Here is a 144179-nt window from a genome sequence, read left to right as displayed (position 1 = left end):
ATCGATAAGTTTGGCACTGCGGACGGATATGTTTACGCATCCAGTTAACCGGCTCTCTTGACAACCTGCAGACGATAATGGCTGCAGCAGACGAAATGGATATTATGCAGTGGTTGCGTTCGATAGGACAGGACCAACTTGATGAAATTCTTGGACCAGCACCAGAAAATGAAGTACCAGACGAAGTTGACGGTTTTATAAAAGCACACCAGAAGCAAAGTACCATTAAAACCACCGAACGAGATGTCCGTCGCTGTACCGAGTGGCTAACTCGGAATACCGGAGAATTGCGGCGCCTCGAAGACATACCACCGGTCAAGTTGAATGAGCTTCTGGGAAAATTTTTCATCAGCATAAATGACGGAGACGAATATGAGCCAGCTTCCCTTGCCAACATGAAGTGTAGTTTGAAGCGCTATCTTCACAATAAGAAATAATCCACAAGTCTAAATGATTGAGTAGTTCCAGGAATTTCTTTGATCGTTGAACCTCTCTGTTGCTATTGACGACGGTCCGTACATGGCTCACTGGACCGCACAAATCTCCGGATGTTCCTATTCTAGAGTGTGTGTTTGATTGGCGGGCGGATTAGTTTACTATATTTATTATATTATTAGCCTTTTCAAACAATATTATTTTACAGATTAAAAGTATACTTTGTCACAAAATGTGTTATATACCAGTATATACCGGTAGTCTGAAAGCTGGTGAAAATGGATGCAAATATTACAGGAGTTAATCCGTTGTTTGTGTTTGTTAGTTTAATTAAAACAAACAATAAAACAAATAAAATATAATTGAATGTAGACCAGACCAGACTTGTAGTTGGATCTTTGTAAACTACCAGTACTTGGAGGGATAGAAATGGTTGTTTTGTGATTAGTAAACACTCAATATAGGAAACACCATTTTCACATAAACATTTATCTATATCATAGCTTGAAATTATGAATCTAAACTCCCAAAATACTGACAAATATCTTGTAATCTCAACTGCTAAAATACCAACAGAAAAATCACCTACCCTGTTAAGTGAAATTAATGTTGCATTAAAATGCAAAGTTTTTCTGAAATGGTAAGTCCATCTGATAGCCAGCTTGGATTGCACCCAGCGTGCAGTTTTGGGAGAGACTTTTATTTTATTTTTTGTATTTTATCTTTCTCCATAACAGATTTTTACGGATTTTAAAAATGACATCTGAGTTAATATTTAGAATACATTTCTTTCATACAAAAGGTGCTGGTCATTCACTACAATTAGGGAAGTGCATGAAATTGAGAAAATGCAACACTGTTGAAATGACCTTAGCCAATTTGCATAAAAAAAACTCAATTCATTTGCATGAAATAAACATTTCCATAAAATGGATAGGTAGGGTTACCAGGAATACAGAATTTATTTTATTTGGTTGAGGTAATTTTGGATGAACTAATGGATAAAAGCAAAATACAAAAACAATGAAAACATGTATAGATAATTAACAAAATTCAATTGTTGGGCAAAAATAGCAGTGATCCTAATTTTTGCATTCATTGGATCAAAAACTAATAACAAATTAAAGGTGACTGAATTGTTAGAGGAAAACTTAAAATCAGAGTCAGAGGTAACATGATAATTTGTAGGTAACAGTAATTTGTAGAAGTAAAGGTTTCAGTCTAGGTACATGTAGGTGTAATTTTAAATGATAAAAAACCCTTTTTGTTATGCTTCCCTGAACTTGTGATAAATGAACAATGTACACATGTATAGTTTATTTCTGACACCTTGAATTTATCTTATTTTAAGTCACAGAGTTAAAAATAGTTTCATACATTGTAAGTGTGGGTGTGTAAATTTTATACACTGGCTATAAACAAATTCACATAAAAAAAATCACTGCAAATATGTCATGGGAAGGAAAAGTCACAGAAATGTAGTAGATCAGGGTATTACTGGTGCAACACAATGGTTTGTAAGTGTGTGCATTCAGTATCTATATCTGACATGTCCTGACCGATCATGTCACGCACGCATGCATGCATGCATGTCACGTGCATTCATTTCTTGAAAATTTAAGATGGTTGAATGGCGCTCATTTCAGTGTGAAAAGTTCATCAAAATTAAGCATATCTGTAATTTTGGAACTGGGTCTCAGTCATGTATGCCCAGAGTCAACATGTTGTACAATACATATCCTTCTACTGAGAATAAATGGTGATGAAAATAAATAAAACAAAAGCATGGAAATATTCGCCACTTGAGGGTGCAGTATCTAACAGTACGTATTGTTAAAGTATTGTACGTATTAAGGTAGAAGCCTACTCATGAATGCAAATACCCAGAATTTATTCATTTTCCAATAAATTGTACTTCCGGATAAAAAAGGATATTGACTTAAATTAGGGTCACCAGCTTAATTTTCAAAAACTATTGTTGTATTTTAGTGGATAGTGGCCATTTTAACAGTATTATATCGCTTTGACTATAGGTTCCTTTGGCATAAATATTGTGCCATATAAAGACACCTTACTAAAATAAAGGTAGTTAAAAATACATTGAACAAAGCCGGCCCAGGAACGAATCCATAAGGGATCCTTTTCAATAAGTCTAACCATTCACTGACACAGCCAAAAGGTTTAATGCGCTGCTTACATGACGTTAAATTGTACCACAAAAACTCATCCATTGATAGACATGCCATATGCCTGTGCACCAAGACAGCTCCTGTTTATCTATTTTGTTCTAATGTGAGTTTCCGTTCCTTATAAGACATAGAAGTACATGTTGACAGTTGTATCTCTTTTTATAAGCTGACATTCTTGGATCTAATATGTGATCGCGGAAAGGTAATAATTGACTGTGCATAATTTTCTCTAGACGCATTGATGTTAATATAGAAATAACAATCATAGCAATCTAATATTCAAATCACATGTCTAACGGGGGAAAGTCCATAGACAAAAAAAAGCTGTACAAGAGACACAAACAACACAACACAAACACAGATAAGTCCATATGACATTTGGACCCCAAGCCATAAAGTGATGTCGGGTATATCGAAAAGAGTGAGCATATCCTGCTTCAAATGTGGCACCGCCATATATCAAACTAAGTCGTATTCAGGAAGTGATCTTCTTTCTACATATGACAAATGACATCAGAGACCATCTGTGTAACAGTACGAGTATATTTTCTTACAAGCTCCTGATACCTGCTAAAAAATCGTTTAAATGTCCTGGCAAGATGCTCTCTAGAGAAGCCTTGGTCTAATGGCTTGAAATAGAGAACTTGCTCTAGCATTGCGAACAAGTTGTGAAATGTTTACACCATACACTGGAGCGCGAATGTTACTGGAAATGTGTGGAAAATTAATGATGGCGAAATCGAAATCATCTCTTTTGTCATATAGTTTAATAGAGATGTGACCTTTGGAATATCAAGATATGATGCAGAAGTAAATGATTCTGTGTTTTTTTTTATTTCTAGTTCAGGTGGATATATCCTAGGCAGATAATCGATGAAAGTAATATTGTTGAAGGATAGTACATCATATATGTACCTGAACGTGAAATTAAACAATTCTGCTTCATATGAGTAAAGAAATAAATCAGCCAACAAAGAAGCACAATTAGTTTCCATTGAAATGCAGATGGTTTGTGTCCCCTAAACTCAACAAACATGTTGTCAATTGAGAATTCAAGCATAACAACAATGTCTTTATCTGTATAGAATGACTTTGCATTCGTTTCGTTGGTGACAAAATAGGTGCATTTGTAGCCTAAAACAATGTATTTATATCTATGTGAACCATTCTGTCTAAAGAAGGTTTGGTGAATAATATGTGTCAAAAGCTGTTTTGAATTGTCGTGTGGTATTGTAGTGTATAGTGTAGAACAATCAAATGTTTTAATTGCATTAACGTTTGAAAATTATTGTAATTTCAATTTTTCACAAGGTTCTTTGGTTTCTTGCACCACACCACAGTATTTTTGAAGACCCTCTTTGATGGTAGAAAAACAAATGTTATTTTTTTAGACAATGTTTTGGTAGAGCACTTGGATGATCCTGCTACGAATCTTTCTTTATATGGTGTTATATGCAGCTTAGGTATTGGAATATGTTATTGGTGTCCTCCGGAGTGGTAAGCCAGAATTTCATCTTTGTTGAGTGTCTGTATGCAGAGCTACTAGAAGTCCGAGTGAAGCAGACTTCCTTAATTAGGCATTCATAGTAGTATTTCTTACAAACAAACACTATATTGTTGACAGATCTGTCTGCAGGGACAACAACATATTTGTCATGAAGTGAAGACAAACATTCAAGTGTTTCAGGATCTATAATTCTTCATCATCCTTTTTTATACATTTCGTACCCAGTAGCCTTTCTAACGTCCACATCATTCATATTTTTCTCAACTGTATGATGCATGGGTAATTTTTGTAATGAGAAATCATGTTTTGAAATTTTAAGTTATATTTTGTACACTAGGACGATCTGTAAAACATTGTTCATACGCTGCAGTAGCAACATTTGACCATGGTCTTAAAATAAGTCTAAATATCCTCAAATCGTAATTTACATAGTAATTATTCATTATATTTGCAACATCGCTAGGCTTTATCTCAATAGTGTCATTAGTTTTAATCTTTTATATTATTTTCATTTTTTGAAGACTCATCTGTAAGGAAAGGTTTGATTGTCTTCCAGAAATCACAGTTTGTGGGCTTCCTTTACACTTGTTGTTAAAATATTCTCTGGCGACGATACTTTTAATTATACTCCGTTGGATGTTATTTGTACTTGTTATACACGTTTGTTCGACTCTTGCCGCTTTCTGTAATGGTTTATTCATGAACGCAGTTTCGTAGGCGCTAGCTTTCATTGTTTGTATTGGAGCATGCGTAATTAAGACCTCTGTCAACATGCTCTGTAGTATCCAATAATTTTCTGAAAACGTAAATAATCATCATCCCAAAAAAGCTTGTAATTATGAAATGTAACAGAACCCACGCTTGAACTCCATCACGACGTATATAATATCATAACTCTTACTTACTTTGTTTGTTATAGTTCAGGAACGTTTACAATTGGATGGATTATTCGTTAGTCTCACACCGATTAGTGAAAATCCATGAATAGTGTAATGTGTTGGTTCTCTATTTAACTGTTTAAAGACATAGTGGTCGAAACCGTTTCGTAGATGTTCTCTATTTGATTGTACTCAAAGGTCAAAGTTCAAATCACGCAGTACACATACTGGTATGTCGCTGTATAAACTATGTACTCTATCCATAGTATAATGTTATAACACCACCACTCTTACTATTTCGGTCTGACGAACCTAGGTTCTTCAATGTTAAAGCTCCTTAATAGACACAATGGGTGAATCAAATCATTCAATGATTCCCAGTGCTGCAAAAGGAGTAATTCTATCAAGTCACCATTCAGGTTTTCTTGAACCTTTTTGCCATGGTCAGTAGGTAGGATTTTAATCACGCCAGTATACACACACGTGGTTGTACCCAGTGGCATGGATGTAGCGTCAGTGAACATTAAGTTTGCGTTATCGTCAGTATTTTTCTACTTTGTGCCAATATAACAGATCGGCGTGGCACGGTTTATCTGTACTTTTCTATATTATATTTATTCGTTCCTTAACATAGGTAGGGTACTTGCTATACAATCCACAGCTTATCGTGGGCTATAGAAATCAAAAACTGTACCAATTTACCCATAGTAGAAGAATGAGGCTTTGTACATCAAAATGATCACCGGATCTGTCAGTCGCAGTACGATTTTGTAGGTCAGGGACGTATTCATATGTACCATTAATTTCAGGATAGGTGATATCTCTCATCAATAGCTCCTTCAAAATGGTCACTGAACCTCTAACTATCCTCCCATACAACAGCTTGAATGGGAAGTATCCCAAGTTGGCTTCCGGAGCTTCTCTGTATGCAATCAATAAATGTCGCAATCCCATTCTTGGCACATGTGTTTGAAGTTGTACTTAACATTACCAACAAACTGGCAACTTTGATCAGTGACAACCTGTACAGGTATACTAACACAACTATGAATAATCACCAGAGCCTTCGCCATCATTTTTTGCTTTGGGGTAGCAGGTTGCATACTCTTTAAATAGTGGCACCTACTAGTATTGGTCGGTTGGATTGGCCACACACGGTCCACTGCAACTCGTTTGATTATATTATCAATCAAGGATATGGCGTTGTTATGAACTTAACACTGAAAGTGGCATGACATTATACTGATCACACAATACCACAGTAGTTATATATACACTAAGAGCTACACTAGTGATACTCGTCCAATCAGATTGCTCAGTTACAAGACTTGATATACACTACACTTTTATACAGATCTCCAGACATCAAAGACGAAACACTCACTGTGCTAAGAAGAAACAAAAAAGGGTGTGTTCGAACTCAGCAATGTGATAGATATTCTGTCTTCTGAGCTATCTTTTTGGCTGTATGACGTTTCATGTTAGGATCCACAATTTCACTGTGCTAATTCCGAAAGATCAACTCTAAAATACACTATAGAAATTCACGCATTCCATGTACATTTCAATAAGACTAGTCTTTAGGAGTAAATTCGGTGTTAGCGAATTCAAACCGACAGACGACAAAGTGTTTTACGTCACCAAGGCTGAAATTGTAGAAAATTCCACATTTTGTTTTTCATTTTTATTGTTTTATTGTGTGCGACATTTGTAAATACAAGCGCCGAGATGTATTGTATGAAAGGTCATAAATAGCAACGTTGCGGTTAAAGTGTGGTGGTCGCCGCACCGCGCCGCGTCCTCGTCTCTTTCAAAATGTTATCATTCATATAATGTAATCACTTGTGTGTAATACGTCACGGGCTGCGATTGGCTGTCATTTGAAGTGTGTTTATATGAATTGCGAGAAAAAGTCAATTTGATGAGATTACGTCGTGGGCTCACTTGCATAAGTACAGTAAAGTGAGGCATGGTCTTGTGTAACATTCTTCCAATATAGTGTACAGACATATATGGAAGTAACTATATATAAAAGTGGTTACTCGAAGAGGTTGGCATGGTATGTGAGATTGAGTGGCAGAGGCACTCTTAAATTTGTTTCCTGTATCGCCAAGTACAATTTAATTACCACGTGTACATGTTAGTATATGTTCTATTTTTTCCACAGAGACAAGTCAAATACTGACTGACAAACAGCCACAATATGTTCAACAAAATATTCAGCTACACGAGCCATATCCGTCATCGCCATATCAGCAAAATACTGTAGTTTCAAGTATGGTGGTAAGAAACCCAGGTTATACTGAATTTCCAACACAACCTTGGCATGCCAATATTTCTCTACATGGCAATATAGACGTCATGCCGTCAACATTGTGTCAATATATTTGCCAATATTGTGTCTCGTCGTGCATTTCCTGAGGGGTTATTATGATTTACTGTTATTAATGTGGATGTTTCTGTTATTTACTCGCAGGTATTCTCATATAAAAACCACCGATTAAATATACTTCAAAATTAGTAAATATATTACTAATGTATCCCGATACCGTAACTATATTAATTGTTTAAAAAATAAACATGTTCTTCAATATGAGTAAACTGACAGTGGTGAACAGCGATCATTTATACAATTGAGTTTTAAATATATGTTGACAAATTATTTGATTTTTTAAAGTTTTAAAAGCTATGGAACATAAACAATTTATCAAACTCGAGTAGAGAAGTCAATTAATCCTCAATTCTCCTACTCTAACTGCATTTTCAATGGAGACTTTACCTCACCTATTTAGACCCGATTATTGATAAACACGGGAGTGGACTTGATAAATAAATCCTGCTAGAACTTGGTTCATGTTGTGAAATTAGTTCCCTTATACAGAAAATTCAATCTATCAAAGTTTCGATTCCCTTGGAGGCATGAAAATTCTGGTTCCAAACTAGATTATTTTTTGTTCCCAGAATGTTTACTTAAATCGGTGAAAAAAATATCGCACCAAGCATTCACACTGATCATATCATGATCACCATGAGTTTGGAACATCCAGATTCTGGAAGAGGGTCTGCAATTTTGAAGTTAACAATAGCTTCCTAATCAATATTTTGATTGTGGAAGTATAGAGAGAGTGTTCTCTTTTAAAATACAGTTCTCTTCCAAACCAAATCCTGAAATTAATTGTTTTAACTGTTTCCTTGGAGCACCCCATATTCCAGCTCTCGGCTAAAAACAATCAAATATCTGCAAAGAAGAGATGAGCTGATTGAAGCAAATGTAAAGGATCAAACAATGGTGGCCTGGATCAAAAATAGATTTGGCTCGTATTTTGCACAGTTATAGTACTTGGTCTACAAGCCCTCAAAATAGCTTTCGTTTAGAACAAAACTCATTGTTGCCATGGTAACGGACAAACAAAGTTTTCTGGCCATTTTCCCCAATTTTCGCATCTCAAAAATACGGATATACGCATATTTTACGGCACAGTTTCAGCAATACCTTTGAACCTATCATGAAAACAAAACAAGATCTGAATAGACCAACATTTTGGCTTTTTCAAAGTTGATCTGAAATTTCCAAAGACGTACATTTAAGTTCTTGGGCAGCTTGAAAACAATTAGATGTTTCAAGCTTCAAAAAAAAATATTTTTGGCACAACTTTGTAACGCTATAAGTGCCGCTCTGGTATTTTTTTTGGCTTAAACTTTTACCATATATAGATCACTAGAATAGCTATCAAATGCATTGTTGCAAAATTTGGTACCTTGTTTGGTTGTCACGTGACTGTCCCTTAAAGTAGGCATGTTTTGTGTTTGGCAAAAATTGTGAACTTTAGTCATGTTCAAAATACGCTACATGACGAAGTAAAATATATTTCTAATTCAACTGATTATCAAAGGTGAATCTATGTATGTCTATCAAATGAATGCTTGCAGAGTTTCGGGTTATGACGTTCGATCATGTGCCTTAAGAAGAAGTTGAGTTAGAATCCTGATTTGTCAGGTACAGTAGCATATTTTGAACAATTTTCGTCGAGCACAAAAAGTGACCTGCTTTCAGGGACAACCATGTGATTAAATGTCATGATCCGAAACTCTACAAGCATTTATTCAGTAAAAAATACATTTGATCAGAAGTTGAATTGGAATTCTTCTTCATTTCGTCATGTAGCGTAGCGTAAAATTCACAATGCAAAAAATGGCCTACTTTCAGGGTCAACCACGTGACCGAACGTCACAAACCAAAACTCTGCAAGCATTCATTTGACAGGCAATACATAGATTCACTTTTGATAATAAGTTGAATTAGAAATATATTTTACTTAATAGTTCTAATTAAGAACCCTGGTTGGGATATCATCTTGCATGAATTTTGGGAGACTTTAGCAACTGTTTACTGGCATCCATTATAAGTTGGCTAGCCGTTGCATATCTGCTAGGCTAAAGACGCGGTTGCCATTGCCTTCATTAAGGACACGTTAATCACTGACCAAATTCGTTTGATTAGTGACATTATTGATTGGTGTGAAGTAACTGGAAAACATGGAGCACTGTTATTTGTTGACTATGCATCAGCTTTTGATTCTTTAGAATGGTCATTTATGTACAAAGACTTAGAACACTATAACTTCGATCGTTCACTAATCGCATGCCATTAACTCTTATTACATACTGTTCACATGTCAATAATGCCGCACATTTATTACCACTGCTGTTTAATAAATCCCCCCCCTTTGGCCACTTATAACTTGCTTCTTTATTTTACGTATGTGTATCGCAAGCAAAATATGTGACGGGTTGTTGCAAGATGTGCTCACAATTTTAGAAGCACATCACCTCTTCGATGGTTTCCGAAATTGTAAATTTACTTGTGGATTCTGATGTTTGTGTATTGTCGTTTGAGTGTTGGCATTCTATTTTTCACTACCCAATCTACTATTGTAGAAGGGGCATGAGATGGGAAATTCATGTTATGACTATGATACTGTATTATGTCATATAGCTATGTTTTGCTCATGTTACTAGATTTACAGTTTGTTTTTAAGAATGTTTCTCATTGCAGATATCTAACACTCCGCATACAGTACAGACCACTGTGATTGGACGCCTGAACGAACTGAGTGGTCTTGACATTGTCGCTATGGTTATGGGCGTTTGGCATACATTCTGCGTTTCCTTTCTATTGGGTGTTGCAACTATTGTTGTGTCTGCATGTGTAAGTATTTGATTGTCCACGCTAATTGTGAAATTAATCACGCAAAATTGTCATTCCATTTAAATCAGCTAATATTCATCATTGATTGTTTCAAATAGACAGTTTTAATGAAAAATCATTTGATTCTATTGTATATGCATACATTAACGACTTCACTATTACTAGATCACAAATCACAAATTGGTTATGATGCTTTTAGATTACAAATCTATGAACAATCACTCACCCACACTGAGTGAAAAGTATTCATTATGCTGCACGATTGCTATTTGGTAGCAAAGCACTTTTGAAAAAGGTTCTGGAAATTCCGTAATGAAAATCATATTATGTGTGACCTGTTAAACTACGACAATCATAATCAAGAACATTATGGTTAAAAATCTGCTTATATGGTATGTACATTACTAAACGGGATATATTAACATAACTAACACCTTTTTTTTCTTTCTTCCAGGCATTTGTTTTCCGATCTGATGGAAATTCTAATATAGCCGACAAGTTAACTACATTTTCAATCGGTCTCTCCATTGGTGGTTTTATACATATTATTCTCGAACTAAAAAGAAATGCAGATTTCTGGTCTTGATGATTACGATGGATACTAAATAATAGTGATTGAACAATATGAACTGTATGTTCTGTGTCTGGATGTACAGTAACCACCTCACTGCAACGATCAGTCAATCATATCAACGTACGACTTCATTTTGTTTGATATTTCGAACAGGAATTCTCACATGCTGCTGCCTTTTATGTTTCCCCATATTTTGTTTAAGAATGGATGGACTATATTTATGTTATTGACTGAATACTAATTAAAATCTAATTCTTGTATTGAAACAGCTGTAATCTGCAAATTACATACAATTCATTAGTCATAATGGTTCGATATAAAGCTGAAAGGAACACTGTTATATTTCTTTAATGACCAATCTCTTGCATCAAGTATATTTCATAAATTTACATTTATATCCAGATTCATTCGAAACGCAAACGTTAAAGTATTGTATTTTTAATCTACGCTCGATTAAATAGTTTATTTTAACTAGTTGTAAAAAGTTATTTTTTTTTATTTTAAAGTTGATATTCAGAGGAAGCAGATATTCAAGTTATTTGAATGGAACATCCGCCATAGACATACATCCCTTCAGTGTGTGCAGGTCATAATAATGCAAGTATAAATGAAAACGGGTCTAGAGGGCGCAGTGCATGTCCCAGTAAGAAATCCTACTATTATTAAAATAGACGGCATTGGTCGCGTTTGAGTGATTTTTTTTTTAAATAACAGGTTACAAAAATATAAATATTGTTCTAATTTACTAAAACCACCAAATATAAATAAACAAGTTTCTGATCTACGGCGGCTATGTGTCTTCGTTTTAGAACTTTGTCTCATGATTTAGATGTGCTATTTAAACAAAAGATGTGTGACAAATCCGCAGTATTACCATTACAACAAGTCATCGGAAAGATTGATAGTTCAACTGAACAATACACTTGTACTATGTACACAGGCAAAACGTTATGGTGTCATATTCAGCAACGGTTATTAATCAATACAAAAATTATTTATTATATATATAATACATAATATTCAACACAATTTGTCAATGCCAAACATGCCTGTTGCTGCTTTTGACTCAGATACTTCGATATGTTAACATTGTCGTCTATGGAAATTCAATTAGTGGTATGAGCCCTTAAATGACTGTGTAAATATGTTGATAACAGTCAATGGGGGGGATACCACATCTTTCAGTAATTCAGAGATACTGTAGCCATTGTTTACTAATGACTCGGTACCCTTCTAGCCAGTAGCCAGTACACCTTATGTTCACGTCAATATCGTGTCAATATTAACGTCAACAATCATATAGTCAGTGGGGTCACGCCAAGGGTCACGCTTTTCGTTGCAAACTGAATTGGCCGTGTGGTTGAAACTGGGTCATGGCGGGGTTACTTGCAAAAAATACTGACAGGGGTGTGTAACTGGTTGTTTGAAACCCTACCCCTTATCAAACACCTTTGCATAAATGGTACCAAGGCAAAGCAGGTGGACTCCCGGGGATGAACTTTGACGATCGAAATGATTACAGGAAAGAAAAAATCAGCTTCATGAAAAAAGGATACCCCTTTTCAGACAGACAGGGTAAATTAACATACCCCTTTACAGACAGCATCAAGTCGGAGTAAGACTCCATTGTACCGTGACCCTGATGTGACCTTGCTATTCAATAGGGCTGTTCTAAATGGCGGAAAGGCAGTTGGAATGTAAAAAAAACTTCATGGGAGCGTGTGGACCGAGATCAACTGTGACATTCCAGTATCTGTGAAACCAATAAATAAGATATTTATCTGAGGATCTACTGACTAAATTCCAGGAATATAACAAATTATATTATACCAGTGTATCACTGCCATCAATGCATCATTGTGATTGGTTGGAAGACTGTTTTAATTTATGCAAGCCATGGTGAAATAGAGCATAATGCACAGTTATGGTGTTCCAAATAAAGTCCCAGAATATGAATGAAGTTCAATTCGTAAATAAATAAAGGGAAGAGCATTTAAATTTTAGGGAAATTTTGGGGTAATATTGATAGCATGAAGATATTATATACATATTTTATTTTGGCAGTGGTTAAATAAAAAAAATGTACAACCTACAATTTGTGCATGCTATTCTTTGCCCCGTGTAAATGTAACACCCACTGACACAGTCTGGTATTCGTGAAAATAAATTGGGATCTATGATGAAAGAGATTTCGATAGCGGCAAATTTGTTGACAATTCATACAAATCATTATGAAAACACCGGCATAGTACCAACTCCCGCAGAATCTGGCACCGCTTCTATTTTTAATACCCACAATCAAAGTACACATGCAGCATCTGCTTTGTTCCATAACTGCACCTTTAGTGGACCAATTAATGTCAGCATAACAAACACAGAATAGACAAGTCATGAATGAGTTTTTTATGACATAGCCTTCGCTAGTTGTCATTCTAAAGTTGCATGGACCGTATAAAATGACAAACATGATTTCTATGGCATTTTCAAGTTTATAGCACTCTCCATCCAGGCCTGGTCAGCATTATTCTCAGAAAGAAAACCAGATAGCACCAAACCAGTACAACAGATAAAATGAAAAGGAAGTATACAAATCAGATCTGCAAATATGTAGAGTCAGTGTTGTGTCTGTTTGGATAAACTAGTTTGTGGCCCTGGATTAGTTTCAATATCTCTAATAAGGACAAGATTACTTCTCATACGACAATGATACAAATAAAGTGCAAAAATCCAGAAAAATATTATCAAGTTTTTATTATCATACATTAATTTTTTTTATGATTTTTTTTTTATTTTTCACACAAAATAAAAATACACACACACACACACGCACGCACACACACACCCACACACACACACACACACACGCCCACACACCCACACACGCCCACACCCACACGCACACACCCACACGCACACGCCCACACGCACACGCCCACACGCACACACACGCACACACACACACCCACGCACGCACGCACGCACACGCGCACACACACACACACACACACACACACACACACACACACACACACACACACACACACACACACACACACACACACACACACACAAGACTGAAACGAAAACAAGAATGAGATGTGGGCTAATGTGGTGTTTTCTATTTTGTACCCTTCAAAGCCAGCTGTCATGTTTTGTTTATACTATTCCACTAGCCAAAAAGAAATTATTTACAATTACCAAATAACATTTTAACCAGTTGGCTTCCTTGGTATTAATAAAATTGAGCAATATTGACTGCTGGCTTAAATGAGTGGCTATCCGTTAATCCAAATCCTAACTGGCACCCATTTCTGATAATGATATAATATTTTGCCTCTATTTAAAGCAAGTTGATGTTCTATATGTTCATGGTCTTTTATGTATGCCTTGTAACCAAAGAATGATAATATGTTCGCTTCTCCCCTACATTTGTATATGTATTTTTTAAACAATAAAATAAAATGATTCAACATAATATTTTTCACCTCATGGATGCCAAGTATAATATTTTGTACATTACAATCTGTATTTGAAATTAAATTACAATTTTCCTGCAATTTTTCCCACAATGACTGTACACAGTGGCATTCCACAAACAAGTGCTCTATGGTTTCAATTTCTTTATGACACATAACACAGAGAGGAGAGGCTACTAACTTCCATTCAAAAAGTTTTGAAAACGTTGGAATATATCTATGAATAATTTGAAACTAAAAAGCTCTAAGATCTGTTGAAATTGTAGTGGTGTAAGGTAGACTGAATTTTTTTTAATAATTACTGGAGATGCATTATACAGTTCCTCCAATCTAGATTTAATTGTTGGAGGTTCTATTATATTATTACACATATGCTTATATACTAGTTTACTTGTTAATGAATTGATATGTATATATGATGAATTAAAATAAATTACATTTACAGTTGATAATCCTTTTGTTTGCCAGTAATTCCAGACGTGAAAGTTGCCTTCATTATCAATTAAATCAATAATTCTATTAATATTTTTAATTGCCAGAGATTTGAAATAAACTGGATGGTTTATATATTTATTATTCCAAAGCCATTGAATGGTCTATTATATTAGGTGAGTCAGGGGGAACTTGTGCAAATGCTGCCCATTCAAGGCAGATATCCAGAAAGAATGGCGAGACAAGTTCTTTCAGTTCTTGTACATCGTAAGTGCATAGAAAAAGTATGTTACCACCAAAATTCCTTAGCACATCTTGCATAATCACCTGCCAACCGGCTTGGCCTCCCATGGTAAACTTTTTAATCCATTTAAACTTTTGGGCTTTCAGAAACGAATCAATTTCAAACATCTTTAGTCCACCCTTATCAATGTCAGCAATTACGTTTTACTTTGTCTCTACCGTTCCATATAAAAGCAAACAGTATTTGTTTTTAATTCCTTAATAACTGTCTTTGGGGTTTGAACCATTGTTGCTACATACACAAACTGTGATATTCCAAACGTTTTCAAAATTGACAGCGCCCTCTGGGACCATAATCCACAGATTTGTTTTAGTCGTTTTAATTTACTCTTAAAGTTCTCTTCAATCATATGTTAGATAAACTCCCAAAATTTTGATTCCATCAGTCCAAATTATTTTTTTTTTTGGGTTTATGGCCATAACCCATGAGCAGGGCTTGTCTTATCCTCGTTCAGTCTTAGACCCGAGCATAATCCATAGTTATTACTAATACAAAATAAAATTTCAATTGACTTTTCATTGGTAAAACAGGTGATATCATCTGCATACATTACTAACTTGATAGTTTTTTTAAAAATTCATAACCAACTACTTGTGGGTTTCTACGTATATTGATTGCAAGCAATTCTATAACTACTACAAAAAGGTACGGGGATAGAGGGTCCCCTTGGCGCACCCCCTCGATCAGGAAATAACCAGTAGAGTATCCATGGTTCATTACACAGGAGGAGATATTTTTATAAAATGTTTTAACCCACTTAATAAACAAGTCCCCGAAATTAAAAGCCTTCATTGCTTCCACAATAAATCCTTTGTCTATAGAATCAAATGCTTTATGAAAATCCAGCGATGACAAAATTCCAAGTCTGTTGTATTGCTTTGAATACCACATGACATCCAATACTGTTCGCACAGCATCCCAATAAACCTATCTTTTACAAAGGCACATTGATCTGAATGGATAATTGTTGGTAGAAGTTTTTGACAGAGCTTTTGATGCAATTTTAACATCCACATTAATATGAGTTATTGGCCTGTAATTTTGGAGTAATGTTTTATCTTTTCCTGTTTTCGCAATTAAAGTAATGACCCCTTGTTTTTGTGTGGCTGTTAGCTCCCCCTCTAAGAATGATTTATTTAAGCTCCTAACCACATAGTTCCCAATTATAAGTTTATAAGTTTTGTAAAACTCTGAGGAGAGACCATCATTGCCGGGTGTTATTTGGTAATGACTGCAAGACCATATAACATTCATTTAAAGTTAAGTTACCATTACACAACATTTTATCATTCGCACTGAGTTTTGGTATGTCACAGTTACGTAAAAAATCATTTGCGTTTTCATCTAGTAAATTTACCCTTTTGAATAAAATTGTTTAATTTGCCTATTTATGTCTAGTACCCGGTAGATCAGTTGTATCTGTGTTTTCCATGGATAAACGCTTTACTGTTGTTTTTGCTTTATTACTTTTTTCTAACCACAGAAAAAAAATGTTGCTTTTTTCTCATTGTTCGTACCACAGACATCTAGAAGGTATTATCGACCCACGGGCTATTTCATCCCAAATGCTATCAACTTGTTCCTTTAACTGCACGTAATAATCCATATTATTGCTGTTTAAATTTTGTTCAGTATCCTTAATTTCGAGCTCAAGTTTTGAAAGTGTATTTTGATTTTCTTTGGCCTTTATCTTTGAAAACTTTTTTGTAAACAATCTAATTTTGTATTTTATTAATTCCCAGATTAACCTCTCATCAGTGTCAGCAAACTCATTACACCATTGGTTAATGTTGTTAGTTAACTGGCTCACATACTCTCTGTCGTTACATAAACTATTATTGTATTTTCAGTAAGATTTACCTTGTCTCCCCCAGCTGCGGGATTGAAATGAAATATTAATTACTGAGTGGTCACTACAGATAGATGGGTCAATTGTCACTGATTTAACATTGTCCTGGAGAATGTTCGAAATATACCAATAATCTAAACGGCTTTGTATGATAGGAGATTTCTGGCGCCATGTATATTGTTTTGCGGTTCTATTTTTTACTCTCCATATATCTATTAAATTTAAGGCATCCAAACCTTCAGTAATATTTCGTGTAAGTGTAACATTTTTCCTCAGGTTTCCGCCCTGACGATCTAGTGCTGGTTGCATACAATTATTGAAATCTCCCCCCATTATCACATATTTTTCACCATTTGGGTTAAACTCCTCCAATTTTTTGAAAACATAATTGAAAAAAAGATCTAGATTATTTGCATAGTTTGGGGCATAGATATTGCAAATTAATATTTGTAAATCTTGAAAGGTTATATCCAAGCACAAAAATCTGCCTTCTTCATCTGGCAGTATATTATTCAACTTGAAATCAAAATTATTTTAATCATAATACATACTCCTTTACTGTGTGATGAACCATGGGAATATTAAATTTTGCCATTCCATTGTTTTGATACCCGTTCCCCCATATCTTTAGTACGTTTCCTGTAGCAATATTATCTCGTTACTTTTTCGTTCCACCCAATCTATCAATTTTTTTCCTTTTTAAGTTGTTCCTAAAACCCCTTACATTTGGCGATAGGAGCCCAAATGAAAAATCAGCCATAATTCCAAATATGAAAAACGTCCCACATCTCATCAAAAAACGACCAAAGCACCCGCCACCATGGTAGTGGATGGAAAAACATGCCAGAAATAGAAAAACAGAAAATAAATATTAAATTATACACACCGACCTTACTGACCATAGTAAATAAAGAAAGAGAAAAGTCCCTGGGAACTTGGACTGACTGCTGCGCCAAATCAATCGTTTCTTTGTGTCTACTATTTGACCTGTGACCTTCATAGTAACAACTTTCGTAATTTATGAATCCGTCCCTTCAATATCTGATTACCATGGTGGTTTCTCGCCATATTTTACGCGCACCAGTTTACCATCCACGCCTTCATATAGCAGTATCACGGGAACCTGCGGTGGAATAAATATTTTCCTACCAGGAAATTTAATCTTGAACTCTTTCTTCAGCACTAGAAGCTCTTTTCGTTGTCCACGAACTTGCCCAGTGACATCATCGGACACCACCAGATTTACCGTTTGGCCTTTCCATTTTACTGTCGTTTCTTTCAATTGACGTGGTACCATTTTTAGCATTGAAACTCTATCGCGTTTTTTTATAAACTTCATATGGATGGGTCTTCCTATTACCCTGGATGGACCCGGTGGAGTACGGTGTATTAAATCAATTTCCCAATCTTTTGCTTCAACGATTCCGAGCTCAGTCACCAGTAGTTTATTTATCACAAAGTCGGCCAAGGATTGCGATTCGTGTTCCATTTTTTCAAGAATGTTAAATAAAACCACGTTATTCCTGCGCATTCTGTTGGATAACAAATCTACTTCATTCCTGAGTTCGTTCATATCATTCATAAGTATTTCGGTGTCAGACTGCGACTTTTTTGACCAGGTCTGAAATACGTTCGTCGTAAGACTCAATATTCTTTTCCAAATTCGTAACTTTTGTAGTTAGAGGCCATAGTATTCCTATGATAAAGTTCAACTTTTCATCCTGCGACATATTATTTAAATTACTAGGAAGTTCTTGGTTCCCTCCTATATTTGATGTGCTTGCTTCACACTGTACTATTTTAAACATGTTCTACCAAAGTCTAGGATGAACTAATTCACCAGTCTGTTTCCACTTTACAAAGTTGTCAAATTAATATTCATGGGATTCTGCAAAAATAAAATATTACGAATGTGCAAAAAGCCAGAGTACTCGTGTTTTCAATGTCATTAAAATCTGACCAGGGATATGCCGAAAATTTCACTTGAGGTGAACCAAATGGATGCCAAGCTATCAAAAGAAATACTATTGAGAAAAATACAAAAAAATACATTTAACATAAAAGCAGATAGAAGTGCATAAAAAACTAATCAGCAAAGGTAGTGATCATGTAACCTAAGTGTATGTCAAATTTCCTTTGAACTGGATTGCAGCGTTCATTCTAGAAAATTGTCTCAGATTGGCTGCTAATTTGTATATTAATTTGTATACTAATTAACATAATGGAGTTGTATTAGAATAATATATAAAGTTTTTAAAAAAAAAAATTATGACTATTAAGTCAACATCATTAAAATTGAGGATTACGTGAATTTAACCCCCTCCCTAATACTGTATCACACATCCCTTAAAAACATGGCCGCCGTTAAATCCATCTCAGTCGATGTCCGTAATTTATTTTCCTGCTCATAATGCAGATAAATTATGGTAGCTAAACATTGAAATTGCCACCCCGACTTCAGTACCGAAATAAATAGCTGATTGGGAAAATGTGTTTCTGTTGACAGAGGTTCGGTTTACTGATAAACTTCAACACTGGTAAGTCCTGGCATGGAGGTCCCGGTCACGAGTATCATGTTTACTTCAAAGGTAATTTAAAAGTGATGATAGATTCATTGATATTGAATTACAGTACTTCTCAATTTCATCATTGCTTTCAAGCAGTCACGGTTGGCCGAACTTGACTTGTGTTTTTCCGATAATTCTAGTCTAATATATGTCGTCACGAAAACAACGAACACCGGAAATAGCAATCGAGCATAACAGAATCACGATCAGCGTGTACTAAACTTTTACGTTTTTATTATTCCAGTATTTTATATGCCAAACGTAATTCCCAGGCCTCTTAAATGACGAAGAATACAACCGAACTCGGCCAGATTTCAACTCGGCCAAGAAAAAAATGCACAACTCGGCCAGTTGTGAATGTCGAGGTGTAAACTGGTCATTGGTCAACAATTGTCACCTTGTTTCACGCCTGTTGCCGTGGCGGCATTTTATTTCTAGATGTTATATGCTACACAACACACCCAGTTTCACTGACTGTTTTTGACTAACTCCCGTGCCTGTTTTATTGTCGATTTCAACAACGCAAGTGTACATACACACACAAACGCTACTGGTTCTCCGACATGTTCAAGTTGTTGATTTCAACATTGGCTGAACATTGTCGATTTCAGTGACGCAAATTTTCTTTTCAAAGAAAAAACACAGACATTACATCGGAATCACAGACATCACATTGGCGACCGTCTGGCTACGCTGTGTAACAACACAACACACAAAAAAAGAAACGCTCCTGTTTCCCCGACTGTTGTCGATTTCAGTGACGCAAGTTTTCAAAGAAAAAGCTCTGCTATGTAAAAACACTAAAACTAATGTTTCAATTTGTACTTCCTATAACATACAACACCATATTCACATAATTGTTCATACATGTATACACTGTCACAGCAAAATCAATTCCATAAATTTACCAATGGCTCAAGCAAATCATTTGCCCATATTAACTATAGCCTCTTTTGTAAGCCATCTAATACTTGTGGCTTGTGTTTGAATTACATAACGTTAGTCCAAAAATGTCAGCTTCAACACTCAGGAAAAACAGAATCCCATTATCAAGGTAACGTTTATTTTGCGCTGGTTCGGTTAACTCTGGGTTACGCAACAGTAGACGAACTGGGAAATTTTATAGTATCTCTAAGTACCGCAAACATCATTTCTGTGGCCTTATTTCGGTTTCTTCAAAAATAACACCTCTCTATTTGCACAGTGATCAACGTGATTACACGATTCCATTTTTTGGGTGGAATATTTATTTCATATTATTTGAAAAATAAGCTTTCTAAAAATATATTATAACTTGATGGGATTCAAAGAATAGGTTACTTCGGGAAATGTGCTTTGCAATAGCAATGACCTCTACTACATCCTCAATGTCATTTGTATTCAAACCAACCAAGGCTTATTCCTCAGCTCCTGAGAACAAGGTTATTTGTAGATATGTTGGCGATCGCCGCTGTGTCTGCGGAAGTACTATGGGAGATTGCATGATGGGAGTGAAAAGTCTTTTGATCTGTAAGATAATTTTAGAGAGGTGAAAACTTGAGTGACTGTGAAATAAAGGTTGGTTTTAAATATAAAATGTCATGGAATCTGGATGAAATAGTGAAAGGATATTGAACGGATATGAAAGGCCAGTAAATGTGGCAAGAATGCAAGGTCAGAATCCGGGGGTCAAAATACGTCACAATACATCCATCATCATCCATCGGCTGTCAAGAACTATGGATACGGTAAAAGTCTTGGTTTGCATGAATGGCCGGGGAAAAATTATGCCAATTCTGTACTTCAGTAAAAGTATTTGCTGCTTTTTTGTGCAATGGAAATTAATTCAAGAAATGCTGTCAAAGGACATTTCCTTCTAGTAAACAAAACAACCCTTGGACGTTTATCTTGAGAAATTGAGAAGACGAAAATCTCTTGGGACAGTCGTTGTTGTGAAGTAGTGGACATACTTCTCCAGGGTATCAAGGGTAGTTTTGATTATTAGAAAAGGGAAACTGCTGCTTTATGGAAGAGCAAATTTCAATGTCATTGGCCACAGTAATTCTAAATCGATGTTGGTTTTAATTGGTGTTACCTGGTGTAGAAGTAATAACATAACGATGTTTTTGAGTTTAATAGTAAATTATTAATATTAAGAAATTAATAGTAAATGGTAGACTCCCTTTTGAATAACATCAACCAGTCTAACCTGGTTGACAACAATGAAATTCTAACAACAAGGCAATTAGGACAAATTAATAAAAATATACAAACATCATTTATATCAACTTGGAAAAGTGAATTACAAAACGACAATCAATCAAACCAAAATGAAGTATAAATAAAGAACATACAGAGAATTAAAAACAAATTTGCTTTTGAAACCTATCTTGTTACCCTGCAAAATATTGAGATGCGCGAAAATTTAAATAATTCCGCCTCAGTGACCATAACTTGAAAACTGAGACTGACAGACACAACGGAATATCCTCTGCTAATAGATTATGTAACCTTTGTGATCAGAATCAAGTAGAAGATGAGTACCACCTAATGATGTCATGCAAAAGTTTTACCCCCGATAGAAATGTCTTATTTGAAATGGCAAAAACCAAAATTTGTCACCAAAGACACAATTCATAGTCTTGCTAAACAACAGTGGTCTAATACTCCCTGTAGCAAGGTACCTAAAGAAGTGTTTTGAAATAAGACAGCAACCCCAGTGACAATTTTTTTTTATCTTTTTATTGTATAATAATTTAGTCTTAATATTTTCTTTCTTTGTTACAGTAATGTATTAGCTTAGTTTTTTGTATGCTTTTATTTTATATTATTTATTTAATTTTTTTAACCTTTTATTCTTTCTTAAACATTTGTAGCCATTGCCAATCCCTCCGGGGAATGTGTAAGTATTAATAAAATTAATATTATTTAATTAATTACCCCGCACATTAGTGATTGGCCTTGGATAATTGAAGAGATTTTTAAATGGGCTACTCGATAAAAGTATTCGCCGTGACTCAAGACTTTTCATTCGGGTTTATACAACGCTTACATGTTACTGTCAGGAAGGTTTAATGTCTTGTTTGTATTAGCACAATGTGAAAGAGAGGTTTATTGTCAAAATATACTAGTATATGGGTGGTTGTATGCATATTGAACTATACAAAATTTGAATTATGTCACCAAACTGTACGTTTTGACGACTCGTATGCAATTGTAAGATTATATTTCTGATATATTCGAAATGAATCTCAGCACTGTGCTTTTTATAAATGTTATGGCTCGGTTAATAATTTCCTGGAAACTGCAGAATATCACAGACTTTCATTATTTTTTGTTCATAGTTTTTCTAAATTTCAGTTTTTATTGTTGGTAATTATTTACAGCAATAACACTTGTTTTCTGTTGTGAAACTATTTCCAGTTATTATGATTGTGTACATGACAGCTTTCCCCCACACAATAAGACATGTATGGATATGTGCGAGTATGTTTCATAGGTTAACAAGTCATTGAAAATGACACAGTCCCCGTTAAATTTTTGAAAGTTCTCCTTGTGCTCGTCATTTTAAAGCGGAGGTGTTGTCGCGAGCGTGTCCTTGAAACTTGAGTTCCAAGTGGCGTATACAACAGATTGTTTATTTACATCAAAATAAGTGTTTCGTGTAGTAGTAATATGGCCAAAAATAAAAAAAACAAGATGCCTGCCAGTCGACCATCTTTGATCCAACTGCGAAATAAATCGTCATGGACATGTATTCTAACATGTATAATCTATGTACCAAGTTTGAATGACAACTGACAAAGCATGTCCAAAATACAACATTTTCAAAAAACAGGATGGCTGCCAGTCGGCCATTTTGAATCGAATCACTAAACCACTGCATGTGCATATGTCCCACATAAGGTACTAGGCACATGCAAAGAATGAACGGAATCGGTCCACAGTATTCTGAAATATGACTCTGGACAGACTGACACACGGACGGAGGAACATACGAACGGAGGAACACACGGACGGACGGCCAGACTCAGGAACTCACGGACGGTCGGAGACATGTATCCTAACATGTATGATCTATGTACTAAATTTGAATGAAAACTGACAAAGCATGTCCAAAATACAACATTTTCAAAAAACAAGATGGCTGCCAGTCGGCCATCTTTGTTCCAATTGAGAAATAAATCGTCATGGACATGTATCCTAACATGTATAATCTATGTACCAAGTTTGAATGAAAACTGACAAAGCGTGTCCAAAATGCAACATTTTCAAAAAAACAAGATGGCTGCCAGTCGGCCATTTTGAATCGAATCGCTAAACCACTGCATGTGCATATGTCCCACATAAAGTACTGGGCACATGCAAAGAATGAACGGAATCTGTCCAAGGTGTTCTGAGATATGAATCCGGACGCACTGACGGAGACCCAATTATAAGTCCCCGTTTTCGGACTTTGTCCGCACGGGGACTAACAAGCCACTTCTTTATACCCCACAATGTCAGGTTATTCTAACTAACTACTATTTCGCAAATTTGCGTAGCCTTGCTTCTACTCCCATATTGTCCTTAATAGTGAAGGTTGATGCAGATATATTGTAAATTACACAGAGGTAACACTACAATACATTCCTCTTTACATTCCCTGGTATTACACAACAGCCTTTGTGCTGAGGCAGTTATGGTTCACAACCATCACCAGTTCTCTTGTTTGTCTTTTAGAGACTGGACCGTACTGCGCATGAGCATGGTACGTCTAATGGAACGTTTTCTGTAAACGCACGTAGTTTACACTGTCTACCACACAAATTCGACTGTTATCAGGTCTGTTACGCGCAATGGAACAGAAGGGAAGCGGTAAGTACATTCACATTTGTCGTAGGACAGAGTATATCCAGAAGTAACAGTCAAGGCGAAATCAATTTCGCTCTATGGGTCGAGACAGAATCGTTGTGCATTATTATGCAGTACTTTCGGCCCATCTATCACATTTCGCTTTTAGTTCGCGAGTTTCTCGCAAATTACACAATTGTCTGAAGTCGTACATGCCCAGTTTCCTTCGTGATATGGACCTACATTTGACAATTTATAAAATGTTGTGTTGATCGCGAACAAACGGAGGTTGTATTTTATTATTTACGCCCAAGACATGGGACGTTTGTACGGTGACTTATTACCAGCATTTCGTGGAGGAAACCACTCCTTTTTTACATTCGATTTTTGACAAACAATGAAAAAATATTACCCTGAAAGAATGAAAATGTGACAGCTATTTGAAATCGTTGGGTGGCTGGAGTGTGATCTTTTCTTTTCTTTTTCTTTTATTTTCGCTGTGTCTTTTTTGCACATTTTTATTTTGGAAAGACTTCTGTACCGCCACCCTACCACCCCCACTATAGCTTTCCTCAGTAGGCAGGGCTTTCATTAACAACCGGCAACCGGCCAAAGTGTCCGCCTACTTGCTGCGGATTTGCCGGCTACTTTATAATTAAATATGTTATTAAAATCAAAACAAAATATTTATTTTTCCTTTGAAGATGAAACCATAAAACCATGTCCCATAGAACCAAAACATGTGTTCTGAGGCTTCCCCAGATATAACAAATTACGTACGCAATGAGGTATGTATGGGGGGTCTAAAAACTAACTCTGCGACGCGATTGTGTGACTCGCCCGGCCCGAATGTCGATTATTGCACTCTGCGAAGATCACGATTCCTATTAGTTGGTGAGTCGAACAACGCGAATCCCAATGGTCGATCGATGTAAGGGTACACAGCATGCCTTATAGAAATGTTCGACGACTGCTCACGAACTACGGTAAACAAGTATTTATCGACGACATGCCGCACGGTTCGGTAATCAGCAAGTATTTAACATTGATTTATTAACTTATATAAAATCCCCCGGAGGGGATGAGAGGGGTTACAAAACACATGCATCTTGGTGTTGGGTGCCTTATTACGGTGTAACACCAGGGAGCTGGTAACATTACTGCCGTTCTGAGAATTATTCGGACAGTGAGTTAGCAATATATGTTGGAACTTTGCAAAACACTTGGGTCTTTTCCAATCTAGACCTGATGGCGCCGTTGTATTGGCACGCCCACAATTGGAATCATTCTATTATCTTGCAAGATGCGGGTAAAACGCTGTTTTCAAAACGACACGCGTTTGTTATCATATATTAACAGGTTATATGTTGTATATGCATTCAAAGTGTTATTTTAAATTGTTATAACCATCTGAGTCTACCTGACATAGCGTAATTTACAAAACAACTCCCGAGTGTTGAGTAACCCCAGGTATTAATGAACTTGTCGTTGGCAGGAAGGCTCAAAGTAAAGTTTCTTAGCGGGACGCGCTGCAGTTTCGTGACAGTTTTGGGCCAAACTAAAAGTTGTTTTTACGTTACTGGTGCATTATGTATCAAATTCAGAATCTATACCGAGGGTGGAGAGTACGTCAGGGATATCACAGACGGAAAACTCGATTATAACGGTTTGATGGATTTTGTCAAATCAAAAGTGCCTTCCTTGATCGAATCACTTTTTCAGCTGCAGTTTGAAAATGACGGGGTATAACGACCGTTATGTCTAGTCCATTTTTGTAACAGGTACAACTGACTAAAATGAGCGAGGTGTTAACATTTTTCGACAGATTTAAGCAACACCCAACTTGTGATTTTTAAAATTACTGAAAATAATTACAATATAATTATAAGAAATAAAGAATAGTTTCTGTAAACGCACGCTAGATAATACTTACAATTCACCAAGCCCTATATGAAATAGTAATCCCAAACCACTCGCCCGTCACTCAAGCGGCGCCGACCATTGGGATTCGCGAGGGTTTGACCAACCAACCAATAGAAATTATGCTCATCGCAGAGTGACACCACAGGGAGCCCAGGAACTATAATCAACTGTAATACGCAGTCTCTATGAGCGCGGGGGGGGGGGGGGGTATCGGCTGGTATCTAGTATAAGAAATAGACAAGGGATGAAGGCTCCAGCCAGCTCACATTTTCACCTTGCAACTGGTTCGTAACCAGTCTTGTGATTGGTTATTGACAAATGCTGAACAGGCCACGCCTCCAACGGTGTCGTGCGTTCGAACTAACCGTTAGGAATTCCTAAATGGAGTCAATTTGTGTAGTTTTCTTGATTTATTCTGCAGATATCGGTAAAATATAGGCAAGGCTTTGGCGAAATTCGAAGGAGCAACTAATATTCTTCAACCTCGTATTTTTTTTAGATTTAATTTTTTATTTTTTTCGTCTGTTTTTTCGAGTTTAAAAAATGTGAGCTGGCTGGAGCCTTCATCCCTTGTCCATTTCTTACACTAGATACCAGCCGATACCCCCCCCCCCCCGCTCATAGAGACTGCGTATTACAGTTGATTATAGGTCTTTACTAGACTCGTCACATCCGACAATGTACAACACACACTTACATAAGGTAAGGTTCATGCCAGGTTCGGCCACGTATGTGCAGTCGGTCCGGCGAACCATTTATTTAACAAAACATACTAATAAAGCCGACTAAAAACGGCTGCCATTACATTGCATGTAGTGTTCAAATTGAAAATAAACTAAATGAGAGAAAAAATAACTTACATGAACTGCAAAAAAAGATCGACTATTGATGCTCGAAATCAACATTACTCTGTTAAAGAAACATTTAAAATAACTGACAAAAAACATCGACAAAATAGTAACCCCCGTTACTGGCACGCCGACCGCCCAGGAAAAACCAGGAATAAAAAACCCTTTGAGGAAAAAATACCTGGAAACCTGTACCCGTCGCACTGTCGATCGTGCCCAGGGGAAGGTGGCGGGTGTCTCCCTGTATTATACAACAAACTTACAAAACAACAAGTTGAAAACTGCACTGTAGCGAGACTGGCCGAGATTGACATTCAACCTTCTGTCCTCCACTTAAATACCCCATGTCACATGACCCCACATACCATACCCGTCTGTTTGCCATCTCGTACAGACAATAGTTACCCGCTAAACTGCGAAACGCGGTTAACAATATGTCTTTACTAGACTCGTCACATCCGACAATGTACAACACACACTTACATAAGGTAAGGTTCATGCCAGGTTCGGCCACGTAGATTAAAAAAAGAACGGGCCCGTACGTACACCTGCGAAGTTTGCGAAATTGACAAATGACTAGCCAGCGAGTCAACAGCGTCGCCATCTTGGCGGTAACTGATTGGCCCTGGCCGTAAACGTGCATTACATGCGGCAGTTGCACCTCCTGCCCGCAAAGAATGAATGCCAAATCTAAAGCATCATCACCATGCACTGCCCAAGACGTTTGACAATCGTCTCCTTCGCTCTGGTGTAACATAACGGCACACAACTCAGTCGAGTCTAGAAATAACGACTGTATTACCCCTGTTTTCACTGCTCAGCTTTAACTGAGAAAATAAAAAATGACTTGTGGTTTTCGTAAATAACATAGCAAAAATAAAAACTCTTCAAATTAACAAAACTGTACATAATGAGTATTTCATACAAAGCAACTTCAGAATATTTCTGCAGATACAGAGTCTTATGCTATATATGCTGGGATCGACTATCAGTGAAAAGATGGATGGTTGGATAACCGTAACCAGCTGTAATAGGTAATTGTGTAAACATGACTGTTGGAGACTAAGCAAAACATTCAAACAAATAAGAAAAAAAATACAAAAGTGACCCTTCCTTGCCGATAATAGTGTTTCCATTATTGATGTACGCGAAGTTCTTGATTGTTACCATAGTATTTTCGCTGCGCGATTCACAAAGTAATACTTCGTCAGCCTAATAGGACGTCGTCCAGGCTCAGACCTGAAACAAAAAACACTCTGTTAATAACTCTTACACCATGGCTTCTCAGGCCAAAACGTTTGAACAAAACAAATGTGTAACGCCACCAGATAGAAATTGAAATTTTCATTAAATACGCCATGGTGGCATACAAGTATTAATCTTACCATTCGTTCGACTTTAATTGCATATATATTGTCAGCCGGGCATATCACTGTCCGAAAGAGGCCGACTGCCACATGGGAATGAATAATGTGCCACGAGCTTGGTCTCATCTCAACTTCGCACATACCTTGTTCATTAATTTTGTAAAGCCATTTTTGAGTGCTTGTTTCCCATCCCAACTTTGGGAAAGAACATCAATTGTCTCAGTATTGGGACATTTTCAGCTAGGGTTGAACCTCGCATAATGTACTAATGCTGTCAAAAGCATCCTTATCCACTGAAATGTAGATCTCGGAGCATCCAGCTTCTGGGCAGCATCACTACTGATGCTCCAGTCGTAATTTACTGTTGCTGTCAAACGCGACCCCATTCACTGAAATGTAGATCTCACATAGCTTTAAGCTCCTGGAAAAGCATAAATATTGATGATCTTGTCGTCGTTGACTGTTGCTGTCAAAAGCAACCCCATCCACTGAAATGTAGAACTCACAGAGGATCAAGCTCCTGGACAGCATCACTACTGTTGCTCCAGTCGCAATTTACTGTTGCTGTCAAAAAACAAACATATCCACTGAAATGTGGATTCCACAGGGCATCAAGCTCCTGGAAGGCATCAAAACCGAATACTACAATCGTTGTAAACAACATGTTTACTAAGTCCATCGGCTAGAACATTCTGCCCCAGGGGCGCACACCTTGTGCATACCAGCGTATATGCTATCGCATAAATCAAATTGCATAACACTATATCCCGTAACTCAGGCAATCTACTTTCGACTCTCGCAATCTTCGCCACGATCTAGTTATTTGTGCACAATTGCACGTTTAAGCCTTCAAAACTTTTACTGTTTCATAATAATATACGGAGAACTGCAACGAGTTTCTTCTAGATTGAACTTCCAACGTGTTATTATAGAGACCACTTACCTTCTAGTTATTTGTGCACAATTGCACGTTTAAGCCTTCAAAACTTGACTGTTTCATAATAATATACGGTGAACTGCAACGAGTTCCTTCTAGGTTGAACTTCCAACGTGTCCTTATAGAGACCACTTACCTTCTTGATCAATACATCTGCCATAGCTAATTGAAGACGTGTCAGTATAAAAAACACACACGGTGTATGACCTTCTAAGTATTTACTGTTAAATGCAATCCTCACCACTGGTTATCTGCTCAAAACTTTCCTAATAACAAACAGTGAGCTTCAACGAGTGCTCGCCATGTTGAACTTTCAACAATGCTATACAGAACACTTACCACATACACTCTTACCTTCTTGTTTTACATTATAAACCACCATGGCCGTCATGTACGGAAGCATGGCGTAGTCCCATTCATGCACATTAAATTTCTAACTCTCTTATCTAACATGATGAAAACCGGCACAAATATACCTATTGTGGAATTGCAGTATTTTACTGATTCCTTCAAACATGCACGGTTTGAAATAGCTCTAGATTTAAATAAATCGTTACTAGCTTTGATTTCATCGTTACGTTGATATAAGCTCACCAAAAACTAAGTCACACACACGCAACTGACCAACAACTTACCTTCGCTTTGGTATTTTTGTGAAAAAACATGGCGCGATGGAAATGCCAAATTCCAAAGTAAAACGTTTTGGATACACAATACCTACGACCGTAACTAGAATCTTGGGAGAATCCAAATAGCCCTGATTTTTCCACACGACCGAATAATTGTCAAGCGAGAGAGGCGTCTTAACAACGAACGTTGAATTTGAACAAGAGCAAAACAAAAAAATAACGTTCCTACAATCTAACACCAGTCAACGTTTACCTGCCTTATTATATCGACAATCAACTAATAACGTGGGAGAATACATATTTCTTCAGTACTCCAAGATTGAATTATCAATTTCGGTTGACGCAAATACGTACCGTGGAGAAGTAGCCATAACCGGCATACACGTCCAACACTTTAGACCAAGTGGTAGTCACTTTACAAACAAATTACCAAACTCTAAACCTGCTCACAAGAGTCCCTGGCAAAGGGACGCAAATCTCAAAATAGTAAGTCAGCCAAATAGTGGAGTGACTGTAACACCACTCACATCGTACAACTCAAAGCATACAGGATTTTTTTTTTTTTGCCGCGACAATCGACACCCCATAAATTAGGGATGCTACCTCACAAAAAACGAACAATGAAGATCGGCATAAGTGTTAAAATAGTTACGTAAAGAGTTACTTAACTTAATGTTCGACATCTTTGGATTGGAGAACACGTAACGAATACGGCACGTGAAAGATGCTCATGGTTTCTTTGAATTCTCCGCTCTCGAAACAGTACTCGATGCCATTTGTAAGCAATCTTGCTGTGGTGCCGGATATGATGCCAACGAGGCTGCATAGTAAATAAAATTAATATTGCAGTCTGTTTCTTCTCGGCTTCAGAATGTTTCTTGCCTGCTTTTTTGCCGCCCAAAACATAGGCCGAAATGTACGTCTTGTATGTTTGGACATCTCGTCCAAGGTCTTCCCAATCGACTAACCGAAGTGAACGTTGTCGTGCATTCCCGACACTACTGGATCTGCTAGTTCTATCAACCGTCTTTTCTACTTGCACTTGAAAAAAACATAGTCGTGATGTTAAAGTTTTACTGCTGGGCTGATAGTGCCGCACCGCCTGATTCATGATGATTCACACGAGAAGCACAGGAATGAACAAAGTGTGACTAAAAAAGGAAACCGCCGAAAACTGCACTGTAGCGAGACTGGCCTAGATTGACATTCAACCTTCTGTCCTCCACTTAAATACCCCATGTCACATGACCCCACATACCATACCCGTCTGTTTGCCATCTCGTACAGACAATAGTTACCCGCTATACTGCGAAACGCGGTTAACAATATTTCCTGGGCTCCCTGTGGTGACACTGCGATCCTGTCGCAGAGTGCAATAATCGGCATTCGGCGAGTTGCACAATCGCGTCGCAGAGTTAGTTTTTAGACCCCCATACATACATACAGTTACTTTCAGTACCAGTGACACATTGGTTAGCAAATATTTGATTAACACATATGATCATATCGGTTTGAACGGTTTTATCATAAATTCGAACCAGCCAGCTCATGACCGGAGACGTCCGGTCGTCTTCGTTGATAACTTGCCAATTCACCACAATCGTGGTGGTAAACTGTTTAGCTGATTTTTCAAAAGATGGATATTCAATTCATATTCATCCCAACTTATTTGAATATTCTTTCTGAAATTTGAGACATTGTTAAAAAAATTCTGTATAGGGATATGTCTGATGTCAACTAATAATACGCAATTATCCAGGCGATACTAGAAATTATTGCTGATACTAATCAAGTTTGTATTGGGAAGTTGGATACTTGAACGTGTAGTCCCCGGGCGTGTAACAGACGAGCATAGTCGTACTGTCACATGTTTTTCGTCTTAGCCTTGTCTTTTCGTCTTATCCGTCGCAGTCTGCTTCATTGAATGTTTAGTTTAATAATTGATAAACATATATTCAGTGTGAGACTGTTGCTTTAAAGTTGTGTTAATACAAAGATGATTTAAACTTGTCCTCCCGTTGCCAACGTATACAATATACGAGAATAGCTTGTGTGTGCGTTTGCGTGAGTGAAAGATGCAGGCGAGATTTCTCGTGGCAACGCGTTCTATTTATTTCCAACGCGCGTGGTCGGCGCCTTTGATTGCGTTTATTTTGTTCTTTCATTCGCGAAATCTATCGCTGGCACCGTTTATTTTGTCATGGCTCATAACTGAACGTCCAAGCTGACTTTGTTTTGGCTGTAATATATAGCGGTGTCTGAACGAACCGACCCCGTTTTGATGTTCAAAGTACTAACAACACTGTGTGAAAATTTAGAACTATCCCACATGCGGTTCAGACGCTATTTCAAATTGAAGTTTCAAAAAAGCGCTTCGAAAGAAACGGAGATAATGGCCGGTTTGCATAATTGGCACGTCGTTGTGGGAACATGCCAAATTGCGGTCACTTTCACAGTCGCTGTTACAATATTTACCAGCTCGCATGATAACTATGACATTATGAAGGATAACTGACAAATTAGATAAATGTACGGATAATATGAGAATAGTCGCACTTGAAAGTGCGTTCCGAGAAGTATCATTCAGCGGAACTCTGAATGTACCCGTTATATTGACGTAATCAATGCATGAACAAAAAGGGGGCGGTACTTGCATAAATTATATGTTGTGCGAAAGTGACCTCGAAGCCAGGGTACAACGTATTTACATTCTCATCCATAATATCGAAGACACTGCTCCAAATCGGAAAACGTATTAGGTTATTTATATTACAACTAGTGTTACAAAACCGCGGTAAACTGTGCACAAAATCACAACATGCGACCCCTACCACCGGAAATAGTACTGTTATGAAACTGTTGACTCTTATTTAATTTACATATCATCTGTCAATCAGGAATATGCAAATCATCCCTCAAACATAAACAAAACGTAAACAGCGCTTCATAATAATAGTTTAACTGTGTTTTAAAGTTGGTTTTAATGATTATTTTTAAATTATTTTTAACAAAATATAGATATGAAACCCATCGTACAGGAAAGCCAAAAAAGCAAAAACGGTCAAAAATGAGAAAAAAACTGCATCTTATCCTTAAATGTCTTTGGTTGTCTGTATGAAATTGTAATCTATAAATAATGTGCTTGATTAAACTTTGTAACTATACATGCGAATATATATTCAAAGTGCAAGTACCTCTAATAAGCACCAAATACCAGTATATGTATTGGAACCGGGAAGGTATTTCCATTGTCTTCGAGGGGCTACAATTGAATTACATCCTCGTGTTGGATTAAATATGTTTGTAGTGAAATTAAGTATATCACGTTATTGAACGAGTTTGAAATTAAATTAAGTACATCACGCTATTATATGAGTTCGCAGTAGAATTATGCATGTCGTTATTATACGAGTACGTAAATAAATCATTACGTACTCACCATAATTAAATGAGGTCGGGATGGAATTGCAAATTCAATCATGTGTCAGTAAAGTTAACTTCGTAGTTCATTGGACACGTTTTAATCAGTAACGTGACAATATGCATTTTTATTCTGACATAATTTAATCATGCCATTTAATGACGATGACCAATAGCGACGTAATTCCATGCGATCGGGGCGTACGTAATTTCATTTGGTAACTATTTAATAACGTCACGCAATTTATTTAAGAACTCATTTAATAATATGACGTGATTGATTAGATTGAACAGAACCATACACGCAACGTTACTAATCGAAAAATAATTTACATATGTTACATATGTTTAGTAAAATGCAATTATACATATACGTATTATTTTGCATTCAATATACGCACGTTGTGAGTTCACAACGAAAATAAGTACTTCACGTTGTAATTTCACAATTAAAAGTAGTTAGTTTAATTTATTATGAAGAATTTCGTACGGGAAGTTAGTTCACAATGAAAGTAAATGCCCGATATTGGGCGAATTCGTGTATCATTGGCGTCATAGGAACATTCCATGGTCTTGGTTTTCCATGGTCTTGGTTTTCCATGGTCTTCGTTTTCCAGGGTCTTCGTTTACCATGTTCTTCGTTTTCCAGGGTCTTCGTTTTCCAGGGTCTGTGTTAACCGAGTTGTAAGACAAATTAAAATTATACTTGCAATCAGTTTATTTCAAATATGGTAATCGACGTTGTGCTTTCATTGTGTTCGTATTTTTATTGTATGTTCGTTTTGGTATACAAATTAATGTCGTATTTCGTGGTTACCAGACTTACCGTTCCACTGATTCTCCACGTGTAACACACGATGGAATAGCACGTTCTAATTACGGTAATTTATGCAGACGTCACAAAACGTCACGATAAATGGGCGGGCTTTTTCGGTTGCTGTGACTACAAACGGATCAGCCAATAAACGGAACGGCGGACCGTCTTTTTTTTTTTTTTAAATTAGAGTTTTTGTTATTCGGACGTGCGATTCCAGATGAGAATCACGCCTGCTAACAAGGCTATGTAAGTTTTTAAATGGGTTTGCAAGAAATTGCGGACACCGCTATATATTAAACGAAACCAAGATGAAATTAGGCATACTACTGGGTTTTACATTGATTATATCCGCAAATGTGTATGAAAATAATTTATTATGAAGAATTCGCAATGAAATTCGTACGGGAAGTTAGTTAACGAGTTCACAATGACAGTAAATGCCCGATATTGGGCGAATTCGTGTATCATTGGCGTCATAGGAACATTCCGGGGTCTTCGTTTTCCAGGGTCTTCGTTTTCCAGGGTCTTCGTTTTCCATGGTCTTCGTTTTCCAGGGTCTTCGTTTTCCAGGGTCTTAGGTCTTCGGCCTTCGTTTTCCAGGGTCTTCGTTTTCCATACACCCCCAAATTTTGCGTTAGTTCCGCCAGACGGATTCATGAAACTAGGGATGTACTGGTGTTGGGCTTCCTGCATATCGTGTTGTAGTTGTACATCGGCGGTAGCCATCTGTCGTAATTGATGAATATTGTAACTTTGATTCGATGCCGCCATATTTGCGCGCGAATTTGTTTCAATTTCTCCAAGGATTTCACTCTGTTGTGGCTTAGTCTTTTCCACGAAACGAAACGAAATAAAACTAGAACATTGACAACCGTCATGTTGAGTGTGGCAGCAAAGAAAACCGGAGAAAAGTCTCGTGGACGACCCATAAAAAAAAACCACCGTAAGCGTCGATGAAGGAAGCGCTACAAGAAGTAGGGTGAGCCCCGACGTGGGCGCAAATTCGGCATTCGAGATACTGTTCGAGTTTAAGACTCTAAAACATGAAGTCCAGCAACTACGTAACGAGATGCATGGCGACGGGCACGGGAATCAGCCCAGGAATCAACAACAGAGGGCTTAGTCTTTTCCACGAAACGAAACGAAATGAAATGAAACGAAACGAAACGAAATAAAACTATATCAATTTTTTTAACGACATTGAAAATCTCCACGTCATAGAAATAAATTTCTCGAGAAGATTTAGTTTGCAGCTCAATAAATACAAGTAACTAACATGACAGCTCAATAAATAAATACGAGTAACTATAACATGGCATGACCGCCATTTCGATTGACAAAACATGGAACGACCAAAACGAACCAAACGGACCAAAAATGAGCCAAACGAGTCACAAACGAACCAAAATTGGGCACAAAATCAAAAAGGTGAGCGGTCAGCCATTTTTGAAAAGATACTTTGAACTGGCAGTTGGAGGCGCTGTTCCCATCTCCCTAATTAGCCGATGTCCCAGAAGAAGTCAACACAAGAAAAATAAATCAAAAATCGTAATGAATATATGCACGTATGCAATTAATAAAATGATAAAGACACTAATACACAATTATAATACATCAGCAAATAATAAATTGGTCCATGGCTAACCTGGCTTAGTGGGGATCAAGGGGGAATCGCACAGAGTTCTGGGTAAATCAAGGAAATACTCGCTGTTACGGCACGCCTGATTGGCTGAAGATGAGTATGCGCACTTGATTTACCCAGAACTCTGTGCGAATCCCCCTTGATTCTGGCTGCTGGCCATTTTCGATCATGAAATTGTCAGTTATCACCAGAAAACTCGCGATTTGTGCAGTTTTGAATAAAACCAAGTTAGCGATTATGAACAATGGTTATTAACGTAACACCTGACCCCCTCTTCACTTTTTGTTTCGCATTTTAAGGTAAGAAATCGACATTTGAAACCGACAGGGTGTCGATTTACTAGGTGCCGTGTTTCACAACTTGTTTATTTATATACGTATAGCGGATGATTTTTTTTTAAAAATTAGTATTTATTGATTTTCAGCCCCCAAGTGACTGTGGTCATTGACTACGGCTAAATTTTTAGGCATGAGAAAAGATTAAAATAACACCTTTCTTGGTCCCATTTTATTTTGAAGTGAATATTCGTGTTGTATTTTAGGTCTAACCGGACTGGAAGTGGAAATTTGTTAGTACTCTAAATATGTTAGTATAAACTAGTAAACAGCGATAACGACAACTGCTTCACGATTGGAATGCACTGGTAGTAAAAGCCGTAAACCGAAGCTTGTGATAGTATTAGTAACTTAGCCACGCAAACGCAGAGGCCCGTAGGGATCCATCACCTTGTTCAACCCACAGGCTCGTCGACTGACCGCGAAAGCCCATAGGCGAGAACGAAGTTCGAGAAGAGAGGACACACTACCACCAGAGTGACGTCATAGATTCACAATTATTCGAATTTAAACAGTAATCAATCATTTACCTTAGAAAAAACAACACACAAACAGGATACAGTTAAGTGCTAATCTATTCAAACCACCATCAAATTCGGCAAATTAGCGACAAAATACTGAATGACTACAGGGGTTCGTCGACTGACCACGAAAGCGCCTAGGCGAGAACGAACAAAAATGTACAGTTTGCTCACCAAGAACCCAATAGAAAATTGCCAGAATTCACCGACGCCATAGTGCTGACAGCCATAGTACACGGAATATTTAAATAAGCAGTCTTAGACATACATGCCCACATTATTAAAATGTAGTGATTCAAAAATACCCATTTTCAGATTTTGGTATGCAGATGCGACTTTCAAGCCAGTACCATTACTTAGTTGACGCGTCTCCAAACAGTTTACATTCAAATGATACGCCTACCTCTATGATTCCCTCGTATCGGAGGTAATCGTCCATGACTCCTTGTATATTGTGCAATTGGTGAAAGGTTTTTGTGACACATGTACTTAGCCATTGAGTCGTATTCCGAGAGAGTGTGATTTTTTTGCGCGTGGGAGGAATCTCGCCAGACGAACCACTGCAGCGTGTTTCCATAAATGTCAATAATAGCCACGAAACAAATCTCTTCCATTACGGTGCATATACGGGTAATCATAATAAAAAAATGCACAGGCCCGCAATAACACGTAATACATAGTCACAGTCAGCTGGCGCAAATGTGATAATAAAATAAATACGATATTTACTATATGAGGGCCGCCATCTTGAATGACGCATACAACTAAATAAGAGACAAGTTGTGAAACGCGTTTTTCAGATTCCTACGAATCAGGACAAAAATACCAATCTTTCACAAAAATACGGTCTGTTGGGGTTTTATTAAGCCAACCGATAACAAAATTCGGCCTAATTCGTCGTTTTTGTGTGGAAAAATCCCTTGCATACGAACACCTAATTACGCGAAGAACCTAGAACACTAAGCCGGGGTATTTGAAACCGAAATTGTCATTTAAGCGTTAGGCCGTCGCTGATTGGCTGCTGAGCTGGAATGCCAATTTTTAGTTTTAAATACCCCCAGGAAAGTGTATATAGTATATAGAGACCTGAATAAATTAAAGGAAACCGCAAAATTACCCTTGTTTTACCCCTGAGTTGCTTGAAGAGGTTTGCATGGTACTCGAGATTGAGCAGCAGCAGCCGGGAGCAGCAGTCCTCTTGCATTTTTTTCCCATGTCGCCAAATACAATTTAATTATCAAGTGCACAAATTAAAAGTGTGGTACTTTTCTTTTTTCTCAGAGACAAGTCAAATACTGACTGACAAGCAACCACAATATGTTCAACAATATATTCAGCTACAGGAGCCTTATCCGTCATCGCCATATCAGCAAAATACTACAGTTTCAAGCGTGGTGGTAAGAAACCCAGGTTATACTGAATTTCCAACACAACCTTGGCATGCCAACATTTCTCTAGTTGCCAACTTATTATAAGGGGACATGCCAATAATTCTTATGAACACAATGATATAATATTTGATCGCAGGTAAATTGGTACCAACATGGTAAAAAGAGCAACAAATAGTTTCTTAATCTAGGAAAAAGCAGTTGTAAAATTACAGTGACAAACTCTAACAGGAGGACTCAGATATCACAGATTTGAGAGAGAATGTAAACGTCTTACAGGAATTCTATGATGCTTTCTATTCCAAACCAAACTCTGAAATTAATTTGAATAGTTTCAACAGTTTACTTGAAGCACCGCATATTCCAGCTCTCGACCAAAAACACATATATGCAAAGGAGAATTTACTAAAGATGAGTTACTTGAAGCACGTTGAAAGCATTCCTAAAAATAAAAACCCATGTTGTAATAGCATTCCGCCTGATATTTTTTTATGGGAGGGGGATCCAAACTTTAAAATGAAATATAAACTCAAATGATTTTTTATTATTTTTTTAGCTTATCATATGAGTGATTGTCTGTCATCGTCGTCCGTGTCAATGTTTTACTTTTTCGACTTATTCTTGAAAACTACAAGCCTGAATGCTTGGTGTATATGTACCTTGGGTAGGGCTCTCTTAGATTTGTTCATTTCATGATGATATCTTCAATACTCTAATTTTGGTGAATATTTTTGTAATTTTTGGTAAAAAGTGATATTTTCGACTTCTTGTTGAAAACCGCAAGTCTAATTGCTTTGATATTACATAAATAGATATTACATGTGGACCTCTCCTTGATTTGTTAATTTTGTAATGATATCTTCAATTCTCTAATTTTGGTGAATATTTTTGTAATTTTTCGTAACAAGCGATATTTTCGACTTCTTGTTAAAAACCACAAGTCCAATTGCTTTAATATTACATATATAGGTACTATATGTGGACCTCTCTCAGATTTATTCATTTTGTAATGATATCTTTAATTCTCTAATTTTGGTGAATATTTTTGTTATTTTTGGTAAAAAGGGATATTTTTGAATTCTTGTTGAAAACAGCAAGTCCGTTTGCTTTGATACTATACATATTGTTCACTTTCTAATGATATCTTCTGTTCTTTAATTGAAATGTGCATTGCTAACAGCGGAGCTATCTCAGCCGACAGGCTGATTGTCTTTTAGTGTAATTACCCCCCAGTGACTAACTGTTAGACATATGCCCTATTGTTGTTAAAATTTAGTCATTGCCTGGAATTTTATTTTAGTTCATGCTATTTAGTGCATTAAGCCCCTCCTGAACTGTAATTCCCCCCCCTCTCACCTTCTGAAATGTTTAAGTTCCAACTATATATCTCAAATTTGAAAACTGTTTCATGTATGGCTTGTTTTAATAACTGCCCACATCATTTGGCACTAACCCGAAGTAATTTACCCATGTGGACACAACCTGATTGTGACCATTATAAACGATATGCAAATTTCAAATTTCACGACTGCTATACTGTTTTTAAAAACTTCCAAATTTGAGGGAGCCACTGCTGTAGACACATTTACAAAGAAAGAATATGCAGATAATGTTAACAGGGAGAAGCACGGCAACAAATTAAGCAGATAACGTTTAAAAAAAACTGCTTTTCTAAACAGAAACAAGATTTTTTTTGGTTTTATAATTGTATCTTACCGGTTTTCCTTTTTGGTATTATCTACCGGTCTTGTTGATTGTAAGTAGAATGTCAGTAAATGTACACGTTCTACTCGTAAACGGTCGAGAGTGCGGAAGTTGCTGATTGGTTCTTTGCTCAGCGCGTGAGTGGCGCTTGTTGTAATATAATAGTTTTGACGATCTTTGGTGGGGGAAAACACACCTAATGTTTCATGGAAAATCCTGCCAATGCCATAACTCCAGCCTATATTATATGCACTGACGACTTACGTGGGCTATGTGATTGAATATTGTATGATAACATCTGCTTTATTCTCACAGTCATTAAACAAAATCACTTGTACTTGTTTCAAACACAAAATTCGTCACATTCAAATCGACTTGATATAAACCATTGCTCCTCCTTTGTGCTGACAATTTACTTGATTTCCGGAATTGTAAATTTGCTTGTGGATTCTGATGTTTGTGGAGTGACATTGAGTGTTGGCATTCTATTTTTAATTCCCATTCGGACGAAGTCCGAAAACGGGGACTTATAATTTGGTCTCCGTCCGTCCGGAGTCATATTTCAGAATCCTTTGGACCGATTCAGTTTATTATTTGCATATACCTAGTACTTTATGTGGGACATATGCACGTAAAGTGGTTTAGCTATTCGATTCAAAATGGCCGACTGGCAGCCATCTTGTTTTTTGAAAATGTTGTATTTTGGACATGCTTTGTCAGTTATCATTCAAATTTGGTACATAGATTATACATGTTATGATACATGTCCTCCGACCGTCCGTCTGTCTGTGCGTCCATCCATCCGTTCGTCCGGAGTCATATTTCAGAATTATTTTGGCCGACTCTGTTCAATCTTTGCATGTACCTAGTACTTTATGTGGGACATATGAACATGCAGTGGTTTAGCGATTCGATTCAAAATGGCCGACTGGCAGCCATCTTTTTTTTGAAAATGTTGTATTTTGGACATGCTTTGTCAGTTATCATTCAAATTTGGTATACAGATTATACATGTTAGGATACATGTCCTCCGATCGTCCATCTGTCCTTCTGTGCGTCCATCCATCCGGAATCATATTTCAGAATCCTTTGGGCCGACTCTGTTCACTCTTTGCATGTGGTTAGTTCTTTATGTGGGACATGCAGTGGTTTAGCGATTCAGCCATCTTGTTTTTTGAAAATGTTGTATTTTGGACATGCTTTGTCAATTTTCATTCAAACTTGGTACATAGATTATACATGTTAGGATACATGTGTATGACAATTTCCATCGTGATTGGATAACAGATGGCCGACTGGCAGCCATCTTGTTTTGTTTAAATGTGGTATCTTGGACATGCTTTGTCAGTTTTCATTCAAATTTGGCACATACTTTATACATGTTAGGATGTCCATGACAATTTTTTTAAATCGGATCAAGGATGGCCGGTTGACAGCCATTTAACTTGTTGGCCTTACTACTATATTTCCAAGATTTATGTACCACATATTTGGCACATACATCATACATGTCACTTTGTTTCATAATCAGATCAAAGATGGCTGAATAACGGCTGTTATTTTTGGCCATATCTGTCACCCATGTATCATTTTCATTGATATTTAGCATGTCATAAATGGATACATGTACATGTCAATTCAATTTGCAATTTGATCAAATATGGCCAACTGGCGGCCATCTTGTTTGTTTAAAATGTGATAACTTGGACATGCTTTCACTTGTGATCTATGTTTTACTTTGTTATGACTTAAACCGGAGAGTCGGCATGCAACACGTGTTCGAATTTGATGTGAATAAACAATCTATTGTATACGCCACTTTGGACTCAAGTATCAAAGACAAAAGACATGCGTACGCCACCCCCTCCACTTTAATATGACGAGCACAAAGATAAATTTCAAAAATTTAACAGGGACTGTTTCATTTTCAATGACTTATTCACTTCCTAAACTACTTTTGTGGAAGGGGCATAAGATGGGGAATTCATGTTGTGACTATGATATCATGTCATATAGCTATGTTTTGTTCATGTTGCGAGATTTATAGTTTATTTTTAAGAATGTTTCTCATTGCAGATATCTAACACTCCGCATACAGTACAGACCACTGTGATTGGACGCCGGAATGAATTGAGTGGTCTTGACATTGTCGCTGTGGTTATGGGAGTTTGGCATACATTCTGTGTTTCCATTCTATTGGGTGTTGCAGCTACTGTTGTGTCTGCATGTGTAAGTATTTGATTGTCCACGCTAATTGTGAAATTAATCACGCAAAATTGTTATCCATTTAAATCAGCTAATACTCATCATTTTGCTCCACAACCATGACAATAGTGTGAACGGATTTGGTCATAGTCATTGACTTTGCAACACTGCAAAAGAATAATAGTAAAAAGACTTGATAATTTTAGTTTTCTCTCTGCTGAGCTATACTAAGAGCTGTATTCAATTGAATAGGCTTTGTATATTAACGATCATTCTACGTGATTTCCATAGACTCCGGTCAGTCAAATTTACTGTTATAAACTGTAGGCATTAATCTGTGATTCAGTCGTTGACGGAGAGAGAAATCTAGGTCAGGGGATTACCCATGACCTCATAGATTTTCTTCCATGTCACGTAACACGTGACCAAGATCAAGAGGGCAACGCCATCTTGTCTTAGGTTCACTCTCTGTTTTTCTCCACGCCGAGGTGCATCGTAGTAAAAACAGAGTTTTGACTGTTGGTTACAGTAGACGTAGTGGCTGGTAGGATAAGTTTTTCTTATTTGGAGCCCATGCCCTTTTTTGTGTGCACTACTTCCAAAAAAACACATTCGATCACGTTGTTGGGTTTCTTTGTATCAGTTTCTTAACTGTAATTCGTTCCATTCGAGTTCAGGGTGCTCCCCTTTGGGCTATGCACGGTTCCATACGTGTTCACACAGGTATGTAAAACAGGTGGTGTTGCTGCTGCACTGGTCGGCGGTACGCATCAGTGATGACGTCAGTTCGCAGGGTAGTTCCCCAAGCTGCACTCTTGGCCTCTTGGACCAAGCAAGGGATGCCCTGCCCTGATGGGCGGCAATTACCAACCTCAGGCAGGGGGTCCCCTTGGACCCACTCGCCATGGCTTTGACATGATGCCTCCTTCACAGGTTGGGGAGCGCACATATTGGACGACAAGCCCAAGGAATATGGCCCCACGCTTGATTCAGGGCCGCCATATCAATTGTCTTGAACTGAAAGCAGTGCACTTAGCACTGATACTTTTTTTACCCATAGTTCGAGACCACAGTCTTGCTTCGCACGGACAACATAGTGGTGGTCTCCTATATCAACAAGAAGGGGAACAAAATCCCTGTTGCTGTCTGTTCCGGTGAAGGAAATTCTCCATTGGTGCCTGTAATACAATGTGGAGCTAACTGCACACCACCTGCAGGGGTGCAGAACTGTCAAGTGGACGCCTTCTTGCATCGACTTCGTTTCCAGAACATGGAGTGGCATATACACCAATGGGTAGCCTCCAGACTGTTTCGACTGTGGAACGGTCCAAGGAAAGACCTGTTCAGCACACCTCGGAATCACAAGCTCCTGCCGACCCCAGGAGCATGGGCCCACATGGACGAGTACGCATTTCCCCCCTTGTTCACTGGGTACTGGAGAAACTTTGACAGGAGCGTACCTGAATCTTGATACTGGTAGTGCCCAATTTGCCAACCAAGGCCTGGTTCCCACTACTGTTGGAAATGTTAGTCAAGACATCAGTAGTGCTTCCGGTCATTCCAGATCTGCTGTCCTAACCGGACGACACACTACCAATGAGCCCAGCAGTGTATCACTTACTCGCATGGGAACTTTCATTTGACTCGCACAGACGGAAGGTTTATCTGAGCGGGCTGCAATCATCCTTGCCAGGGTGAATAGGGATTACACCAATGCAGCCTATGACTCTGAATGGCAGGCATACAAGATTGGTGTAGTGGAAGGGAGGTTGATCCATGCCATGCCTCTGTTGGCCAGGTAACTGATTTTTTCATCCATTTGTTTGACGAGTTAGGTTTGTTCTATGCAGCAATCATTTTCTATAGGTCAGCCTTGTCACTCACCATCAAACATTCTTTGGGGACAAGACTAGCGATTGTCCTATTATTAGGAGACTGTTTACTGCTTTCCATAATCAGAGGCCTAGACCCCAAACTAGGGAACCACCCAATTGGGACTTGTCGGTTGTGTTGTCTGCTCTAAGCAGACCACCCTTTGAACCACTAGTATCAGCACTACTGAAATTTTTGACATGGAAAACAGTCTTCCTACTAGCTCTCGCCTCTGGTAGGCGTCGTTCTGAGCTAGGGGCCTTGTCCTTCTTGGACGATTGTGTCGCCTTTATGGTCAATCAAGCTGTGCTAAAGACACAAATCGGGTTTCTCGCCAAGAACCAAATCCCAGGACACAGAGATCCCTGCCTATAGGTGATAGAGCAGTCTTGGTGGCAGACTTGTCCGGAGGGGTGTCTCCAGTCAGCGCTCCTTCAACGTTCCCAGGTCTTGCTTTCGGCCTATGCCCTCATGCAGAACTGTTTCGGCCTTTTTTCTCTTTCTTTTGAAATGCTAGTTACCCCAGAATTTGGATTTGGGTCTATAGAAGATAATATTTGGTAATCGTAGTCCTAAATAACTATTAAAAATAGCTAGACGTTTCGAGCAATGGCTCTTTATCGATAGCATAGAAGACAGTGTTATAACGTACAGGTAGAACATAGGAACGTAAGAACGCGCATGAACTATAAGTTAGAATCACAAAAAATTCCACAATAGAACGAATAACGCGCCTTAGGTAGTGAGCTCAACAAATGAGTTGAACTGTTTGTTAATACCATGGGGTTCTTTAGTTCCAAGGCGGAATATAGTTTCCTCCTCGACACGCCTGAGCTGATTTTCGTTGCCATTGACAACACATACACCAGAAATAGACATATCTGTAATATTATGTCCACTAGAATTAAAATGAAGTGAAACCGGATAATAACGATTTTTCTTAGTTTGCCGTAGATGCTCAGCAAACCGATCACCCAGTCGACGAACTGTAGAACCAATGTAAAGTTTCCCGCATTTAATACATGAAATGCAATATACAACATTCATAGTGATACAACTGAACGAATATTTGACCGCAACGTCTCCCTTGGGACCAAATATACGATTAGAGTCTGTAATAAAAGGACAAGTATTACACCTAGGACGATTACACGGGACAGAACAGAAAAATCGTTATTATCCGGTTTCACTTCATTTTAATTCTAGTGGACATAATATTACAGATATGTCTATTTCTGGTGTATGTGTTGTCAATGGCAATGAAAATCAGCTCAGGCGTGTCGAGGAGGAAACTATATTCCGCCTTGGAACTAAAGAACCCCATGGTATTAACAAACAGTTCAACTCATTTGTTGAGCTCACTACCTAAAGTCTGGCGCACACGAGAGCTATCAGCTCAGGCAAAATTCATTCGTGGCTGTTTGCTTAAGCAAATATCCTCCGTGTGCGCGCAACTTTACGCAAGATTTTAGTCACTCGGGGCGAAATGGTGAATATCTATTGTGTTTGATAAATTTCGCCACTCGTGGCAGAATGCTTTCCGTGTGCGGTGAAATGAAAGCTATCTGCTTACGCGTACTCGTAAGTGCGCATGCGTCGCGAATGTTTACATAACAACAAAATGGCTGCGCCCACGGAATGGAGGAGGACCGATTCGTCATCCGAAGATGACGAGATATCGCTGTTGCTTTTGCTGCTTTTGCGCCGTCGGCGTCGGCGATTGAGAGCGGCATGTCGCAGGAGATGGACAAGGTCATGGGTTATGAGAAGGCAAAGCCAAGGAGCCTACTGCAACCTCATACAGGAGTTGAATGCCGAAGATCCTGACAAATTTCGTCAGTACCACCGACTTGATAAACAGTCTTTTCAAGACGTATTAGAAATGGTCAGCCCATTTATCACTAAACAGGACACCACAATGAGATGCTCTATTACTGCAAGTGAGAGGCTGGCTGTTACTTTACGTTTTCTTGCAACAGGTAAAGGGAGAACATCAAATCTCATTATCAAGCCAAAGAAAAAAAAAATGTTTTAAAATTTTCAGTTCAGTAGAGATTTTTATTTTTATTTATTTTTTCCCAACATATTCAGTCTACATATCGCATCTGTGCATTTTAAATGTTAATTTTTGACATGATGAAATTAACTATCAACTTTTGTTGATTTTCTATGAGAAGATATTATAAAGAGATATTTGAACAAAGAATAGCTGTGGCTGCTATAATACAACAAATCTTAACTCATGATTAAAACAAAATGGAAAAAAAAAATTAAGAACATTGAGATGAGACTCAATTTTGCTTTTGAAACCTACTTTGTAACACTGCAAAAAATTGAGATGCGTAAAAATTTCACAAAATTATTACCGGTATTATCTAATTACATAATATACCTGTTTTATTGAGCTTCTCTGCAATTTCAGATACAGCTTGGTTCCTCTTATCCCTATTCTTGAAATCCTTTGACCTTACATCATACAGACAAGGGTAATCCGGCCAAATGTCAACAAGACTCTCTTCTAAGAGAGCGTCATTCACAAATTCCGAGTCCGTGGGCGCAGCCATTTTGTTGTTATGTAAACATTCGCAACGCATGCGCACTTACGAGTACGCGTAAGCACATAGCTTTCATTTCACCGCACACGGAAAGCATTCTGCCACGAGTGGCGAAATTTATCAAACACAATAGATATTCACCATTTCGCCACGAGTGACTAAAATCTTGCGTAAAGTTGCGCGCACACGGAAGATTTTTGCTTAAGCAAACATCCACGAATGAATTTTGCCTGAGCTGATAGCTCTCGTGTGCGCCAGGCTTAAGGCGCGTTATTTGTTCTATTGTGGAATTTTTTGTGATTCTAACTTATAGTTCATGCGCGTTCTTACGTTCCTATGTTCTACCTGTACGTTATAACACTTTCTTCTATGCTATCGATAAAGAGCCATTGCTCGAAACGTCTAGCTATTTTTAATAGTTATTTAGGACTACGATTACCAAATATTATCTTCTATATATCATATTCATCAGTCCGAGCAGCGTTTATTTATTTATAAACTACTATTTGGATTTGGGTCTAGCGTCTTCGGGCATGTCGAACCCGTCACCATATCAGCAGTTGCTTTTGTTATGGGGACGATACTGGCAAGGTAAGACACCGTTTTTCACTGCTCTTAACTACGTGGTAGTCGTAAGTAAGGAATTCCCTTTATTGTTTATGTTTTTTGCTCGGAAACCTACCATCTCTCGGTGTCTGACTCTGCCTACAATTAAAAATATTCATTTTGTGGTGTGGGAATAACTGAACCCCATCACGAAAACTGAGATGTGATGAAAATCCGGGCTTGTTATGTGAGCATAACTAAACTGCAACGGGCAAGCTAGGTTGTGGTGTGGGCATAACTGAATCCAATCATGGCAATTTAGAGAGTGATATGAACATAGCTAAACACACTATTTTTTCTTTCTTTCAGGCATTTGTATTCCGATATGATGGAAACCATAATATAGCCGACAAGTTAACTACTTTTTCAATCGGTCTCTCCATTGGTGGTTTTATACATATTATTCTCGAACTAAAGAGAAATGCAGATTTCTGGTCTTGACGATTGCAATGGATACTAAATAATGATGTTTGAACAATATGAACTGTATGTTCTGTGTCTGGGTGTACAGTAACTACCTCGCTGCAACGATCAGTCAATCATTCCAACGTACGACTTCATTTTGTTTGATATTTCGAACAAGAATTCTCACATGTTGCTGCCTTCTATGTTTCCCCATATTTTGTTTAAGAATGGGTGGACTATATTTATGTTATTTACTGAATACTAATTAAAATCTAATTCTTTTATTAAAACAGCTGTAATCTGCAAATTACCTACCATTCAATAGTCATAATGGTTCGATATAAAGCTGAGAGGAACACTGTTATATTTCTTTACTGAATAATCTCTTGCATCAAGTACATTTAAACACTTAATTTATATCCAGATTAATTCGAAACGCAAACTTTAAACTATTTATACACAGACGAAGGTTACATTGGACATACTCACGATACAAGAGTTGCTGACCGTGTCAGTATCAACAAATCAAAATGGGATGTGTTCTGATAAATAATACTTATTATAAAGTATTGTATTTTTGACTCCCATGTGCGAAGCACAAAATGGGAGTCTTTGCAGTTAGTGTGTCTGTATGTGTGTATGTGTGTATGTGTGTGTGTATGTGTGTCCGACTGTTCCACTGCTATCTCAAGAACCATACATCGGTTTTTGATGAAACTTGGTGCATAGATGCTCTGGGCCAATGCGCAGATTTGATTAGGTTTTGGTAAAAATCCATGCTCGTTAATTACCTAATTTGCATGATAATTAGCTAATTTTTAGCTGTTCTATGACTGTTCCACTGATATCTAAAGAACCACTCATTGGATTTTGATGAAACTTGGTACATAGATGCTCTGAACATATGCGCAGATTTGATTATTTTTTGGTAAAAATCCGTGCATATTAATTACCTAATTTGCATGATACTTAGCTATTTTTTAGTGGTTCCATGACTGTTCCACTGATATCTAAACAACCACTCATTGGATTTTGATGAAACTTGGTACATAGATGCTCTGAACTAATGCTAGGTTTTGATTAGTTTTTGGTAATAATCCGTGGATACTAATTACCTAATTTGCATAATGATTAGTCAATTTTCGGTTTTTCCACTGATATCTCAAGTACTAATCATCACATTTCAATGAAACTTGGTACATAGATGTCATACGACACTGCACAGACCTGATAGTTTTTATGGTAATATCAGTACATATTAATTACCTAATTTGCATAATTAATTAATTTTCAGCATTTGATATAAGTAGTTAGCATTACATTTCAATGAAACTTGGTACTTACATACTCAAGGACTATGCAGAGATTGATTGTTTTCGATAAATATTTGTGCATATTAATCACCTAATTTGCATAATTAGTTAATTTTCAGCTTTTCCAGGGGTATCTCAAGTACTAATCATCGCATTTCAATGAAACTTGGTACATAGATCCTTTAGGACTATGCAGAGACCTGATTAGTTTTAGGGTAAATAATTGTGCATATTAATTACCTAATTTGCATAATTAATTTTCAGCTTTTCTACTGATATCTAAAGTACTAATCATCACATTTCAATGAATCTAGAATTATGCAGACCCAATTAGTTTCCGGTAAATATTTGTGCATATTAATCACCTAATTTGCATAATTAACCAACTTTCACACTGATATCTCAGGTACTATACATCACATATCAATGAATGTACATGGATGCTGTAGGACAATAGACAGACCTGAATAATTGTGGGTTAAAATCTGTACATATTAATTACCTAATTTGCATAATTAACCAATTTTAAGCTTTCACACTGATATCTAAAGTACCGTAAAAACTCCAAAATTTCGACCGATTTTAAATAATTGGTGTTAGAAATGTGACGTGTTTTTAGAGTCAAAATTAAGGTGCATTTTTGGACGGTCGAATTTTTCAGAATAGAAATCAGCAAAAAAAAATGGGGATAATAGACAGTGTGCTTCATTAGTTTTTAAAAAATGCAATGTCCGTCAATTGACGTAAACTTCCTCATGTTTCACGGTAAAAGCAAAGGTCGTGGCCGAGTTGTAACTCAAAATCTAAACAAAGTCATCAATCAGTGAGTATTATGACAAGCAAAACAAAACATCAAGACGCGGAGAAGAGGTCAGCACAAAACTAATAGGTCAAAAGACAAAGCTGTCTCGCACTACCTAGGAAAACTTGCGAATGTTCGAAGTACAGGTACCCATTGGACAAAAGATACATGGAAGTTTAGCAAACGATCTCCCCGACCCAGTGCAATGTATCCGGTTAGAATCAAAGCTCACGTGTCCCTTATTTGAGGGACCAAATTCTGCCGTAAATTCGCCCTTGGATTAAAAAATAAAATGGGATTTAAGAAAATAAAATGGGACTTTTAAAGTGTATTTTGGCGTCATTTTTCGGACATTTCAATCAATCCTGCCGGCTAAAATAGAGTCTAAGTTTTACCGTAGTCATTGACGTCTGTCTATTCAAGAGTACACGTGTATGATTTTTATCGTGACTAGCGTGAGCGGGTAAGCTTCCTTTCGAGAATGAGCTGTTATCACTGTGAACAATGTTAAATTATTCTTCAGATGACCAGTTTATTTTTTAAAAACAACTAATTTTTTTATTTAAAAAAATCATGCCGTTTTCGCATCAAAATCCAAGCCAAAATATCGTACTACAACATCAATCTCTTCCGCATTGCGTTCAATAACATTAACATATTTAACTAAGCTATGGTAATTTGAACACGTTGGCATCATCCAGCTTTTTGATTGGTTAATTAGCGATTTGACCTATTTGACCTAAGAGAACATGGCGGATATCCTACAGCATCAAACGTTCAGGGCTCATACCACTAATTGAATTTCCATAGACGACAATGTTAACATATGACGAGATTGCTATATGAAAATGACGAAGAAAGTTGAAAATATGGCTCAAAAATGGGAAATCAACATGCCAGTAATCAACCATATGAAAAAAACTAACATGTTGGCCAGCTGAAACTCTTGCAAATCTCAGGTAAACAAGACACACCTACTGTATTTGGATTGCACCAAGAGAAATCACTGGAAAAACACCAAGATTAGAACATCCATTAACACACAGAATAAACCCACAGGTACACAGCTGCTAAGTAGTAAACAAAAGACCACATGTTGGTCTCACCTCTGACCCAGGTGATTACGCTCTCAAACAGGGAGCACCTGAGAAAAATAATATTTAAAAAATTTCATTGGTTCATGCTGGGCATTTAAATTGATTGGTTAATCAGCCATTGGTTAATTAGTGGCATGAGACCTTAATACGAGACCGGAATCATTCGCTTACGATGAAACTAAGTTGACTTTTATTTGTATTTCATAACCATTCAACAAATTTATTTTGTGTACATTATTATAATCACTACTGAGTACAGTGATAATCAACAATTCATAAACGCAGCATGCCGAGATTTTTGTGTTCGTTTTTATTTGAAACATCGTTTATTTAGAATATATTTTCGTTACCAATAAAATAAAAATCTCTCAGTCAATCAGAAACCCGGATTCATGCCTTTGAGGAAGGTCCCGTAACGCTCACATCGTTGTTTTTTTTCGTTTGGGGGAAAACTAAAACTGGTCGCAATTTTCGAATAAGAATGAGTCGGCAATTTTTAGTGGAGTCGAAAACTTGGAGGTAAATAAAACACCGAAACCCGGCAAACAAATAGGCGTACGAATTTTTAGAGGGGTCGAAATTTTGGAGTTTTCACGGTACTAATTATTCCATTTCAATGAAACTTAATACAAAGATGCTCTAGGACAATGTACAAACCTAATTAGTTTGGGGTAAAAATCTGTTCATATTAATTCCCTAATAAGCATAATAATTCATATTTTTTTGGTTCTAATCACATTTCAATTAAACTTGGAGACATAGATTTTCTGTTACATTGCGCAGACCTCATTAGTTTTACACTCAAATCTGGTCATATTAATTTTCTGATTTGCATAATTAGTTTTCAGCTAAGTAATTTCGAATTATATTTAATGTGTCTCCAATACTCTCAGCACATGGGAGTTCTTTCTAAGCTTTCTTTGATTTAATCTATGCTCAATTAAATAGTTTATTTTTCAAGTTATTTTTTGGTTCTAAAGTTGATATCCATAGGAAGCAGATATTCAAGTTATTGAATGGAACATGTGGGGGCATCCACAATAATAAAATAGACAGCATATAAAGGTCACAATAATGCAAGTGTATGATAGAAATGAAAACAGGTCTAGAGGGCGGAGTGCATATTCTAGTAAGGTTTCCTACCATTAATAAAATAGACAACATTGATCGTGTGTGGGTGATTTTTTTTTAAATAACAGGTACAAAATATAAATATTGTTCTAATTTACTAAAACCAGTTCTCACTTAAAGTATTCGTTAACCATTCTTTATACGGCCAGTTTTGTTATGTCTGATCGACAATGGACTGGGCAGTTATCCAATAACAATAGGCTTCATACACAGTTGATGTAATTGAAGTACGCTATTGCACTTTGCGTTTATGATAGCACATGGAAAGGTCTAATTAGCTAACAACGCCCATATGATGGTACAAATGCTGATAGACTAATTGGTGGCCGTAAATGTGGGTGATACTTCTCGGAGTGGCACAATATAGGTAACAAATAGTACGCCCTCTGCCAGTTAATACCAACTTTCTACTTCACCACGTTTATGGGCAAGTATGTGTCGCTAACATAGAAAAGATTTGGACGTAGTATAGTCGTACTGAATATAAGCAAACTATCTACAAACAAACTTGTTGTCAAATTTTGATATTCTTTTCAGTCTTTATGACTTTACGATGAAATACTTAAAAATCTAGGACGAAACATTGATACATCTTGAATTTTTTAGATATAATGTTCCAATTCACTGCCTCTATATATTACCTTGAAGTATCTTATTCGAAAGTGGCATACGTTAGTTGCGCCGCCTCAGTTGAAATAGAGAAATTGTCACCAGTAAGATTGCTCGTTTTATCTAATACAGGGAATATACAAATATATTTTTGATTTTCGTGTATACGAGGTGGGTTTCTCGGTCGTGGGTATGGCAAAATTGTTGGAGGCGTGTCATTTATATGAGAAATATATACAAAGAACAACTTCTTCATTTTTTCCGAGGGTCCAACAACTCGGTCTTCTTTGAACATCCACTCTTTGGAGAGACCATATATATATATATATATATATATATATATATATATATATATATATATATATATATATATATATATATATATATATATATATAAATTTGAAGGAACTTTAGCCATCCGAAAAAGACAGTGAACGTGGTGCCCGAATGGATATTAAGTAAGATACTCTATTTTGATGTTTAGGGCATGTTTTAAATGGAGCAAAAATGTTAGGCAAAGCCTCCACTGAAACGTCGCAGCCGGGATTACTGCTGTGCGTTCAACGCTGTGAGCATTTATACGCGTTCAACGCCGATGCTAAGGAGCGGACCATTTGATATCCTGGGGGCCAGGAAGATTTTGAGGGGGAAAAAACTTCTATGACAATGCTTGAAAAAAATCCTACACTATATACATGTAAAAAAATCTGAAACTTTCAGACCCCCTGAAAAAAAAATGAAGACCGGACAAAAAATAAAATTTTTAAAGAATGAATTTTATTGATCCTTTCCCTCAACAATTTCATCAACTATGTTGCTTAACAATTCTTTCACAATGACTTTCTGCTGTATTTCAGTATAAACTATCATAAACAATGCATTTATTATCGATAGGGGTGGTGGTGGATTGACGAACATCTCACCGACTGAGGGCAGTATTGCATTAGCTAACTGAATACATAACAGATGTATTATTCCATGGTTGACGAAGGCTTTCATATATATAGACAGTTGTGTTCATGATTGCAATGCCACGACCTTTGTCGAATGGTTTTATTACAATTGTGTTATCATGGTGAAGTCTATTTCGGCAGAATTCCTGTTTTGTTTGGGTTTATTGGTAGTAATTTTGGATATCTCAACTTTGGTTGCCTCAATGTAATTTTCAAGGCTACTGTTATGTGAGTCTGGTGGGTTCCATGTTTATTTCATTTTGAAAGGATGTTGTTGAGATTGTTTATTGCGCATTAAATATTTAATACGCATTCTCCTAGATACCATAGACATGTCTCTGAGCAAAGTGTGATAGGTTGGCTTAGGTGGGGGTTGGTTTAAATTTGAGACCGTTGCCAAGGGCAATGACCTCTGTTGGGGTTACAATTTTACTCGAAAAATTCCGAATAAAATTTTAGACCAACTGAGCTTGATCAGCCAGCCGTTTATTTTTAGCCAGTTTTGCATTGTATTTCTTTATTTGTTTGTATCTTGCAACGTGTTTCTTACGACTCATAGCGACGTATACAACGCGTGTAAAATACATTGTTTATTTACATAATATTCGAACACGCGCTGCGCGACGACCACCGCGCTTTGAGACTAGATGTGCGTTTCCTGCCTTTTCGGGGGTCCTGCATTCGTTTCCTCGATTGTTTGAGGAATTGCCTTAGTTTTTTAACAGTCAGAGCCTGATGTTCTTCTCCAGCCAGGCGGTTGATATCCACAAACGCTTCCTTGTCATCATTTAGCAGAATAGCCTGGGATTTTTTCAGGTGGGTCGGTAAATAAATGTCAAGTAGTTTAGTGTACTGTTTAGAAGCCTGGTTTGGAATAGAGAAGACATCCAGGAGGTGGACTGGTAACAAAACCCTTTCATGATGTTAAAGAGGGATATTATACAAGTCATCTATTTTTCTTAAAATACAGAAAAGAAATAAAAACAACTGTTGAGGGGAAAAAATTAGAGACTAGGTCTTCTGAAGAAAAAAATATTCCATATCTGATAGGCAAACAAAAAGTAGGCTTTATTTCAATCGTCCTGTCCCCTCCAAGGATATCAAATGGTCGCCCCTAACCGAAAACGCTCTTAAGCTGTGTGACTTGTGAATAGGTGTGGTACTTTAGTGAGCAAGTAATTCTCGGTACCTCGAATAGAAAACGTGCGCGACTTTGGAACGTTTTCTCGGGGTTTCGCGCATTGCATCACGGGAAGAAGTCGGCATTTGCACAACTCAACAGAAGAACTCATCGACGTTTTGGGCGAGTGGGTTTTATCAGGTATGAATTTGTAAGAGGTTGTTCAAAATATGTTGAAATATTTGACTAAGTGCACTCTATGAGAATATTTATAACCATGGAAGGCAATATTATCTTCCACGATTTAACTGGGTACTAGTAATATCATGATTTAATTTGAAGAAAGAAAAAACAGACCCACGAACAACGAATCGATCGTTTAATAGAATGATATATTGAAGATAATATTAGGTAATCGTAGTCCTAAATAACTATTAAAAATAGCTAGACGTTTCGAGCAATGGCTCTTTATCGATAGCATAGAAGCAAGTGTGATAACGTACAGGTAGAACATAGGAACGTAAGAACGCGCATGAACTATAAGTTAGAATCACAAAAAATTCCACAATAGAACAAATAACGCGCCTTAGGTAGTGAGCTCAACAAATGAGTTGAACTGTTTGTTAATACCATGGGGTTCTTTAGTTCCAAGGCGGAATATAGTTTCCTCCTCGACACGCCTGAGCTGATTTTCGTCGCCATTGACAACACATACACCAGAAATAGACATATCTGTAATATTATGTCCACTAGAATTAAAATGAAGTGAAACCGGATAATAACGATTTTTCTGTCTAGTTTGCCGTAGATGCTCTGCTATCAAGAGACTGTGCTTCGCGGAAAGCCATACCCAGCGCTGTCCGAGCACAGCGGGTAATTCACACCTTAGACAATAGCCGTTTGCATTACTAGATTGTTACTAGATTATCTTGATGTAGATGCTCACTCAGATTATGAATCAGATTTTTCTGACTTGAATGAAAGTCACTGCAGTGACACTGAGTGAATGAAATGTAGCGAAACGATTGAAAATAAATAAATCATTGCAAATCTAAACAGGGCCTGTAAAATTTTTGCAAAACAGGATTTAAAGTTACTCGCCCTGTTGTCTGGTAAACCATTTTGACAATTTTCAAACACTGCTGTGGAACCATAGCTCTTCTTGTGTCGGTCTTTAGTATTTGAGGTGGTATTTTAGTCATTTCTGATATATTTTGTGTCATTAAATTTGTTATTTTCAGATATTAGGATTTGTATCGGAACAGAAGAGCGACGCGTACGGTTCCTCTCATACTCTTGCGCACAGTCAACAGGGACTGTGGCTTGTTGAGGGACTGTGATTTATGTAACACAAAAGTGTGACACCAAATGGCATCGCAAATAAAAGTCCACAAAAGCAGAATATTTTCTCGCATCACACCATCGAAACTATCACAATCGATAATATTTTTATTAAAGTCTTACCAAAGCCACAACCGTGACAAAAACCATTAGTTTGATGTTCTTTTACCCAGGATTTAGTGGCAGACATTTTATTCAGGTCGAACGAGGACAGTGTGACGTCACAGGAGAAGGTATAAAGCGAACATGTCGCCTACACCTGCGTATACTACCCACATTTGTTTTAGTACTGTGCAAATAAATGTCTTCCCATGCATGTAGGATGCAAGGAAATGTCACGAAATCCATAGCAAACAACTAATAGCAGCGGACGAGCATTTCGTGACATTTTTAGCTGTTCCTCTTTCCCAGCTGAGGAAAGTTCTAATACAGTGACGTCATTTAGCAAAGTAATTTTGTCCTCGTTCGACCTCAAGAAAATGGCACTAGAGTTACGTACGGTTTAGCGAGGTAAATCCCAGGAAAAACAACTTCAAACATTTGGGGTCTCACGTTTGTGTTAAACAAGTCTATGGAAGGAACCATAGCTTTCTTGTGTCGATAAGAATCCTAATATCTGAAAATAAAACAATTAAGGGCACAAAATGTATCAGAAATGACTAAAATACCGCCACAAAAACTACTAAAGAACGGCAGAACGCGTTAATGCGACATATTATGGGGGTACACTACAAAAGATGGGGGAGGTGGTTCTTAAAATATCCTATCTTAATATAACATACGTACATGTAGTGGTAAAGTAAGTGGCGTGCTCGGTTGTTATGTTGCATTACGGTTACTAGTAAGCGTGGTTGTATTACGCATCTGTAAAATAAATCACGTGTACGTAGTCCGAACGCAGGAGATGTTGTAAATATATTCGTAATTTATTCAATATGATACTTGATAAATAAATGCTACCAAAAGTAACGATGACAAATGTATGTCAGTGTGTCCACAGCGAATTCGTAAATATGGAGCTGCCTGCGAACTCGCAATCGTCAATATGGATCCGCCTGCAATCTTGCAACTTCGCTCGCACGGCACGGATTTGGGCAAACTTACATACTAGTATCTCTTTCAGAGACTTGACCGTACTGCGCATGTGCAAACGATGGCTGACGTCACATAAAAAATAAACCAACATCGGGTGGTACGTCTGGCGGAAACGTTTGCTGTAAACACACGTATTTTACACTTTCTACCACACAATTTCGTCTGTTATCAGGTCTGTTACGCGCAATGGAACAGAAGGGAAGCGGTAAGTACATTCACATTTGTCGTAGGACAGAGTATATCCAGCAGTAACAGTCAGGGCGAAATCAATTTCGCTCTATATGGGTCGAGACAGAATTGTTGTGCATTGTTATGCAGTACTTTCGGCCCATCTATCACATTTCGCTTTTAGTTCGCGGGTTTCTCGCAAATTACACATTTGTCTGAATTCGTACATGGCCAGTTTCCTTCGTGATATGGACCTACATTTGACAATTTATAAAATGTTGTGTTGATCGCGAACAAACGGAGGTTGTATTTTATTATTTACGCCCAAGACATGGGACGTTTGTACGGTGACGCATTACCAGCATTTCGTGGAAGAAACCACTCCTTTTTTACATTCGATTTTTGACAAAAATGCAAAAAAATTACCCTGAATAAATGAAAATGTGACACAATTACGTGGTCAGCTATTTGAAATCATGGGGTGGCTGGAGTGTGATCTTTTTTTTTTAAATTTATTTTCGCTGTGTCTTTTCTGCACAGTTTTATTTTGGAAAGACTTTCTTCTGTACCCCCCCCCACCCGACCCACAACTATATTTTTACCGTATGTACATAACTAGGATAGGTTTCCTCAGGAGGGACATATAATTAAATTAGGGGGTGTTAGAAGGTTGGAATTAGAGTGATGGGGTGATACAGAAGGTCTTTCCACTTGCCATTTTTTCTAGCAACCCCTCATGATTTCAATGGTCGACCCCTAACTTGTCCAGTCCTTGTCACCAGTGAGTTGTTTACTTACAGTTATTGACATACACACTTAGTAGTCTTTTTTCAAGGTTGTGTCAAGCATAATGTAATTTAAAAATTTAAAACTGGGATCAAGCATTGTGAAAATATGTAAAATCAGTTGAAAATTCAGCTTGCCTATGAGAAAAGAAAGTGGGCAAATATCAATAGTGACTGTACATGTCCATGCTGCAAGAAAGGTGATGCAATACTAAAACACTTTGTTCTCAAGTGTGAAAGCTACAAAGTCCACAGGAAAAATATGATGAAAAATATTAGTCATATCCTATGTAAAAATGGTGAAACAAATCTTTATTTTGATGAAGATATTACAAAGGGCGTAGCATTACTATGTTTCCGTTAGGCGATAGCACTCAGCATTACAATTATGAGATATGTGAAGAAATTATTATGAAAAGATTCCTTTTATTAATGCCGTTGAGGGACTGTACAAGAATATATGGATTAGATTCATTTCCTGTTAGTGTTTAAAATAATTTTTTTTGTATTTCCTTTTATATAGTATTTCCATTTATATAGTATTTGTTTTTTTCCTAATAATTTTATTGCAGCTCCTAATTACTTATTAGCAACAAATAATCAAGTAAAAAAATGTAGTGATTCAAAACTACCCGGTACCCATTTTTAGATTTTGGTATGCAGATGCGACTCTCAAGCCAGTACCATTACTTTTAATCAGTTCTAGTACGTCCTGTTTAATCACCCTCTCACTAAAAGTTTTCACTAATTAATCTCACATAACTGACCAGTAAATTTAGTACAAAAATTGTTGTTTACATTTCACTATTATGACATTGATGCATGTGTATGATTGGCTGACAGTATACAGTGTTCTATGGAATTATTCTAAAAATATTATTAAATTATTTGAAAAATATTAAGTTTTCTCAAAATATGTCACTGTACAACACAAAATGATGTTATTATATGGTGCCATGGGACAATAGCCCCATGATTGTACATAATAAACCAATGAATATTGTCATCTGATTTATGAGTTGGTTTCTTCCTTAATTCATAATACCAAAATGATAAAGAAGAAACTTCCCCGATTCATTTTTATTTGTAATTTGTTTGATCTTTCGAATTAACAGATTTGTGTTGATTTTTTACGAGTTTTTTTTTCGAACACTTTTAGAAATAAGTCACAATCTCTCTATGTCCAATCAGATTGTACTCACTAAAGGTCAAACCTATCTGTTACTGCCAACTTAATATAATAATAATGTGCCGCTGGATAAAAGAACATGTGATATGTGCAGCCAAAATATAGTTGAAGATGAGCAACATTTTTTTATGAAATGTCCAGCTTACAGTCACCGTAGGGACAAATTATTCCTGACTGCACAAAATAAAGTTCCAAATTTTGATAAAGAAAATAGTCAGAATAAATTCATTTTGATTATGGCAAACCATACTCTAGCACCAGCCTTAGCTGTCTTCTTAAAAAACAGCTATGGAACAAAACAGCAACAACTATCAGTGTATTAAGGCTACATTTTGTGTTCATTCTATATTCTGTATTCACCATTGGCTGCAAATTGTCTTTATTGTTTTTGATTTGTTTTATTTTTTTTAGAAAAGTTTTTATTTTTTGTTTTACTTTTTAGATTGTAGTTTGTTTTTTTTAAATTTCTTTCTGTAAGACCCTTTTTATCCTTTCCTAAGGATTTTATGCGTCTAATAAAAAAAAAATATGATTTATGATCCAACTTTCCATCTATCATTTTGATAAAAGGTGCAGATCAAACAGTTTTGACAAAACATTCTAATCTAGATTTTGATAAAAGTCAGAATCTTGAACACGCAACTGCACTATATTGGGGGCGGGGCTACTTCACAGAAAATTTTATGTTGCCTTGACAAGCACTGCTGCACAATGTATTTCTATGGGCTATATGCAGTAGCTGCTGTGGAACACTGGGTGAGAAGTCAGTGAAAATGACTAAGGTCGAGAAAATTACAATGGATAACAAAAGATAGATTTACAACATAAACAATAGTGTCCCATGATTCTTTGGTGCAATCCATGGGATTGAGTGGTTCCCTTTTAAATTTATTGGGGATGCCTGAATATAATAAGCATTGTAGGTATTATGTAGTTTTGTACATCATCTTTTATTTTTTCTTTATTTCTTTGTTGTAAAAAAATGTTTGAAAAAAAAAAGTTTACTTTGTGAAAAATGACATAATCAAATTTTGCTTCATTGTAAAAAGGTTGAATAGTCTAGTATTTGTCAACATCTTGTGACATTGCTGCCATTTTGAAGTTTATTTTACAATCACCATGTAGTCCTCAAAATATCTATCACGCCAAAGCTGACTTGGTTTAATTTGAATTTCTATGAAATCCTGAAAAAAGTTAGTCAATCACAAATTTTGGTTGATAGTTATTTAAGCTATTTTATCTAATCTGTAATATCAACATTTCACTAATTTAAAATAAAGTATTTTCTCACACTAAGATTGTTGGCGCTTAAATTAAATTCAGTCAGGTTCGCTAAAATGGTACACATGTGTAGATATTTCAATATGTTCTACAGTATGTACACATACTAGGTTTTGAATTGGTATTAATGTTATAAAAAAAAAAAAAAATTGCCTGTACATGTATGATGTCTTCATGGCGAGTATGCTGGATAATTATTTATTGGTGTGTGTTGATGTTTACTACCAACATCGTATACCCAAAATAAAACGTAAAAGTCATGGTTTATTTTTCAGTTTATTATCAGAGTTCTCCACAGAATTTTAGAGTAATACCAAATAAAACAAATATGGTGTTTCTGGTAACTGCCTGAACAAATATTGGGTTTGTACACATTTAGCTGGTTTTAAGGTAGAGATGCAGGTTCGTGGGCACTTGGGAGTGAAATTTTTTTTTTTTTTTTTGCTTTTTATTATCCAAAAAGTCTTGGCTATAGACTGTTGAAATTTTGTAGAATTGTGAATAGTGGAACATACTCAAAAAACGATTTTAAAATATAGATAACAGGTGCAAACATTCTCTCTTTTGAATGCTTAGCAAGATGTAGCAAGGCTGTACATAAATAATAAAAAAGAAAACATGGTGAAGAAAAGAAATGACGAGATCTCCATATTATGCACTGTATTTAACTTTTTACAAAATGGTAATACATTTAAATTTGAAACTGTAACAGCCATTTTAATTACTGGTATGAGCATTAGGAAACTTCTTACTGAGTGAATTGTTATGCAAATTAGCAATAATCTCAGCTTCTTTTTAGTGCACATTCCAGAACTTTAAAAAAAAATAGCGCCTAGACGCTTTGACCTTTTGTTTTGAAATTTTCACAAATGATTGACAATGTGTTTATCTTCAAAACGCCGTGGGGGCATTGTTTTTAGTTGAATAGTGTTACAGCAATCGTACAGACAACTAGCCTCGGTGTTAATTTATGCATAAACTTGAAGTAGTGAAATTTGAGCTGCTGCCCTACAAAATTTACAACTGGTAGACAGTTTTCAAGACAGCGTTTTTTTCATAGTAAACAGATGTACCCATAAACCAATTTTGACAGGAAACAGAAGCATGGTTTAGAAGCTAATTTTTTTTAAATCACTTTTGACCAAAAAAGCACATTTTTGTGCACATTTCAAACTACAGTGTCCATAAAATTAAAATACTAACAAAACTTTAAAATTCATACAATAAGCTTTCCGAAAATATATAGTTTTGTGGACAAGGGAGGTCATCTTGGTTTTCTAATTAACTAATTAAAATACCTGTCAGGTAAACTGCATCTCTACCTTAAGCTAGTTTTAAACAAGCTAAGCTTACTTTCAAATTAACTGTCATACATCTAAATTGTGCATTGTAATCTGCTGAACTATTTCTCATATTTGTAACATAGGTAAATACTACAAAAGACAAGTAATTTGTCAAATCTAAAAACACTTATTACTTCTAAGTTCTGTTATTTAAAACAACACATAAGTTGAACCAAAATGATCCATTTAGGTTAGTTTGCTACCATTAAAATTGTTGTGTGATGATTCACATGCAAGTCGTTCATATTTAAAGTTTTACAAATAAAGAAGGATGGGTTTTCCTCATAACACTTGCAAAATAACATCCAAATATTATATATTACTTCCCGAGTATGGGCGTTTGTGCCCGATTGCAGGTGATCATTTGCCCGGCGTTAGGAGGGCAAATGATCTCATTGCTCGAGGGAACTAATGCCCATATTCGGGCTGTAATATTTTTATTACATGCCTTTAATAACATAAAAAATACAGGGTTTTATATCTTAATGTTTAAAGGTAATTCTTATTGGTAAAAGGGTACATTGTTCATAAGCAGTAACAAAGTTTTGCATGCAATCACGTTAATCGATAAGTTTGGCACTGCGGACGGATATGTTTACGCATCCAGTTAACCAGCTCCCTGACAACCTGCAGACGATAATGGCTGCAGCAGACGAAATGGATATTATGCAGTGGTTGCGTTCGATAGGACAGGACCAACTTGATGAAATTCTTGGACCAGCACCAGAAAATGAAGTACCAGACGAAGTTGATGGTTTTATAAAAGCACACCAGAAGCAAAGTACCATTAAAACCACTGAATGAGATGTCCGTCGCTGTACAGAGTGGCTAACTCAGAATACCGGAGAATTGCGGCGCCTCGAAGACATACCACCGGTCAAGTTGAATGAACTTCTGGGAAAATTTTTCATCAGCATAAATGACGGAGACGAATATGAGCCAGCTTCCCTTTCCAACATGAAGTGTAGTTTGGAGCGCTATCTTCACAATAAGAAATAATCCACAAGTCTAAATGATTGAGTAGTTCCAGGAATTTCTTTGATCGTTGGACCTCTCTGTTGCTATTGACGACGGTCCTTACATGGCTCACTGGACCGCACAAATCTCCGGATGTTCCTATTCTAGAGTGTGTGTTTGATTGATTGATTTATTATATTATCAGCCTTTTCAAACAATATTACTGTGGAATACTTTATTTTCGCTGGAATTAATTTTCGCTGAAAAGGCTTTTTGGGCGTTTTGTATGGAACTTATTTTCACTGATTTTTGATGAATTTAATGTGAAATATAGGAAAAAAAGTATATTCGCTGGATTTTATTTTCACGGAATCATCCATTCAGCGAAAATAGCGAAAATAAATTCCAAGCGAAAATAAAGTATTCTACAGTATTTTACAGATTAAAAGTATACTTTGTCACAAAATGTGTTATATACCAGTATATACCGGTAGTCTGAAAGCTGGTGAAAATGGATGCAAATATTACAGGAGTTAATCCGTTGTTTGTGTTTGTTAGTTTAATTAAAACAAACAATAAAACAAATAAAATATAATTGAATGTAGACCAGACCAGACCAGACCAGACTTGTAGTTGGATCTTTGTAAACTACCAGTACTTGCATATGGTTTGCAGGGATGGAAATGGTTGTTTTGTGATTGGTAAACACTCAATATAGGGAAAATCATTTTTACATACATGTAAACATTTACCTATATCATATATATCTTGTAATCTCAACTACTAAAATTCCAACAGAAAAATCACCTACCCTGTTAAGTGAAATTAATGTTGCATTAAAATGCAAAGTTTTTCTGAAATGGTAAGTCCATCTGATAGCCAGCTTGGATTGCACCCAGTGTGCAGTTTTGGGAGAGATTTTTATTTTATTTTTTGTATTTTATCTTTCTCCATAACAGATTTTTACGGATTTTAAAAATGACATCTGAGTTAATATTTAGAATACATTTCTTTCATACAAAAGGTGCTGGTCATTCACTACAATTAGGGAAGTGCATGAAATTGAGAAAATGCAACACTGTTGAAATGACCTTAGCTAATTTGCATAAAAAAAACTCAATTCATTTGCATGAAATAAACATTTCCATAAAATGGATAGGTAGGGTTACCAGGAACACAGAATTTATTTTATTTGGTTGAGGTAATTTTGGATGAACTAATGGATAAAAGCTAAATACAAAAACAATGAAAACATGTATAGATAATTAACAAAATTCAATTGTTGGGCAAAAATAGCAGTGATCCTAATTTTTGCATTCATTGGATCAAAAACTAATAACAAATTAAAGGTGACTGAATTGTTAGAGGAAAACTTAAAATCAGAGTCAGAGGTAACATGATAATTTGTAGGTAACAGTAATTTGTAGAAGTAAAGGTTTCAGTCTAGGTACATGTATGTGTAATTTTAAATGATAAAATCCCCTTTTTAGCTCCGCTGTCGACTTTGTCGAGCGGAGCTTATCATATGAGTGATTGTCCGTCTCCGTCGTCCGTGTCAATGTTTTACTTTTTCGACTTCTTCTTGAAAACTACAAGCCTGAATGCTTTGATACTTGGTGTATATGTACCTTGGGTAGACCTCTCTTAGGTTTGTTTATTTCATGTTGATATCTTCAATTCTCTAATTTTGCTGAATATTTTTGTCATTTTTGGTAAAAAGTGATATTTTCGACTTCTTGTTAAAAACCGCAAGTGCAATTGCTTTGATATTACATATATAGGTACTACATGTGGACCTCTCTCAGATTGTTCATTTTGTAATATCTTTAATTCTTTAATTTTGGTGAATATTTTTGTCATTTTTGGTAAAAAGTGATATTTTCGACTTCTTGTTAAAAACCGCAAGTCCAATTGCTTTGATATTACATATATAGGTACTACATGTGGACCTCTCTCAGATTTGTTCATTTTGTGATGATATCTTCAATTCTCTAATTTTGGTGAATATTTTTGTAATTTTTGGTAAAAAGCGATAATTTCGACTTCTTGTTAAAAACCGCAAGTCCGATTGCTTTGATATTACATATATAGGTACTACATGTGGACCTCTCTCAGATTTGTTCATTTTGTGATGATATCTTCAATTCTCTAATTTTGGTGAATATTTATGCAATTTTTGGTAAAAAGTGATATTTTCGACTTCTTGTTAAAAACCAATAGTTCAATTGCTTTGATATTCCATATATAGATACTACATGTAGACCTTTCTCAGATTTGTTTATTTTGTGATGATATCTTCAATTCTCTAATTTTGGTGAATATTTTTGTCATTTTTGGTAAAAAGTGATATTTTCGACTTCTTGTTAAAAACCAAAAGTTCAATTGCTTTGATATTACATATATAGATACTACATGTAGACCTTTCTCAGATTTGTTCATTTTGTGATGATATCTTCAATTCTCTAATTTTGGTGAATATTTTTGTCATTTTTGGTAGAAAGTGATATTTTCGACTTCTTGTTAAAAGCTGTAAGTCCGATTGCTTTGATACTATACATATTGTTCATTTTCTAATGATGTCTTCAGTTCTTTAATTGAAATGTGCATTGCTAACAGCGGAGCTATCTCAGCCGATAGGCTGCTTGTTGTTATGCTTCCCTGAGCTTGTGATAAATGAACAATGTACACATGTATAGTTTATTTCTGACACCTTGAATTTATCTTATTTTAAGTCACAGAGTTAAAAATAGTTTCATACATTGTAAGTGTGGGTGTGTAAATTTTATACACTGGCTATAAACAAATTCACATAAAAAAAAAATCGCTGCAAATATGTCATGGGAAGGAAAAGTCACAGAAATGTAGTAGATCAGGGTGTTACTGGTGCAACACAATGGTTTGTAAGTGTGTGCATTCAGTATCTATATCTGACATGCCCTGACCGATCATGTCACGCACGCATGCATGCATGCATGTCACATGCATTCATTTCATGAAAATTTAAGATGGTTGAATGGCGCTCATTTCAGTGTGAAAAGTTCATCAAAATTAAGCATATCTGTAATTTTAGAACTGGGTCTCAGTCATGTATGCCCAGAGTCAACATGTTGTACAATACATATCCTGCTACTGAGAATTAATGGTGATGAAAATAAATAAAACAAAAGCATGGAAATATTCGCCACTTGAGGGTGCAGTACGTATTGTTTCATGAATGCAAATACCCAGGATTTATTCATTTTCCAATAAATTGTACTTCCGGATATAAAAAGGATATTGACTTAAGTTGGGGTCACCAGCTTAATTTTCAAAAACTATTGTTGTATTTTAGTGGATAGTGGCCATTTTGACAGCACTGTAAAGAAGTTAATTATTCACTGGGTTTTAATTTAGCTTACATGTATTTCGCTGAGTGGAAAATGCACTAAATTAAGACCCAGTGAATATGTAAAATTGAGCATAGAACACATTATCTAAATGACAAAACCGTGAATTTAAAACCCATTGAATATGCCTGAAATGGTAAATCAGTGAAATTTAAACCCAGTGAAAATTAGTCATTTTACAGTATTATATCACTTTGACTACCGTTATAGGTTCCTTTGGCATAAATATTGTGCCATATCTCAACTTGTCACCTGGTGACATTAGGCTGAAAAAAATCATATATTATTCATGATGCAGTACTACATTGTGCTCTATGGAATTGTTGTAAAAATAGCATTTTGGGGAAATGTTGGAAAATGTTCTCAAAATACGTCACTGTAACACACAAAGAATGCCATTTCATAGTGCCGTAGGACAATAGCTTCATGATTTTACTTTATAGACCAATGAACACTGTCATGCGATTTATGACAACTTTCTCAAAAATTATGAATAGGCTTCTATTTTAAGGACATTTAAAGTACAATGCTTGTAGAAGGGTATATATGTACTTACATGTTACTAAATGCACTGCTAGATATTTCCATGGTTTGTTGATTTGAAGACATTCAATGTGAAGACTAAATATAGAAGTCTGTAATAAATACACATTTTTTCTTTTCAGATATGACTCAACCTCCATACAATGCCCCGGCTGATGCTCCGCCGCCATATGGCCAGCAGTTTCCTCAACAACAACAACAACATCAGCCACCATATACAGACCAACAATACCCGGCTCAGCCATACCCGGCTCAGCCATATCCGGCACAGCCTTATCAGCAAAGTGTGTCAAATACAAATGTGGTGGTAAGAAACCTAGTGATCTAAAAATGAATTGTTGTAGCATAACCATTAACTATTGACAATGATTGATGCATGAAGTAACTGCAACATTCTGGTTTCTGCAAAATATCTGGGTCAGAAGTTTTATTGCCAATAGCTTAGATGTCATACATGTACATGGTGCATAAGTTGTTGTCCCGAAGCAAAATTTTTATCAGAGCTTAATAATTAGTTGCCATGTTTCATAATTGAAAAAAGTGTTGTGGAAATCAATGACGACTTGTTTCTTCAAAAAAAACATATTCCCCTAAGCCAAGCATGGTGAACGAAAGATGTAATTTGAATAAATTTTCGTGAGTGGTAAGATGGTTACAATGTTAAACGAATAACAAAAAATCATCTTTTCTGGGGTGGTCTTTGCGTATATGCCCACTCCTTACTTTGCCAGATTTTACATGTTGAGGCCCCTGGGCTTATAAGAGGGGAAGTATAGTAGTACGTCTATTGTTGCAATTATGGCGAATTTAATTTTATTAGTCCCCGTTCGGACGCAGTCCGAAAACGGGGACTTATGTTTTGCCCTGTGTGCGTCCGTCCGTCCGTGCGTCCGTGATCACCTGTATCTCGAACATGCATGGACCAATTAAGTTCAAACTTCACTCATACATCACACATTATATGGGACATATGCACATGCATTTTTTTCATGATCCGATTAACGATAGTCGAAAAGCGGCCATTTTAAGGCCGAAAATGCATCAAAATCACACATTTTCACCATTCCGGACCCGGATCTCAGTTATGCATGGACGGATTTTGTTCAAATTTGGTACATACATTAAACATAATAGGACCTTGCTGCACGTCATTTTTTTTGGGGGGATCGGGTTCGAAATGGCCGACTGGCGGCCATTTTGTTTTAAAAAATTCAGTTCTGGATCCGTATCTGAGACATGCTTGGATTGATCGAGTTCAAACTTCACACACACAAGGTACATCATGTCACAAATATGTATGTGCATTTGTTTCATGATCTCATTAACGATAGCCAAATGGCGGCCGCTTTAAGGCCGAAAATGCATTGAAATCGCACATTTTCACCATTCCGGACCTGGATCTCAGTTATGCATGGACGGATTTCATTCAAATTTGGTACATACATTAAACATAATAGGACCTTGATGCACGCCATTTTTTTTTTCGGATCAAGTTCGAAATGGCCGACTGGCGGCCATTTTGTTTTAAAGAATTCAGTTCTGGATCCGTATCCGAGACATGTCTGGATTGATCAAGTTCAAACTTCACACACACAAGGTACATCATGTCACAAATATGTATGTGCATTTGTTTCATGATCTCATTAACGATAGCCAAATGGGGGCCGCTTTAAGGCCGAAAATGCATTGAAATCGCACATTTTCACCATTCCGGACCCGTATCTCAGTCATGCATGAATGGATTTTGTTCAGATTTAGCACAATGTACATATGCAGGTGCATTTCGGTCATGATCTGCTTTGAATGTATATGTCACTCAAATATGAACGGAACGGGGACGTGTCATTGACAATGACTTGTTTACTAATAACCCTGCATGTGTGGCATATTTTTATTTATTCACTAATAATTTGTACGTTGAACCATTAATAAATAAATAAATTTTTAGCCGTTCTAGCAACAAGTTATTAGTAAATAAATAAATACAAATATGTCACACTTGACGAGGTATTGGTAAATAAATATAAATATGCCACATGTGTAGTATACTGTGCATGGAATTATTAGTAAATATAATTAGATCGTACTTGCAATGATTTAAAAACAAAGAATAAAAAATATGCTATGCTTGTAATGCACAAGCTACAAAATGTATTACTGCCAAGATATGCGAGAATACCCGGTAATTTATATATTCAACTTCTGACAAAGTCAGGGAAGGGGCTTGTAATTTCGCCTTCATCAGTCCGTCAGTCCGTCCAGAGCGATTTCTCAGAGATGGCTGGGCCGATTTTTTTAAAACTTGGTACGGGGACATAGTGGTCAACCACACTTGTGCACGTCAATTTATTTTCTGATTCGATCAAATATGGCTGACTGGTGGTCATTTTTAATGCCAAAATTCAGGCAAATTCGGCCCTTGTGTGTCCATCGTCATTTCTCTGAGATGGCTTGACCGATTTTGTTGAGACTTGTTACAAAGACAAAGGACCACCCATACAGATGCACGTTGTTTTACTTTTTTGAAATGATCAAATACTAGTATGGCCGAATGGCAGCCATTTTGATTGTTATTCATGGCTTTTGTCTGCCCATTGATATTTCTCAGAGATGACTTGACTGATTTCAGTGATACTAGGTACAAAGACACAGTGAGGAGGTATACATATTCACATGAATTTATTTCCTGATTTGATCAATATGGCTGCCTGGTGGCCATTTTGAATGTCAAAATTCTGTAAAATCCAGTTTTTTGGGTGTGTCCATCATCTTTTCTCGGAGATGCCTGGACCAATTTTGCTGAGACTTGGTGACAGAGTGACCATTGGTACAGATGCACATTGACTTATTTTTTCAAGGAATCAATTAATCAGCTCATTTGCATATTTAATTATTAATTTGAATTCTTGTTAATATCTTGTGAACTAATAGTCTAAATCAGACCAAACTTAGTAGAGACTTGATTTGTCAATATAAGATATTTGCTATGCAATATTGACTTTCAACTTAATTAATGAGCTAATTTGAATATTTAATTAATTTTGAATTTTTGTTAATATCTTGTGAACTAATAGTTCATGTATTTGCTATTTAATATTGACTCAATTGAATTTCCATATTCAATTAATTGTGAATTTTTGTTAAAATCGATGCAAATTTTACCAAATTTAATGGAGATATCCTAGCTGTTAACTTTGAGTAACATACTTTTGATTTCCAACTTAATCTTCCTACCCGATTTTATACATATACATTGAAACTTTATAATTCATAGCTAACTATAATCACATCTCACAAGTGGGGGCTGTGTCATCTTCAGATGACTTGTTCAAAGAATTAGACTTTCAACATAATTGTGGTTTTTTTCAACGAAATGCTTTGTTAACATTAAATTGTGATGTTTGAACATAATGATTTTGCAATCTAAATGAGATTAATGTTTTTCTCATTCCAGGTATCTGCTCCACAGGCACCGCAGACGGTTGTGATTCAACAGCGTCGGACTGATGCCTTGATTGGCCTGGATATTGCCGGTATGGTTATGGCAGTTTGGCATACATTCTGTTGTTTCATTCCACTGGGAATTGCAGCCATTATTGTGTCTGCATTTGTAAGTATACTCAATTCTGAAATGAATACTGTAAAACATGTTGAAAAAGCGACATGCAATTTTAGCAAATTGGGGTAAAATGACGTAATAGCGAAATGTTGATTTAGCGAATGATCAATTTCTCTTGTCATTGTTAACTTCCTGTTTTCACAATACTTTTCTGTCTCGTGCCAAAACAAATGGGCAGTTATCACCTCCATAAAGACAAAAAAACTGTTAAGTGTAATTAGGAAGCGCCCCATTATGTTCCTGATTACTGTATACTAATCCCCAAGCCTTGGCCATTTTGAATTAGCAACATCTTGAATTAGAGAATCAGTTCTCTCGCTAAATTCGCTAAAACGCCATGCTCACAAAAAAAAATATGTTTTACAGTATTTTATGTCAGTTACAGGCAATATTTTTAACCCATCAGGAGAGTGCATGGTTGAGGCAAATAGAAAAAAAGACAGTAAAAATGAATATGAAATTTAACAAGCTCCATTTTTTTTAAATACAGTTACAATTTAAATCAACAATAGTAGACTTCTAATGAAGATAAAGCTTTGTAGGATTTGTTGAAATGATTACAATTTTCACTTCTTTCTGTGTATTGTCGAAATATTTACATTCAGACCCATGTTTACAAAGAATGTGACGGCATATTATTATAAGGACAGTTTTCCCAATTAAACAAAATATATTATTTGATCAATGACATCATGGTCCGTGACTAATGATGGCCTAGTGAATTCCTAAACATTTTTGTGTTTTGCATAATTTCAATTGTTGAATTGTTGGTAAGCAATCATAATTTAAATTTTAGCTGTGTTTCTTGAAGTTATTCCTGTGGTGGCAACATCTCTCTTTCAACAATGGGATTTTGAAATGAATGATAATCAAAGAAAGCTTAGAAAGAACTCCCATGTGCTGAGAGTATTGGAGACACATTAAATATAATTCGAAATTACTTAGCTGAAAACTAATTATGCAAATCAGAAAATTAATATGAACAGATTTGAGTGTAAAACTAATGAGGTCTGCACAATGTAACAGAAAATCTATATACCAAGTTTAATTGAAATGTGATTAGAACCAAAAAATTATGAATTATTATGCTAATTAGGGAATTAATATGAACAGATTTTTACCCCCAAACTAATTAAGTTTCATTGAAATGAAATAATTAGTACTTTAGATACCAGTGTGAAAGCTTAAAATTGGTTAATTATGCAAATTAGGTAATTAATATGGACAGATTTTAACCCACAATTATCCAGGTCCATGTACAAACATTCATAGATGTGTGATGATTAGTACTCGAGATATCAGTGTGAAAGTTGGAAATTGGTTAATTATGCAAATTAGGTGATTAATATGCACAAATATTTACCCTATAACTAATCAGGTCTCTGCATAGTCTTAAAGGATCTATGTACCAAGTTTCATTGAAATGCGATGATTAGTACTTGAGATACCTGTGGAAAAGCTGAAAATTAACTAATTATGCAAATTAGGTGATTAATATGCACAAATATTTATTCGAAACAATCAATCTCTGCATAGTCTTTGAGTATGTAAGTACCAAGTTTCATTGAAATGTAATGCTCACTACTTATATCAAAAGCTGAAAATTAATTAATTAATTATGCAAATTAGGTAATTATATGTACTGATATTACCATAAAAAATATCAGGTCTGTGCAGTGTCATATGACATCTATGTACCAAGTTTCATTGAAATGTGATGATTAGTACTTGAGATATCAGTGGAAAAAACGAAAATTGACTAATCATTATGCAAATTAGGTAATTAGTATACACGGATTATTACCAAAAACTAATCAAAACCTAGCATTAGTTCAGAGCATCTATGTACCAAGTTTCATCAAAATCCAATGAGTGGTTATTTAGATATCAGTGGAACAGTCATGGAACCACTAAAAATTAGCTAATTATCATGCAAATTAGGTAATTAATATGCACAGATTTTTACCAAAAACTAATCAAATCTGCGCATATGTTCAGAGCATCTATGTACCAAGTTTCATCAAAATCCAATGAGTGGTTCTTTAGATATCAGTGGAACAGTCATAGAACAGCTAAAAATTAGCTAATTATCATGTAAATTAGGTAATTAACGAGCATGGATTTTTACCAAAACCTAATCAAATCTGCGCATTGGCCCAGAGCATCTATGCACCAAGTTTCATTAAAAACCGATGTATGGTTCTTGAGATAGCAGTGGAACAGTCGGACACACATACACACATACACACACACACAGACACACTAACTGCAAAGACTCCCATTTTGTGCTTCGCACATGGGAGTCAAAAATTACAATCTTATTTAAATTTGAGACTGTATATTACGTATTGTATAATACATATGGCTATATTACAGCCATACCATTAGTTAAAACATCTTTCACTGTCATTGTTATTCAAAATCTTCTTTTCAAAATCAGTACTTCCGCACTTGAATAACAGGCATAACTCTAAGAGTCACAGCTAAATTGTGATTAAAACTAAAATGTTAGATTAGATTCCAGAAAATTTTACAAAATCACTTCATTAGATGCTACTTGTATGTTCAATAGTGTTTTAAGACATGTGATATAACATGTGACATGAATGTTTTACGTATGAACACATTGTGGATTTCACTAAGATGGGCATCACTTGGTTTTCCAGTTGAGTTTTGTTTTTATTTCAATTCAAAGAAACTATCGCCTTGTACATTTAAAAATTAGCTTATTAAGCCACATTCTTTAGTGCAATCCCTGTCTTAAATATTTTCCGACTTTTTTCTTGTTTCAGGCATTTGGATTTCGGGCTGATGGTAAACATGACACGGCCAATAAGTTAAGCAAGGTCTCAATTGGTCTCTCCATTGCAGGTTTCATACTTGGCGTGGTCCTCATCATAGTCATTGTAGTTTTACTGATGAACGCTTCTTCTTCTTATGACTATGATGGTTATAAATAATGAAATGCAACTATCAGAGAGTGAGGTCTTCTTTAATCCTTCAAGTTAACTTTTGTCCCCATTCGCAAATTTGTAACACACATAATTTTTTTAATAATTTTTCCAAAATGTTGATCATTTTGAAATTTTATGTCTACTTGATCCAAAATTATCAAAAAATATATGGAAAAATACATAAAATCTGGCTTTGATGAGACAAATGACACTCAAAGGGTTAAAGTTGCATTCCCGCTTTGTAAATATGTGAACCATCATTCTCAGAACAGATGAAAATATAAAATGCAATGTAAAATATGAAATATTAACTGTAGATGCCCTGCTTTTCTTTTTGTCCATTTCATTCTGAGAGTACTGGAGGTACTTACCCCTTACAGACAAACAAACAAACCTACAATGTAACTGGCCTTCAAGGGCAAAACAAAGCCTCCTAACTCTGTGTTCATTGTTTACAAGTCTTAATTTAAGTGGCTTGCTATTCTGCAGTTAATTACTCATTTCAACATTGCATGGTATAAATAATAGCCAGGAGTAGATGGCACTTATTTTGTCAATACAACTTCAAAGGGGCAGAGGCTGCAAGTTTTACCATTTTTTTCGTATTATTTAATTTACATAATACCAAGCCAAAACTGTGGTTCCAAATGAATAAACACTTGTTATATGTGGCATGAACTTGTGATATGGCATATTTGTTTATTAATAGCATGCAAATAGCTGGAAAACAAACTTTTTATCAAGCAATTACTGTAAATTAATTTATTTTCAATATTTTCACTGGAAGGATAAATCAGTGAAAATATAATCCAGTAAATATACCTTTTTTCCTATATTTTACATTCAACTCATCAAAAGTCAGTGAAAATAAACTTCATACAAAACAGTGACAAATTTATTCCAGCTAAAATAATAAAATAAAGTATTTTACAGTAGCCATTTAGTAGGTTGTACAAGTTCTGTTTGCATATGCATGTCACGAGCATCTTAATACTTGATTCCATCCATGTTTGTTTGGTACAAGAAAGGTCATTTAGGCTCACAGTTACACAGCATAAAATGTACAGAAAAAATTGACTTAAAACAAATTGCTTAAGCCTCAACTTTTTGTGTTTCATGTTTTGTGAATTTTTATATTCCAGTATGCATAAAATCATTGGTACTTATAAACAGATATTTGACTCATTTGAAAATGGATTTCACTGTTTCACATCCTCAAAGTCGGAGCTAAATTCAAATTTTGCATTCCTGTGTTTTTATTGCTGCACATATACGCAATGCATTATGGGAGATAACTTTGATTTGTATATAACTGAAAAATATTTAACATACTAGAAACTCACTAAATTGTATGTCAACTTTTCAAACAAATTTTTAACAATATTAGTACGTGTATTCATATTAATAATATACAACTTTTTCATTCTCAAGGAAAATATTGAGATAAAAAGAAATAAATCTCTCCATAGAAACCAATGTGAAAATGAACATTTTCACAGTTTTCTATTCAATTTCGAAATCAAACATCCTAAAAAGTTGTCCAGTGACTGTAATTGTGGTTCTCTTCATTTTTGATAATAATGAAATTAGGACGAACATGATTTATATTCTTCAATTTGGCTTAAAATTCTTAAAATTTTTAGCAGATGAAAAAAACAAGAGATTGTTCATTCAAAAGAGGTATCTGTTTTGTGTTTCCATTCTTTGCATTCCTTGCATGTCTTTATGTAGTAGTGTTAGATTTTAATTATAGTGATGTTGTCATGCTGTTAGTTTTCAAGAATTGGTATTGAGATGCTGGTTATGTTATTGAAACACAATTATGATATTCATATGCAAATTAACCATCATGTGATATGCAAATTAACTTTATGTGCACTGTGCTCGGAGCACTGGACATAAATACTTAAATGTTTTTTTTCAAACAATACATCCATCCCTTTCAGTCTATTGTGTGCATGCCAAGATAGTGTTGTGACTTTTCTGTCAGCTACATAGCATTTTATACCCAGCTGTATGTTTTAACATTCTCTATTGTCAGTTGTTATTTCTATGTATTTGTGCTATTTTGAAAACTAGTTTCAAACATCCAAATAATACTCATACTGTACTGTGTAACCATGCGTTTTGTAGATAATTGTCTGTTAATGTATTTCTTTTATAATTTACTGTAGAATGATATATTTTTACTCAAGTTTCATTTTTACTGGTAGAATAAATAAATGAAAAGATATGCAGTTGAAGGGCAGAGGTTACAGCGATGTTGTTGTCGATAATGGTTCCATTCTAGGGGTAACCATTTAGATACACACAGGGCAAATTTGTTGTTTATTATTTTGTTAAATTTGAATAATCATGGTCAGGGCAACCACTGCCCTGGATTCACAACTAATTACCGGTATATAGTATATTAGCAAAACTGAATTACTGTAGAATACTTTAATTACTTGGAATATAATTTTTGCCCGGCGGGATGAATCAGTGAAAATAAAATCCAGCGAATATTCATTTTTTTCCTGTTTTACATTCAACTTGTCAAAAATCAGTAAAAATAAATTCCATACAAAACATGGTTTTCAGTAAAAATTAAATACAGCTAAAATAAAATATTCTACAGTATGTTAGAATAACAATTATCTTTTCTGCAGAAATATTGTATGCTACAATATTTGTTTTATTATTGTACTCATTTACATTGGTTGGTGGGACAGGTTGAGGTTAATGTAAACAGAATAAAAAGTTGTTTTTTTTCAAGAAAAAAAAAAAGTTTTTGGGGCATTTGTTTTTTGTAATCTTTGTTCTGATGTGTTTTGGGTTGTGGTGTATGCATATTTGCTTTATTAGTGCAAATACTATGTAATGTCTATGGTCAAAATACATTCACTTTATTTTGAGCATCTGTTTGCATTGAAGTATGTTTAGATAAACGGGTGTGATAGTTTTGAAATAATAGTCAGGCTGCAACTATGGGGGCTAATTTTCGAGTGAATCTTCTATGTTCGCATATTTGTTATGCCCCTTTTGCATTCATGCTATGGAGGGAACAAGTTAGTATTAAACATAATATTATGTACACTCATCATATGCTGTTCATCCGTCATACACGACTAAAATCCCCCGGTGGATGACGCTGTTCTCAAATGTGTGCTCTTTTGTGGAAAGTGTTGAGAGTGAAGCTGCATTGTAGTTTTGCATGTCTGCGGTAAATCCATGCAAAGTGCATATCCTCGTTCTAAGGTGGAATAAACGAAGTGGGCCTGAAAACATTGGCAGGAGTCTTCTGAACCATCAACAGATGAGGCAATGGCATGAAGATCAGGATTGGGATGGACACAATCAGCGAACGTTATGCATGTAATTAGTGTTAGACCAGACTAGGGTGAAGCTAGCGAAACATCAGTGTCTTTGTCAACGTTTCTCGCTGTTATTTAGTACTTTTTATTAGCTCCGCTGTCGACTTTGTCGAGCGGAGCTTATCATATGAGTGATTGTCCGTCGTCGTCGTCGTCCGTGTCAATGTTTTACTTTTTCGACTTCTTCTTGAAAACTACAAGCCTGAATGCTTTGATACTTGGTGTATATGTACCTTGGGTAGACCTCTCTTAGGTTTGTTAATTTCATGTTGATATCTTCAATTCTCTAATTTTGGTGAATATTTTTGTCATTTTTGGTAAAAAGTGATATTTTCAACTTCTTGTTAAAAACCGCAAGTGCAATTGCTTTGATATTACATATATAGGTACTACATGTGGACCTCTCTCAGATTTGTTCATTTTGTAATGATATCTTTAATTCTCTAATTTTGGTGAATATTTTTGTCATTTTTGGTAAAAAGTGATATTTTCGACTTCTTGTTAAAAACCGCAAGTGCAATTGCTTTGATATTACATATATAGGTACTACATGTGGACCTCTCTCAGATTTGTTGATTTTGTAATGATATCTTTAATTCTCTAATTTTGGTGAATATTTTTGGTAAAAAGTGATATTTTCGACTTCATGTTGAAAACCGCAAGTGCAATTGCTTTGATATTACATATATAGGTACTACATGTGGACCTCTCTCAGAATTGTTCATTTTGTAATGATATCTTTAATTCTCTAATTTTGGTGAATATTTTTATCATTTTTGGTAAAAAGTGATATTTTCGACTTCTTGTTAAAAACCGCAAGTCCAATTGCTTTGATACTACATATATAGGTACTACCGGTACATGTGGACCTCTCTCAGATTTGTTCATTTTGTGATGATATCTTCAATTCTCTAATTTTGGTGAATATTTTTGTAATTTTTGGTAAAAAGTGATATTTTCGACTTCTTGTTAAAAACCACAAGTCCGATTGCTTTGATATTACATATATAGGTACTACATGTGGACCTCTCTCAGATTTGTTCATTTTGTGATGATGTCTTCAATTCTCTAATTTTCGTGAATATTTTTGTAATTTTTGGTATAAAGTGATATTTTCGACTTCTTGTTAAAAACCAAAAGTTCAATTGCTTTGATATTACATATTTAGATACTACATGTAGACCTTTCTCAGATTTGTTCATTTCGTGATGATATCTTGGATTCTATAATTTTGGTGAATATTTTTGTCATATTTGGTAAAAAGTGATATTTTCGACTTCTTGTTAAAAACCAAAAGTTCAATTGCTTTGATATTACATATATAGGTACTACATGTGGACCTCTCTCAGATTTGTTGATTTTGTAATGATATCTTTAATTCTCTAATTTTGGTGAATATTTTTGTCATTTTTGGTAAAAAGTGATATTTTCGACTTCTTGTTAAAAACCGCAAGTGCATTTGCTTTGATATTACATATATAGGTACTACATGTGGACCTCTCTCAGAATTGTTCATTTTGTAATGATATCTTTAATTCTCTAATTTTGGTGAATATTTTTATCATTTTTGGTAAAAAGTGATATTTTCGACTTCTTGTTAAAAACCGCAAGTCCAATTGCTTTGATACTACATATATAGGTACTACCGGTACATGTGGACCTCTCTCAGATTTGTTCATTTTGTAATGATATCTTCAATTCTCTAATTTTGGTGAATATTTTTGTAATTTTTGGTAAAAAGTGATATTTTCGACTTCTTGTTAAAAACCAATAGTCTGATTGCTTTGATATTACATATATAGGTACTACATGTGGACCTCTCTCAGATTTGTTCATTTTGTAATGATATCTTTAATTCTCTAATTTTGGTGAATATTTTTGTCATTTTTGGTAAAAAGTGATATTTTCGACTTCTTGTTAAAAACCGCAAGTGCAATTGCTTTGATATTACATATATAGGTACTACATGTGGACCTCTCTCAGATTTGTTGATTTTGTAATGATATCTTTAATTCTCTAATTTTGGTGAATATTTTTGTCATTTTTGGTAAAAAGTGATATTTTCGACTTCTTGTTAAAAACCGCAAGTGCAATTGCTTTGATATTACATATATAGGTACTACATGTGGACCTCTCTCAGAATTGTTCATTTTGTAATGATATCTTTAATTCTCTAATTTTGGTGAATATTTTTATCATTTTTGGTAAAAAGTGATATTTTCGACTTCTTGTTAAAAACCGCAAGTCCAATTGCTTTGATACTACATATATAGGTACTACCGGTACATGTGGACCTCTCTCAGATTTGTTCATTTTGTGATGATATCTTCAATTCTCTAATTTTGGTGAATATTTTTGTAATTTTTGGTAAAAAGTGATATTTTCGACTTCTTGTTAAAAACCACAAGTCCGATTGCTTTGATATTACATATATAGGTACTACATGTGGACCTCTCTCAGATTTGTTCATTTTGTGATGATGTCTTCAATTCTCTAATTTTCGTGAATATTTTTGTAATTTTTGGTATAAAGTGATATTTTCGACTTCTTGTTAAAAACCAATAGTTCAATTGCTTTGATATTACATATTTAGATACTACATGTAGACCTTTCTCAGATTTGTTCATTTCGTGATGATATCTTGGATTCTATAATTTTGGTGAATATTTTTGTCATATTTGGTAAAAAGTGATATTTTCGACTTCTTGTTAAAAACCAAAAGTTCAATTGCTTCGATATTACATATATAGATACGACATGTAGACCTTTCTCAGATTTGTTCATTTCGTGATGATATCTTCAATTCTCTAATTTTGGTGAATATTTTGGTCATTTTTGGTAGAAAGTGATATTTTCGACTTCTTGTTAAAAACTGTAAGTCCGATTGCTTTGATACTATACATATTGTTCATTTTCTGATGATGTCTTCAGTTCTTTAATTGAAATGTGCATTGCTAACAGCGGAGCTATCTCAGCCGATAGGCTGCTTGTTTTTATTTATTTTGTTGATAAAAGATGATTACATCAAGCCTGATACCAGATTGCTGTGTGTAATATGGTGTGTAGTAACCATGATGTTCGCTGTATTATGGTACTGTGGAATACTTTATTTTCACTGGAATTAATTTTCGCTGAAAAGGCTTGTTGGGTATTTTGTGTGGAATTTATTTTCACTGATATAGGAAAAAAGGAAAAAAAAGTATATTCGCTGGATTTTATTTTCACAGAAACATCCCTTCAGCGAAAATAAAGTATTCTACAGTATGTGTAGAACATCCAAAACACTATTACATGTAATTTTGCGAGTTTTTAGCTCCGCTGTCGACTTTGTCGAGTGAAGATTACCATGAGTGATTGTCCAGCGTCGTTCGTGTAAATGTTTTACTCTTTCAACTTCTTCTTGAAAACCACAAGCCTGAATGCTTTGATACTTGGTGTATATGTACCTTGGGGCGACTTCTCTTAGATTTGTTCATTTCATGATGATATCTTCAATTCTCTAATTTTGATGAATATTTTCGTCATTTTTGGTGAAAAGTCATATTTTTGAATTCTGGTTGAAAACAGCAAGTCCGATTGCTTTGATACATATTTCTAATGATATCTTCTGTTCTTTAATTGCAATGTGCATTGCTAACAGCGGAGCTATCACAGCCGACACAGTCTTGTTCATTTATGTACATGTGTATCGGAAAATATAAATGCATCTACGTTTTGTAGAATGCAAGTCTAAGGAGTACGCTGGCTTGCTCAGTGTGTCTCTCTCCTTCGCTACAGAAAACAGGCGGAGGAAGCTGGGGTATCTATGGAGCCAAGATTTGAACGATACATGTATACCGATTCGTCATCGGGTTCACTGTTCCAAATACCTTCATTACATAGGTCAGGGGAACAGTGAATTTAACAATGGAGAGAATAGAAGACTATAAAAGTATTTACCGTTAGTTATCTGTTTGGCGGGTTGAGATGCCACACAACAAATAAAACACATGTCGGGTGTGTGCAAGTTGACAACAAATCCTTACAATTATTTTGTAACAATCCCATCTTTGAATCGCTGATCACAAAATGACGTACTGCACGCCCAAATCATTCTTAACCAGTAAATTCAAATTTTTATGTAAACAAGCCGCTGAGAATGTTACAGCCCCCTTTGTTCTTTGCATGAAAAATGAAATGTCAGCATTTATATGTTCCTTTGTGATCAAGTGCATATATTAGTTCTATGCTGACACTAATGACTTGGACTGCCAGACAATTTAACATCTGTGAGTCTCTAAATGTCTACTATGTAAGCAAAATGTGAAACGTACATCGCAATTCAAAATTATTGTGCAAAAAACGTGCCTCAGTATGCCGACATATATCACCCATATTCTAAGTTTGAAATGAATCAGCCAGCACATATTGGATATAATGATCTACACATATTATGTTAAATATGGCTGCCAGTGGGTCATTACGGTATCTGAACAGAAATCTAGGGCTTATGTATACTATCGTGTATCAACTACAAACAAAGTTTGAGAAAAATCGGTTCATAAACATGTATTATATAATGTGACGGAAGGAAAAATGGACGGACGGAACCCAATTCATAAGACATGCATTTTCTACGGTGTGTGTATATGTTGCAAGAACCCATAAACACGAGTGGAACAACAACTTTTTAGGTTTACTTCCATCTTCAATTGTGATGAATTTTTAATATTTTTTTTCATACAGTGAAATTAAAATTGAAACCCTTTCTATATTGAAATAAAGGGCAGTAGTCGCCACACATGTGCGAGATATATATGGGTCTTATATAAACAAAGGTGGTGACTTTGACTGTTGCGCAGATCAACAAGTACAAACTGAGACGTTACCAAGCTTTAATTAATTAATTAGGTATTTTTAGGAGATTGGAAGGTATTGAAGGAGTCACCGGAGATAATTAGTGCAAGTCTGGCCAAGGTCACCGTGTAAAACCTAATACTTGTGATTTCCATTAGAAGAGCGCATTGGATTGTGGAAAAATCAATGCCTATCAAAATAAATGTCACACATGCGCAGTGCGAGGACCACCCTTTAATCTTCGCTATAAAATAAGTAAAAACAGACAAACAAATGAACTATTGTATTGAAATCACATGACCTCTCCTGGCGGACGTTACGTTATTCTTCGTATAGTTGCAACCAGTGTATCGCTGACTAAATTTCAAGGTCTTTTATAATTTTTGTTTGAAATGGGTCGTGAAGCACTTCCAGTGCATTTGAGATTTTGGTTACCGCCCAGGTTTGATCTGTCCCGTTGACTTTCTTGTTTATCAGGTTTACTTTCCATGGCTTCTTTTTTCTCCTTGAGAGTTTCTAATTGGCATTGCTTTTCTTCTTCTAATCTAATCTTTTCCATCTCTAGCCGTCTTCTTTCCATGCTGTCTCTCTGCAAATTTAGTCTCGCTACCGGAAGTCGAATAATTTCTGTTATTTTAAGGTAATGAAATGCATAACATGGTGCCTTCTTAGACTTACATATTTGAGATGTTTCTGGCATTTCTCACTGTTTCTGTGCAAATTTATAACAAAGAAACAGTTTTATATTCAAGAGTAAAAGGAAACCCCTGACATCAGGTAACCAAGGGAAATAGAACAAGCAACGAAAAAGTTATGGACCAATCAGAATGCCGGATCCATTACTAGTTACCGACCTCTTGTGGCTTGGTAGGTCACGACACTTGAGGCAGGAACCAGCCAACCTTAATGCTAGTATGCTGACACTGTTTGGCGCTATTCAATGGGTAACAGCAACTGTCAGTGATCGGAGGTCATGCCATGGTCACAATCATGTCTGTGGACAACCCCTTTCTCCCTTTTTGCTGAAAATGAAGGTAATTGGCTACCACTAAAATAAGTGACCCTTTAAAAACAAAATATTGTGATACATTTTTCACAACGATAGGTCATAGGTCATCATGATGCATGAGTTGCAACTAATCATGTAACACTTCTAATACTCAGATTGAGAAGATATTTTTGACCATTATTATATTATTATGATCATTATTATTATAACAAGAAAGAGGTTATAGAAAAAATGATTGATATAACTCTCACCTTGAAATTTGGGTTTCAATTCCATATCACCAACAAGGGGAGTGAAAGGCTTGTAGCAAAAAGTCTCCATGTCTCCTGAAACAATGTGGGGATAATGTATATGATAGGAAGGCGTTGAGGGGTTGGTACTGAGTATACAAGTTCCTAGCAAATGCTTACGTGAGTGCGACCATTTACGCAATGCGACTGCCTGATGCAAATTCTTGTGTGACAGCGTCACATGTTTGGACTCACAAAGTACATCAGTGGCGGCGGCACAGGTAAGAGGCGATCGTCCCCTCGAAAAAATGTTGGGGGGGGGATTTATGTCAGCACAATTTGCCCCTAAAAATGCAGGAAATAGCATTTCAGAGAGTCTAGAATTCAATTTTTTAAGGGGGAACATATCCCCAGCCCCTTTAGTAAGGTCGTGGGGTTGGGCGAGCAGATCCCCCCCCCCCCCCATGCAAAATTTCGTGCCGCCGACTCTGTACACACATAATTGCTCACTGCTAACCACCTACGTGTTCACTATATGGTGTGAGCCTCGGTGTGAGCTTAAAATCGTCCATGGTGCCCGAGCGTGTGTATACACCACAGCCAGGCAGGGCCTCTGTCACAGCCGTCACAGCCTGGCAAGCCACTTGCGGTGAGCGTACATTGCGAAAAATAGCGTTTATGGCCTAGTACACAAACTTTAGGTCAATACATCTATGAACAGGAAATTTATCGATCCTACATTTCAGCGATGTACAAAATCATATCAACAACATCATCTATGTGTGCCTAGACCAAGTGACCAAACGCAAACTGTACTCTAACTTGTCCAAGTACACGACATTAACCCTGAATTCAAAAGAGATTACAATTTGCACTATAGTGTACAAACGCCTTGTAGGTCGAATGGAACTTACTTTCAATTTTGACCGGAATGAGAACAGCCCGGGGTTGTACTAAATCACACACAGGCCGCATCGCATGCTGGTAAGATATGAATTTTAACTGCCCATCTTCATCAGCAAGATCCAATCTAGCTGGAATAACATAAATTAAAACATGAATCAAGTTCGTTAAGCCTGCTGCACATTGCCCGACTCTACACGCTCCGACACATCTAAATTGAGTATATACAAAATCTTCGCTCAGATGCGTTTAGATGAGTTTATGACTGATTGAGGAGATGCTGAATTGTTCAAGTTACGGACATCGAGTTACGAACATTGAATTACGAAAACATTGAGTTACAAAAATGACCACGCCCATATTTTGCAAACCACGCCCGCTTTTGCCAAATCACGCCCAAATTGTGCAGCGGCCAGTGTGCAGCGGGCTTAGAAGTTCAAATAATCAAAACAGGTATTTTGTCATTTGTGGTATATGTACAATCATCGATGATTATCAACAATACCAATGATGTGGACCAACGTATACTTGTGTTATGTTCAACTTCTGACTGGGGGCGTTCAAATTTAACATGAACGGAATTATATCCAAAGAAATAATACGACCCTTTGAAAACTCACCGGCCTCATCAGGTGAATAAAAGTCAACTCGTTCCTTGATGTAGTCAAGGACGCTGCGGGAACCGCACTGTGTATTAACCAAGATATTATTATTTTCTAATGAGAAAGCACAGAGATACATTTTTCAAATACATGAAATAGTATTCAATTATACACATTCCATTTTATATCAAGACTACTCCACAGTAAAGGTCAACAATACATTGCTATGGATCTAGGCTGACCCAGTTATCGCCGCCATATCTGTTAAAACAAATCATTATTATCTAGCTACAGAATGTTTACGTAATTTACGTAGTAACTCACCCCCAAGCGGTATGGTTGAAAACATTGCGATTTTTGCCGTGAAGTTTCACCGTAACAGTTATAAATCGATGTGTTTGCATAGCCGCCTGACGTATGCGCGTTCGATTATCGGGACAAGCGCGCGGGACGTTGTGTTCGATCGATCCGCCATGTTTGAATGTATGCGCCAGACAAAAAACACAGGCAGTCTTTACGTTGCTTGGTTCGTGGTTTTGACATAAATCGCCCCTAGATCCAAAATCGCCCTAGAATTTCTTTAGTTCTAGCACAGTCCCTTTTGTGGTTCTGAGAGTGTATAACCTCCATGGTATAACTTAGGGCGATTTTGGTTCTAGGGGCGATTTTCGGAGCGCGTTCGTTTTGCTGCCTTGGGACACACTCCTAACATTGGCGGCGCTCTCATTTCCGCTCCACTCATTCTGCAGCATGTGGATTTGGGGTGTTCCGAGTGGCAGTACAGACCCGTGGCAACGAAAGGGTTCCCTACAAAGGAAGTGGTGTACGCGAACGTAATCCGGGGAAGTAGTGTCGGGTGATTTCATTGCTTCATTGCAAGCGAAACTCTATATTTTAAAACCTCACCCATTGGCATTTTCTGTTTGAGAAAATTTCTGTAACAACTTTTTACCTATCAACGATTCCGACGTTAACTACCTTTTCCTCAAACTTACCGGCACTGCAAGCAGGGACTGAAAAAATTGCATAGCAGTCGAACGAATACAGGGCAGGCCCAGGGTTTTTCGAGGTGGCGACCGCGAACGCACTCTTAGTCGCTCGGCCATCAAACTAGTAAACCCGTAAAAACCACGCCCAGATGCTATCGTTTGAGTTTTCATCTGAGCAGGAAATATTGAAAAATATTTGAATTTACAAAAAAAGGAAGCTGCGAAGAAGAGTAATTCAAGTTATTAGAGACATTAAGATGCGCATACGAGAACGGAACGAGAACGGATACGTCACTGCTTTGTGCATGACCTCCGCGCGAACCAATGACGTCATCGGTTGCCTGGTCGTTCGGCAGTCGTTTTGAACGTGATCAAGGTGACTGACTCGTAGTTGATTTCCGAGAGCTTTTCTCGCTGTCAATTTTGAATAATTTTCATTGACATTGATAAAACGTTTTATATTAGAGTGTTTTTGAATATTTATGATGAAATAAGAAATATTGGATGCATTTTAGCTGACATTTATACCCACTAAAAACGCATGATATTGATCTGCTGAAAGAGGATTCGGCAAACAGGCCTGGGACCTCAGCAGAGTGGATGGAAATAGCGAGAGCTCTGTCAAATGTCTGTGAACTAACTACTAATTCAGATTCCGGATGAGAAATGACATAACAAATGTTATTAGGTAGTTATTGTTGCCCAATGAGACGGATTGACATGGTTCTGGTTTCAGTTACGTTCCCGTAATGGGCGCTTGTACTTAATCGTTTTCTGACACCCGAGAACGTAACGCAAACGAAATTAGAACATCACGTTACGTTCCCGTTACGTACGCAAATCTTAAACTCTCTATTAATTTTAAAGCGGGGGGGGGAGTCGTCACCTGCGCATGCGTCAGATGGCCATAGCGTCTCAATGTTTACAAACAAGCGTCTATCCATGAGCCTTAGCGTTTTTAGTTGTTGTTATCATCGCTTAGGTGACGACCCCACCCCCCACCCCCACCCCCACCCCCCGCTTTAAATTAATGTACTGTAAAGGTGGTTATTGGTGTAGCCGAAAAAATTTAATGTGAGAAAAATGTATACAATAAAACTAAGTAGAGCAGTAAATACTAGTACCTTGACGCAAACATGAGAAAACAAGTTCGATATGGAGAAATTATATTATTTGAATTGTATATTATTGACACAACAAACCCTATCTCTCCATTCGATTATGTTTCCTGTTTACTGTGAGATGGCGTGTAATGCTTGAAAGACGTGGTACGAATGATTTGATTTCGAACTTGAATTTATCTTTTTTTTTTCTCACAGAAATGCATATCTTAAATTTAAAAACCCAGAATTTATTCATTTTGCAATAAATTGTACTCCAAGACAATATAAAGGATATTGACCTAAAAGAAGTTGGGGGTCACCAGCTTTTTTTTTAGAGAAATTGATGGTTGTATTTTAGGGGAAAGTCGCAATTATGACACTATTATAACGATTTTACCACAGCTTCCTATGGCAGAGATATTATGCAATATCTCAAAATCTAGGCTGGTGACATAGGCTGAAAAAATCATATATTGTTAATGATGGAGTACTTTTCGTTTTTCTTCATTGTACCATGAGACAATAGCTTCATGATTGTACATAATGAACTAATGAACATTGCCATGCGATTGATGACCAATTTTGTCAAACATTATGACTAGGCTTCGACATTGACCATCATCAAATATGTAGCTCATTATTAAGCGTGGTAATACCAAATCTAGAAACATAGTTTTGCGTTTGTAGAATACTTTGACGTCACTTCGATGCTATGACCCCTGTTGTTCTGTTTCTACGTTCAATTTCACACCTAACGCGGGATCACGCAGTGAACGCAAGTTATTTTGAAACTGAAACGAGAAGTTTCTTTTGGCCAAGTGAATAACATCAGAACATTTTTAAATGTGGAATTACGCACTGCGCTCGTTGCATGTCTGGTTTGATTCAACTGTCATTACAATTTACAAACATTTATACAAATAAAGAAATTACAAGAAAACCTCTGCACTATATATAAACTTGAAACGACCACGAGCGTAAGCACTGATGTCAGGGGAGCAAGGAATGAAAGTGTGATGGATCAATCAGAACGATGAATCTATTACTAGTTACATGCCTCCTGTGTCTTGGTGCGCCATGACACTTGAGGCAGTGCAGGAACCAGCCAAGGTCCATATTACGAACCGCCCTCTGTAGGCTGCGATCTGTCGGAGTCTGGAAGTAAGGGAACAGAAACATTTGCATATTAATACAATTATTGTTTGGCAGTAATTATTAATTAAATCTCAAAGCAAAAGAAAGCAAAAACATCGAATGTAGAAATTTAGTTTTCTAAATTCACTATGTGTTAATATTGGTATGTATGGTTAATTTAATAACAATTATTTACTACTCCGTACATCTACTTAGAATGTTACATTTTGTATATGATTTACAGATTTATACATAATAATTAGGTAATTCGCATATTTCTCCCAGGTGAATGTAGAAAGAACTACCTATGAAATTGCCACGAACTGCATTATTGGCGTATTTGTTTCATTGTTAAAAACTCGAAATTATAATAATTATTATAGAAAAAAAATAGTCTCCCAAATAAGTAAAAACAAGACATTATGTCAGATCAAATGCCCTGTACCATAACTTGACAACGACGCAATGCGACGCAATGGAAAAAAAGGTAAATAGTATGTGTATTGACATAAAGCAACTTTCAAATATCCCAATACGTGTAGCGATATTTGTGAGAAAGATAGAAAGTATTTTCTAACGCTTTTTCTCGATATCTGACTTGCTACAGAAAGACATTAACCGATAACTATGGTAACAAATAAATCATATGCTAATTTAATTTAATTTAATTTAATTTAATTTAATTTAATTTAATTTAATTTAATTTAATTTAATTTAATTTAATTTAATTTAATTTAATTTAATTTAATTTAATTTAAAAGTGTTCCCATAGATATGTAAAAAGACAGACACATCCGGGCATTTTTTTGAGGTTGCCATTTTGAATACCCACATTTTCAGATTTCGACTGGTACACAGAAATATTGGAGTTTTAGTGGCGTTAAATTACAATTCTCTATATCGTAAACAGGGCCAATAAAGAAAGTAAGTAAGCTGTTTCATACATTATAATGGTTATTTAAATTCTATGTTTAAGTCAAAAAGCTGATTTTTGTAGGTGGTCGTCTAGAAAATGAGTTTGATTCAACATTAAATACCATGGGTTCGACACCATAATCTGATCTAGGAATATCTCTGTACATGTGATATTTTTAGACACCGTGTACAGTGGTTTAGTATATCATATGAAGCACTACAAATACGTTGTTATTTCATTTTAGACGTAATTATAGGAACACGCTTTCAACTACCTTGGTTTTAAATAGTAACAATAAGAACTTTATTACACAATTGAAACATCTGTGGTAGCAGTGTGGCGAATATACCAATGAACTGCAATAACATGTGCTTAAAATAGCAATAGATCGATTAGTAATCTAGATTTCCTCAACCCCACTCAACCCCATTCAACCTCATAATTTCCCCCCCTGAACAAATCTTATTTCAACCATCTGCTCAACAGCTAAAACCACACTTGATTTACGACTTCACTGCTCAAAATAATTTAATTCTCAACAACACCAATAAAACCTTTTGTCAGATGTTTTGAAGTTCGCAATTAAGAATTATTGCCAGTTTCTCGTATTACTGCAGAAAATTACCTGCTATGGCGCTATCGCTTACTGGCTACTCTCGCGGCGAGTGACATTATACATGTATATATATATATATTTGTTCTATTTAAAAATAAATAAATTACATTTAATTTGAATGTATTTCGCACAATACAATGCAACACAGCCAGTAACATGCTCAGTAGATGTAATATCTTAAAATGGCATTTGGATGTAAATGGCCATTATGACTTCTAAATGTTTTGTATCTTGTTTATTGGTTGTCATGCCATTCTGTGGCAGCTGATAACAAATATACATTTCAAATGAAAAAAAAAAATATTCAATGGAGTATGAATTAAAATATCTTATACAACGAAGTTGTGAAATTTTCGTCTCTCAACTGAATTGCAATATTTGTCTGCTACGTACAACACCTTGAATATTTTCATAACGGACACTTTTATCGAGGGGAATTGGTTGCTGCGTTTTACATTGGGGTGGGGGTGCTACGCCATGCGAAATTTCCGTTTTAGGTCCAGACCGCTACAACATGTTACGACATTCCCTGAAATGATTAAATTGAAGTGCTTTCAAATATTATACTTTCCCACCGTGGCATGAAAACTTCGCGCGAGAAATGTGCGCCCTGGTTCCACCTTCCACCAGTATACTTGCATATTATCTTACATTATTTGCATATTATCATACATCATTTGCATTTCTCACCATTATTCCACCATAGGCATTGCATTTGCATATTATCATACATTATTTGCATATTACCACGCATCATTTGAATATCTCTTTCCGGTAACCCCATATGCATTTCACGCTTCACATGTCGCTTTCTTATAGAGTGTTGCAGTATCATGTTACCGGTAGCTTTCTTTCAGATATGAATCAAACAGAACCTGCTCCACCGTCATATGACCAGTACTATTCCCAGCAACAATATTATAATCAGGCATATCCGGCACAGACCTATTCGACTCCAAGTACTTTTTCAACTGCGGTGGTAAGAAAATCAGTGATTTAATAATATATGTCGACAATATTATTATTTACACATTCTGAATGACGTCAGTTTTCCGTGTTGTCAAGAACATGACGATTAATATCAAACACTCTGTAGAGAAGAATGTTACCAATATGTTTATCAAAAATATTATTATACATTTGGGAATTATTTTTTCAGCATCTTAGAACATTGGTATTTTTGTCAGTATAAACATTAGATTCCAGAATTAATATGACGATAATCGATTTGCTACTCGTGTGTGTGTGTGTTGTATTTAGTACGCACCGGAAGTAGAATTCGAAACAGAAATAATAAGATGGGAAAAATTGCAGCGCAGGCAGCAATAATATAGTCTATAGTCAATTGTTTTATCTTTCATTAAAAACAATTATTTGTTAGCACTATATTGTGTGACAGTTTCAAGCACTGAATGAGAATGTTAATTTCTACTCACGAAATGTGTTTACTAAAGTGTTAACTAACTGAACAATACCAAAACAGCATGATAAACTTATATATATAGCATCAATATTTTGGCGGAATATATTATATGCAAATGTAATGTTATGCTGTTGCATTTAGTTGAGAACCAATACTACTGTTTTAGTCATTTCATTCAACTACTGCTTACAGGCGCCACAGCCAGTTGTGATTCGATATGCCTTGATTGGCCTGGATATCATCGGTATGATTATGGCAGTTTGGAATACATTCTGTTGTTTTGTTCCACTTGGAATTCCAGCTATTATTGTGTCTGCATTTGTAAGTATACCATACTCAAATCATCTGAAAGGAATACTTGCTTTGCCGTAATGTTAAACTGGGTGATAAGACACCTGAGGAGTGGCTGTGGGTCTTGTCATTTTCGTCGTTAATAATTGTTAATATGTGCGCGATAACTGTAATATTTCAATCAGTAGCGATCAGTATAAATAACACTCCGATAAAAACGTTGCCTTTTCCGATAATGAGAGTGATTAAGTAATTTTGATTAAGTAATTTTATCGAGTAAAAATATATTTATGAAAAAAAACAATCATCCCCAGATTTGTATTTATTGTATATAAAATATTGTATCCACTGATGACAGGAATATCACCATTTTGTTTCATAATTGTAATCAATATATTCGCCAATTTTCAGGAAATTGAAGCCATTCCAGTATTCGTATAGTGTAAAAGAGCACAGACAACTATGTAATTCTGACATAGGGTTGGTATATATGTACAAGTGCCCACAATTATGGTGAATACATGTTTAGCCAAATTTTACTTTGCAATCTGGTGGAGGTAGATGCTATGGTTGTTTGTAACACATTGCCTACTGGAAATCTTCATGAATGAGAAATCAAAGAAAGCTTAGAAAGAACTCCGGTGTACCCGATATTGGAGGCGTATTTAAAATTATTACAAAAATTGTGATTAGCTTTTCAAAAAAAAGCTTGGCGACTAATATTGGTATATGTTATTTCAGTTACACACTGTAAAACACTATAATCCACGTTAATTTGATTGTACGTCCGTGGTTTACAGTCTGATTTTTTTTCAAGAGCACAAGTTCAATTTAAATCTGACTTAGATAATCAAATATGGATGGTTTTAAACATTAAAGTAATCACATCTGTGGATTGCTCTCAAGGCATCTATGTAGCATGGCTCAAAGAAATGTGATGACTATTCATATTATGCAAATGTCAATCCAAAAACCAGACCTTTTCCCAAACTTTCATGCATTTTTCCAAGACATTTTGACCCTTAATTCAGGCCAACATCATCGCCAAAGCTCATCAAAGTTCTGAGGATATGGTAGTTCCCTAGAGAAAACTGGTCTTTCTAAAATGAATTAATAACTATGAAGAAATTTAAAGACTTTTCAAAGATTTTTTTATTTTTTTCTGTAATTTAAAGACAACTCAAAGACTTTCCTGACCTAAAAATATCCAAAGAATTTCAAAGGATTTTCCCAACGCTATGGACCTGTATCATACAAATTAGATAATTAATATATATGTATTTAGGCCCCAAATTAATTAGGTTGTTGCACTGTCTTAGAGAATTTATGTACTATGATTTATTAAAATAAATGATTAGTATTTGAGATGTTGACGGAAAAGCTGAAAACAGACTAATTGGCAACAGCCAAAATATAGATTTTTGAATACTTTTGTGTCAAATGTGTCATTTCCTACCAGTCTAAAAACCAGGGGCAGAATGTCTGCCAACAATTAACTAGTGACAGTCCGTGACCTCTCAAACTATCTAGATAATATGCATCGTTGATCAATATGTAACTAGTCACGACAACTTCAGTGAAACCTCAAGTTGTAAAACCAATCCAAGATATGAGCCAGAATTCATTCAATATATTCCGTGTTCTGTAGTTTATAAATATACCGCAAACTACGACTACGCAATGGATATAAGTCACGTTGAGAGTTTCAACAACACTCCAAACATTGTTCACGACAAGGGGCTTGGGTAATCAATGTAATGAAATAGACTCTGTCCGTGGATAATAATTATAGAAAACTAAACGCAAACATACCGGGAAAGGAAAACTTGCCCCAACCCCTGGTTTAATCTGAACTGTAATTTGGGCATATTCAAATTAAACATCCTGGCGCTGATTCAATCTGTTCCGTGATTTGGGGTATATTCAATTATATTCGAACACCTGATTTGACCTGGGCATGATACGAGCATACTCAAACATGTCCAATCCCTGATTCAATCTGGGTTGTGAAGTGGGTGTATTCAAACATACCCCACCCCGATGTAATCAATGTCGTGATTCAATCTGGGCTGTAATTAAATTTTGTGCAATCACAGCCAAGAGCATAATATAAGACATGTTGTTGTTTTTGTTTTTTATTTTAAAGTGCACTAATATAATTCATGTTGTCTTATTTTTTTATGTTTCAGGCATTCGAGTATCGACACAATGGCCAACATGACAAAGCCACCAAGTTTTCCAAAATATCAATCGGTCTCTCCATTGTAGGTTTCATACTTGCTGTGGTCACCATAATTATAGTGGTTGTAGTTTTATTTGTTGTCAACACATCCAAAGAATTCTAAGATTAAAAATCTCAGCGAGAGTCTGATGAGATATAAATGTACACAAATTAAAATCTGCTCATTGAAATTCTGATCGAAATCTGGTCACAATATTTGGAGATTTGTTCTCTTATTTGCATAGAACTATGTGATAGAAATTCTTGCTAGAATTTACCCACAGTCACTAACAAATATTCCCGTCAAAATGTGGTTGAAATTTGTATTGTATATCACCCAGTCACTGAATTTAGGTGACTTGCTGTAATTCATATTCTTCAATTAATTACTCATCTCAACATTACATAATATATATATTGTCATATCAGGGTATGGTGGCACATATATACAAAGTATTAACGTAAAGATAATGAGGCATGAGCTGTGTGTGTTTTCAATGTTTCAAGTAATACAGAGTCAAAACTATTTTATGATACCAAGAAAACACATGGCGTAAATATTATAATAGTATGCTAATAACTGGAAAATGACTTCTTGGTTGCTCAAACATTATTCGCATATCGAGTATGTTCAACTCCTCATTTAAAGGGCGGCAGTCGTCGTGCCGCGTCATGTTCGATATGGGACTCGTAGAGACGTATACAACGCGTGTAAAATACATTGCTTATTTACATGAAATTCGAACACGCGCTGCGCGACGACCACCGCGCTTTAACATTTAAATCGCTTATACTCTGAAGAACATGGCGCCGACCGACTGTACAAATAAGCTCAAAGCGTGGTAGTCGTCGCGCTGTGCATGTGCGACATTTGTGTTGATAAACATTGATTTTCCCACAATCCAATGCGTTCTTCAAATGGAAATCACAAGTATGAGGTTTGACCTGGGCGCGACTTGCACTGATTACCGACGGTGACTCCTTCGATACCTTCCAATCACATGAAAATTGCCTAATTAAAACTTAGAAACGTCTCAGTTCGTACTTGTTGATCTGCGCAACAGTCAAAGTCGCCATCTTTGTTTATATGAGACCCATATATCTCGCACATGCGCAGCGCGACGACTACCGCGCTTTAACATTCTGTGCCTCTTCTGATGTAAAATAAATGTATTTCACGAATTTTGTGTAAAGCTGGGCGCTACTGAAGGAATAACCATGTAAGAGTATTTAGGGTAGGATTGGTGTTGCCATAGTAACAATTACACATGTAATGACATATATACAGAATGTTTGTTCTGATTAATATTTCAATGTCCAACACAATTGACATAGGGGCGGCCATATACTCACTGATTTGTGTTTATTTGCTCTTCTCTACACTTTGAATAGTATGTATTACATAGAAATAACAAGGTTGTGTACTTTGTGGATAAATTCTCTTTTAATACATTTTATTTATAACTTTATTGGATACTAAAGTTGCTGCTGTATTTTTTAGCTCGGCTTGTTCTCAAATAAAAAAAATGAAACGATAATATGTGTTTTTTTCTCAGTTACATAATGTTGTACCTGAGAAAAATAGTTTTATTTTGGTGAAGTCAATACTACAAGCACGGGTTTTGAGGAACTAATCTCAATCAATTAATATTTAATAAATTAGCCCATCTATTAATAATCTGATCTGATTGCAGCTCTATTGCAAACATACATAGCAGTATGTCCAATATGATTAAAATCCCATATCAATATCGAGGCTTCCATCGTTGGTGGCGTCACATCTGACAACAGGTTTTGCTGGTTCTCACCTCAAGTGTAACTAGTAACGGTTCCCGCATTCTGATTGGCCAGTCAAGCACTCGTGCTCACTGTCGTTCTATATATAAAGCAGGGTTTTCCTTTTACTCTCGTGAATATTTTCGGGCGGACATCTGGGCATTTTTACCGCCTGGCAACCATCGCGGTGAAAACAAAGGCCGAAAACTATCAGAAAACGGTACTTTTGGATGGCTGTTGAGACTCCCCTGAACAGTGAAACAAAATTAGCCCTGCGTGTGCAGCATTACAGACACGTTTACGCAAAACGAAACTTGGAATGTGGAACAATATGGCGATTACTAGTTACCTGCGTCCTACTTGTCATTCGCAAAGGACGCCGGGAACTAGCGAAACTACAAGTGGGTTGTATATGAGTATAATAGCGGCTGAATGAAACTGTCGGCACTATTGCGTTCAATGCAGCTATACGACCTCCTTTATAAATGAATGAATGATACAAGTACAATGCCTAATTACATTAAAGCAACAGCAATATAAACCAAAATGTTCTCCGCAAAATGGCGTCTATATTAAAGCGGGAGGGTCGTCACCTGCGCACGCGCAGGAATCGAGTCCCAAGCGACGATAACAACACACGCTAAAAACGCAAAGGCTCATGGGTAGACGCTTGTTTGTAAACAATGACACGCTATGGTCATCTGACGCATGCACAGGTGACGACACCCCCGCTTTAATTTATATGTCCCTCTGTGTTCGTATATCGTCCGAATTGTCACTCAATTGTGATTACTCGTTTTTAGGTAAAATATCTGTTCCGATAGTTCATGTAATGGTTGCTTCAAAATGAATGACATTACAAGATTCTACTCACAAGCTTATTTTTTACAGGATAAATTACAATTAAGATATGGAATATAAAGTGTGACCCAATATTGAGAGTAGTACTGCCAACGTATATATTAACATATTTACCACTTCTAATCTCGTATCTTTTATTTTTTTTTTTGGATATATTTTTATTTCATATCGAGTAACAATATATTATGAGTAACATTTCCTTCAATTAGTGTTACTATGGAAACCGAGTTTGTTTAGCCCATGTTTTTAAAGTACCTTCGGGCGTACTGACATGCATACCACAGCATAGTTTATAGCAGCTATGTTTCATTTTTGTATTTTCAACATCATATCAGTCTGAGGATGTTGATTATTTCAAAATAGTTGACTGATGTTACGCCTTCTTCGTTATATTATCAAAAACTACATGTACTTTAAGTCTGTTTTGTCCATGTATTGCCAGATTTAAAGTCGTTATATACAAAACAAATAAGTATCTGGGTGGCTCGTAGCTGTCAGGAGTGTTAGTTTGATAATTGTTTTGAAAAGTGCCGAAAACGAAACATAGCAGGTAGAACTAAATCCGTTCTTATTGCAAATCCATGTTATCTCTACTATCAAGTGTTGTTTTTTTTCCAAATTTAACTCTGGAGGCTCTTCTACTGCGACTCGAAACATTTAAATATAGCTCTAGTTTGAATTACAAAGAAAAAAATAACGTGTGGTCTTTTTAAATAAGTGAAGAAATAAAGAAAAAAAATATTAAAAAAGTTAAAAAATTGAAGAAATGAATAAAAAAATATTAAAGAATTAAAAACAAATTGAATGAATACATAAATCAACTTTTTAAAGATGAAGTAGACGAGACATAATAAAGGTTAACCAATCGGGATGTCGTAAGTCACAGATGCGCATGTACGTGAACATGTGCTGGTAGGCTGGTAATTTAGTAAACACCCTCCACGATCCTCATTACGGTCCAGCGTTGTATAGCCAAGCGTTTAATCCACTTCATGTCACATTTTATATACTGTATACGAATTGTGTTTACACTGCAGTTCCAAGTATTGTGAAACAGTCGACGAGATGGAAGATTCGCCGGAAGGTAACGTATAATTGTACAAATAGCGACGGTTGATGTCGTCAAGGTTATTTAATGATGCGTGACCTTTTACTGACCTATTTATATATACTCTCACAATAAACACGTGTGCCATCATAATTACGCTACATTATATGTATTACGTCACGCCGCACGATAAGACTTCTCGGTGATTTAAACTTACAAATGGCGGTGGAGTACTTATATATGAAACGGTGGTTGACGTCATTTATCCGGCATGTAGGGTATAGAGTGGCTGGGTCAGTGGAAACGTCATCAGAGATATTCAATACCATTAAATATATTCAGACTCAATTCACACCATTGAAATGAATAGACCGTATTTAATTGATCGGCATGATTATAATGTTCGACATCTCGGCAGAGCAATATTGTACAAAAAAAAAACATTTAATTTCGATCATCTGTAAGTAGTTAAACTCAGACGCACAATACAATATTAGTGAGGTATCATGTGGTTAATTGTATTCGTATCATCTTAAATTTAACAAATGAATGGAATATGTATTATTATATAGGGGCATTACGCGTCAACAGTACTGGTACCAGGTAGCTGAGCTTTGGGCTTCACGCGCGTGCGATGTACTCGGTGAATATTGTAATTCAAAACCCTTTCGCTGATCGCTTTTCTAGTATACATGTCCCAACCAACTACACTGTTACCTGGTACATCTTATTTGTTCATATGGTTATATAAACCGTATCTTTCAAAGCAAAATTCATAAAATCACATTGATTTCCATTTCAGAGCCTCGGCGGACAAACCAAGATGACGAAGTAATGAATATAGATTTAAAAACACATGGCGATCCATTCACGATCTCTTTACCCGAGGACACCTTCAAGGTACAGCATTGTTTCGTGTTTCGTATGTTTCTTTTGCGACACTCTAACATCCAGTATCGTGTGTGTTCTAAAAATAAAAATGACGACACACAACGTAATAACATATTAATGTAGTCATTATGAAGAGCACAATGCGTGATACGTATATCATATAATAATAATATAATATAATATTAAAACTGTAAAATGAATCCAGTTATGAAATTTGTGATTACAATAAAGCCAGAATATTGTTATGAAGAAAGCAACGATCCGTGATTAATAGCGGTCAACACATGATAATCGATAGACTTGCAAACAGTCTCTTGTTTGTTGTTCTTTTCAATAAATAACATGTTACGTGAGTGTATAAATATCGAATACCGGATATACCACGAAACAACCGGCTAACCGCCATTTACAATTTATGCACTCACGTAATATTATAATTCATTAAAAAAGAAAGAAAAAGACTGCGTGCAAGTCTATATTACCGGGGATAATCGATATTATATATCACATAGCACACCCTTCCCATCGAGTGTTCTAGGATTTATCAATGTAAAGCGGGAATACTCTCCTCCGTCCTTTTTTGACATATAACGAATAATGTTAACATCATTTCGTTGCATGGACGAATTTAGCCAAGCAGTACAAGGCGTGCCGAATAGCGGCCACCGAGTATTTGATATAACGCACACGTGAAACCCTTTATTCTTTTGACCGTCTTGATGTTCGCATCCTATCGCATAGATACACCTGGCGATTTTTATTCTATCAGCAATTGGCCATTAAAACTCGGTATATTTTTGAAAAAAATGCAGCGACATTGTCATTTAAACAAATATTTAAACAAATAACACACATTTCATAAAAGAAAGGCAATATTACCCTGAAAAAAAAATCCAGCACAAAATTGAAGAACAAATCATTTTACATTTACCACCTTGCCGCCAAAACTGTCTATTGGTGTAACCCTTATTTTCTTAATACGGTCACAAATTTATAGCGCATGGAGTCTACTTTTCGTTAGCGAAGCAAAAACTGACGGAGACAGCTGGGGTAGATATGCGTTCGAAAAAAAAGAAAACAAAATGAATTTCGAGACCTGAAGTATGCCATGCTTAGGATATGGAAGCGAAGCGTCCCAGGTTGCGTCTTGGTCCAACGCCGATAGCGCAGAAACCATGTTGAAAGAATTAGACTCAAAGGTGTATAGGGTGTATTCTGTAATATATGTAATATTGATTAATTTTTGCAACACGTACATGGCCTTGATTGGTCATTCATAGGCTCACCTTTAAGTTAGTGTACATCATTTATCGACTTCATGTTCGTATAACAAATATTATCTGATTATTTGCAATATTGTAATTAGGAGAGACATCTACAGAGGGAGTAAACTGGCGCGTTAGGAGAGACATCTACAGAGGGAGTAAACTGGCGCGTTAGGATAGACATCTACAGAGGGAGTAAACTGGCGCGTATTGATATATGTTTTGCTGAGGTTCAAAACGCTCAGTCGATTGAAGGATGCGTTATTCAATATTTGATTTTAATTATTGTGGATCCTTACGTCATGACCGCGATTGCTCACGGATTTGTAAAATCCTACTGGGACGTTCAACCTATACATATGTATATACCGAAAATATTATTTTAAAATAATATTTTCGATATATACTTTTTAACTCATTAATAGAAATCTGAATAATATTTTGTACGTGAAGTTATGTAACGTTCCATATAACTTGGTTTTAAAGTCAGTGTTTATGTTGTGTATATGCGTACAGTTAATGCTTAGTGTTGTATGTGTGTTACAAGTGTAATGTCTTCCTTTTGTATTTAGTGCATGTATAACATGTTGTATCGTGGATGCCGTGTTTGAGTTTCACTAATGCATCTATATCCTTATTGGTATTTTGTTTTCCACCTTTGTGTCTTTGTACTGCTTCTAATATTAAGTTGTGTACTTCTCACTAACCAAGTTGTTTTTCTTCTTCAGATCGATACAGGAGAAAGTGATTTCAAAGTGAGTTAAGTATTTGTTTGCTTTAAATCAACATTGTAACGATGTTTTGTGTTGATATTATTTAATTCACTAAATGAGGGGACAATATATACTCAAACAGTTTTGTAGTTTTGAACAACCTTGATTACACTCATTGCGTCATTTTCAAGAGAGAGTAGAACTTTGTCTCAAGGGGACGCAAATATAATAGGAGAGGTCGATTAATCACACATTTGTATGTATCGCAGCTTCAGTTACGAAACCTATTAGCCCGTATATTTTTTCTCGAATTTCTTTAAATCTAGGATTTTGATTCTCGCCGTGAACGTCGCAGCCACCATGATTCCAACCCTCATAACAAGCGGCGTGATGAGAATCCCCATGGCAACCGCCACGAAGGTGATATCGAAAGTGACTCTCATTCAAACGGTGTTTATATCCAGAAACCGCGCACGTACCTTGTACACTCAGTGGTAGGCTGCATACTATGCGTCGTTCCACTGGGATTGATAAGTCTATATATGTCATATCAGGTAAACAACAATACCGTTTTAACATGACTCATAAGTATATATATATATATATATGACAAAAGTAACAACATATAAACAAGAATACAGTCCACTATGATTGTTGTCTATATATGACATATGAGGTAAGTAACAACATAGAAACAACAATACAGTCCACTAGGATTGGTAAGTCTATATATGACATATGAGGTAAGTGACAATATAGAACCGACAATACAGTCCACTACGATTGGTAAGTCTATATATGACATATGAGGTAAGTAACAACATAGAAACAATAATACAGTCCACTAGGATTGGTAAGTCTATATATGACATGAGGTAAGTAACAAAATAGAAACAAGAATACAGTCCACTAGGATTGGTAAGTCTATATATGACATATGAGGTAAGTAACAATATAGAAACAACAATACAGTCCACTAGGATTGGTAAGTCTATATATGACATGAGGAAAGTAACACCATAGAAACAACAATACAGTCCACTAGGATTGGTAAGTCTATATATGACATGAGGTAAGTAACAACATAGAAACAACAATACAGTCCACTAGGATTGGTAAGTCTATATATGACATGAGGTAAGTAACAACATAGAAACAACAATACAGTCCACTACGATTGGTAAGTCTATATATGACATATGAGGTAAGTAACAACATAGAAACAACAATACAGTCCACTAGGATTGGTAAGTCTATATATGACATGAGGAAAGTAACAATATAGAAACAACAATACAGTCCACTACGATTGGTAAGTCTGTATATGACATGAGGAAAGTAACAACATAGAAACAACAATAAAGTCCACTATGGTTGGTAAGTCTATATATGACATATGAGATAAGTAACAACATAGAAACAACAATACAGTCCACTAGGATTGGTAAGTCTATATATGACATGAGGTAAGAACAACATAGAAACAACAATACAGTCCACTATGATTGGTAAGTCTATATATGACATGAGGTAAGTAACAACATAGAAACAACAATACAGTCCACTAGGATTGGTAAGTCTGTATATGACATGAGGAAAGTAACAATATAGAACCGACAATACAGTCCACTACGATTGGTAAGTCTATATATGACATATGAGATAAGTAACAACATAGAAACAACAATACAGTCCACTATGATTGGTAAGTCTATATATGACATGAGGAAAGTAACAATATAGAAACAACAATACAGTCCACTACGATTGGTAAGTCTATATATGACATGAGGTAAGAACAACATAGAAACAACAATACAGTCCACTATGATTGGTAAGTCTATATATGACATGAGGTAAGTAACAACATAGAAACAACAATACAGTCCACTATGGTTGGTAAGTCTATATATGACATATGGGGTAAGTAACAGCATAGAAACAACAATACAGTCCACTACGATTGGTAAGTCTATATATGACATGAGGTAAGTAACAACATAGAAACAACAATACAGTCCACTATGGTTGGTAAGTCTATATATGACATATGGGGTAAGTAACAACATAGAAACAACAATACAGTCCACTAGGATTGGTAAGTCTATATATGACAAATGAGGTAAATAACAACATAGAAACAACAATACAGTCCACTAGGATTGGTAAGTCTATATATGGCATATGAGGCAAGTAACAATATAGAAACAAAAATACATTCCACTGGGATTTGTAAGCCTATATATGACATATGAGGTAAGCAACAGCATAGCAACAACAATACAGTCCACTAGGATTTGTAAGTCTATATATGACATATGAGGTAAGTAACAACATAGAAACAACAATACAGTCCACTAGGATTGGTAAGTCTATATATGACATGAGGTAAGAACAACATAGAAACAACAATACAGTCCACTATGATTGGTAAGTCTATATATGGCATATGAGGTAAGTAACAACATAGAAACAATAATACAGTCCACTAGGATTGGTAAGTCTATATATGACATATGGGGTAAGTAACATCATAGAAACAACAATACAGTCCACTAGGATTGGTAAGTCTATTTATGGCATATGAGGTAAGTAACAACAGAGAAACAATAATACAGTCCACTAGGGTTGGTAAGTCTGTATATGACATGAAGAAAGTAACAATATAGAACCGACAATACAGTCCACTACGATTGGTAAGTCTATATATGACATATGAGATAAGTAACAACATAGAAACAACAATACAGTCCACTATTATTGGTAAGTCTATATATGACATGAGGAAAGTAACAATATAGAAACAACAATACAGTCCACTACGATTGGTAAGTCTATATATGACATGAGGTAAGTAACAACATAGAAACAACAATACAGTCCACTATGGTTGGTAAGTCTATATATGACATATGGGGTAAGTAACAGCATAGAAACAACAATACAGTCCACTATGATTGGTAAGTCTATATATGACATGAGGTAAGTAACAACATAGAAACAACAATACAGTCCACTAGGATTGGTAAGTCTATATATGACATATGGGGTAAGTAACAACATAGAAACAACAATACAGCCCATTATGATTGGTAAGTCTATATATGGCATATGAGGCAAGTAACAATATAGAAACAAAAATACATTCCACTGGGATTTGTAAGCCTATATATGACATATGAGGTAAGCAACAGCATAGCAACAACAATACAGTCCACTAGGATTTGTAAGTCTATATATGACATATGAGGTAAGTAACAACATAGAAACAACAATACAGTCCACTAGGATTGGTAAGTCTATATATGACATGAGGTAAGAACAACATAGAAACAACAATACAGTCCACTATGATTGGTAAGTCTATATATGGCATATGAGGTAAGTAACAACATAGAAACAACAATACAGTCCACTAGGATTGGTAAGTCTATTTATGGCATATGAGGTAAGTAACAACATAGAAACAATAATACAGTCCACTAGGATTGGTAAGTCTATATATGACATATGGGGTAAGTAACATCATAGAAACAACAATACAGTCCACTAGGATTGGTAAGTCTATTTATGGCATATGAGGTAAGTAACAACATAGAAACAATAATACAGTCCACTTGGATTGGTAAGTCTATATATGACATATGGGCTAAGTAACATCATAAAAACAACAATACAGTCCAGTGGGATTGGAAAGTCTATATATGACATGTGAGGTAAGTAACAACATAGAAACAACAATACAGTTAACTATGATTGGTAAGTCTATATATGACATATGGGGTAAGTAACAACATAGAATCAACAATACAGCCCATTATGATTGGTAAGTCTATATATGGCATATGAGGTAAGTACCAACATAGAAACAACAATACAGTCCAGTAGGATTGGTAAGTCTATATATGACATATGAGGTAAATAACAATATAGAAACAGCACTACAGTCCACTGCGATTGGTAAGTCTATATATGGCATATGTAGTAAGTAACAACATAGAAACAATAATACAGTCCACTAGGATTGGTAAGTCTATATATGACATATGAGGTAAGTAACAACATAGAAACAGCAATACAGTCCACTACGATTGGTAAGTCTATATATGACATATGAAGTAAGTATCAACATAGAAACATGCATCAGTTCAGAGTATGTTATGCCAATCACTTGAGAATAATAGTAAAGTATAGCCATGTTGGGGTAAGTCAACTTAACCTCAATGGGTATCTATACTACTGTTTGTTTTAATATTCTCGATGCAACTTCACACGTTAAAATGTTTTTCCCCAAGTTCACGAGTGGTAGTAGAGAAGGAAGATATAAATGAATCATCATTTTTTTTATCTCTAAACATGTAGGTGTATAGTGCTGTGAAGAAACGGGATTTCCGAAAAGCAAAATCATCGTCCAAATGTGCATGTCAGTTGTCAGCGGCTAGCATCATCTGTGGTATCATCATATTGGTGTTAGTCATAGGAATAGTTATCTACTCCAGGTCGGATACGAGCTCTGCAACCCAGTCGCCATTCAACACTACGGACCCAATATGATTCTTGAATTGACCAATGAGCGTTCTAGTTTGTCTGTGTTTATTCTGTCGTAACAATCGCGAGATAATGATTCAACTAGAACGTATGAATGCTATGGACATCGCGGTTCCAGATAGCGAGACTTTGTGAAGGAATGATGAATGAAACTGGATTTTTCATTTTTAAGGTATTACTACGAAGCTTCAACCCTTCTGCTCGTCGACATCGTAATGGGACTGCTGCTCGCTTATGTCGAATGAGACTGAACATGAGACAATATTACTGAATATATTAAAGGTGTTTGTTTCATTTAATAGGAAGTAGTATTCCTTGTTTGTCATTTTTCAACGAATATATTATGTGTCCTTCTCCTGGAAAGTCATAACAGCTCCCGCGGTCTTCCGAGTGGCCAAACGGAAGACATGTTAGCACTACGACTGCGCAAAAGTTCGCGGTAACAATTTCCGGTACTACATTTGTATTTTGCTATTTTTCTTACGTTGTGAACAATAATAAACTATGTCTTCACTACGTTATTCCACTTTATATATCTATGAAATATTGCATTTTCAGAATTATCCTAAATATAATAGGTTTACCTTAGGCAACTCTTTCAATATGCAAATATTTTGATAACAATCTGCACTGCATTCGAGCCTGGTGTAAAGGTGTAATCTAGCCCTAAGATTTTTTGAAACATACTGTATTATACATCTGCCACCATAACGCCATAGGTTACAGCGTGCCGTAATTGTGCGTTATGTTACGGAGTACTATCATCCTACCATATAAGGAAATGCGAAGAAGTTCGCTGATTCTGTTCTTAACGTTTTTGATTTCGGCATTCCCATGATATATCCTTTGAAGGAAAAGATTTATAATAATAATGAGGTTAATACGAGGATGCCACAAAGTATGCACTCAGACAGTACGCCGTCGCATCGACCTCTGTATACTTTGAAGTACCCTCGTAATAACCTCATAATATATGAACATATGAACTGGACTGTTATGCCGTATAATACATGGTGCAATATCATGTATCGCATTTTACTTATGTTTGTATTCAAGTATTGATTGGGTGCTGCTCTTGGATGAGTAGAGAATACGTTTTTTTATTTTTTTACGAATAGGTTTGATACAAAACTATGCAATCCGATTGGCTGCCCCCCCCCCCCCGGATTCAAGTGAGGTTGACTTCTAACATTTATTGACCGTGGTATGTATGCTTTAACGATGGCTCTGAGCAGTGTTACATAAAAAAAAAAAAAACTGGCGACATCACGTCACTTGACATATCCTCCACGTGATGGTCAGATAGGCAGCAGGGTCAAACCTACCAGCATCGCTCCACTGTATCTGTTATCCCTCAAGGTGGTACCAATGCCAATATGAATGGTAAATTCATGTTAATTTTCACGTTGGCGACAGCGATGGCGGCTGTCAATATGTACTTTGCTCGGCCTGTGGGAATTGCAGAACCCGCCAAACTGACGGCGGTCAACGCACTCTGTAAACTAGTACGATACGTGGTAAGGTATTTATATCTAGAAATAGACTACTATCGCTTCTAGTGTACGAATGAGTGTTCAATATTCACCACGTGTGTTGCATTCAACACATATGCGTATTATACCTATATTCTGGCTGGAGTTTGATCCGTAATTGTCTATAATTAGCTATCAACATTCGAGTAAAGTGAGAACCCATCATTTGACCTTTGAACTTTGTGGTCTAGGAATTATATGTTTGTGTTTCGGGGGGGGTCAATGCCGCCATTATGAATATACTACTGTAAAATGACTAAATTTCACTGGTTTAGCATTCAGTTTCAGGCATATTCAGTGGGTTTTAAATTCACGGTTTTATCATTTAGATAATGTGTTCTATGCTAAATTTTACATATTCACTGGGTTTTAATTTAGCTGACATTTTCCAGTCAGTGAAATAAGCAACATTAAAACCCAGTGAATAATTAACCCCTTTACAGTAACAGAGGGTGGTGCATATCTACACAAGCCAATGAATAACAAGTTAATATATGACATATCATATCGGATATGTGCAAACAAACCTAATGTTGTTAAACAGTGGATATGCAGGTGGCTCCGAAAAATCAGACTCTGATAAGTCAGACTATCAGGTTCATTGCGACGAGCAGAGTAGATGAATTGCATTATTTGCGTTATCTTAGAACTAATCATTTTATGCAGTTATCAAACTATCAGAATGTTGTAAATTGTATTTAAAATCATGACGTGAATGTATTTGAACTTTGAAATTGTTTTTATTCCCAGTGTGTGTGATAGTAACAAGTAACACGCCTATTTGTTTTATCACATGCTGTGGTTAGAAGGCAGTTTGAATAAAAATACTTAAAGCGGGGGAGTCGTTACCTGCGCATGCGTCAGATGGCCATAGCGTGTCATTGTTTTCAAACAAACGTATACCCATGAGCCTTTTCGTTTTTAGCGCGTGTCGTTATCATCGCTTGGGGCTCAATTTCCGCGCGTGCGGAGGTGACGACCCTCCCGCTTTAATTCGCTAACCTTTGGTTACAATATTTTTTTTTTATTGGTACCAGCAGTATTTTATCTACGAGATAACGTAACGTCACCTCTGGCCAAATATTGATGATCAGGCGTAAACTGATCGGTTGTAAAATAACACAAATACAAACATCTTACGAAATAAGTGACTAAAGATGTAAATAAGTTCGGTAAACAGTGCGTAAATAGACGAGTTTTGAGTTCCGCCATTATCTTAGAAGCTTAGGCGCTCTGGTGGGAAAACGTTCCGTCTGCACAGGGGCACTCTCAATACAGGGGGCGTTTGCATACATATGTGTGGAGATTGCGTGTGGGGTGGCTTGATTCGACGTGCTGTCGGTACAGCAAGAACAACGGAGCAGCAGCGTCAATGGGGCTTGATTTCGCCACGTAAACGTTTGATAGCTCATCGGAATTACTGTTTATTGACGCATGCACCTACTTACGTGACGCATGCGTGGAATTCCTGTGGGATAGGTCTTCATCGTTTAGCATGTTTAAAGGGTAACCGCTCAATCTCAGGGATTGCACCAAAGAATCATGGGACACTATTGTTTATGTTGTTTACAATGTTAATCTATCTTTTGTTATCCATTGTTATTTTAATCCAGAAAGTAAATTTGTTGTGTGATTAGGCTTAACTAGAAGGTGTCCCTTTAAGTAATCATGTAAATGTTCGAATTATGTACGTACAGCCCATGAATTAATGTAGCAGATACCCATTAAACCATATCTTTGAAAAGCAAAGTATCATTCTTGAGTATAAGGGAGCAGCATAAAGTACAGTTCTTTTGTTGGATGTTTTTTTTTTCTTTTTCTAAATATCCGTGAATACAAGTATATATTTCATAATTTTTCTTCAGTCAGTGTGTAATTTTTCTTTTGACTGACGATTTCAGACAGGTGTATTTTAGTATAAAGTAAATTATTGTACCAGTCGCATATAGGTTGGAAGTTCCGTAATTTGAAACAAGATGGACACTTTGTGCAAAAAAAACAAAAAACGTTCAACTTTTCTCGAATTACAAAATGAAATGTGTAACAATTTGTTTATTCACTCCGTTGATGATACATTCTTTTCAGAACACGCTAGTTGGGAATAAAAACCAGTAATTGTTAACCAAAAAACGCAATTTACGTAGCTGTTCATTATTTAAAATATGGTAAATCTTACAAAGAAAGATATTTAACTTCAACAACAGATGAACAAAAATATCGAAGCTCTGCACGGCCTTGCCTCCATTGACGTATTGTCAGTGCTTATACTGAGTCAGTTTAACTGCCCGAAAAATTGTTCATAATGTTTGTCATTCTATTCAGGGGGCGTGGTCAGAACAACTTCATATTTCCACGGAATATCAGGTCCAACGTATTACTCAAGGGGCGTTGGCGAAATTCGCCAAAAATCACTTGTCACGGGAAATCACCGACCAGATTGTTACAGATACTATGTTTGACGGTATCAATGTTCGTATATATGAACCGAGGGCGAGTCAATACGACATGCTTCCGGCACTTGTATTTATACACGGTGGAGGGTGGGCAACACTCAGTGTAGGTGCGTAATATTCGGGTACCTGTTTTTTATTTATACTAGTGGTGGTTGAGTCGGTATACCCTACTTCGACGGGATTTAATTCGTTTATATTACAACAAAACATTATTTTATATGCCAATATTTGATTTATACTGAGTTTGTACCAGGGCCTAACTCTTTAAACCATAACTCAGTACATTATGTGAAAATTGAAGTAAAAATCTAATCGTTTACTTATGGTACAGATCCACTGGTATAGTGTAGTTGTAATATATATCGTAATATATAGTGTAATGTTGATGATCATTTTGTCACATGGGTCTTCCCCCAAGATATATAGTTCACATAATTTTCTCATATTGTTTTCTTTCTCTGTAGAGGACTACGATGAAGTGACAAGAGATATAGCTGATCTGATGGGTCAAGTAGTTCTTATTTCAATCGAGTAAGTTTACCAATTAGTATTGTAATCAAGTCTACCCATTTGATGTGTAATGCGAATTGGGAACGTTTAATAACCGAAATTTATTTTCCGTTCAAATATCCAACATGTTTTTGTTAATAAGTACATTTGTCGTTAATTACGGTATATGTATTCTATGAAAAAAAACGCGCCAGTCAAGGCAAATTCCCAGTTATTCTGATGAACAATCATAGAGCATTGTGGGATAGTTTACAATTCATGTACTTGCAGAAAGGTTTACGATTTGTGAAAAACTGTCCCACAAATATTTATGTCGAATGATTCCTAACAAAATCGTTAATGGGCCGTGGTCGCCGCGCCGCGCATGTGCGACATTTGTGTTGATAAACATTGATATTCCCATAATTCAATGTGCTTTTGGGTGCGACATGCACTAAATATCGCCAGTGACTCCTTAGAAACCATCCAATCACAAACAAAATTACGTAGTGAATTCTTGGTAATGTCTAACTTTGTATCCGTCGGTTCTCACAACAGTCAAAGTCGCCATCTTTATTCATATGAGTCCAATATCTCGCGCATGCATAGCGCGACGACCATGTTGTATTAGTATATATTGTGTGTCAAATATTTCGCGCTCGTTTTTAATGACACCGAGGCGTTCTCTACATAATATTACCTAATTACATTAAAAAATGTTGACACAAATAAAAATGTACAAACAAGACACGGCAAAAAATGCACTGGTCAAATTCTTCTAGCCTCCCCTACAGTTTCAAATGTTTGACCCCTACCATGCTCATTTGTCAAATATCATTGCAGTTACAACCTCGCTCCAGAACACATCTTTCCAGGTCCTGTGAACGATTGCTACAAGGCAACAAAATGGCTGCTCCAACATGCAGCCGATTATGGAATTGACGAAAACAGAATTGGCATTTCCGGTGACAGCGCCGGTGGGAACTTGGCTGCATCGGTTGTTTTGCGATTAAAGGTCGATAAAGTCACCCCGAAACTGGCATTCCAGGTACTGGTTTACCCAGCATTACAGTCCATCGATTTCACCCTGCCTTCGTATCAACAAAACAAATACGCTTTTGATGGACTGATCACAACTTCGTATATGCCGTATTATTGGTTGATATACGCAATAGGTGAAGCTCCCAGAAACTTGACGGACGCCATGTTGAAAAAACAGGCCGTGTCAGAGTTGAGACGATTAAAGAACGGCCGCCTTGCGAATTATATCAACCACTCCCTGCTTCCAGAAACATATAAGAGTAGAGGGTATGACCCAAACATGCACACAAACATCAAGAAATCTGTTAAAGAAATTCCAAATAATATTTTACGGATTTTCGTTGATCCGTACTTCGCGCCACTTTTAGCAGAAGATCTCAGCGGACTTCCCGAGACCTATATAATAACTGCTGAATTTGATGTACTTCGGGATGACGGGATACTTTATTATGAGAGACTGAAGGAAGCTGGCGTCCAAGTGACACTCAACAATGTCGTAAGCGGTTTCCATGGGATGCTGAACATGGCCCAGGAAATCGGCGGATTTGAAGTTGGCATACAGCTTAAAAAAGATATTGCAAATTTTGCCAGGTTGAGATTTTATCCCGAGTAGTAAAATAGCGTGAAAAAGTTCTGTATATATTCGCAGAATGATTGTATAACAACGTCCATATTTGCCCCATCGATGTTGTTGTACTCAAACAAACACGAAATAAAGGTGGTTCATGAAAAACAAAATAGTTCTTATATGGTTATTTGATATATACTATGTAAACACGTGTGTCACAGAGCCGGCTTGACCGACACGAGACTGACATTGAGGGCGGGCTTTTAAGGCGGCGTAATTCTTCACTCGTGCTAAAACAGTTTCTGTAAGAACAGGGTGCCGGTTGAGAGTTGGCATTTTAGATAGAACGTCTTAAACTTATTCGGCATGGCGCCGGCTTATCTTGTACATACGTATTTCAACGCCGGCTTAACTCATGTTAACGCTGGTCTCCAAACCGGGTTTTTGGCACACGTTTGAACACGGTATTAGTGATTTTCTAATATACTGAATATAAAAGACCTAATGCATCTATCTTCTACGTTGCGCCCTCTAGCGATGAGGCGCGTCTGTGACGTAAGTAGGTGTAAGAGCCGTTGACATCGTGGCTGCCTGTCAATAAAATATAGTCTAAATTGTAAATGACGAGTTGAGTATTAGAGCGACATTGCGTAAACCCGTCAACGTCATTTTAACGTCTTGCTTGATCACGAGGGATCTGAGCTTCCGTGTAATTTTGCACAGTTTTAATTTAGCAGTTTTTTTTTTACTGTTTATGAGTTCGGTAATTCTCATATCACCAGGTCAAGAAATTACTATATACATCGATTAAAAAGGTACTACATATATTTAAAACTTGTGTAATTGTCTCTGTGCTGACATATTTTGTTACGAGGTTGAAGAAAGTAAAAGAACCCCCTCTAATTAAAAAAATATATAAATTTTCAAGGCAAACGGAAACGTGTGGTTATATTGGCAGAATCAAATGACGTCATTATCCACTGTATCCGTTGATTGACTGGTTGGATTCAACTGCAATTAAAATTTTAATATTTCCAGCAAATAGCAGAAGTGTGTAGGCAACTTGCTCACTAATTCGTTGAAAGATTTGGGTTTTGACAAAGTAGATTTGACCATCGCAAACCATTTTGCATACTTTTCAGCTTTTTTAAAATGTTGTTTTAATATAACTAGCATTCGGTGGTGACAGAATAAAAGTTCATCTGCTTTAGTTAAAACCAGTGGTGAATTAGTGCACCAATATTTCTGTATAAAATTGAAAGAAATGGGTTTGTTTTTGTTTCAAAATATCAGTGGGTTTATTATTTTTGAACAAGGAACACGCTTGTGTCTAATACCGAAATAACGAGTTTAATTTGCACCTGACATTGTTTACATTTAACAGACACGAATTCTTGCAGGCAACCTTCGTGTCGTCACAGTTACAGTATTACTACGTTTTCCGGCGTGTTCTGTGGTAAATGCAGACAAGTGACGAGGGCATAATATTTCTATATGCACGACTGACTGGCTTACAGACATCACCCGGGAAGAGATTGCAATGCCGAGATTCCAAACAAGCGCCCCTTACGGCTAACCGCAGGTCTTTCCTGACCCTGAGACTCTTTTCAATAGTGTGGCGGAATCTAAGCAAGTCAGCTGATTGCGGAGCTGACCTTTTCCCCTTTCAGTGCTTACAGGACATGAACGCGACGTAAAGTCATTAATAGCTGTCGGTGGTACCAACATCACTAACTGATTTCTAATATGGGTAAAAATATTATCATTTTTACATCGTTAACGGCGCTGCTTGTTTTCTCCATGTATATATCACGACCTATTGGAATAGCGGAGCCGGTCAAATTGACAGCGGTCAATGCTCTTTTCAAGATTGCAAGGTTTACGGTAAGTGACGCAATTCATGTGAGTCAATGATTCTCAACTCTACAGAACGGATTGAAGGAAATCCTTAGCGGCATGGCACAAACCTTGACATGATGTAGATAGACTTTAAATCACGACTGCGCATGCCCAGTTTCAATGACGAACGTACACTATACAAACGTCACAGTCTCGGATACCTGCACTGGTGCATGGCATTATACGTGATTGACTTCAGTGCATTAGTATATACTTTATTTAGTCTTACGCATAGCATGTGTTGGAGCTCCATGGGTGTAGTAACGTTGTGACACGGGCGCTTGTAAAACTTCCGATTCTGCCAGAGTCAAGGCCATTGTTTCGCATGGCATCGTTTTAACGAGGGATTATAGTGAATGCATTCACACAATCAAGTTTCCAAACAAAAACTTACTGACTGTAGAATAAGGTTTCAATTCTGGAAATAAAGAAAAATTGTTATTCCTGAAAGCAGGTTTTAGTTACTTCCCTCACCGATGTGCTCCTAGGACGGTCATTATGTGATAAACTAGGCTCGGCAAACTTTCTAGACAGTTTGAAATCTAATCTAGGTGAACTCTGGCAGAATAAATATTTGGAGATAAATAAATGTGATTATAGATATCGAGGTTCAAATCATGTTGTAGCTGACATGCTGAACTCGTAAGACATCGTCCAAATCTACAGTCGTTTTACTTGGCTGTTTTTTGTCGCTGATAAAAATGCAATATGGACGAAAACATCTATTTTTTTAATATTGTCATTTGATATTGGTTCTTCATATTGTAGGTCAATTCAGACTATGATTTACCCAAAACTAAAAAAAAATTACGTTTGTAGGACACACGACAGTATTCTTCAGATGAAAAGTCAAATTCACTAATACGCATGTGCAGTGATTGTTTTTGTACGTACCAAAAACAATCGATGCACATGCGTATTAGGGAATTTCACTGTTTTGTGTTTTGTCCAACTCAGACAACTACTCGAATACTCTGATGTATGCTGCGACAATCACGTGTTTAGATCATGATAAATTAACTATTAACGTGGTCTACGACGGCAAGATCGTCAACGTAACCACGCAAGCGATTTCACCGATAGTTTTTATTCTACGTAGCGCATTATTTTGTGCAAACAAAACTATACATTTAATGTATAGTTCTAACCTGACAGTATATAAATAGATTAATAAATTCTTGTTGGAAAAAAAAACTAATTAAAATACGGTCGTGATTGAGATTGCCTGTACTGTTACTGAAATGTACGTATTAACTAGAATAAAATCGCCTGGCGGCGGGGTCCAGTACATGCATATGCGTTAAATGAGTTTTCTATGTCAATGAAATAACGCGAGAACTGCATGGCTTGCATAAATGAAAATATTAAAAAATATATTTGCATGAAACAGCCAATTCTTTGATTTCTGATTTACTGCTTTATTAGTCCCCGTTCGGACGCAGTCCGAAAACGGGGACTTATGTTTTGCCCTGTGTGCGTCCGTCCGTCCGTGCGTCCGTGCGTCCGTGCGTCCGTGCGTCCGTGATCACCTGTATCTCGAACATGCATGGACCGATTAAGTTCAAACTTCACTCATACATCACACATTATATGGGACATATGCACATGCATTTTTTTCATGATCCGATTAACGATAGCCGAATAGCGGCCATTTTAAGGCCGAAAATGCATCAAAATCGCACATTTTCACCATTCCGGACCCGGATCTCAGTTATGCATGGACGGATTTTGTTCAAATTTGGTACATACATTAAACATAATAGGACCTTGATGCACGTCATTTTTTTTTTTGGATCGGGTTCGAAATGGCCGACTGGCGGCCATTTTGTTTTAAAGAATTCAGTTCTGGATCCGTATCTGAGACATGCTTGGATTGATCGAGTTCAAACTTCACACACACAAGATACATCATGTCACAAATATGTATGTGCATTTGTTTCATGATCTCATTAACGATAGCCAAATGGCAGCCGCTTTAAGGCCGAAAATGCATTGAAATCGCACATTTTCACCATTCCGGACCCGGATCTCAGTTATGCATGGACGGATTTCATTCAAATTTGGTACATACATTAAACATAATAGGACCTTGATGCACGTCATTTTTTTTTTCGGATCAAGTTCGAAATAGCCGACTGGCGGCCATTTTGTTTTAAAGAATTCAGTTTTGGATCCGTATCCGAGACATGTCTGGATTGATCAAGTTCAAACTTCACACACACAAGGTACATCATGTCACAAATATGTATGTGTATTTGTTTCATGATCTCATTAACGATAGCCAAATGGGGGCCGCTTTAAGGCCGAAAATGCATTGAAATCGCACATTTTCACCATTCCGGACCCATATCTCAGTTATGCATGGATGGATTTTGTTCAAATTTGGTACATACATTAGACATAATAGGACCTTGATGCACGTCATTTTTTTTTTCGGATCAAGTTCGAAATAGCCGACTGGCGGCCATTTTGTTTTAAAGAATTCAGTTCTGGATCCGTATCCGAGACATGTCTGGATTGATCAAGTTCAAACTTCACACACACAAGGTACATCATGTCACAAATATGTATGTGCATTTGTTTCATGATCTCATTAACGATAGCCAAATGGGGGCCGCTTTAAGGCCGAAAATGCATTGAAATCGCACATTTTCACCATTCCGGACCCATATCTCAGTTATGCATGGATGGATTTTGTTCAAATTTGGTACATACATTAAACATAATAGGACCTTGATGCACGTCATTTTTTTTTTCGGATCAAGTTCGAAATAGCCGACTGGCGGCCATTTTGTTTTAAAGAATTCAGTTCTGGATCCGTATCCGAGACATGTCTGGATTGATCAAGTTCAAACTTCACACACACAAGGTACATCATGTCACAAATATGTATGTGCATTTGTTTCATGATCTCATTAACGATAGCCAAATGGGGGCCGCTTTAAGGCCGAAAATGCATTGAAATCGCACATTTTCACCATTCCGGACCCATATCTCAGTTATGCATGGATGGATTTTGTTCAAATTTGGTACATACATTAAACATAATAGGACCTTGATGCACGTCTTTTTTTTTTCGGATCAAGTTCGAAATGGCCGACTGGCGGCCATTTTGTTAAAGAATTCAGTTCTGGATCCGTATCCAAGACATGTCTGGATTGATCAAGTTCAAACTTCACACACACATGGTACATCATGTCACAAATAGATATGTGCATTTGTTTCATGATCTGCTTAACAATAGCGGAATGATGGCCAATTTAAGGCCGAAAATGCATCAAAATCACGTATTTTCACAATTCCAGAACCGGATCTCAGTCATGCATGGATGGATTTTGTTCAGATTTAGCACAATGTGTTGTACATATGCAGGTGCATTTCGGTCATGATCTGCTTTGAATGTATTTGTCACTCAAATATGAACGGAACGGGGACGTGTCATTGACAATGACTTGTTTTTCTTGAATATTTGCTCTATCGATTTTCATATATAATATGTGCAGTAGTATGTGGGTAAAATCTCTTTCTAAAGTCTATAATAAAATATAATTCACATTAGGGAGGACGGAATTTTAGCATTATTGACCTTGACAGTGTTTACATTTATTCCTAGCTGTTATTTGTGCCAATTTGCTGACTTTCACTTGAGTACCGCTTATATGTACTCCATGCCTCAAATACCTTCAGCACACGGGAGTTCTTTGTAAGTTTTCTTTGATTTTTTACTAACAAGGCTAGATGGCTTGAAGAATTTGAAATCATGAAGAATTACGAGGCTCAACGAGAGTCGTTAGCGATGGTGACTAGATTTGCCAATGACTACTTATCACGTGAATTTACAAACGTAACGGTCACAGATGCTGAGTTCAATGGCATCAATGTGCGAATGTATGAACCGAAGATACGTGAACACGACTTGCTTCCGGCACTTATATTTATACATGGTGGAGGATGGACTACTCTCAGCGCAGGTGCGTAAAATTCGGATTACTATTCGTATTCGTATATTTATACATTGGTATTCTGTAAAACAATTACGCAACAATTTTTAGGTTTGTTCCATCATTCAATGTATTTATTAAATGAGCTGATACATATTGAAGTTGGTTTTTTAAGATACGTTTTTTTATCTGATATTATGCTGGGGTAATTTAAAATGTCTGCTCGCTAAAAACAAAACAAGGTCAATGAAAAGGTGTCTTGAAAATTGGTTAGCTTTAATGCAAAACCTACGAAGAAAAACAGTACTAGTAGATCTACTAATCGAACAAAATGCATCGAAGCTATTGTAATTGAACCTCTTATTGAATGTCAACAAATAAATAATGATACGTTTTAAATTTACATAAACATTAACGTTGTACCAGAGTTGTAATATTGTCAAATCGGTGTATGATTGTTTCGAAAAAAATGTATAGAGAAGTGGGTTTGTACATATATTACATCAAGGTATGCAAAACTCATAAAACTGTGCAAATAATTACCACTTTTCAACTATGGATAAAACCATCACTTTACACTGTATAGTGTATAACGTTAAATGGAGTATTCAAACTAATGTACTCCATTCTTATTTTGTCTTGGTTTATATATTGACAGAAGCGTACGATGATGTTGCAAAGGATATAACAGATATGATAGGCCAGGTTGTTCTCGTGTCAATTGAGTAAGTACATATGATTATACATAATGCATCTAGACGATTTGATGACAATCCTTTGACTTATGGATCTGATTATCAAAATCTTTGTGTTTTTTCCCATAGTGCTGCACTGTATTTGCAATACTACACTATTGCCTCATTGTTCTGTGTATGCACTGATTCTCCCTCAAGTTAACTGTGTTGTGTAGTTTCTTATGTAAGTCACATACACATCGGGTTGATCAGCGACAAAATCTTTTTGCCACGAAATGAAAGTGAAGCTGCGTGTGTTTTGGTCTAGGAAATGCATTTACGTTAACTCACAAGTATATAAAGAAAAATATAAAGAAAAAACGCACTGTAACCTAAGATTTAAAAATCATTGTTGTACATTTTGGTGCTAGGATAGTTTAATTTGTACGTTAAATTGTACGAGTAGTTAAATGACGGAATCTTATAGCTTAATACGTCGCATACCACAGTTGTATGTTAATTTCAATTCAAATTATTAAATCATTTGTTATATGACGTCCTATGACGGCATATCCTCTTTCAAAGTATACAGAAAACACGTTATATGTATTATAACTGACAGTCTTTGTTATCATCTTTTCAGTTACAGCCTCGCCCCAGAAAACTTCTTTCCTGGTCCCGCGAATGAATGTTATACTGCAACAAAATGGCTACTTAAACATGCAGACAATTATAAGATTGACGCTAAAAGGATCGGCATCTCTGGGGACAGCGCCGGTGGTAATTTGGCGGCTTCTGTTGTTTTGCGATTGAAGTCGGAAAGGATAACACCAACATTAAAATTCCAAATATTGATTTATCCAGCACTGCAACCAATTGACATGAATTTACCATCCTATCAGCAAAATAACTATGCTTTTGATGGACTACTATCAGCGTCGGTTATGACATACCATTGGCTGCTCTATGCAATTGGAGAAGCGCCTGCTAATCTTACAGACGCCATTTTGTACAAGCAAATGCTTTCAAAAGTTCGACGTTCCAGTCACTCTCGTCTTACAAAATATATCCACCACTCGCTTCTCCCAGAACACTGTAAAACCCGTGGATTTGACCCAGACATTGAAGTTAAAAGAGCTGTCAAAGAAATTCCTGATTATATTTTAAGGATTTTACTTCATCCATATTTCGCGCCACTTTTAGCAGACGACCTCAGTGGGTTGCCTCAGGCTTACATTTTGACGGGCGAATTTGATGTACTGAGGGATGATGGGATACTCTACGCGGAGAGATTGAAAGAAGCCATGGTAAAAGTGACCCTTAACAATATTGCTGATGGTTTTCACGGCATGTTGAGCATGGCCTATGAAACAAGTGGATTTGAAGTTGGAAGACGCGCTAAGAGAGACATTGCAACTTTCGCCAAAATGAAATTTTATCCCAGTGGAAATAAATAGGTCGTCATTCTCTATTTGTTTTTAGTGGGCTTGCTCACACCTTTAGTTTGTTATTTGTTCTTAAATTGTGTATCTTTGTATTAAAAAACGTATTTCCTAGAAATATTTTTGTAATTTCTTTGATGATTCAGTATTGTTTGTCCATGGGAGGGTGTGTTAGACATTGTATGGCAATATATCTTTATGTACGAAAAACGTACATTCTTCGGCAGACTGAAGATTTGTGTCAGAAGTAGGGAAAGTTGCGGGTAATTTGTCGGAAATACAGTTTTCGAAGGTATATTATTCCCAGATTATCTATTGGTAACGGGTTCTTGTTTTATTATGTTTATATAATGTATATGAATTTGGTTTCTATATTTTCCACCGAAATTTCCTTTTAGTTAAATTTTCCACTAGTAGTGAATATTAGGCAATTACAATACATACGTAGTATCTGATCAACCAATGTGCTGTTATTTGTCGAGGAAATATCAGTCACGTGGATGGAGCAGTTGTAGTACAGGAAAATGAGCTATGTATATATTGACCATATTGCATCTTTTCTACTAAAACATAAAATATATTTATAGACTATTATAGTCGATCTATGATAATCCCAAAACTGTTTCAAAAGCATCTTAATAAGTTCGCAGAATATTTGAAGGGGGCAAGGGTTATTTTCGTTCAACGTAATTGCAATATTTTTTTTGTTCGTACAACGTAAATTGAAAAAATAAATCCCGTAATTCTGTAATCACAGGTTAGACGTACAACGTAATCAATTAAATATTTTTTTTCGTACACTGTAAAAATGTGTAATTTTTGTCGGTACTTACAAGAATTTACATCCAAATAAAAAAAAGTCGTAAAGAATAATCCAGGGATTCGAAATTACATTTTCGAAACTGTAAAATAAAACGACTAGATGATACAATTCACTGCAAAATTCAATTTTCACTGTAAACTGTAAAAATGACTTTTTTTCCTTTTAAATTGTAAAAAGCCCTTTTTATTTCACGTAAAACTGTACCAACTACCCCCTTACCCCTCCTCTTTGAACAAACATGATTGTCATTGCCGAATCACCACATTAAGTATCGTAAAGGAAAGTAAACATTTTCTTGGCATAGCGTGACGGGATGTGGAAAGATTGGTCACTTATGTCATACAGTCATACTTGACGTAGATCGGTTATTGTTCAACTGTGTGATTAATTTGAAAAATGCATGCCACTCTAATTACATTACAGGTTTGTGTTTGATCGAATCATAATTTTCATCTACTGGATAACGCAGATGCAGGTATTCTGAGGTCAGCAATAAACAATTAAGTGGTTTTATTTAGCAAGTGGAAAATTACGGTTTATAGAGAATATATAATCTGAACAACACATGATGTAATATGAATTCATTTTAACCTCGCTATGGCGCGCAATGTGTCACAGTGTAAGGCCTGCTTATTGCAATTGAGATGGCCACCCAGAGAACTCACACTGGACAGGAGGTTCTTCCACCGCTAGAATGGGGTAGATAAGACAATAGTACTGGAAATGGAATACACATACACCAAAATATCGGGTTAAAGCTCCTTGCTTTAATACCTCTCAAAATAATTACAAGAAATAAAGCACACAAAAATACAATGAATAAAGTCACTAAAATGGGGGATTGCTTAGTGAAGTGTGCAATGGTGATAACTCGCTGTTCCAGGATGCAGAAATGGGTGACAGTCAATGGCTTCTGCAACACAACAACAACGAATTACCAAAGTCTTGCTTGCAGAGGAACGCTGGTATTCTGGAGGGCACCACTGAAAGCAGGAGATCGCAGAGAAGTTCATACAGGTCTCACAAAATGATGATTGAAGCCTGTATCACAATATATATATAATTACAGTAGCTACACACAGGGTACACAATTGAAATGATATGGACCCCCAACTGTCTTTCCAGAGTTAAAAACAAGTATGACCTGTCAATCACCTTATGACAGCTATCACACGGCAATGCACACCAATACTTCCCATGATTCCATGCACACTTCTATTTGCAGGGTTTGATGTAATATGACAACAACATAGAATAAAAGATTAGATATGATAATATAAAATTGATCAATCGCATTTCTCGAAATACCTTCGTAAATTTTCCCTATAGCGGTAGTACATACTGGATACAATGACCACGGTGACATCATACCTATGACCACGGTAACACCATACCTATTTTCCCCCACAATGACTTGTAACACGACACGCCATCAATGGTACGTCTAAGGTGACCGATCTGTTAAATTAGGACAACTGGTCGAGTTTTACGGAATAATATGCACTGCGCGATTTTATTGTGGTTAATTAGTTCGCATCGGCATCAAAATACACCCATGAGACATAAATCACTATTTTTTTCCCGGGTGTTATCATACACACATGTATCGTATTCGAGAAACATCTATACATTTTTCCAGGGTAAAAAATATGTTCATAATTGTGCGATGGCGCAGACAAAATCCTGACGCGTATACATTCACTGTAATAGATGAAATGTCGTCAAAAGTTCGCTCGAGGTAACAGACCAATTTAATCTACACATCAGGTACATCTGAGGTATATTTTACATATATATCCATTTTCCCGATTTCATCATGTTCATACGTTTGCTAATCTGGATTAATATATTAATTTTTCCAGAATATATATTTTAATAATTTTGCGACTGTGCATAATGAATCTCTGCGCGTATATTTATTTAAACATTCACTGTAAAAGATGGCATGTCATTAAAACGGTCGTCGGATGTAACTGGGCCGTATAGACCTCGCAACAGATCGTGTCTTATACAATAGTAAGCGTTGTGCCATTCTGTTGGGATTATTCAATTCATATCGACATCACAAGACTTCTTTGATATACAGATTTACAGCTTGTTCCGGATTACGTAATGCATCCACATATCTAAAATCTGTCCGAGGCAATATAGATATATACTCATAATATGCACACTGTGCAACCGTGTAAGAGAAGCCTGGCTAGTGTGTCCACCCATACAAGTAAGGTATGTAACTTTACTTTACAATTTAACGGCGAATTTTCTGCTCACAGTAGCGATGACCATTTGGAGAGAGTTCGAGTCTCGCTTATTGTATAATCGTAATGTGCATGTAATTAGTATTTGGGCAGTTTTCTCTGTTCTGAGAAACGGATTTTCGAACGCTCTTGTTCGACAGCAGCATTCAGTTATCTGGGCATAACTTATCAACTGGTCCAACACTCTAAAAGCAAAACGTCAATGAATAATTCTTTGTTTCACTGACTATCTACTAAACTCTATATTTGCCACATTTGAATGCACTAATTAATATACAGACATATACACGCTGACCGTATGATCTTGATTTCACTGTTAAATATCTTTTTAAGAACATTTGATTTGTATTCATGAAATACCACGAAATGCCAAAAATGTAGTGATAGCTTAAAGCTTGTTTCTACGCCGAATGACTATAATTCGGAATTCGGAAGCATTAATTATTTTAGCTCGCCTTATGACTGCTCAATTTACATACTACACTCGGCGAGTATTCATGGTAGTCAAACTATCACATGACGTAATTAGTTTGGCATTTAATATAAAATAAATTCATTTTGTATTACATTATTTCACAGATATTTGATATTCAGGATGCCAATTTTATTACAATGCTTGTTAGTCGCCACTTCATTGACGCTGACAACGTGCAGTGAGGTAATTTCATTATTTTCATTCACACTCATTCATTGTATTAATGTGATCTTGGGTATTAAACAAACTATGGGTATTTTAAATATATCATCTTGATTTTATGCATATTTTTGTTTGTACAGGATGGGCTTTCTAAATGGGTTTTCCCGAAACAGACTCGTGAGTTACACCTTATGTTTATACAAAGTTAATGCATGTGATATGAATACTAATTATGTACATCTCATGTTATGTTATGAACTGCGTGGCAAATGCGTGGCATTAACAAAGTAAATATAGCAATACCAATTATAGTCACAAATAAGAATTTACAATTTGAAAAGCACAACAAAATACAACGAAATTAACAGCCAAACAATTTACACAAGAACACAACAACTGACAAGTACATAATATTAACTGGGTGCGTTCGTCCATAACTCGTTACGATGTTGTGAAAACAATTTTACTGAAAGAAACAGTGTTATACAGAGGAGCATCTATAATCAAACAAAAAGTCCCTCTGCAACATCTTTACATTGACTCAGAGTACAACACATAAGTATTACGGAAGCAAAAAAATCATTTTTCACTCAAGTGTCATAAGTCCATCGTGGCTGGTTCTCTATACACTCTCGGAAGTAACTGAAGATTGTTGTCGTGATATATTTATTTGATAAACGATACAATTTCATTTGAAACACTTTCCTGCATGCAATATTTGTATGGATATATATATATATATATATATATATATATATATATATATATATTGTCAATGTAATTTTTACGTACTCTTCTATTATGTTCTCAGGTGCTGAGGCAGCTTGTCCTGGTGAGTCCGGCAAATATGTTTTCTGTCTTAACGTGATAGATGGATTTGTCTGTGATCTGTATGTATTTACACGCATTTTGTTTCTCTTTGTAGCACTTGAATATTCTGCCGATGTCATGACTGAAGCCGACACTCCTGTTGCTTCGATGTGCCGAGCCTCGTGTCAAGCTGACGAAACGGAAATATGTGACTACGATGTTAATGTCTTACCCTGTGGTACGTCGGACGACAAATTGGGATGCAAGTCGTGTGCTAATAATGACGGTAAGCTATTGTCACTCGATAAACTTGATTCCTATAGCGGTTATTGGATAACACCTTTTAGTGGCATTGATTAGATGTGTACACAATGTATTACCAACCACAATTTATTCCGACTTGATTCATATATTGTTTAACATTGGCATTGTAAGAACATAAACACAAAAACAACACATGAACTGTTTATGTTCACAGTCGCTTTGCATTATTTTGCGATTCTTTGTGACAGTTCGTCCTTTTATAACTGGAAACTTTATTTGTTTCAGTTCTGGAAAAGAAGCAAGGGCTTGGTTTTAATATATGTAATTGGTTTTGTCGTAAGTTATGATTATATCATTTTAACACAACTAGTTGTAACGTATCTACCCAGTGTTTTGCAGGTATTATATATTGTTACAATAATAAGTAATATAAGAGAACTCGCATGTCATCTATAAATTATATTTGACAATCTAGTAATGTTTTCAAATTACAGACAACAATTGCGAAAAATATGGAGGGACGTGTAGACTGTTTACATGTAGAAAGGATGAGCGCTTAGGAAAGGTGGGAACTTGCCCACTGCCATGGCTATGCAAATGTTGCAAACGTAAGAATATTTAAGATACACAAACCAATACATACGTTATCTCGAATCACTACAGTATTTATTTCAACAAAACTTTGTCATTATAAATATTTCATATTATTTCTCTTTTCATTGCAGCAATACCAAGTGAGTTGGTTTTTATATCATATTCTCTTTTAAGAAAATTACGTTGAATAATATTTGTAAAGTTTCAAATTCGTTTCTCAAACATAATGAATTGTAACTTGTTGATCTCAGATGAAAATTTAAGTAGTGAGTTGTTAAGTAGTTCTCTTTGTTTTACTTGAGTCATGCAATGAATATAATGTTCTATCACAGCGACAAAGCCATATACAGGGCCACATAAGGAGCCTGCTCATGAACTGGGTGACCCACAATTCCGTACATTCGACGGCTTTCATTACATGTATAATGGTCACAGTGATTGCGAGTACGTATTCTTTCAAGAGTGTGTGCCTCGTCCATCATTCACTGTTTTGATCAGACACCATTATCTGAAAGAAGCTATGAAAATGGTGGTCACTGAAGTGTCAATTGTTCTTAATGGGAACCGTGTAACCTTGATTGAAAACAGACTTTACGTGAGTACATCTCTGTTCTCTCCACTATGGTGTACACTTGTTTGGTTACTTTGAAAAAAAATCGAAAATAGTATTATATAATATTATTTATATTTGCTAATGTATTTTTCAATATACTTTCTAGATAAATGGCAAAATCCATAATCTACTGACTCCACTGATACTTGGAAATCTTACAGTGAAACGAGACAATGCAGGATATGTGAGAGCAACACTGGATTCAACATTTACATTGACATGGAACGGCAAAGGACGCGTTGCTCCTGTTCTAAACCAATCTATGTTCGGAAAAGTATGTGGCTTGATGGGAAACGCTGACGGGGACCCGTCTAATGATATGCAGATCCCGATGCCAGATGGGAAACTGAAATTAGTTACTGAGTCTGATAAATTTGGGGACAAGTGGATTGTACCAGGAAGGTAAACACACCATATACTATATTAAATATTTAGTTGCTTGTTCGTTATCAATGAGCCCAACAATTATGTGTTGGCTACACACTGTTTAATTTTAGAGCTATATGGCAAGCAGAACAAAATAAAAATTGATTAAAATATACCAACACTAAGTTATACATGATTGTGTGGTTTACAAATAGACATTATCTCTGTTTTAGTCCCTTTCTTGGTGACGGAGTTTCAATCATGAATGGCTCTATGAGTTTGTGTACATTTGTTATGAAATTGTTACACCATAGGCAGTGTGTATCAACGGCAACTAGGTCGTTTTTATTGTGCGATTTGTTCCCATTTAATGATACTAGAAAAGATGACTAACCCCATGTTTAATACATTGCTAAACAAACGAACAAGCCGGTAGGCTGGTTGGCGATCCGCTCCGCTCAAAAACAAGCAACATGTTTTTTGGTTGTTTCCATGGTGACATAAACGTGAAGCTGGCGTCGGTTTATAACTAATACGAAGTTCGCAAACACCATTCAGTCTTTAGAAGTCACTTAGTTTAGTACTAGGACCACAGTTACTCTCTCCTAGTAGAGTGACTGTGCTAGGACGTATTCTGCTGTTACATTTATTATTTCCAACCGTTTTGCGATAGCATTTTTTAGAATGAAGCGTTTCCCGGAAATGCTGGAAAGCGAAATAATGAAATAACGAAATGGTAAATATTTACCTAAATTGCAGTGTGTTGACCTTCATAACAATATACTTCATAATGCAAAACACTAGTCACAGTGAGTAATTTAAATATACGACTCCTAATCGAAAAATATGACCACAGTCCAGAATTTCAGACGGATATTAAGCAACCTAAGAGCATATCAGAAGCATTTACTCTAAAATATAAAAAAAGAACTGCAGTCAAAAGTCAAGAATGCCAGCAAATAAAGGACTCTGTCCCACAATCCTTTGTGCGCGTTATTACGGACACGCGCAAAAAACTGTACCACGCTTGTCAAATCTGGGTCAAATATACAGTAAGCTACTATCTTGCCACAGATTGTTTAGTAGTGGAGTGTTCGGTGACCATTGAATTAGCCCGTGATTCATATTTTATGTGTATTAATTTATTCATCAATTTTCGTGACTGACAGTACTGCCCAAATTTTAGTCAAAAAACGCAACTGGTGAAACAGAAGAGCATCGCCAGGCGATGGACGCAGGGCTCTTTGGCAACGACCGCATAGAGGTCAAAATACGCGTTCTATTTTTACGCGTTAAATTTGGCTCTTCCGTTTCGCCCCCTCCGGAATGTTCTACTTTTGCAGCCTAATAGCAGGTTTTTCGAAAAACGTCTAAAAAACACAAGAATTAGTAGAAATGTCCCTGTTTTGGGCGGATTATTGATAGAGAATAATGTCTTTATTACAAAAATGCTGAAAAACCGTGAGTTGTTGCTTTAGTTATTTTTTTATTGGCGAAAAACTGCGAACTCGGCAAATTTGGTTGCACAACTTCCCTTTATCATATACACCCAGCGACACCGATGCCAGCTGACTGTGTACAAAACTGGTAGGAGGTAATACATTTGGGGCGAAAGTATTCAAAAATCAGTTTTTGGATGTTGCAATGGCAGTGGTGGGCCAGGATTTTTTTCCAATTAGTGACGGCACGACCTACCTGTGAAGTATGAACAAAACCAGCCAAGCCGTTGCTGGTGAAAAGTTACCCCAACTTTGGGGTCAAATTTCTCGGTAATGAAAACAGATATCAAAAATTCAAATGGTAACTTTGTGCCCACACTCAAGCTGAGTAGAATGAGCTATGTTTGAAGTATTTTATCCCAAATTTGTAGGAGGAGATACATTTGGCGCGAAGCTATCCAAAAATCAGTTTTTTGGCTGTTGCTATGGCAACGGTGGGCCAAACAAAATTTCCAGATTTTTCCTTATAACTAGGGTTAAGGTGTGACCTACCTGCCAAGTTTGAACGAAATCGGCCAAGCCAAAAAAATCACAGAAGAAATAATACGTGAACACTGGAACACTGGAAATGTACACACACAGACACACACACACACACACACACACACAAAACGACAAAAGTGATTATAAGGGCAATCCTAGCGGAGCGGATCGCCAACAAAAACATACAACCAATAACCAATGGACTTTTGTTGATAACAAGGCATCAAGAGTGTTATAGTTTCACCAACAAATTTAATCTATGGGCCATTCAATTTTGTACTACCCTGACATATTATAATACTCATTCTGCATAATAATCCATTCAGTTCAAATTTTACAGACAATTAAATGATTATTAAAGTGTTAATTATTTAAATTATAGTTAGATTCCGGTAGCACCTTTTTTTGACCAAATTAATCATTTAAGAAATACACTTTCCCAAAATGTGTTTGCATGTATGTTCTCATTGTGCAAGAACGTCGGCATTAAACAGTATGAAGCCAAAGAAGTTCATATTAAAAATATGCAAACAATGTAATTTATCTAAAAGAATAGATCTGACTATTCTAATACATATCTAAATAGACTAAGTTATATGTTATATATACTATATGTTCTCTATTGACACTGTCATGTCTACAAACAATAACAATTTACTTTTTTCGTTCAATTCATAGTTGCAGTTTATAATCCGAAATGAGGACGTTACTATTGAGAAAATCTATATATTCGACGGTGGTGGCGGGTATTTGGTTTACGTTATTCGTATGTAAAACAGGTGTAATAAGCAGTGTATACATTTGGTGGTAATAAAATGCGGTTACAGCAAAATGCATTATGTAATTATTGGATATGTGCGTGTGTGTTTAACATGAGACATTACATCAAATTCCATCGTGAAAAAGAAGTTATATCGCAAGCAATGTAAATTTCAAATTAAATATTAAATTACAATTATGAGGAATACGTGCCTTGGTAATAGATGTAGGTTTTATGTTAATAACACAGTGTATTCGTTGTATTCGTATTCATACATATTATTTAAAATTTTATAACGCAAAATTATACTTATCTTGCCAATACTAAACATTTAGTTTTGAATTAAACTTAACAGGCAAACCTCCTATTTGCACGTCAGATGCCAGTAAAATGTGGCGACTTGGGAGGCCCTAGCTCCCATATCGATCAATTCTAATTTATTGGAGATTGTAGCGACGGGAGTCAGTTTGAGTAATGTACTGTACCAGAATTGTCATTTAAAATTGCTGTTCTAAATCCCCAGAGGGAGCGCAACCACACATAATTTAACTAGTTGACCCAAAAAAACAAAACAACTGACTGGTCTTGTCATCTCACACGGAGTATATGATAGTACGAGGGGCGTTCAATAAGTAATGCCTCTGACCCATTTCCCATAGCAAGAGATTAATGAAACTTGGCACAGTTATTAGCCTCTACATAGGAACCACCCAGAGTTATGCATTTCTCCCATCGTTTGATGCAGCTCTAGACACCGATTTTGTAGAACACCCCAGGTTGGTTCTCCAACCACGTCGTATCTTCAGAAATCAAGGCTGCGTCATCTGGGAAAGGCTTTCTTTTCAAAAACAACTCCATGGCTAGGAAGAGATGAAAGTCAGAGGGTGCAAGGTTAGGAGAGTAAGGGGTATGTGGGAGGATTTTATAGCAACACGCCCGTGCTTCTGATCAGGCGACATGCGAGTTGTGGACTGGAGTGTTGTCCTACAGGAGGAGGATACCTTTGCTGATCTTGCCCCGTCTCTTGATTTTGATAGCTTCTCTTAATTTCATCAAAAGTGGAGCGTAATAGGCTCCCGTAATTGTGGTACCCTTTGCCAGGAAATCTGTCATCACTACTCCGTCCTGGTCCCAGTAGATTGTGAGCATGACCTTGCCAGCGGAGGGCTGCACCTTTGCCTTCTTTGGAGGTGGTGAGTACAAGTGCTTCCACTGCATTGACTGGGCTTTGGTCTTCGGATCATAGTGATGGACCCAATTTTTATCCTGTGTAATCAGTCTTTCGAAAACCTTTGACTCATCTTCTTGGCACATCTCCAGATTCATCCTCGAGCTCTCGACGCATTCTTGCTTCTGGGAAGGTGTGATCAACCTGGGAATTCATCTCGCAGACACCTTATGCATATGCAAATGGTCATGAATGATAGTTTCCACAGACTCGTACTAATCTTGATCTTTTGGGCTATTTCGCGAACAGTAATGCGTCGATCTTCCAAAATGGCTCCCCCAACGGACAGATGCCTCATCAATGGCAGAAGAGGGACGACCAGGTCTGGGAGCTGTATCCACAGACTTCCGGCCATGTTTGAATTCACAATGCAAGCGTTTTAAAAGTTTATATGATAGGGCATCATCGCCATAAATTTCATCAAAAGTCTCCTTTGGTGTGCGTCCTTCCAAATACAAAAACCGGATCACTGCGCGACACTCAACAGACTCCATTTCACACCTGACTCAGTTCAAACACCTGTAAATCACAATTAGATCAGAGCTGTTTTTGCAACATAACCCATAGAGATGTAAATCATTACAGATGCAAAATTTCATCTAGATAGTGTGTCAGGGGCATTACTTATCGAACGCTCTTCGTAGATCAATGGATAGAAGGAATGGAGAATGCTGGACGAATGTATGTATAGTTAGTTGGGCGATGGTCATCTCACATCGTCATGATAGATACGGGTCTCATATCGACCAATAAAACACGCGTAAAACAGTGTTTTAACTAATATCACGTGTGATATATACTATAAAAATTTCATTGTAGCGAAATAATAGGTTCGATAACTACTTGTATTAGATTATACGTTCTACCAAATAAAAGTAATCTCAGAATTTTCCAAACGATCATTTTTGTTAAGTTAATATTGGCAAATATATAACTCGGTTGTACAACACTTCATGTTATCTTTGCGTAAGTTAAAACCTCGTACGAGTCTAACGCGAGATTTAATGTCGAGACTGCAGGTAGGTACATCTATCACGGATGGGACTTTATTCTAAGAAGAGTCATATCTATAGTTTTTTATTTCAGGGAAATTATTTAATAATATTTAAAGGCATATAGAGACAGTCGTGTCAATTGTGTGCGGAATGTGTAATGGTGTGAGAAGCGTCGTGATTTTCAAAGAGGAATATGCTATACATGCTCTATTATGCAATGTGTAGATGCAGTATATGTGTATGTGTTTGCTGGCATTATTTTTATAAAATGTGCATAGGGAAATTGTGGAAGCTGGACCTAAAAGACAATACCTGCATTGTGATAAAGTTATTATTACTTCGAAATATTATATAGCACAAGAGCCAATGACAACTATCGTGTCTCAAATAGCAACTTGCGATCATGTCGACAGTTGTATAATGTCTGAATTATAAAAAAAGGTGTTGGTGTTCTTTTTTTATCTCAATAAACTTGGTCACAAATGGAGTTACAATGGGACGAGTTAGCCGTCATTACTCATAAGTGCTTTCGTTTGTTTATATTTCTTCACCTGGCGATTGACAGGGCAGTCACCTTGATGAACCGAGTAACACCCTAGTAACCGTTATTCCGCGCTGATTTTTTTTTTCCTTTGTAAATTATAACTATTTCACAGTTTTCAGTGCGTTTACAAAAAAATCATTATAAGCTATCGATAACATATTTTAAAACTTGTTTACCAGTATGACCAGTCGACACGAGAACCCTCTAATAACAACAATACGCAAATAATTGACGTAGTATATATATATTTATTCATTTATTATTTAAATATGGAGGCTTAGCGGACGTAAGCCGCGCCCCCAACCGGCAGTTCAAAGTATCCTTTCAAAATAGCTGATCGATCCTTTTTGAATTCGTGGCTAGTTTTGGTTATTTTGTGATTCATTTGACACGTTTTAGGTAGTTTGTTTTTTTGGGGTCGTTCCATGGTTTTTCACTTACCATTAATTATTATTATATTGGCGACAAAATTGACTGAGTAACGGTTTACATTACACTGGATTCCTAAAAAACACAAAGTCGCCATCACATCAACTTTCGTGCATGTCTTCCTTGCAAAAACCGTTAAATCATCAAAAAGCAAAATTGCCTAGCACATGAGATTAAGCGATGCACAGTAGTTTACCAATAAATAAACTAAACTAAATATATAATTAACACGTTATCATTCGTTCTTCCATTCGTTTGTTTGCTCATTCATTCATTCATTCATTCGTCTATCTGTTAATGAAATGTGCATAAAAAAACTATCGACCGACCTAAATTACAACTGTGAAATACTCATTCTATGTATTGACGAGTGTGGGTGTCATTTACTAATGAAAATAATTTATCGAAGAAATTAAACTGTAACTCTGGCAGCTATTCTGTTTAGGAATAAATAAGTAAGTAATATGTTGTTTTTAATCTACAACAGTTAGAAAATATGAAAATTATACTTGTAAAAGTGCAAATTCAAATACAGTTGAGATTTTTAATTGATGAATTGTTTTTTTTTTTTTTTTTTGCATCTCAAGCTTACACATAGTAGGATCAGTAATACCCTAATAGGAATTTGAACAAATGTTAGGTATACATAGAAAAGTGGAATTGCTTATTTTCCTGTGTTGGCCAACTGACTATCAGTATAATTCACAATAGCGTAGGCCATTATAGAATATAGTGTTGCACAATAGCACTCATAGCTATATATTGTGTAACGAGATTACTAGGGATTTTTGTATTGGAGCCTTGCACAATATAATAGGCATTGTAGAATTTGCATGAAAACGAAGGCGACATTTAAGTAACACGATTCGGGCACATTAATGCGTATAAACTACAGATTAAAACTGGATTTATCACAAATCCAAAAAAACAGTCAGTAATATAAATACAGAAAAATATAATAGAAACTTTGTAATACAGTAGTAATGTATGGAAATAACAACGAAATAGAACTTCACAAAAAGTTCAAAACAAAACACAATCTGATTAATAAAATACGATCCTAGTTTGGGCTTATTTTTTTTCTAAATATGGTTTTAATTATTATTATGCATTTTTTACTTTACTTTATTTTAATTTATTATTAAATTGCTGACAGTTTTTTTAAGAGTTTTGGAAATCGCGAGGCCATAGTTAAAATAGGTGTATGTATAAAATATATAAAATTAAATTAAATTCACGTTGTACAATACACCATATTTTAATTATTGTTTAAATAATAACACATGCTTGTGAAGGTAATATCACGATTTGTTGCTTGCCCAAGGGATGGTGGTCATGACCATAATATTGATGATTGAGAGGGCATCATCAATATTATGGTCATGACCAACAGCCCAAAGGCAGAAAACAAATCGTGATATCGTCCGAATAACCATGTGCTATTTATTTTATCACATCGAACAGACATCTACTAAACGCAAATAAATCTAACCATACACCCGCTGTCCCACAAAATAACCACACTTATATTTGAAGTATGCAATATTTAACAGTAAATGCTATTTTCAGCCACGGATACTCTTTTTAGTAACCGTGTTTCAGCAGTGTGAACCACTCAATTTATCAATTATAACATTTTTGAAATGAATTAGGAAATTCTCAAACCACTGGCTGGATAAAAATGTCAGAGTGCCGTGAAAGTAACTGAAATTACTATCTCACCAAAGTACAACACCTTCTATTCACAAGCCACACAGCTTTAGTTCGTTTTCGGTTAGTATCGGCGTGGAACGCGTAGAAATGCTCACAGCGTAGAACACGCCGTAGCGACCCGACTGCGACGTTTCAGTTACTGCTTTTCCGTCCATTTTTGTTTCATATAAAATACCCTAAACATCAAAACAAAGTATCTTACTTGAAGGGTGGTAGTCGTCGCGCCACGCATGCGCGAGATATATGGGTCTTATATAAACAAAGATGGCGAGTTTGACTGTTGCACAGATCAACGAGTACAAACTGAGACATTTGGAAGCTTTTAATTAAATATTTTTTAGTTGAATGGAAGGTATCATCGGAGTCACAGGCGACATTCAGTGCACGTCGCGCCCAAGTCAATCCTCATACTTGTGATTTCCATTTGAAGAGCGCATTGATTTGTGGGAAAATCTATGTTTATCAACACAAATGTCACACATGCGCAGCCCGACGACCACCGCGCTTTTATATCCATTCTGGCACGTTCGCTGTCTATTTCGGATGCCTAAAGTTTCTTGAGAGCAGCCCCGAAAACAACAGCGGTCGAGGCAGCACCAGCGCAGCGAACCACAATTTGTTATGCGCAGTAGTTTCAGTGACGTCATCCATGTGATATACCCATGTAATATCCACTCGGCGGGCAATATACCATGTAATAGCCATTTTTATTCAATGTCATGTGACCGAGTCTCAACCAATCCCAGCATGCGTAACAGCAGCGAGATGTGATAAAGCATTATAACATAGAACACTGTGCTAAACTGGCGTGTACAATAGAGCATTATGGGATATCGTGTAACAAAATAACATTAGGGTGATTGGTCGGAAAGCCTTGAATGATAGTCACTACTGCATACATTATAGGACATCGTGTTATAGTTGTCTGAACCACAGTGCATTGTAGATTTTAAAGCTATCATGCACGCACCATAACAATATAGAGTAAGTCTAAAAAGTTCATGGCCTGAATAAACCGAACAAGTAATTTCGCTACTGGACTTTGCAATGTCAATGCATTGTCAGCGTGACATTACCAGTAAAGGTAGGCGCCACAGGTGTTTTATGAACACGGCGCTTACTGGTATCTGTGGGCCACCGTAACAAAGTTACCCCACTATTAACATGACCCAATAATGAGCACAACGCTGACAATGTTCAAACTTTACTACAAATCAAATTTTACAAAATAAAAAAAAGTGAGGTCAGCGTCGTATATGTTGCGAAATACCCAGCGTGATCTCATGGGTTTTCCCCCTTGTTGTACTCTAGTAACCCAGACTGTGTGGTATCCCATAATACCCAACAGCAAGCAAACACAATAGCACTAGCAAGTATACACGACTTCAGGTGCAGTTGTCGGTTCGTGTGCCGTGAAAAATCGTGCAAAAGGGGTCAAAAGGTCAGTGCACAATTCAGTATTGTTATTTTCATAGTGTTGTAGGTTTCGGGTGATTGTTTAATTGTTTTTACACGCTGAGATCTAACTACAATTGAGTTTTGAAAGACACGGAAGACAACTTCTATTAAAGAGCTGCACGCTCAGCTATTATGATATTTGTTGTTTCCTATAATGTTAAAATAAAGTCTCGTGACGCACAATACATCAAATTATTCTATACTAAACGTAATTGAAATGTTTGTTACTTGTACACGGGATTCCTGTCCGTCGGATCATACGATTACTCACTAGTTAATTAGTTACTTATTTGTTTATATACGGGACACGTGACCTGACCCCGGACGAACCCGGATATTCAGTGCCAGCTACAAATAGTACATGTCCTGAATACATGTTGATAAAATTAGTAAGGTAAAAGTTGTTTACCTAAACAACCATTGTCTTCGTCCAGTCAAAAAATTAGGTCAAGTACGCCTGTTGTGGGCGCACTAATCCAGATTCTCATCGAGCGACAATAATGGATACATTGTGCCACAGATCAAAACTGTTGAGCTCAAACGCGATATTTGTTTTCGTCTAAATCTTTGTGTACATTTTTTTAATCAATTTACTTTTAAGTAAAAGTAAGCAAATCTTTTAATTCCGCGTAAATACTGTGAAAAAAATTCTCTCATATGATCTACTCGCCTTTCATGAAGCCGGAGGTAATTTAAAGCGGGGGCGTCGTCACCAGCGCATGCGTCAGATGGCCATAGCGTCTACAAACAAGCTTATACCCATGAGCCTTTACGTTTTAAGCGCGTGTTGTTACCGTCGCTTGGGACTCAATGATTTTCGCGCGTGCGCAGGTGACGACCCCCCCCCCCGCTTTAAATATGTTTCGATCAAAGGTCGATTTTATTGATAAAACAACTGTAAACCATAGTTTCCTCGGCATTTATAATATTTTCAGCGCAATCTATCATTTGTCTTGATATATATGTGGTGTTTATATCAATATTGATTACAATTACTACAATATGATATTGTTATTTATTGCAAATTACTAATTTGAATAATATTTATTTATTTTACAGATGATAGAAAACCATAGTTTACATACTAGAACTTCTATTGTTTCTGTATTCAACGTGTATGTTATTATGTATAATGATTTGAAGCGTTATTCTGAATACATTGAACAATACAAATGGCCGAGGACAATCCTTACAAGGTAATTAGCAATAAGACATATTTATTATGCTTGTTAAATGTTAAACTTGTTTGTTAAATGTATACTGCCAATATTTCACCATGGTAAGGTAATTTACTCGTCTGGGACTAAATGACTAACCTGAATGACAAGCCTTAGCTTACACCAGGAATTATCAAAAATTATCAAAAATAATATTACTAAAAGTATTTCAAGTTCAGTAATTATAACATAGACTTGTGTGTCTACCATTGACTGTAATTTGAATATGTATGGTTATCCCATCTTCCTTTTGTTGCTACATGATTATTACTGAGCCTAAGTGAGGCCATCAATACAAACAATTGTCCTTCTGTTCATGGAAAAAGTCATAGTAGATACTACCTCGTTATAATGAAGTAATGCCTTCATAGTAACGAGTTATGGAATTTTATTGTTAAATTAAATGTGTATCATATTACCAGGTAGTATCTTATTATAATAAAATATATTTTTTTTATAAAACGAAGTTCAACGTCTCATTATTATGAGGTAAGAGAAAGATATATAAATACTATGGACTTATTTAGCACTTATCATTTATACTTGTTCACAGTGGGAAACCGGTGACAGTGACACTTCTAATTATCCATCGAGCTCTATCACGTCTGCTAGAAGTGACAGTGTCAGTATTCAAACTGATTATGATGACGTAGCTATCTCAACTGAGTCTGAATATACATCAAGTGATTCATCAACATCATCAGGTTTGTATTCGCCAACTCATGTACATTCCCAGTTGACACAATTGTGTTTCAGGCTTTAGAAATGTAATTATGTTCACACTTCTTTGACAAATTGTGTACTGTACTGGGAAAGTAAAATCAGCACCAAATTATTTACAAATGAGAACTAAAAATTAATTGATCATTCGTTCATTCACATTCATTAACATGTTCATTAGTATGATACTACTAAAACTGAATCTCCGTAGCTTCATAGTGTTTCAAGTAATGCGCTAATTAGCCATTTTATTTTTTTCCCTTAGACTATTGTGACAAACTATCAGCTGATGAAAAATGCGAAGTATTCATCCTGATACCAGACGAGGAGCCAATTATTGACAGAATAATGAATGATGTTGTTAACCCGGTGGAGCGTGTGTCACGATACTGCTATCCAGGGCGTACATTCAAGCCAGCTAAGTCAATAAAAAAGTGTATACGCAATGCAATTGTGCATCACCGAACTATAATATTGCCAATTACAGAGACGTTTAACACTACCTATCCAGATGGCTTCCTGATTGATGTTATTCGTAACAAATCACGGAGTAATTTCATTTGTATCAAGATGCAAGAGAACGTTACAATCCCATTACAATTCCAGGACAAAGTGAAACTGAATTTCACAGAAAAAGTCAATGACCTTTCAGTAGAGAAGAATAAATTTGATAGATATTTGAAAAAAAGACTAAGTAAGTTAATTTCCACAATTAGTATACATACGTCAACCTATTGCCATGAGTCACACTATACCTGTTTCCTAAATATAAGGAAATGCTAATTTCAAATATGGAACGATTTGGTTGTATTTTTAAGATGACACATGTTTTTCATGTTCTCAGTGAGAAATGTCCGATTTTCACTTTCATACTAAGTTATAGCCTCCCACGCCAAGGGATTTGACCAGGGTGATGTATTATAAGGTTAATACGAGGATATCGCAAAGTATGTACACAGGCAGTCCGTGGTTTCATCGACCTCGTATATGCGTTGGTTGATATTCCCGCTATACTTTCTTCATGTTCACTTTGCAGCATCATTTCAATAACTTGCATGTCACAGTAAAATGAATTAACAGAGTACCTACATTTTTACTAATTAACTTTATCTTATAGGTAAAACTATTTCACCGTCTGTGTCACCTATACTCGAGGCTCCACCACAAGAACACCAACAACAACGACAATCAGAACAATCAGTATCACCGCCATCACGTTGTTCATCCATCACAGGGCCACAAATAATGCCAGATGTGGTAAAAGAATCAGGTAAAAGGTTTTGTCATCTGTTTCACAACTATATATTGTAATTTGTACCAGAAATCCCAGCCTCCTTCAAATTCCCTATTTAAAATACACCATCATTTTTTTTTGCAGAAACACTATATGATGAGGCGCACATGAAAAGCAGAGTACGTGATCATCCAATAGGAAATATATGTCACATTTTATTAAATAAACAGGATCCTAGTTTCAAAGGGGCAGAGTATTACGCGATCGAAAAAATGATACCCAGATATGAAGAGGAAAGGGCACTTGTTGAATTGTGTCAGTTTGCATGTACAGTATCTTCTAGAGTACAAACAGTGGCACTGATGTCCTTGGAGAATGTTCTGCGTCTCCACATACCAGCTGCAAACGAGCTTTACACACTGGAAAATAAAATAGGCTCTTCATTTGAAACATTTGAAAACAAAAAGCTGGGATCACAAGTTTACTGTAGTATATGGCGCAAAATAATGCTAGCTATTATTGATGAATCTGTTACGGTGGATCAAGATAATAGCCAACTGTGTCGTGATTATGTTTCGAATATGTTTTCACAATCAGTTGTCCACACATTAAGAAATAATTATGTGAAACAAGTTGTATTAAAAGCACTAGAGCGGCACCGTCAGATTCAAGAAGGAAAAAACAAGAAATTTGTAATTTTTCGGCAACACTTGAGGAGAGTGTCTGACCTTCAAACGGTTTTCCTCACGATGGATAACATTATACAGCAAAGCAATGGGGGTGATATATCGTTTAGACAAAAAGAAGATGTTGTAGATGGCATACTAAGCTTAAAATGGTTTGAACAATTCCTTGCTTTGGAAAAACAAGCTTGTATGGTAAGAATGTTTTTTTTCCCTGTTATTGTTAATTTAAGTGATATTGGTATATTAACGAAATCCACATGTTATGGAATAGTGTATTTCAGTGGAGTTCATTATACCTCAAGTTTAGAAAAGTTATTTTTTGTTTCAGATATCTACAACAAACGATGTCACCTGCAAAAAAACATTATTATGGATATTTCAAAGAGCATTATATAAAAAGAAAGATGAAACAAGCAGAAAGTACATAGTTCATATCATTGACCTTTCAATAGATCTAGCTCTTAAATGCAAAGATGGAGGTAAGTTAAATTTCAAATACTTTATAGGGCCTAGTCAATACGTTTTTCTTTGGTTAATTCACTGATACCAAAAATGTCAAATGCAAACTCAAAAATGTATTGTTTCTTTTACAAACCAGCGAATTTAACCTAGAAACAGTGTATGTTCTCCCTTCTACACCATGCCGTCGCCTACTTATATCACCATACATGATATGGAATGATATATAATTTAATACTATATGATCACTTTCAACATGCAAATCTGTCATCATAATTATTATAATTTCGTGTCCACAGATTTTTGTAAACTTGTATTGGAAGGTTGTGACACTGATGAGCCTCAACTAATTGGTCTGGCTAATTTGTGGAACCTAAATATTGTTCAAAGAGACGATGTTTATAAAGAGTATTTGATGAAAGTGTTTGAGTGTTTACTTTTCCACCACTCAGAAGAAATTAGAAAGACTGTAACTGAAAGATTGTTGCAGACAAAGAACACAGATGAACAATCAGACATTGTGGTTGCAGAAGCTCAACGAGTTATTCAGAATCGCATACTACATATTAATGCTCAACAAGTGCTTCGTAAAGCAAAGGGTGATGATCAGCTTCAAATATGTCCTGGAAATCCAAGGTTCTATACATGGAATGGATCGCTGAGAGACATACCAGTGAAAGTTAATACCTTAAAAATGACTAAGGCATGTGACTTTGTAAATGGATTTACAGACACGGCTGGTCCAATTCGAAAAATGAATCAAGAGTTAGAAATATTGCTGGCTGTGACTCATCATGAGAATATAACCAATCTTCTGGCATATCAGACTACACCTAGCCCATATTACATTATAACTGAAGGCTGGAAGGAAAATGCATTGGAATTTCTCACTCGACAACAAAGAGAAGGTCGTCTCTTGAGTGTGAAAAACCTGGTAAACGCAATTCTCGCTCCTATGTTAACAGCTGTTTCATACTGCCATGAGAATCGCATAATATTACGTGACACTGTAAGCTGTAATTTTTACATCAAAGAAAGACCTGACGAATCACTGGGTGTCAAATACTTCAATTTTCGTCTTGCAAAGAAAATGCGACAACGAAGCAGCTTTGGTACAGAAGACACACTCTATGAAGAACTTGATGATGGTGAAATTAAATGTGAGTTCGTACAAGTGACCTGTGATAGTTTCTGGGGGCGATATATTTGAATAATTGATTGAATAGACCCCAAATAATTCTCATTTGTTTTGTATTTGCTGAAGCATTTCATGGTCTGAAGGATTTTCTACAATAAGCTGTTGATAACCATACATGTTCTTAAAAGTAATTACATTATATATTGCTATATATTGCTAAGCTTTGATTTGAGGATAATTTTTGCTCTATTTTAATTCAGGTTCTCAGGATGATCCTGTACCATTGCGTTATTTGCCAATAGAGTCACTAGATGGTCACCTGTATTCAACAAGATCAGATTCGTGGGGATGTTCTTGCTTAGCATATGAAGTTTTGACCCATGGGTGTCAGCCCTACACAGAACTGTATGGCATTAGTTCGCATGATGTGATTGAACGAGTTAAAATGGGCTACAGGATGCAGCAACCCACCTCAATTCCCGATCAACTATTTACATTCATAATGGGCGGATTTATTGCACGGCCCCGGTCGCGTCAGACAGTTCAAGATTTGAAAGCTAATCTCATTGACTGTGTTAATGAGCCATCAACAGGTATATGAAATGAATAAACAAATAATAACGTACTTTTCTAATGAGTTACAGCCTCTAGGTAAACTTGTTGTGATATCAGAATGCAGGCAATGTCATTCAAACATTCTTTGTAATTCGCTTGTCTAGAACATAGTTTATATCAATAAAACTATTTATCATTGAAGGTGGTTCATAGATCCAAATATGTTGCAAATGCTGTTTTTAACCCTCCTTAGTATCACAAGCAGCTTTGTTTCTTGGTACATGTACATGTAAATGTTTCTCTATATTCAACATGTCGCACTTCTGTCCTTCATTGTCTCTGACCATATACACTACACTTGTTTTTTTCAGCTACAACTACTGCAATGATGCAGCCACATAAACCTCCCAAACGAGACAAGGACCAACCCAAACAACCTGATAGAGTAAGTTACATTAGTTCGTTTGGATTTGATTGGATCAATGTACTTTACTATAACAGTCATATTTAGCATATTTCTTATTGATTTCAATCAGGGAATTCCTAAAGATCAGCATGGTATAATCTCCACAATTTATCTCGAGGGAGATTCCCGAACTCAATTTCCGTGTACTGATGATGAAATTCTAGCTAGTGATGATCCAAGTCCAGGAAGGAAGGTATTATTTTTCAGTCTGAATTATGATAATATTCAAGATGTTTAAAGGTTTTCTGCATGTCTGAAAGGTCCATGCTGAACATATATATGCATTTTGAGACTTTTAATGTACACATTTCACAGAATCCACATGTCATAGAAGAGTGCATTTCAGAGAAGTTCAATCGCAGTTCCGAAGATGAAGAGGCTATCATTGATTTGAACCATAAGAACATTGCTAAAGTGTATCGGACTGTTTTACAAGAAGATCGACCTATACAGGTAATTGATACAATTCGTGTTGTGCATTTTTGACAGTTAAAGTTATGTATGAATATGTGAAACAGTGACATGGAGAGTAGTTTTCTAATAAAAATTGTTTTTTTTTTATTCTTACAGCTGAGCGAAAAATGTGATGGCCCAAACTTGTTATACCACTGTAGAAAAAAAAGCTGTGAAATTGATGACGTACTGAATTATTTACATGGTGTTGCTTCCGGTATGGAATATGCTCATTCACAAGAATGGGTTCATGGTTGTTTGAAAGCTAAGTTCATCTATGTGTGTGATGGCATTGCTAAAATTGGTCGATGGGGGAGAGCATTCCGACCAATTGTTAGAATGTACGAAGGAGGGGTTCATGAGGCAACACAGATCCACCATACACCAAAAGATATTTTTAGATGGTAAGATAAACATTCACTACACCATTCCTACAAACCGCGCCCTCTAGTGACGTCAAAATGATGTATATAGATGAAAGTAATTTTGTCACTAGAGGGCGCGAGGGGAATGGTGTCAGTACCTTTAAGTAGCGCCTAATAACAAAGTGCTTCTGTGGAGTAAAATGGTAACCCGGGGAAGGCACTTTGTTGTTGGTAGGGCTGAGTCCACAGTTTAGTACTTTTCTCCTGATCTGTGGGAAACTGAAAAACCTGAACTTGTCTCTTTATTTAGTTCTAAGCCATATTCAAGATGGATGTTCCTATATATCGGTAGATTAATCACATTTGTGTAATCACTTGTACGAAAATATGTCAAACAAGTGATTTTGATGTGTAACGGCGTTGTCTTATTTTATCTGCCAATATACCTGTTATATTGCTGAAATGTGTCGAAAATTCATGATGGTCAAATTAAAATCATTTCTTTTGTTATATGGTAAAGGTCATTAGAGTCAAACTCAAGGAATCCAAACACTATCTAAACATACATATCCAAATAGAGCAACTCACAAGTTTAAAAACACAAATCCAATGGCTGAAAAAAATGTCGAAATGCACATCATTGAAGGTGACTATTGCGTTGAAATACATTTACTTCATCAAAATTTACATTTTATATGTGCATAGGACATTATTAAACGTGGAAATCCCAAAATGACATAACTTCGTTTGTCCTGTTTTGAAGTGCGATTTCACGCATAACGCGGAATCTCGCAGTGAACGTTAAATTGGTTAAATTGCTCTGCGTCACATCAAACTCATCTTTTGGTTTCTCCAATCGTCTATCAAATAATCTGACATTTTTTACAGGGCGCCACCAGAGACAATTTCATTCCGTATATATAGCCAAAAGGGAGATGTCTTTATGTTCTCTCAAGTATGTTGGGAAGCGTTTAATGCATATGCTCAAAACAAAGAATGTCCTGAAAAAGTTCTTGTACCATATCCTAACCTTGAGTATGACAAGGTAAATGTTTATGTAGATACTTTCACTGTATTGCTATTGACATTGTGTCAATCGACAATCTAAAACAATTCGAAATTTACTAAACATTTATAAGAAACATATTGTCAACCAAATTAGTTTGGTGATTGTAACCTAATGGTTCGAGCTGCTTGTATAAATCAATAAGATTACAGAAATTCCATATTATCGAGTTATCGAAACTGATTAAGTTTGATATGTTCTTCATGCATTTAATCTATGTGAAATTTCACAGTGTGACCTTGACATGACTGAATATGTTCATTTCAGATCAGTGATGCCTTATCTAGAAGAGAGCGTCAAATACAACCCCCTGATTGTCCAGATTGGTTATTTTGCTTAATGAAGAGGATGTGGTTGAGTGAAAAGTCGATGAGACCGTCTTTCCCGATTATTATGGAATGCATTGCTGCCAGGTAATTATATATATTGCATTGTGCTTTTTTAGTTTATGGGTACAAAACACCTTGGAATCCCGTACATTTAATACACAAAACAAGTAACATAAAACAAATACGTTCTGCTGCAAGTGTATGCAAAGATACATCGAAACTCGTGTGTGCGTGAGCTAAATTTGATAAATCAATGGTGTTCGTTTTTTATTGGTGTTAATGTATTGTATTATAATGTGCATATTGTATTGTACTGATTAGATCTACTGACCCAATTAAGGCAGACTTGCAAAGACTCAAAGAAGAAATAAGACCAGGCATTAAGAGATCACTTACTATGGTCGAAATCACAGAAGAGCTTGATAATGATGACATAAATTACTACAAGTCGGGCACAATAGAGCACCAGAATGAACATGAATACATCTACCGTCACAATGTCACTATTCCTGACCATGCTTCACCAAATGATTCCTCCAGCGCTGATCCCGCTCCTCCAAGCAAAAAGAAGGGAACATTGTATTACAACATAAAACAGAAACTCGGTACTGTAAGATTGCCCAGACAAACAAAATTACAAGCGAAGTCTACAAAAGCCAGTACTGACATATATACTACGCCACTTCCCGCTGTAAATGCAGAGGAGACATACATGCCCTTAGCCACTGTCGTCGAACCTAACGTTAGTGCAATTGAAGAATATACCCAAAGTATCAACACTGCTGGAGCAAGACCGAAAACAAAACAACGCCAAAAATTCACAAACTATGTTAACAAAGGTGAAACTAGTTCTGAGAGTGAAACGATAGATTTTGGCGTTAGTGCAATTGAAGAATATACCCAAAGTATCAACACTACTGCTGGAGCAAGACCGAAAACAAAACAACACAAAAGAGTCACAGACTATGCTAACAAAGGTGAAACTAGTTCTGAGAGTGAAACGATAGATTTTGACCAAGAGGTGACACGTGTACATAATGATTACACAGGCAGTGAATATGAAAACCCCAACGGAAGTATTAAGTATGATGTTGATCCAACATATGAAATCCCAGACCAAAAACCTGATACTCCCGAACTGGAGCACTCGCCAAGAACACACACGAGGCATAACTCAGATGCTGGAGTTTCGCCTGTTGTTATTGACCAAGACAGAAATCGACGTTCTAACATTTTTAGAAAATCGTCTTCTGAAAGTAACTTGAAACGTAACACCGACTGTAATCAGCACTCCGATACTTATGCGAATGTAGAACAAGGAAATGCCCATACAAAACGAATAACTACTGGAATAAGACGGATTCTTTCTAATGTATGGTCACAGAATATTTAACGATATTGTATATTTTTGGTGAAACTTTAGATATTTGCTCTTTACTCACATAAGTGATTATTGTTTGTAATTAGCGTCACGCGCATTACTCGCCCTGATCTGAATAAATTATGTCACACTAGTTCCGCTTAATTATCAAATCATGTCCTGTCACGTCAACAGTCAAATTCATGTCATTCAACAGTCCAATTCATATTATTCAACAGCCAAAATCATGTCATTCAACAGTCAAATTCATATTATTCAACAGTCAAAATCATGTCATTCAACAGTCAAATTCATATCATTCAAAATCAAATTTATGTCATTCAACAATCAAATTCATGTCATTCAACAATCAAATTCGTGTCATTCAACAGTCAAATTCATGTCATTCAACAGTCAAATTCGTGTCATTCAACAGTCAAATTCATGTCATTCAACAGTCAAATTCATGTCATTCAACAGTCAAATTCATGTCATTCAACAATCAAATTTATGTAATTCAACAGTCAAATTCATGTCATTCAACAGTCAAATTCGTGTCATTCAACAGTCAAATTCATGTCATTCAACAGTCAAATTCATGTCATTCAACAGTCAAATTCATGTCATTCAACAGTCAAATTTATGTCATTCAACAATCAAATTCATATCATTTAACATCAAATTTATGTCATTCAACAATCAAATTCATATCATTCAACATCAAATTTATGTCATTCAACAGTCAAATTCATATCATTCAAAATCAAATTTATGTCATTCAACAATCAAATTCGTGTC

The 144179-nt window shown here is 36.2% G+C and overlaps 11 protein-coding genes and 2 long non-coding RNA genes across 15 annotated transcripts in view; 11 read left to right on the top strand and 2 right to left on the bottom strand.

Moving 5' to 3' along the window:
- Positions 1–11276, top strand: part of LOC144355683 (uncharacterized) — a 16242-nt gene extending 4966 nt beyond the window's left edge. The window contains exons 2-4 of the mRNA XM_085503779.1: positions 7177–7292; positions 10066–10218; positions 10673–11276. Of these exons, the coding sequence (XP_085359905.1) occupies positions 7177–7292; positions 10066–10218; positions 10673–10804 (401 nt within the window). The 3' untranslated portion in view covers positions 10805–11276. The remainder of the gene's footprint in view (positions 1–7176; positions 7293–10065; positions 10219–10672) is intronic.
- Positions 11277–24161: 12885 nt separating this feature from the next.
- On the top strand, positions 24162–47696 carry LOC144341769 (uncharacterized). Its single transcript, XM_085503778.1, has 4 exons — positions 24162–24256; positions 37953–38068; positions 41840–41992; positions 47311–47696. The coding sequence occupies exons 1-4, from the start codon at positions 24238–24240 to the stop codon at positions 47440–47442; spliced, it is 420 nt and encodes a 139-aa protein (XP_085359904.1). The 5' UTR covers positions 24162–24237; the 3' UTR covers positions 47443–47696.
- On the bottom strand, positions 26854–31185 carry LOC146738972 (uncharacterized). Its single transcript, XR_014930398.1, has 2 exons — positions 28389–31185; positions 26854–28242 (listed from the first exon to the last, which is right to left on the bottom strand). It is a non-coding gene; the product is annotated as an uncharacterized LOC146738972 (long non-coding RNA).
- On the top strand, positions 45433–46211 carry LOC146738971 (uncharacterized). The gene has a single exon (XM_085503777.1). The coding sequence runs from the start codon at positions 45462–45464 to the stop codon at positions 45873–45875; it is 414 nt and encodes a 137-aa protein (XP_085359903.1). The 5' UTR covers positions 45433–45461; the 3' UTR covers positions 45876–46211.
- Positions 47697–56934: 9238 nt separating the features above from the next.
- Positions 56935–73246, top strand: LOC100374382 (uncharacterized). The gene is made up of 4 exons (XM_002736482.4): positions 56935–57072; positions 66642–66826; positions 69974–70129; positions 72931–73246. The coding sequence occupies exons 1-4, from the start codon at positions 57054–57056 to the stop codon at positions 73096–73098; spliced, it is 528 nt and encodes a 175-aa protein (XP_002736528.1). The 5' UTR covers positions 56935–57053; the 3' UTR covers positions 73099–73246.
- A 7865-nt stretch (positions 73247–81111) lies between these two features.
- On the bottom strand, positions 81112–84713 carry LOC100374686 (uncharacterized protein CXorf65-like). The gene is made up of 5 exons (XM_002736484.4): positions 84350–84713; positions 84044–84139; positions 83435–83554; positions 82542–82616; positions 81112–81887 (listed from the first exon to the last, which is right to left on the bottom strand). Exons 1-5 carry the CDS (start codon positions 84372–84374, stop codon positions 81646–81648), a joined length of 558 nt encoding a protein of 185 aa, XP_002736530.1. The 5' UTR covers positions 84375–84713; the 3' UTR covers positions 81112–81645.
- Positions 84714–88068: 3355 nt separating this feature from the next.
- On the top strand, positions 88069–94155 carry LOC144355685 (uncharacterized). Of its 2 annotated transcripts, none has more exons than XM_078010755.2 (4): positions 88069–88175; positions 89630–89762; positions 90399–90527; positions 92687–94155. In XM_078010755.2, the coding sequence occupies exons 2-4, from the start codon at positions 89643–89645 to the stop codon at positions 92840–92842; spliced, it is 405 nt and encodes a 134-aa protein (XP_077866881.1). In that variant the 5' UTR covers positions 88069–88175; positions 89630–89642; the 3' UTR covers positions 92843–94155. The 2 variants fall into 2 exon arrangements, with proteins under 2 accessions (XP_077866881.1, XP_085359902.1); XM_085503776.1 differs by having other exon boundaries at positions 88080–88175; positions 89641–89762.
- Positions 94156–96282: 2127 nt separating this feature from the next.
- On the top strand, positions 96283–104125 carry LOC100374534 (uncharacterized). Of its 2 annotated transcripts, none has more exons than XM_002736483.3 (5): positions 96283–96439; positions 97206–97303; positions 99288–99314; positions 99599–99826; positions 103635–104125. In XM_002736483.3, the coding sequence occupies exons 1-5, from the start codon at positions 96421–96423 to the stop codon at positions 103824–103826; spliced, it is 564 nt and encodes a 187-aa protein (XP_002736529.1). In that variant the 5' UTR covers positions 96283–96420; the 3' UTR covers positions 103827–104125. The 2 variants fall into 2 exon arrangements, with proteins under 2 accessions (XP_002736529.1, XP_085359901.1); XM_085503775.1 differs by lacking the exon at positions 96283–96439 and adding an exon at positions 96835–96863.
- Positions 104126–105238: 1113 nt separating this feature from the next.
- LOC100374834 (arylacetamide deacetylase-like) lies at positions 105239–110073 on the top strand. Its single transcript, XM_002736485.3, has 4 exons — positions 105239–105337; positions 107675–107912; positions 108270–108336; positions 109138–110073. Exons 1-4 carry the CDS (start codon positions 105239–105241, stop codon positions 109946–109948), a joined length of 1215 nt encoding a protein of 404 aa, XP_002736531.1. The 3' UTR covers positions 109949–110073.
- Positions 110074–111509: 1436 nt separating this feature from the next.
- LOC100374984 (arylacetamide deacetylase-like) lies at positions 111510–117977 on the top strand. Its single transcript, XM_002736486.3, has 4 exons — positions 111510–111787; positions 115536–115773; positions 116402–116468; positions 117061–117977. The coding sequence occupies exons 1-4, from the start codon at positions 111650–111652 to the stop codon at positions 117872–117874; spliced, it is 1257 nt and encodes a 418-aa protein (XP_002736532.1). The 5' UTR covers positions 111510–111649; the 3' UTR covers positions 117875–117977.
- A 2861-nt stretch (positions 117978–120838) lies between these two features.
- Positions 120839–127038, top strand: LOC102807570 (BMP-binding endothelial regulator protein-like). The gene is made up of 11 exons (XM_085503993.1): positions 120839–120908; positions 121520–121598; positions 121718–121754; positions 122389–122409; positions 122503–122673; positions 122937–122987; positions 123146–123259; positions 123377–123385; positions 123578–123840; positions 123965–124260; positions 126885–127038. Exons 2-11 carry the CDS (start codon positions 121536–121538, stop codon positions 126895–126897), a joined length of 1038 nt encoding a protein of 345 aa, XP_085360119.1. The 5' UTR covers positions 120839–120908; positions 121520–121535; the 3' UTR covers positions 126898–127038.
- Positions 127039–133225: 6187 nt separating this feature from the next.
- LOC146738970 (uncharacterized) lies at positions 133226–135222 on the top strand. Its single transcript, XR_014930581.1, has 3 exons — positions 133226–133316; positions 134393–134529; positions 135104–135222. It is a non-coding gene; the product is annotated as an uncharacterized LOC146738970 (long non-coding RNA).
- A 396-nt stretch (positions 135223–135618) lies between these two features.
- Positions 135619–143535, top strand: LOC144355684 (uncharacterized). The gene is made up of 13 exons (XM_078010754.1): positions 135619–135964; positions 136388–136540; positions 136649–137382; positions 137519–137669; positions 137949–138809; positions 139048–139380; positions 139714–139787; positions 139879–140001; positions 140124–140261; positions 140379–140665; positions 141515–141671; positions 141960–142105; positions 142343–143535. The coding sequence occupies exons 1-13, from the start codon at positions 135619–135621 to the stop codon at positions 143412–143414; spliced, it is 4575 nt and encodes a 1524-aa protein (XP_077866880.1). The 3' UTR covers positions 143415–143535.
- Positions 143536–144179: the final 644 nt, after the last annotated feature.

The sequence above is a fragment of the Saccoglossus kowalevskii genome, chromosome 9 (assembly GCF_978046115.1).
Source record: "Saccoglossus kowalevskii chromosome 9, keSacKowa6.1, whole genome shotgun sequence".
Lineage (NCBI taxonomy): Eukaryota > Metazoa > Hemichordata > Enteropneusta > Harrimaniidae > Saccoglossus > Saccoglossus kowalevskii.
Note: the sequence above shows the minus strand (reverse complement) of the source record. Positions and strands in the feature narration are given on the sequence as shown.

What these genes read in the sequence shown, in the direction of transcription:
- LOC146738971 (XM_085503777.1), top strand. Translation starts at nt 45,462, where the DNA reads ATGGCTGCGCCCACGGAATGGAGGAGGACCGATTCGTCATCCGAAGAT.
- LOC144355684 (XM_078010754.1), top strand. Translation starts at nt 135,619, where the DNA reads ATGAATGATGTTGTTAACCCGGTGGAGCGTGTGTCACGATACTGCTAT. An exon ending in TGATGATGGTGAAATTAAAT is followed by an intron (nt 138,810 to 139,047) that starts GTGAGTTCGTAC and finishes ATTTTAATTCAG; the next exon opens with GTTCTCAGGATGATCCTGTA. An exon ending in CCAAAAGATATTTTTAGATG is followed by an intron (nt 140,666 to 141,514) that starts GTAAGATAAACA and finishes CATTTTTTACAG; the next exon opens with GGCGCCACCAGAGACAATTT.
- LOC100374834 (XM_002736485.3), top strand. Translation starts at nt 105,239, where the DNA reads ATGGCGGCTGTCAATATGTACTTTGCTCGGCCTGTGGGAATTGCAGAA. An exon ending in GTAAACTAGTACGATACGTG is followed by an intron (nt 105,338 to 107,674) that starts GTAAGGTATTTA and finishes CATTCTATTCAG; the next exon opens with GGGGCGTGGTCAGAACAACT. An exon ending in GTAGTTCTTATTTCAATCGA is followed by an intron (nt 108,337 to 109,137) that starts GTAAGTTTACCA and finishes ATATCATTGCAG; the next exon opens with TTACAACCTCGCTCCAGAAC.
- LOC144355685 (XM_078010755.2), top strand. Translation starts at nt 89,643, where the DNA reads ATGAATCAAACAGAACCTGCTCCACCGTCATATGACCAGTACTATTCC. An exon ending in GTACTTTTTCAACTGCGGTG is followed by an intron (nt 89,763 to 90,398) that starts GTAAGAAAATCA and finishes TACTGCTTACAG; the next exon opens with GCGCCACAGCCAGTTGTGAT. An exon ending in CTATTATTGTGTCTGCATTT is followed by an intron (nt 90,528 to 92,686) that starts GTAAGTATACCA and finishes TTTATGTTTCAG; the next exon opens with GCATTCGAGTATCGACACAA.
- LOC100374534 (XM_002736483.3), top strand. An exon ending in TACCCGAGGACACCTTCAAG is followed by an intron (nt 97,304 to 99,287) that starts GTACAGCATTGT and finishes TTTCTTCTTCAG; the next exon opens with ATCGATACAGGAGAAAGTGA. An exon ending in GTCTATATATGTCATATCAG is followed by an intron (nt 99,827 to 103,634) that starts GTAAACAACAAT and finishes CTAAACATGTAG; the next exon opens with GTGTATAGTGCTGTGAAGAA.
- LOC144341769 (XM_085503778.1), top strand. An exon ending in CTACAGTTTCAAGCGTGGTG is followed by an intron (nt 38,069 to 41,839) that starts GTAAGAAACCCA and finishes TTCTCATTGCAG; the next exon opens with ATATCTAACACTCCGCATAC. An exon ending in CTACTGTTGTGTCTGCATGT is followed by an intron (nt 41,993 to 47,310) that starts GTAAGTATTTGA and finishes TCTTTCTTTCAG; the next exon opens with GCATTTGTATTCCGATATGA.
- LOC100374686 (XM_002736484.4), bottom strand. Translation starts at nt 84,374, where the DNA reads ATGTTTTCAACCATACCGCTTGGGG. An exon ending in TTATTCACCTGATGAGGCCG is followed by an intron (nt 83,555 to 84,043) that starts GTGAGTTTTCAA and finishes ATGTTATTCCAG; the next exon opens with CTAGATTGGATCTTGCTGAT. An exon ending in ATTGAAACCCAAATTTCAAG is followed by an intron (nt 81,888 to 82,541) that starts GTGAGAGTTATA and finishes GACTTCCGGTAG; the next exon opens with CGAGACTAAATTTGCAGAGA.
- LOC100374382 (XM_002736482.4), top strand. An exon ending in TGTCAAATACAAATGTGGTG is followed by an intron (nt 66,827 to 69,973) that starts GTAAGAAACCTA and finishes TTCTCATTCCAG; the next exon opens with GTATCTGCTCCACAGGCACC. An exon ending in CCATTATTGTGTCTGCATTT is followed by an intron (nt 70,130 to 72,930) that starts GTAAGTATACTC and finishes TTCTTGTTTCAG; the next exon opens with GCATTTGGATTTCGGGCTGA.
- LOC102807570 (XM_085503993.1), top strand. Translation starts at nt 121,536, where the DNA reads ATGCCAATTTTATTACAATGCTTGTTAGTCGCCACTTCATTGACGCTG. An exon ending in CGCTGACAACGTGCAGTGAG is followed by an intron (nt 121,599 to 121,717) that starts GTAATTTCATTA and finishes TTGTTTGTACAG; the next exon opens with GATGGGCTTTCTAAATGGGT. An exon ending in TATATGTAATTGGTTTTGTC is followed by an intron (nt 122,988 to 123,145) that starts GTAAGTTATGAT and finishes TTCAAATTACAG; the next exon opens with ACAACAATTGCGAAAAATAT.
- LOC100374984 (XM_002736486.3), top strand. Translation starts at nt 111,650, where the DNA reads ATGGGTAAAAATATTATCATTTTTACATCGTTAACGGCGCTGCTTGTT. An exon ending in TCAAGATTGCAAGGTTTACG is followed by an intron (nt 111,788 to 115,535) that starts GTAAGTGACGCA and finishes TTTACTAACAAG; the next exon opens with GCTAGATGGCTTGAAGAATT. An exon ending in GTTGTTCTCGTGTCAATTGA is followed by an intron (nt 116,469 to 117,060) that starts GTAAGTACATAT and finishes TCATCTTTTCAG; the next exon opens with TTACAGCCTCGCCCCAGAAA.